Genomic DNA, 144,179 nt, shown 5'->3' on the forward strand with positions numbered 1-144,179 from the left:
CACATACACACACACACACATACACACACACACACACACACACACACACACACACACACACACACACACACACACACACACACACACACACACACACACACACACACACACACACACACACACACACACACACACACACACACACCCAGGGGCTGGATTCAGGTACACGTGTTTCCTGGACCAGGGCTGTATCCCTTAGCCCACTCTTCACCTCCAGCTCTCTTTCACTGCTTTCGCTTTCAGAGAGGGCCCCTGCCTTTGCCTGTGGCTAGCCTCAAGCAGTGGTCCTCCCCACAGCGATCCTCCCGCTGCACCTCACACATAGCTGGGCTCAGATGCCTGTGCCCCTGGCCCGGCTCCTTGCATAGTAAATAGCATTGATCGCCACTCAGGAGGCTGAGATCAGAGGATCGTGGTTCAAAGCCAGCCCGGGCAGGAAAGTCCGTGAGACTCTTACCACCAATGAACCAGCAGAAAACCAGAGAAGCAGTGCTGTGGTTCAAAGTGGTAGAGCACTGGCCTTGAATGCTAGCCCTGGGTTCAAGCCCCATGACCTACAGAAAATAAAATTAAATGAATACATAAATACATACATAAATAGCATTGTCAGTCCTCCCGTAGCACATTCAACTTGGAGACTGACTCGTCTTCCATAACTGAAAGTTAATACCCTTAACTGACACTTTTCCTTTTTCTCTCCTCTCCAACCTCACCTCTGGTGACCACTATTCTGACTTTTCTGGATTCCATGTGTAAGTTAGATCATGTACCATTTGTCCTTCTTTGAAATTAGTATGCTGTATCTCAAGTCTTAATAACACTCACACTTATTATACTAAGAACTGACGCCCTGACAATAAATAATGGAGCCCTCCACACTAATCCTTCCATCTCCCAGGACACCTCTTTTCAACTTTTCTCCTGGTGCCTGTCCAAAGTCAACTGGGGAACTGTGGGGTCGTGAAGCAGCCAGCAGCCCAAGGCCCCTGTATAAGGATCATGATCTGAATGTCTTCCTTCTGTCAAATAAAACAAATAGAAAGAAGCCAGGAAAGCCAACTTTATCCTTGTGTGGACAGACATCAGCCACGGAGTCTCTAAGACCCCTTTAATACACATTCAGGTAAGTGTGGAAATCTCCTCATCCCCGGGGTACCTAGTAACTAAATGACAGAGCGTGACAGAGGACACCTGTCACCTAAATAACTGATAGTGATGAGCACCCTCATGGTATGCACATTAGTAGAGGACAGAAACAATGTCTTCAAAGTCAAGCACAAGTCCAGTGCTGGTGGCTCACACCTGTTATCCCAGCTACTCTGGAGTTTGAGTTCTGAGGATCATTGAAGCCAACCCAGGGCAGGAAAATCCATGAGACTCTTACCTCTAATAAACCAAAAAAAGAACAAACAAACAAAAAAAAACCTTGGAAATGAAGCTGTGGCTCAAGTAGGAGAGTGGTAGCTTGAGCTAAAGAAAGTCAGGGACAGCCCTCAGGCCCTGAGATCAAACCCAGGCATACACACAAATACACACAACACACACACAAACAACACAAGATAAAAGTGAACACAAGTGCTCCCCTGCCTGCCTCTACAGTGAGGATTTGCGATTGGATGAAAACATGTTAAATTAGCAAAACATGAGGTTCAGAATGACGTCTCTTCTGTGCCAGTAGACAAAGCGTGCGGCTCTGGCTCCTGCTGACATTTTTGTCAACACACTCAGCTAATTATTCAGGATAACATTTTCATAATTGGCAAGGCCAAGCCCCCTGTGTGGACTTTCTCAGTGAATGTGGAAAATTGCTAAATACAATTTATGTGATTTATTTTTGCCAGTGACCTTATTAGCGTCTCCACTGCCGACCCGCGCTGTGGGCAGACGTGCGTATGAAAACGCATTCTTTTTTTCAAGAAAGAAGTTATATAACTTTACACTTGGTAAATTTGACAACACAAATGTTATTTGTAATAAGCGTCTGGAGGAAGCTGTGTCCCCCCGGAGCTTTGATGGGAGTTGATTAGGTAAGGAGTTTTCATCTGTGTGTTCTTCTTGCTACTGGCTCCGTTCCAATAGACTGCAGAGGTGTCTAAACACTCACAAACAAAAATTACCCATAAAACCTGTGGCCACCATCTCTGGGTTCATGGATACAGATAGCTGCACATCTGGATGGGGTGTTTTGGCTGGGTTTATAATGCCACATTCCTTGTAAACATCATACACCTGTCTTCAGCTTAACAGACAATGTTTGAAGCTAAAGCATTTATTATCTCCTGGAGCTCAGGAGCAGCACATTTGGTTACTGATATTGAACCCAACAGTCACAAAAACACACCAGTACTTTAATCATTTTATCTTCAGATGCAAGAACCCTTTATTAAAGCTAGAAGAAGACGCTGCCTGATTTTGGTAAAATGGAGAAGTTAAAGGGGAGATTGAAAATATCACCCAGTTGGCTAGCTCTGTTATCTTTTATAAAATAAGCAGAGATTTGCAAAACTTTGATATTTTTCACACTGAAAGCTACCTTGGCCATCCGTGTTGTGAAGTGTCTGTCACCAGACTTCCTGTGAGTATAAACCATGGACAGGGCTTTGGGCGACAGACTCTCATTACAAGGAAGTGCATCCTCCCTCTTACATACTCCAGAGGGGCCGATGGCCCATTTAGGAGGCTGCACTGGACAATAAATAAACAATAGGCATCAGTGGCTTACAAGGTGAGACCAGCATGTGGTGAAAGGCAGGTTCCAGTGCTCACAGGAGAAGGGGGGAAGGGCGGCCATGTTTGATTGAAGGCCTGATCTGCAGTACCAGGGGTCAATCACTAGTGGCCACCCTTCCTCTCCTTTCAAAATCATTGACTTCAAATGATCCACTTTATTACTGTAGGCCTCAAGATTTATTTCCTTCCCCTGCATTCTGTTGCTAAGCCTCAAATATAAACGCTCATTCTCAAGGAACAGATATATGTTTACCCCCACACCCTCCATCTTTATGCTTACTAGATACACCAGCCAAACAGTTGTATGCATCAGTTCGCAAATACCATGAGGATATCTGGTGGGTGTCCAATAACTCTGGGCACAAGACCCCAAGAGTTAGGTGTTCCTAATCATAGTGCCTACTTCTAAGAAGAAAACATACTCATCAATCTTCTTTGTCAACACAGATGTCACTCATCATTCAGTATTGGAAGATTAAAAATTGATCCTAGAGGTTCTCATAATTCAGTTATTTCATTCAATATAACTTCTGTGAGGACCTCCTATATGCCAGGCTCCTGGTAGGCTCTGAATAAACAAAGAAAACCAGTCAGCCTCTCTACACAAGGAACGTGTGCTTTGGTAGGGGAAAGACACAAAAATAAACAATGGAAAGTATGCATGTGATTTTTTAGGAGCATAGAATAAAAAGGAAGGACAGAAGCCAAGAAAGGACAATGCCTATGTTGAGTTTTGAAGATGAGAAAGAAAGAGGGGGGGGGAGAGGGAGAGGGAGGGGGGGAGGGGAAGAAGGAAGGAAGGAAGGAAGGAATGAAAGAATGAATGAAGGAAGGAAGGGAGGGAGGGAGGGAGAGAGAGAGAGAGACAGGGAGGGAGGGAGAGGGGGAGGGCAAAAGGAGACACATGCTGAAAATAAAAAAAACAGAAATTCTCTGTGCTATGAACCCATTCCTTACCCCAAAGGTAATCTATGGTTTAGTATATAGGGCCTGAAACTAATGGTAACAGTGTCAATCTATGGAATATTTGAATAATCAAAGCCAACAGACAGGACAATGGCTGAGTACTAATGAGGAACAAAACTTCATCCTTCAACATGTCTGTCCATTCTAGTGTCTCCAAACCACAGTATTACTCTGAAGGTGAAGTCAACTTTGATTAAGGAAATGTTTCTTTATCTTCAAACAGTCTCAGCTGTACATAGTTTGAAAATGATTAATTTTAACTTAATAATTAACCTTATAAAAGATAATTCTGCCAAGACATTTCCTCACAGTACCCAACAATGGTAAGCTTTCCTCTGAAACAACAGAAACAACGCTCTGAAGAGAAGAACTGGTGTGAGAACAGTTATTTCTGATCAATTCCATTGTTAAAATTAGTTCTCTAAAATATTCTGTCTGGTTCTATCTGTAACAGATAACCTGAATGCTTTACAAAAGTGTGTGTGTGTGTGTGTGTGTGTGTGTGTGTGTGTGTGTGTGTGTGCTTGAAATAAATAAAGATAGCATCAATCCTTTCTAGAGCAACCTAAGAAAGTATAAACATAAATACATACAAACACCAAATAGAAAACAAAATCATTCTTGTATGGGGTTCTCTTCTTCCTTCCAATGGTATAACACCTGCATCACCTTTAAGTTATCTGGTCTAATGCTATTCAGTATCCTGAATTTTCAAAAAAGGAAGGAAAACAAAGTAAAAGTGCCTTTATTTGCGTAGTATCACCTCAGCTTAAGGAAACCCCTCTCCAGCTCCTCAGGACTCTCCTGGGCCCGGGCCCTTTGATTCCAGCTGCTGAAGTTCCTGTTTGCTCTCAGATCGTTTGATCTCTCTGGAGCGCAGCAGGCAGTGCGGGGCTGTTGCTTTTCTTGGCTGGGGCTGGGTACCAGCAGCCGAGGCCTCTCACCAGTCTGGCTCTTGCTCTAGGACAATGAGCAACAAGATATTGCTTCGCACAGCAAGACTTACGTAACTGACAAAAGAGAAAGACGAAGCTGGAGGTTCAGCAAATCAGCAAGATTTTCTAAACAAGAATAAAAATCTTTTCCCTGCATCCCAAGATAAAGAGGACTTGGCTGAACTACTCAGGGTGACTCGGTCAAGAAAATGAGTGAGTGTACAGAAGGGCATTTGGGGTCAAGGTTGTTCATATTAGCCAGACTTCACTTGATTCCCTGAAGATGATGCCTTTATTCAGGTGGCAAAGAGAGGTTGAAAATAGAAAATACTGTTTGTCAGGGTAGCTACTTATTCAAAATTGTAGTCATGTTAACATAAAGAATCTAAACTTGGAAAAAATGTCTACCCCAGAGTGTGAAGACACCAAAAATCACACAGCCTACTTTTGCTAGATCCTCATACAACTCATGGAAATTCTTGCTTCTTGCTTAGAGAGGTTTTTTTTTAGCTCCATGAAAAAATGGTTAGAACAGCAAACATGTCTTAACATTAAAGCCCTGGAATAATTTTTCTTTGGATTTGGGAACTTGTGTCTTTAAGGTATCCACTGTGATCTGCCATTGGAACTATAGAAAAAGACTTCCTGAGGGGTTATACAACCATCCAGCCGGGGTTGGACCTGTATTTCTCAGTGAGTCCTGGTAGCTTGTTTGTGCCTAGGAAGAGCAGCTGTGTCACAAACAAAACTTCCAAGACTGTCACATGCACAATTGAATTCTCACTAAGATGCCTCAACCCAGGTAGATAGGATACAATTTTCACACTTCTAGATATGAAAAGAGCATTGATCAACCTATGGTTCCAAGTAATAATTTTGTAGACAAGGAAACAGAAGTGCAAACTCAGGATGGCATGGCGGAGGCTGAGCCCTGGGAAGTCTGCCGGTCGCTGCGTGAGCAGATCCATCCTATGTCCCAGCCTCCTCCGTGGCTCCTGGTTGCTTTAGGAAAGAATTCTCAGTAGACAGAGTCGATGGTGACTACAGGTGTCTGAAGAGCCCTAGCACTGTAAATGCCTTGCCCTCGGATAGAAATCGAACTCGGCCACCTGGACTATTTGTGTTTGAAAAGTGTCGGTGTTGACTGTACAAACCTTGGAGGCAGCACACATCTGTGCTCTGCAGTCTTGCCGGCTTTCATCACACTACACCTGCTCTTTGAGAGAGATGGCGTCCTGCTGAACTCAGCACGGAGACCACAGGGCAGGACACCAATTAGAGGAGGCATTTGAACCAACCTGACAGAACCACTGTGCAGGGAAGTTTGCTGGAGCCCAAGCAGTAGTGGGAGCATGTGCTTTGGCAGTAAATAACTAAATTGAAAGTTAAAACATGTTATCTCTCGTAGATGGAGGGTTGATTTATGCTCAAGAGGATCTGTAGTCTTCAAAATATCTGATCATTGAGTTACCAGTCCCACGTGATCTTGACAAAGCTATTGGGAATTACAGTTTCCTTGTGCTGCCTTTTACCACCGAACTTCTGTCTTTGACCTTCAACTGAACAGTCATGGAAGCAGAGGTCATGACTGAGTTAGGGTCGAATCAGGAAGAAGTTGTCAGCATTCGAATCCATACATCCACAAAAATGAGCATCCATTATAATCATTCCCTTCTTTTTACAGCTAATGCCATAGTTTTGCAGTGCATAAGTTTTCATTTGTATATAATTTTTAACTATTATATTTTCTAGATGTTTACCCCATGAATTAAGCTTAGCGCTAAAATTAAAAAGTGATTGGCCATATGTTGACTATATAATATATATATATATATATATATACATACATGTGCATATTTTTTGTAGTTTAAGTTTTGCTTTTGATCTTTATTTATAGACCTAATTCCTTCTTGGTCTATGTCCATCCGACAGATCTGCTGGAAAAGATCACCAACCAAATCTCTGATGATAATAACCTCAGAAATTTTAAACAGCTCCAAGAGATTTGGCCTCAGACCCAAACATGAACATGATCGCTCAATTTTAATGAGGTCAAATAAGCTGCTGGGCATCTGGCCCATGCCCAAGGTCTTGGCCTGCGTGGGGCCGGCCACCTCCTTCTCACAGAACATGTAACAGGTAGTGACAGGTGATAATGTAATGCGTGAGGCGTCTGCCCTGGGCCATGGCATCTTTCACCCCACCAGCTCCCCAGAGGCAGTGGTGTGTGCTTTCTGGCCGTCACTGAACGGAATTACCAGGATCTGAGCATCTGAAGCCTTTTGCAGGAAAAAAAAATTTTTTTTTAAGAATTCAAAGAAGTCCCTAACATGTGTCACAGTGAGCTGCTCATCAATTTTAAGAAATGAGAAAGAAAATGAGGCTCTGGAAGGGCTGCCACTCGAGGTGGAGCCTGCAGGCTGGAACTATTACTGTGATGTTCCCCTGCGCGTCTACATTGCATGACGCTTAACGAGGCCAGACATCTCACTCTGCTCAAGCGTTCATCATTTCTTTATGGTAAAATCCTTCAAGCTCCTTGCTTCAGACTTTTTGAACTGTTCAGTGCACCCCAGTACCCCGTGCTCCTCTCTGCCTGTGACTGGACACCATGCTTCTGAGACCCTGAAGAATAGGATGGCAAAGCTTTGGATATTGTGAACCTACAGACAGGAGACCACGTTGCTCTATACCAGGGGAGCAGCACCGGTAAGACCGTCCTGAAAGACAGGCAGTGTTCGTTAGCTACCCTGTCCAGTAGGGTGGCAATTAGTCTCAAGTGGCCATGGACTACAGGGAATGTGGCCACTGATGGGAGAAATGAGCTCTTTCATTTTCTGTAGCTTTAAGTGCGGGTTGTCCCATGCAGCTACCTCACTGGACAGAACAGTTGGAGGAAGTGGGTGTGAAATCAGTGGTTGGTAATCAGCCAGATCCAGGAAAAGTGTGCATCAGTATGTGTTATAAAGAAGGAACTATTCTTCTGTGATACATTTATATGCTTGTTCCACCACCATCAGTATTTCAGTTCTTGAACCTTAGCTTCTGAGGATTTCTGCAAACAAGAATATTAAAAGCCAGAGTAGAAAATCTTGCCAATGAAGTTGGCACATTCAGAGTGGCAGGAAATATTGGTGAGGTGGCCTCTGCCTCTGGGTAGAATGATTCTTGGGTGCTAGATGTGTAACCGTGTTTATGGAGAGAGGAGACATCAGACCAGAAATAACAACTGATCGAATAAGAGTCCTTTGGTTAATGGACAGAAAGCCTAAGGAGAAAGGCACACAGGTGACATGGGGGAAATATGGACCAGATGCACATGGCTTCCTTCCACCTTCAACATGAAGCAAAGGGTGAACACAGAGAGACAGACACAGGACACTGTCAAACGTGCCGTCTGATTTAGCATATTGGTGCCACCTTTATGCTATTTCTAGAATTGTCTGCTTTATTTCAGCCTAATATGTTTAACTGAGTATCTTACATAAAAGTCTTGCTGTATCTTTTCCAGGCATTCAATGCCCAAACAGACTAGTGTGCATGCATAATTATTTCCTTAAAAGTTTATGGCCCGAGTTGAGGTAGTAGTGGTGTTTAGTTGTCAATGACATCAGTGTGGTGAGTTGAGGTACCAGCCATGCAGGTGTTAACCTAAGGGCCTGATCCAAAATGTAGACAAATGAGGCACCTACAAATGATTGCATTGATTATGCAAGACCTTTATTGGTAGGAACTCTTCAGGGCAAGCAAAGGTCTGAGAAGCATTTTGCAACTATATGAAATCATATTCATTTCAACTTTCAATAACTAGGTGGGAGAGATGGGGGAGAACTCTGAAAGGGGTGACTGGTCAATATGCATTGCATTCATAAATTGATCAGTTGAATTGAACCCCTTTGTACAACTACTTAAAGACAATGTAAACAGAATAAAAATACAGATAATAAAAATTAAGAACAATGGCGAAGAAGAAGTAAGGACAAGAGAAATTGACATAAGGGGAACAGATATAGAGGAAGCAGTTTGGTATGTAGTCATCAGCAGTAGACAATAAGTTTAGAAGGAGAGTGAACAGAGACTGAAATGCTGCCATAGCTGCATTTGCATTAAGAGCAGTCTTGACAAGCAATAATAATGTGAGCATATATTTCTTTTCAGAGTTACTTATTTTTCTATACTTCTCTCACCCACCATTTGTCCCTGAAATGTTACCTAGGATACACTGACACTATAATACAAAGTAAACATATGGCAAATGTAAACATATCGTGGAATGTAAACATAAGATACAATGTAATCATTCAGGTTATCTTCTTCACTACCCCATTGCTACCTCCACCCAGACCACAAGCAAAACGGAAGACACAAAATGAGCTTCCCAGGATGGTCAGAAAGAGCGGTTCAGGCAGAACAAAGAGAAGGTAGATCTGAGAGACCACAGGTGATGAAAGAATTCACAATCGAAGACAAAGAAAGAGAAAGGAGGGTCAAAACCTCAGGAGCCCCGCTGTTCAACTCCAGTCCTTCCTCTGGCTGAAAATGCACAGAAGTGAAAGCTGAGGCTGTAGCAGGTGACTCTCTCCTGGTGCTTTCTGTAAGAGACTGCCTGACTCCTCCAGTGTGACAAAGACCACACGGAGTTCTGGACTGACAACTCTCCTCAGCAGTCTCCAACCAACAGGATTGCCATGACTAGATCTGACCAGAACTGCTGGAGGCGTATGTATGCATTTGAGGTATATGTATGTCATGTAATACGTATGTATGTGCGTGTGTGCTAGGATGTGTATATGTGTGTATATGATTGGCAAAGACATGGAATGACTCCTAGTGAAGTTAGATCTCCTGCAAAACCTTCCTGCCATCCACAGTCCGTGTGACCTTACGCAAGTGAATCACCATGCCCAGGATCCTGTGCCCCATCTACAATGAAGAACACAGTAACAGTGATCCAGTACTGACTATGAGAGGAGAACATCATCAGGGAGTCTTTACATAGTGGCTGGTTTGTTCCAGATTCAGTGGATCTAACTCTTTATTAGTAGTAGTAGTAGTTCCTGTGTTGGAACTGTATTTTCCATAACAAACAAAATCACTGCGATAACTTAACTGATAGATGTGGTGGTTTTAGTGGTTGCTAAATCTCATTAAATAGGATCTTAATAGCCAACTGGTACTTAATGAGCATATTAAGGGTCTTACTGCCTTCAAATGAAATCCTTATTTCAACCATTTAATTTCTGCTTAGAACTTATACTGCCATCCTTTTAAAAGAAGCATATAAAACTTCTCTTAAAAAGAATAATTATGTCCACTGCCTCCATTTCTTCCCTGTTTTTATCGTCTACCTAAATTCTTAGAAGCGTCCGGGCAAAAGACACTCCATGCTATTTAATCCTTCTGGGTCATATGTCACTGTGAAATTATTTCCTACCTAGCCACAAAACCAACATGCCAGGACACTTCCTCTTCTGCATTTCAACTGCTTGACTGGCAGAATCCTGGCAGCGGATCTAGATTCCCTTTAGCAACACAACTTCTATCTTTATATGCTTCCTTTTATTTCCCTTTTTGTCTTTGCCCCTCGTAAATGACTTCAATCTCACCATTTCTGTTCCCAGCTATTTGCAGTATCCATCTTCTATCAGTGTGCTTGTGAACTTTCTCCCATCCTATACTTCCTGGCTTAGATGGATTAACCAGCCCATCGCGGGTGCTATTCATGTCTTTATCTCCAGGCCGGGGTTACCCAGTCATCAGGAACTGGCTATAATTTGTGTCATGTCAAAAATGGTAAGGGATCATCAGCTTCTAGAAGAACACACATTTGCTAATCACACAGCAAACAGAAAGCTGACCCCTGTCCAGGCCTTTAAAGGAAGTGCAGAAATGCCACCAAAGCCCCTAGAAAAGGCTCGTCAGGTTGTCAGCTGTGAGTACCTGGCGGGAGACTAGATTATCACTGGAGAAGCTTGGAAATATTGTCCAAAACACTGTCCCTGCTGCCTTCTTACCTCCTCTCTCCCTCTGTCCCCACTCTTGGAGGGCCAGAGAACAGATGGCCAGTTGGGAAAGAAGGAGGGTGATAAATTGGGAAAGGAGGAGGTGATGAGATTTCTTTCAGACAGACCTAGACTGTCAGACAGGGGGGAACCTCAGCCCTAAACACAAAATCAAAGTGTTCACTAGCGCCTGCAGCTGACAGTTAAATTACACAATGGAGGTGCTCATCTGAGGCCTGAAGCCTCAGAAACCATGCTGCCTGGGAAGGACCAGGAAGGATACGGAGCCTGCCTAACTTTTCATACAGACACAGGAGAGATTAAGCCTACATTTCATTTAAAGAAGACAGGACTTAAACTGCTTTATGGTTATATCGGACAAATCAGCTCTGTTCAGAGACTCTGTGACACTTCTTGGAAGAGGCCTTGGTCGTATGAGGGGGCCAAGTAGAATGAAGATGCCATGCCTAAAACAAATGCACTGGCCAACGCATTGACTCTGGGGAACCCGAGAAATCAGAAGAGCATCACGTATGACAACTTCCGGCTGTACCTGCTCAGGAAGGATGGAAATGGCACCAACCCTTGGGAAAACCAAGCTGCCAAGAACCAATTGCCCAAAAGGCTTTTATCCAGAGGGCATCCTGGGGCTCCTGGTGAAGAATTATCACTGATCTCCTTTAAAGAATGACATGCATATGAGGTTCTGTAACAGAAGGATGAAGGATGCATCGGCACCATTTTGCACTCGTGAAGCTGCAGGTATACGTGGAGGCACACACAGAAGCAGGACACCAGCCGAAGAACTCCATTGTATAGGTTATTTTACAGAATTGCAACTTGGCTTTCCTTTGGCAAAACCAGGAAGATGGGGGAGGTGATTGTTTCCTAGAACTGTTCAACTGTTGCCTTGAAAAGCTTCTGGCATTTGCTTCTAGTGACTGAATGCAAATCAAAGGGAAGACTCAGTGCCACTCAAGAAAAAGACTGATGCCCAGAAAGCTTGGGAGTACTATTGGAAGTCCAAATATACCAGAACCCCCACCCTCTGAAGAGGCCCAGCGCCGCCTTCTCCCCTCCCCACGTAGAGGGAACTCTATTGTACCACGTCAGTGCCGTCCAAACACATCATCTCCTTTTCTAAAGTTGCCTAGAGAAAGTACTCTTTTAAAAAACATTATTATCGGGGCTGGGAAGGTGGCTCAGTGGTAGAGCGCTTGCCTTGCATGCTCGAGGCCCTGGGTTTGATTCCTCAGCACCACATAAGCAAAAAGAAAAAAGCCGGAAGTGGCGCTGTGGCTCAAGTGGTAGAGCGCTAGCCTTGAGCTGAAGAGCTGAGGGACAGCGCCCAGGCCCAGAGTTCAGGCTCCACGACCGGACCCCAAAAAAAAACAAACATTATTATCTTTAAGTAGCAGGCCTGTAGACATCAAACCCCACATACAGCACAGTGTAGAAATGTCTTAGGGGTCAGGGGTCTGTGTGACAGTTACCCACTTTCTCCATATGCCACAGTTTTGTATCTTAAAAAAATCTCAAACAGAACTGGAGGTGTGGTTCAACTGGTAGAGTGCCAGCACTCTACCTCTTGAAAAGCTGAGGAAAAACATGAGGGCGCAAGTCCAAGACCCAGTACCAGAACAAAAACAAAAGAGAAAAAAGCTGCCAGTCACTGGTGGCTCACACCTGTCATCCTAGCAACTCAGGAGGCTGAGCTCTGAGGATCGTGGTTCAAAGCCAGCCTGGGCAGGAGAGTTCATGAGACTGCTATATCCAATGAACCATCAGAAAACCCGAGGTGGTAGAGCACTACCCTCAAGCACAAGACCTCAGGGACAGTGCTATGCCCCCACAAAGCAGTGAATGTGAAGCTGTATGAAGAAAAAGTAATCTAAAATAATAAAACTAGTAAGGACAGCAAAATAAACTAAAGAAAATAACAGAAAGAAGGTGAAAGGGAAGAAGTGACAGAGAGAGAGAAAGAAAATGTCACAGACAATGATCACATCTCTGAATGCAGTTTACTCTAATATGTAAAGAGAACTACAAAAAAATACATTAAAGAACAAAGAGTCCCTGTGAAATAGAATCACAAAGCCGGTAGCAGAAGCCAAGCCTACTCTTTGAGGCAAATCACACCTTGGGGGTAAGTTCCTGAGCTTCTCTTTATGATGAAGGAAGGCACCCCTGCTAAATCCTTTCATCCTTTACTTCTCCAAGGAAGTTGTTTAAAGTTTACTATCAAATAACTTTTAATGTTCAAGTGAATTCTCCAAATACTTGCGCTTTTCTCTACAGATAAACACAAGCAGTGACATTGTAATTCCTCCATTCCAATTGTACATCAAAATAAAAGTAAAACATTTTCTCCTCCATCTCTGTGTTTAGAACTTTTGCCTTGGCCATTTGGGGCAGGAATAAATTTTTCATCTGCAATTCGATAATTCTTGACTTCTTTAGCAGCAATTTGCATTCGTGGAAGTCCCAGCAGAAAAACAAAATTGCTTCTTAAAATTGTTTTCTTAACTTTATCTTCCAGACAATAAAACAATAGGGACACACTGCAGAATATATTAAAAGGCATTAGTTTTAAGATGCAGAAAAAAATCCCCACATTTCAGACCAATAACAATGGCTAAAACATTAGCATGCCATTATACAATCTTTTCAGACTGATTTTTAGGAGGTTGCTTGTTCGTGTATTTTTTTTCTTGTTTGCTTGTTTTTCTCTTGTTGTTATTTTTTGTTACCATTTTGAAACAAAGTTTCCTATGTAACCTAGGCAGGCCTAAAAATTATGACCCTCCTGCCTCAGCCTCCTGAGTACTGGGATTATAGGTATGTGTCACCCATACCCTGCTAATCTTGTTCTTTAGCACAGGCAAATTCATATCACATATACAGTTGGTCTATTACATTTTTCTTTAATGTTATATCATTAGCACTTTTCATATAAAATATAGCATGATGTTTTATGTTAGTTATAGCTTATTATTTTGGATATAATGGCCAATTTCACAATAATAAAATCTAGATTCTTCGTATTGGTTTTTAATAAATGCTAGTTTGTTACCTGAATCTACTCACTCATACCATGCTTGTTTTTAAGACCTCAGGATTCTTTTGTGTTGGAGCAGATGTTTGGGAGAACAAAATGACATTTGTCTAGCTTTGGTTTGTTTTCATCTACCTGTTAAATTCTGACTCGTTACTGACATTTCCTTGTCTTATTACAAAATGTGGAAATAGTGTCGGGATGGGGTCTCCTTTTTCAGGATGAGGTGGGATTGCTTCCGGAAGCACCTTCATAGGATATGCTTACCATGTATGTTCACACTATGTCAAGTCTTGACAACAGGTAAAGAAGCTTCTCATGAGCATGGCAGGAACGTGCAGTGATGGTTTCAGCAGGAATGTGTCGAACCCTTGGTCCCTGGCTGGTGGTACTGTTTTAGGAGGTGGTGAAAATTGTAGTAGGTAGAGCTCAGCTGCGGGAAGTGTGACCCTGAGCGCATGCCTTTGATGGTGACCCTCGTCCCGGGTCGCCCCCCCCCTCCGGTCTTCCTGTTTCCTGTGAGCTGAGCTGAGCGGCTTCTGCCATGGAGCCCTGCTGCCACAGTGTTCTGCCTCCTCCTGGGCTCAGAATCCGTGTGGCCAGGAAGCACCGGCTGCACCTCCGACACCACAAGCCAACAGAAACCTTCCCTGCCTTGGTGGTTTGTGTCCCGCACTGTGTCACAGCAACAAGAGGTCTGACTGACACTTGGAGACCTAGTTCACCTCTCCGCCCCCCTGTGCCCACAGAATTAAACGAATGGATGCAAACGGTGCATGGAATGCACATCACTGTTCATGATCATTGCCGAAAAATGCTTGGCAAGCTCCGTGCCAGGGTGACTGACCACCCTGGTTTGTAGTAGGCAGAAGGCTGTTCCAGGATTAGAGACTTCAACCACTAAAAGCGGGACGACGCCAAGCCAACTACGACGCTGCGTCCCCGAGAGCCACCGCCCTTGGGAGAGTTTAGCCCATTTCAAATGCCTCAAAACTTAATTCCGACAAAGCCATCAGCTCCTGCGGAAGAAGCGCTGGTGATCCTCACAAGATGACGGGCTGTTGTCGCAGGAGTCCACTAAATGATCTCCATAAACTTGAATTACCCACACCGGGCTTGTCTTGTTCACAATGTAAAAAAAAACCACTTGTGAAAGGGGCGTTTGCCTATGGTAATAGACCACGCCATGCGGCCTGGCCTCAGCTGTCTCCCCCCCCCCCCCCCGCCACTCGCTTCTTGCTCTCTCTACTCCACTAAATCTCCCCTCCCACTTGCCTGCCCGGGCGCTGGCCTCTCATCCAGTCTTGTCACCTATCAGAAAGGTAAACTATAAATTTACAATGATAAATTGCAAGGCGCCCTCTAGTCCCTATACCATCACGTCATAGCAGAAATGTCTTGATCTGCAACTTCACTTTTTCATGGTTTCAGTTACAAGAAGTCAACAAAGGGTCCAAAAACACCAAATGGGAAATGCCAGAAATCAAACCATGCGTGGGTTTAATTGGTGTGCCATTCTGTCCAGCGGGATAAAGTCTGGTGCTGTCTCCATGGTGCCTTTCTGGGAGAGTAGCCCTGGGTGCTCCTGCCAGTGCCCTGCCTGATAAGTGGTCCCTTCGCCTGAGTTATCATCAGATCAGCTGCAGGATTAGGACGGTGGTCACTTTGCGTGGGTTCTCAGATCAGCTGCAGGAGCAGGACGGTGCTCGTGTTTAAGAACCTGCATTCTGCTTGATAATGAATTGTTTGATTGCTCTACCCGTAATAGTTATTGTGGATCATCTCTGACCATTCCTAACTTACAAATCAGATTTTATTGTATTTATGTACATACGGGGGAAATGTGTACACAGTGTTCTGTGCTACCGCAGCTTCTGGAATCCACAGGGAGTGACGGAACAGAGCCTTTGACAATAGGGGAGCTGCGGCAGCTCTCCTCCTCACCGTTCCAATCACCTAACATATATTTATATATTTGTTTAGTATCTCATCTATTTTCCCTCCCAGTAGACTGTGAGCTCAGAGAGTACGACAAGGTGTTTAATAGCTGTTTGCAAAACAAATGCATGAGCCATATGGAATAGCAGTAAACACCTCAGACTCTGGGATCAGAATGCTCACAGTCAGAATTAAGCTCTGCCTCAAAGAAGGGCACGACCTTGAGCAGCCTCACTGGACTTCCACGGCCCTCAGCTCTTACTTGGGTGATGCTAAGGCACAAAGGCCCCTTTTTCTGAAGGTCATCTGAAGGTGAGCCATGTGAAACAGCATCTGTTGGGAAGAGCTCAGTGAGTGTGGTCCCATGCTACAATTAATCCACTCATTAATGAATATGCAATCCAATGCTGCAAGCCAAGGTTTACCTGACTACGAATGTGAATGACTGAGACCACAAAATGGCAGGTGCTGTATATGGCTGTTGAACTCTCCAGGCTTTACTCTAAAGAGTTTTGAAGAACATCCTCTCTCAAAACGCCTTTCTCATGTGCAGAATTTTCCATCCCACAACCTCCACTCTGGTTTCCAGCAGAATGCTACTCATTGCTTTTGGGTTGAGCAGTAATCGGTCCAGGGCATCTCACAGTTTTCGTGGGAGTGGTTTGTCCTGGGTTTTACTGAGTGTCTTGGCCTAGTGAACAGCATTCGAGTTGGGAATTGTTCCTTTCATTTCTATGGCATTTACAAAACAAGTTCCCTGACTAGGATCATTTTCTGGGCCATAAAACACACTAAATTTGGTTTAGCAGGAGGCATGGGGGGAAGTCTTTGTTGTGGATTCCACCAGCAGGGCATTTCTACATGCCATCTAAATTTTTGACTGAAATTTTACAGACTTGAGCAGATGGTTTAGCTTTCTGATGTTGGCCATAATGGCCTCACAAAGCTTTTCATTTCATTTGTAAAAAATTTAATCTTTAAACAATGAATCGTGGAAGTGAGGAGACGGGGCTGTGACTAGTCCTCCTGTGCCCGAGCATTGGGGTAAAAGTTCTTCAAGGCCCCTCAACCTAGTCTCTCCACTTATGTCTTTAAGGTGTTTGCAGGAGAGGGGAGAAGCTCGAAGCTTCAAGATTCTGGAAATGTTGGACTGGGGCATTTACAGAGAGAAGAAATAAGGAGAGGGACCACTTTGAGCTAGGCAAGTCCCACGCCTGAGTCTTCCCACATCAATTGCAAGGCTCCCTTTGATAAGAGGGCAGGCATAACCACGCCCCTTCAAAGACCTTCTTTGTGGTCCACAGGGGAAGAAAGGGCCCTCGACACTGCACCGGTACTGGTACTCGCAAGTTAACAAACTTCAAAATGTTTTCTGAGAAGGAAACTAACACCAGACATTTAAAGGAGGTCACGATACTGTTTGAAGATCTATAAAGGAGTCACGATCTTTGTTCGTGGAAGTAAAATATTAAGAAAAAAAAGTTGTTAGTGGAGTTCTTAACTGAATGTGTGCGATGAAGTTCTTCTGATCATGGAAGCTGCTTCCTCTCCAAAAATAAAATTCTCTGATATGCAAATGATAAGAATATCCTTGGGTATCAAACAATATCTGAAAGTATGCAGCAAAGTGTCCTAGAACTGATTACTTAAGAACATTCTGGTCAAACTTCAAGGTGGAATCTACAGGCAAATATTTATCCTGATTCTTTGAAAAGACTTTTTTTAAGCTGATTTCTATTGTCCAGCTTTATTTCACCAATTCCTACCATCTAACTTTATTTTTAATGATCCCAGTCCCTTCCTAGAGATGAGAGCGTCACAAATACTAAGGGGGCCCCAAGAACTAGGGAGAACAGGAGTATCAGTAGAAGTACTAGAATCCATTAACTACTGCGACCATTGACCCTACAATGAGCTCCTTGGCACACCAATAACCGTGTCACCTCTGCTTTTCCGGTCACTTCCTGTGGGTCTGGATGAACCAAGAGAAACCACAACTCCCTGGTGCGGCTCAGAGAGGGAAAGTGGCTGGAAATCCCCGCTGGAAAACCTTCAAGCAGCTCACAGAGATGCCCAGCTTCTTCCATTCAATTTTTCCACATGATCATGGCCGCCATGTTTTTCTGACTTGCTGCATCCTCTGTTTCCTCCCTTGTTCCATCCCATTATACTCTGCAGATCTCTGTACATTTCCAGAGGCAGATGTTGCTCCCCGCTGTGGGCTAAGCCCACCTGGACTCAGGTGCTCTGGGCTCCATGACGTATACTCCATGCTGAGGACATGCCATCTCATTCACCCCACATTCCTTGGGTCCATTTGTTACCATGCAGCAGCACCAGGGACCACAGATGATGGTTCCACATGGGGATGTCTTTCCTGGTTCTCATTCTATAACAGCCTCCTTTCCCTGTGATTCTGAGACAGGTCTTTGGAGGTGACCAGAGGCCAGGTGCTAAACAAAGCTTACCTCAAATTACTAATAAATGCTCATGTAAAATTACTTACCATCCTTTGTGGTCATGGTGCCATCCCACATCCCAATCTCTGTCAGAGGAAAACTCCCTATCAAAATAATTTATTCAACCCTGGCACAATTCTGTCATGACAAAAAGAAGAAAGAAAAAATAAAGAAGACAGAACTATGGCTCTATTGAAACCTGGAGTGACTTGCTCTTCTGACAAGAAACCAGCCTCAGGCAGAAGCCATTGCCAGCCCATTGTTAACAGCTGCTACCTACAATCCTGGAGGGCACAGGCACTGGTTCTAGTGGAAGCCTATGATGGTTCCCAAGGCAAGGACTGAACACAGAAGCCTCGGAAGCACTGCAGAGGATGGAAGGGTAGACTGAAATGGGAGGAGGAGAATTCTGAATACACCTGAGATTTCACATTCCCTCGCTTAGTAGCCATTGCATTAATTTCCCTTGGATATCTGTGCATCAACACACAAGAAATTCATTATTCATCCACAAGGTATCAGTGTGTCAATACACTTAGGGAAATTCGTTACTTGCTGAATGAAACTTGCTCAATTTCTTAAATCACAACATTACATCTTCAAATACTGAGATTTAAAACACTATCCCTCCTGGTTTTTCCAATCTTTCTTATTTCTATCCCATTTTTGTGAGACACAAAATATTCCATATAGCTATTAGTATTAACAAAATAGGGACCTACCAGGGGTAGGAATGATAGAGGAGTGAATATGATCAATGTATATTATATGCATGTATCGAAATGTCAGAATGAGACATTACATTGTCACAATTAATATGAGCTAATGGGAATGTGGTAAAACAAAGAAAACATGCTTTATTATTGCTTTTCTAGCTCTTGTTCACTAGTATAGCTTAAAAATAATCATCTCCAGTCAACTACAGGTTGACAAGGTTCCTGGAGCTAAAATCTCTGCAGAGAATGCTGCCAGAGTCCTAAGCAGACCTTAACATTTAAACTCCAGAATCTAGGGATGCTTTAAGATTAGCCAAAAGACCACCGATAATTACTAGAAGAGTTTCCACAAATCAGATGACCCAAGTGTAGACGTTGCTGAGAGCTTCCCCAAGAATCCCAGATGAGATTGGAACTAGTCATGCGCAAGTCCAACATCCATCGCAAATGATAGCCAAGCAACATCTACGCGGATTCTCAATAATGAGGCAGAAGACGCTGAGGGCTAAGTTGTCGCGCCCTGATTCTGACACGAATCCGCGGTGTGGCTTTGGAACTATATTTAGTGACTGGCCTAGGTTTTCTTCTGCTGAGAAGTAGGTGGGATAATGTATGGCCCAACCCAACTTTGCTCAGGTGTCAGGGTCATGGCCATTAATAGGAAAATTATTTTATTCTAAAATCTGTGGGAGGCCAGAACATAAAACTGCACCTTACAACATTTTTCTATTTTAAGCATCAGTATGTTTGAGGGAAAATAGCCTCAAATGCTTTTAAACTAATTCTTCTTAGCAATTTTCCAACAGTATCCAAATTTATTCAAATTATGTAGCAAATTGAGACAGCTTAGAGAAGATATACATTTAGTTTTAAATTGGTACCTTTATATTTTACATATCATTGAATTTTCAAATAATACAATTAGCAATACTGCAAAAATATGAGTGAATTGAATTTAAACAGTAAAGCTACAGGGATAGAAGAGTTTAATCACTAAGCTTCCGCAGCATAACTGAATCGAGTTGTTATGATAATTTTATTACCACAGCCCTCTTTTTAATACTTATTATATTTTCTCATGATGTATGATATTACACTTTTGTAGCCCTTTCAGTAATTGTAGCTCTACAAATCTGACTTCTGAGGTTCATTAATGTGAAAAATTAGCTTAAAAGTTAGGTACATGTAGTCATTTCATTTTGGTTTGAAACTTTCAACTATAAAACTTACTTTCTTTATCTCAGATGCCATCTCCAATTAGAGAATGCCCCTTTTGTCAATACTGCATCTTCATGAAGCCATTTACATTAAACATATTTGTAACAAGATGATATGTTTTTTTTTTAAACTAAAGATGAGCTCAGTGCCAATGGCTCACGCCTGTAATCCTAGCTACTCAGGAGGCTGAGGTCTGAGAATCACAGTTTGAAACCAGCCCTGGCAGGAAAATCCATGATCTTATTTCCAATAAACCACCAAAATGCCAGGCATCGATCTATAGCTCAAATGGTAGAGCCCTATCTTTGAGCGAAAAAGCTCAGAAACAGCACCCAGGTCCTGAGTTCAAGCCCCAGGACTGGCATAAAAGCAAACAAACAAGGAAACATCAACAAAAAGGACCAAAAGAGCTATATGCATCCATTGTACCCAAGTTACAGAAATGTGTTCCTGATATTTGACAGCAGGGATTCTAACTTGGTTGCTTTTTACAGAATTGCCTAGAGAATTTGCAGAAGAAAAAAAGAATCTATAGCTTAGGCCCAGCCATAAAATACTCTAACATCCTAGAGGTAGGAGCTTGTAGGTGTTGGTGTGGTTTAAGAGAACCCTCGGGAGTGTGCAGGCTGGCCAGGTCTAGAGGAACACATCTCACTGACCTCCCATAGTCTCTGTGCTGTTGCTACTGGAGTTCCAACCTCAGCTGACACCAAGACAAAGCTCCTTTCCCTTTCCTTCCTTCTTTCTTCCTTCCTTTTGTTTTGGTTTTTGCTTGTGTCATTCCTAGGGATTGAACTCAGGGCCTCTCGCTCACTGAGCAGGCACTCTACCACTTCAGCTACAGCGCAGCCCTTCATGTTGGTTATTTTCAAGGTAGTCTCACATTAGCCTTCTACTGTGTTTCATCAAGTTGCTGGAGATAACAGGTTCATGCCCCGGCACCCAGACATTGTGCTTCCCGCCCAGCCTTGGATAGTGTGCACCATCTTGTTCAGCCATTGGGTGAGATGAAGCCTCACAGCTTTAATTCCTGGCTAGCCTCCAACCATGATCCCCGGATCTCCACCTTTCCAGCAGCTACGATTATAGACTGGAGCTACTGTGCCCAGCTTTTGCTTCTTCTTATTATTATTTTTTTTTTAAGACAGGTTCTTGTTGTATAGCTCAGCTGGCCTTGAACTCCCAATCCTCCTGCATCTGTCTTAAGAGTGCTAGGATCACAGGAACATGTGATCAGGCCCTACTGGTATCCTATCCTGTTTTTCAAAATGCTCATGAGATAGTAGTTGCTTCACTTTCTTTATAACAATTTGAAAGAGTATTGAGAACATGGCTCTAGTGGTGAAATGGAAAAATGTAAGAAAATGTATCTCTTAAACATGATTTGCTTTACTCAGAATTAACTAAAGAGCCAGAACAGAATTTCCCACTTTGGCAGAGAACATTTTGTACCTAGTGTATGTACACACACACACACACACACACACACACACACACACACACACACACACACACACACACACACACACACACACACACACACACACACACACACACACACACACACACACACACACACACACACACACACACCTCTCACTCAAATCCTATAATATCCTTTCCTTCCGAGCAGTGAAATGCTTACCATTTCTGGCATATACCCTCTCTTATTACTTTAAATGAACAAAATAGATTTTTACATTTTTAAGGATTTAAAACCTAGTGATAGAATTATAGTCTTTATACCTTTAGACAATGACCCTGATACTACATAAATGCCAGGAGTGAATGAAAACTAATTACCACTCTTTCAGCCTAAACAGCACAGCTGAATACCACTAATTATGCAATGAAACTAACAATACTACTAGAAACATTGGCAACGAATGAATTCACAGGGCGGATGGAAAAGGAATAAATGCAGCAGACCCACCATTGTAGGGGGAAATGGTGAATGCTGAAATCTTTCCTTATTACACATAGACATTTTCAAATGGCTTAATTAGCATGCAATGATTACCTCTAGTTCAGCACAAAGGCAATTTCCATAGCTGACACACTTCAAATGCTTCTCTCGATCATACTGATGATAGAGAGATTAGTATTAATGGACCACTGCCTAGGTTCAGATGGCTAACAGGTATGGTTGACATTTACTTATGCCAATAACCATACGCCAGTTTAAAGACCATGGTTTTCCAAATGACAGAGGATAAAATGGGCCATGGTTGGACTTGAGAGAAATCACCACAACTCAACTTTGGTAACTTGGCCAAGCTATTCTTAACTCACATCCTTCTATTCTAGTCAAATTGGATGCTACATAAAATCCTAAGGATTCAACTCAGACCAAAGCCAATTTAATCCTCAATGCGTCTGAAAGAAGAGAACATTAGAGGAGAGAACATTGACCATTCGACTCTATGCCCATCATACATAGTTGGGAGACTGTTCCTATAACACCACCAGCCTCCCCTACCTTCTTCCCAATGAACATCCACCCCAGAGTGAGCATGACACCATCTCCATTCCCCCACCCCCACCCCGTGCACAGCCTTTCCATTGTCTGACATGCAGTGATTTTTTCCCTTCTTACAGACTAATTTTAAGGGTAATTTCTTCAATTTAACTCTATATGGGTTTTTCCTTACATACACTCTTTAGAATCTCTCTTAGTATCCCAGGTTCATTGCACTACCATTCACAAAATCTGAGAAATGCAAACAATCTAAGTGTCCACGCGTTGATGAATGTATAAAGAAAATGTAGTCTTTAGAGAAAATGGAGTACCACTCAGACACAGGAAGGAATGAAATTCTGTCATTTGTGATGACATGGGTAGAAATCATTGTTATGTGAAATAAGCCAGATGCAGAAAGACAAACTAACTGATCAGCAGCCGGTGAGTAGAGGAGACAGGCAGGCCAGTGGTAGTAAGTCCTAGTTAAGGAGCAGCGAGAAACTCTGGTGTGTGATAAACAATTATATAAGCAACTACAGTGAACTGTACATTTCACAGATGTAGATGAAACAATTTTGTAAGTTTCATCCTAAAGTCATGTGTGGAGTTTGTGGAGGTTACTTGATGTAAGTACTGCACGATGGATGTTCATGTGAAACAGCTCCTGGAACCCCAAGAGTATAAGCTATGTTTGTGACTTTATGCATCGGCGACATACAGGGGGAAAGGCATAAAGAGCGTTTTCTCCTTGGCAGGACTCAGGCGAACCGTGGAGACCCACAGAAGAGGACTGTGGTTCCTCAGGCTGCCGGGCCATTTTGCTTCCCCCACAGCTGCAAAGAGCCAAGTGTCTCCATCAGATCCTCAACACACAGCAGGTCCTGCTGGTGACCCTCAACAGTTGGTAAAACATGCCTGCAGCACCATCGATATTGTAAAATGCATAATGGAAGCATTATTTCTAGGAAGCGACTTCTTCCTAGATGCTTTTTGGCTACATAACCATGGTTGCCTTCCACATGGCCGCCACTGTGTCTCCATGGCAACACCTCTTCCTGCGTCCTCCTTTGTCTCTTAGGAGGACATGCTCTCCTGTGGCCCTCCGGTCTCTGTAACCATTTCTTCTCTGCTGCCTTTGAAGGCATGCTTTTGAACTCCTGGTTCTACTTTCTCCTCCCCCCATTCTTCCTCTCCCCCTTCCCCTCTCTCAACCTCTCTTCCTCTCTCTCTCTTTCTCTTCTCTCCCCGTTTCCCCCTCCTGCTTCTCCTCTCTCTCTCTGCTCCTTTGTCTCTGTCTCTGTCTCTCTCCCCCTCCTCTCTTTCCCACTTCTCTCTCCGTCCCCTTTCCTCTCTCTCCCTCAGGCTGGGACCGAACACAGGTCCTCACTCACACTAAGTACACACCCCACCACTGAGCCCTCCCTGACCTGTAATAGTGGATCTTCAAGGTTCACTGCTAGGCCCTTCTTTCCCCTCACTCAGTAATCATCCCCAGGCATCCTCCTCCAAACGGACAATCTGATTAACACTTGGAGCTCTCACTTGTTGGTTGAGTGATCTTGAGCAAATGTGTTTGCCCTTGATTCCTCATGTGTAAAATGCCTGTAACAGCACTGTAAACCTCATAAAGTTGTTATGAAGATTAAGTGAGGTAATACACAAATCACTAGGAATAGAGGAGAATGCAGGAGGGAGGGAGTAAATATTGGTTATTGTGGTCCCTCGGTCTACATGAGCTCATTTACTTATATACACTACTTTGCACATCCCTTACCTAGACTTGTATTAGTTCGGTGGATTTTCTCACTTCTCCCCCATTCATCTTGGATATCATTGCACATTAAAATGAAAAGAAAAGCTGGGCTCTGGTGGCTTACACTGTAATCCTAGCTACTCAAGAGGTTGAGATCTGAGAACTGAGGTTCAAAGCCAGCCCAAGCAGGAAATTCTAAGAAACTCTTACCTCCAATTAACCAACAGAAAATCAGAAGTGGTGCTGTGGCTCAAAGTGGTAGAGTACTAGCCTTGAGCGGAAGAGTTCAGGGACAGCACCCAGGCCCTGAGTTCAAGCCCCACGATTGACCAAAAAAGTAAATAAATAAAAATAACACATTGTAACAATGAGATGTACAAGTCACTATGTTGAAAATGAACTTTACAACTTTGGGGGGAGTCAGGAAGAGATGGTAGCAGAAAAACAAAGGAGAGGGTAACAACGCTCCATAGGAAATATACTCATTGCCTTGCTCGTGTAACTGTAACCCGTCTGTACAGTATCTTTACAATAAAATTATATTAAGATGGGAAGGGATGGGAAGGGGAAATAAAGGAGGAGGCAACAATGCTTGATAAGAAATGCACTCATTACCTTGCCCATGTAATTGTAACCTGTCTCTACGGTATTTTCACAATTTAAAAAAACAGTAAAAAGCATATATATATATATATATATATATATATATATATATATATATATATATACATATATATATATATATATATAACAACATGCTAGCTGAATAAGCTATCACTCATATAGTGAAAATGACGTGTCCACTAAAAATGAGAGACCTACATGTACTGAAGGGGCAGATGTTCAATATTATAAGAGACTATTATATCAAAAAATAAATAAAAAGAAAACAAGAAGACAGAAAATAATGGAGAAATTGCAAGTGCAGTTACTCCAACCTTCTTAGACTAGTCTAGATTATTAACAAGTTTAAAAACAAATGTAAACACATTCATGTCAATTTGTCCAAACTCAACACTTTCATATAAAAAAATGGAACCTGGAGACATTCAGCATCTAGTGTGAGATTAGATATCTAATTAGCAAGAAATACAAGCCAGTGACCCTCCAACACGGGGCTCAGGTGTTCCTCTCATCAGTCACTCCACCTAGAGCAAGAATCAGTATGCTCAATCGATCAGTGTCCATAGATTGGGGTCAGGAGAATCAGATACTTTCAAAAGTCTTTGGAAAGGAAGTGAAAGGGTAATTCTAATTAAAAATACATGGGCATTCAATCATCAAAACCCAAACTCTTCCCTAATTTAAGCTATCCGAGACTCATAAATGACTTATGTACACATAAAGATAAATTTATTTCATCAATTTAACTAAATACAATAGGTGTCAATCACATTGCTTAGCAGAAAATGTTAGAGACATTGCAAATTTCCTGTTTTACAAAGTACTCAAGTTTGAAAGATGATTATTTTATGCCCCTTTCCAATTTTTCCATTTTCTTTTAGTGGGATCTAAGAGAAATATTAAATATAAAGATAATTAACTTTGAAGTTAATGGAAGATACCTGATCACAAAATTATTTGCTTTTATAGAATATGTGTTTCATAGAGCAAAAGTAAATTTACAAATGTGAAAATGAAATGTTAGCAAAGGCCAAAAATCTCTGAATAGCCAGGCATGGGTGGCTCACACCTGTAATCCCAGATACTCAGAAGGCTGAGAACTGAGTGAAAAGGTAATTTTCACAGTTCAAAACTAGCCTAATCTGGAAAATCCTTGAGACTCTTAAGCATCAAATAAAGCCAGAAATAGAGCTGTGATTCAAGTGGTAGAGTGCTAGCCTTGAGCACAAAAGCTCAGGGACAGTACTCAGGCCCTGAGTTCAAGCCTCAGGACTGGGGCTTACACACACACACACACACATACACACACACATTCACACACACACACACACACACACACACACACAAGTCTTTATATACTTCAGGGAATTTTGCTTACATCGATTAAATTATGAATCAATCATCAATTGATAATATTCTATCCTTATAAGTTCTACACAAACACCTAGGAAAGCCACCCATAGGAATAATTTTACTAAGGTTACAGGTCTCAGGGTTTAATGTCCAACATCGGTATCACATTTTGAAAAGCCATCTTTCATCTCCAAAACAATCATCATTTCGGACAGTCTACACAGTGGTGAACTTGATTGAGAGGGGGCTGAGTGGACTGAAAAGGAATTGTCTATTCCATCCTATCCTTGAATGGAGTCTACTGCACCAGAAACCACTCAGGAGACGGGGGGGCGGGGGGGAGTTGGGGAGTATGCACATCATTTGCTGAGAAAACAACTAGATGAGCAGACATGAATTACATCACCTAGGTAGACTCGTCTTCTTCTAACATCTTATTATGAAAACTTTCAAACCTGTGGATTGTAAAAGAAATGTAGTTACCTACATGCTTACCACCTTAACTCTAAATTGTTTATATAGTTATGAAATTACTTTATCATGTGTCTATCCACTAATTCATTTACCCAGATCAGCTTTGGATACACTCCAAAGTATGCTGTGATACCATTTCCTACCATCCAAAACTCTTCAATACAATTTTTATTTTTTAAGTTAAAAATTGTGTAAAGTTTCTAGATCATGAATAAGCATGTGTTATTGTGTGTGTTTTTTAAAATTCTAGCAAAATTTGCAATACTGACGCCATTTTATACTGGCACTGACTAATGTAGAAGGATCTGGAAGGATCTAGTAGGCCCATGTCCTTTCCAGCCTGGTGTTGTCACACAGGTAAGGTAAACTAGATTATGGCACCTTTTATATATGGTGCGTCGCACGACATACCCTAACTAGCCTCATGAGATAAAGAATCCAGGTGAAGTGGAAAATGAACAGTCAGTCATAACTACAAGCAGTAATCTTGTGAAGTATCAGAATGATTGTATTGGGTCATTTAAGCATGAACTGCTAAAATTGTCTGTGTTTCCTTTTTGTTCCTTTCTCAACCGCAGTTTTTTAAAGGCTGTTTTTAAAATTATTATTACTATTCCTTCTGCATCTAACATTGTTGAAGTGATGTCAGCAGTTGGGCAGAAATTATCTCTTCATTAAAAATAATAGAAAATGTCGCATGATAGAAGAACTCTTTGTCCAGCACAATCTCTAGGTCCTGGCACAGAACGCAGAGCACAGGAAGCCCTGATATGTGCTCTGATTGAAAACTGATGGTGACAGATCATTCCAACCATTCCTTTTCTGTATCTTTCCTTACCTTGGAAAAAAATGGTAGACAGTTGCCAAAGTCTTCTTTGGCACTGAAGACATTATATGTAAAAGGATCACAAACTCATTGAACTGCAAATCATGAACTACCTTTGGTATCGGTATTATCTGATCACTAACCTGTTTTTCCTTTCTTGTCTTTTCTTTGTGTCATGAAATCTGATCCAATCTCAGACTTTCACTGCTCACTGTTAGCCCAACATCTCCCATGTGCTGGGGTTCTATTCCCAAATGATTGTTCCCCACAGCAACACTGAACCATAAAACTTATCATGTCTTTAAATCCAAGGTGTTCCTCATGGAACTACCACACACCCAAGCAGTGCTGGTTTCTTCATGATTCCTTCTTTCTCTCACCCAAATTGTGACATCTTTCTGTTTTCCTTCCCCTCCTTCCTCCACTTCCCTGTGAGGCCATGCCTACTGCAAGGGCGTCCCAAAGATTCAGATGCCGCGTTTGGAGCAACACTGGCCGTGTGGTGCTGCATCCCAACATGACTTCCACAGACACTTCTCGTCTCTGGTGTCTTATCTTTACCTGTGCTGCTTGATTCATCCACCTAACCCTTACCAAGCCTTACAACCCTCCAAGTCCCCATTGCTGGCCAGGTCAGAGCCTCTCTCCCAGCACTCATTGTCTTACTGATGCTCCGCTCACAAGTGAACACCTCGCATCCGTTACTTTCTGAAAACCTGGTTGAAAAGCATCGGAGCAGTAGCTGCAGGGTGACCTGTTACTCCCGGAACAGCTCACAGCAGCCCTTGTGGAGGAATGCCTGTTCTCTCATTTCAAGTCCAAACTCTGTCTCCCTGTGGAGGCCAAGGCAACCATCCCAAGACCATCCATACCCACCAGTTGAGCAAGCTCACTTTTCTCTTATCCGAGTATTAATTACATTTCTTTTTTGGGGGGTCCGGTTGTGGGGTCTGAACTATGGGCCTGGGTGCTGTCCCTCAGCTCTTCAGCTCAAGGTGAGTGCTCTATCACTTGAGCCACAGCGCCACTTCTGGCTTTTTCTGCTTATGTGGTGCTGAGGAATCGAACCCAGGGCCTCCTGCATACAAGGCAAGCATTCTACCACTAAGCCACGTTGCCAGCCCCCGAGTATTAATTATATTTCTAGTTCTATCACTACATTTATTATTCTCTACATCATCCACCAGTCTTTCTATGCCACTGATTTGATGTCAGGCTGGTCAGAACACATAAGCAGACTATGTCTTAGGGTTAGAATGAGGTTCAAGTCTCGGCCCGACTCTTCACAACAAAGCCGCCATCTGCAAGGTCATTCATAGCAGGCAAATCATCTGCAAAACCAGGGATACAATTAACCACATTTTTTTCAAAAGATTAATGTTGGGTATAAATTATCTATCATGCAGATGGCAGGTATTTTTTCAAGCTTAATAGGTGCCAGGAAATTTCACATGTTAATCCCATTCAGGGCTCTTAGCAATTCTGTGAAAGCAGCTTACAGCTATTCACCAGGTGAAGCAGCTGAAAATGGAGTCCGGTGTGTGGTGACAGAGACCACATACACAGGCTCTTTATCCATGTCTACACGCATTCCTCACAACACCAAGTCGTGTGCATAATACTAGTTCAGTTAACAAAAACAGGGAGCGAATATTATTCAAAAAATAAAGCAAAACATATTACTGAAGTCTCCCAAAACCAGATAAGTGCAAAAGCACTTATACTAATAAATCAACATGAATAAATGTTTATGCTACAAAGACCTTCAGGATACCTATTGCAGAATGATTCTAATTTTGGAAGCGTCTATGAGAAAAGGAGAAGAGATAAGAAAACAGTGGGACACCAGTGGTCACACCTGTAATCCTAGCAATCAAGAGGCTGAGATCTGGGGATTGTTGTTCAAAGCCAGCCTGGACAAGAAAGTCCATGAAACTCTTATCTCCAATAAACTACAAACAACAACAACAACAACAAACATCCTGAAGTAGAGCTGTAGCTCAGTGGCACATACTAACCTTGAGCAAAAACGAGCTCAGGGAAAGACAGTTCAAGCCTAGACCATGAGTTCAAGCCCCAAGACTAGCATCAAAAAAAGAAAGAAGGAAATAATATTCTGCCAGAGACAAAGCCAACTTAATACGTCTTAGGTACAATAATCCAAAACACCTAGAAGACAGTAATGACAAAGAAAGAGACCTGGAGGGAAGAATGAATAACACTTGATGTATGTCTTACACGGCAATACAGAAACAGAAGAATGGAAGGAAAAAAGACTAATGTGATTTTGCTGTGAGCTCTGAGGAGTCATGATATTGAACAGAATTCCACCTCTGCAGAGCTGGTCAGTTCCGGATATCATGGTGTATAATAGTTGTAAAACACTGGGGGCACTTCTGAGAAATAAAGCAATAAAAGGAAGCCCAAGAATGGCTGGATATGGGATGAATGTACACATTGCTTCTGTGCACAAATGGACTGTAAAATCCCATCCCGACCATTTATTTCCATTAACACAGCCACAAAGAGCAGATCAGCCTGGGGAATTGGACACTTCTGCAAACGCCTACAATTGCACATGCAAACTTACCACAGTTCTTACAAATTCAGTACATGGTTTCTTTTTTAGAGTGTAGAAGCTAGAGAGCTGAACCATTTTCCAGTTGCTTCGTAAAACCATATAGATTTTGTTTCGAATGGAAGTTTGATCTGCTACAAGGAATGGTCTGATCAAGCAAAAATGAATACTAATTAATGAAGAGGGAAAGAGTCCTTTGCTGAAGAAGCAGCACTGCGTTCTGGCAGCGGCAGTGCTTGCGCGGGCTAGCTATGTACCTGGATTTGGTCCCTCCTCCAGTAGGAACTCAGCTGTGTTGACCCCAGAAAAACTGCCCAGCCTGATGAGACCTCACTCAAGTAGGGCAAACACATCACTTTTCACACACAGAGGCGATACGGAGTGAATCAACTAATTCACCCAGTGCTCTCCTAAGGTCATCCGATGCATGACTCACTGGTAGTCACTACACATTGCTTTCCATGTAACTTGTAAAGCCCTGATGTAAAGGATGGTGACAATTATAGTTAGGAGTTCATAATCATTCTGAATGCCCCTGGAGTTGTGGGACTGACAAGGCATGACCAGTAAAATGACGCCTGCTATGCTTCGCATGTAAAGGGGCTGCCAAGCTCACGGGTCAGGGGCTAGGTTTCCAGATAGCAGTCTTCATCACCTTTTCATCACTTTGTCAGTAGACAGGATCCTTTGGTGGGTGCTTGACATGGTGGCATTATTGGGAGGGAAGGAGGAGGTGAGCGCTGCGTGGAGAAAGCCAGTCCCTGGGGTACACCCTAGAAGGACAAACCTTGTCCTCAGTCTTTCCTGAACCCCCTCCTGCCTCCTAGACACCAGAAAATGAGCGAATCGCCCCACCATGCCCTGTTTATCACTGTTTATAAGCAATGGAGCCCACAGCCCAACTACTGAAAGCCCAGAAACTGTGAGCGTTAATATTTTCTCCACTCAAATTGTCTCACTTAGTTTGCTAAAGGTAAGTACTTAGATTTTTCTGGTTCTTAAATCCTGTCTGCCTTCAGTAGCTGAGATTCTTCTCAAATAATCAAATAAGAGATTCACAATGTAGTCTGCACAGTCCAGAGAATGCTATGTTTTTCTCAGAGATTACATGAAGGTATGAGCCTGCAGGTGCATCTCAAGCCACGAAGCCACTAACTGATGAGCTCATTTCCTGTGGAAGCATGTAGAAATGGGGTAAAAGACATCTTCACGATATTGTCTAAGGGCAACTTTGGAGTCTAGATGAAATAGAAATTAACAGTGAGAAAGAGGTGAAGTTTCATGTCCCATCTTTAAGATGTATGCTTATAATCGGATTTCTAAAAATGGAGTCTTCTCATGTTTACACCTTCATAAAAACTCCAAACCATACGGTCTGCATCTGACTCAGGGACAGCCATCCATCCTGCCATCGGTTATACATCACTGTGTAAAACTCATGATCTCTATGTCCCAGGAGCCAGGTAGCACTGTCTCTTTCTTTCCTGCATCTCCAGACAATACTGACACATTACATGAATTACATTTCCCCTTGCAGGAACATTTGGCAGGGTTGAGAGCGCCTCCAGATGTTCTCCTATTTTTCATCTGTGTAATGACCTTCCTCATCAGGGAGTTGGAGGGCTTCTACGTTTGTCCCCATCTGGATATTATGGGAAAGGATGTTGAAAGCATTCTTGCCAGGAGGATCTGATTATGGCTGCCAAACGAGGCTTTCAACACAAAATGATTCCTTGTCCCATTCCTGTTCAGTTTGAAACACTCTTTATATGGAGTAATAGAGTTATTAATATCTATCTTTGAGGTCGATAAAAGGAAATTGAATCTAACTAACTGTGATTCTGTTGTCCAGGTAACAGTGCATGTTAAAATTGTTTTAGGAAACAGGCATTAGTAATCCTAGCTACTCAGACTGAGACCTGAGGATCACAGTTCAAAGCCAGCCTGGGCAGGAAAGTCCATGAGATTCTTATCTCCAATTAACCACCAGAAAATCAGAAGTGGCACTATGGCTCAAAGCGGTAGAGCAAAAGAGTTTAGGGACAGCACCCAGGCCCTGTGTTTAAGCCCCATTACTGACCAAAACAAACAAACAAACAGAAACAACATTTTAGGGAAGCATGGCTGTGACTCAGGTTGATAAGTTATTTTAAGATACTTAGGGAAATTGGGATGTGGCTCATGTGGTAGAGCACCATCCTTGAGCAAAAGATGAAGACAGTGAGAGTTTAAGGCCCTTAAGTCAAGCCCCAGCATAAGCACATTCACATGGGTGCACGTGTGCGCACAAACACACACACACACACATACACACACACATACACACACACACACCTACAGTGATACAACCAGACTAGTTCAGAAGGTCTGTTATTTAAATAACTTTTAGTATGACTGATCTCCAAGGAGTTGTAATCTCATTTCTGTTGGGAATATCATATATACCATACAGATATGTGGTTTCACACTAGGTTAAATCCATTTCTAACAGAGGAATGGAAAATATATTGACAAACCTAATTAATATGAAGAACTACAGAAACAACTTACCTATGTAGAAGTTTGCTATTGTATCATCCCATCCAACATGAACATCTAACCAAAGTGGAACTGAGGAGAGAAGACTGCATTTCCGGTAAACTAAAACATGCGCGACCAAAAATCTCTCCTCTACTCAGATCCCATTCATTTTTACTTTTAAACATTCATGAATAATTTATTCTCCATATCAATTTTATTCACAGAAGATCATGTACAACTTCTAAAATTCACCTTAAAATGCCTTATCTTAAAAATGTAACTGTCCACTCAGAAGGGCAACTATCACATATTTTCACACATAAGAATCTAGATCCTAAAAAGTAATAAAATTACATGATTGTAATTACATGCTTGAGAAAAGGAGATAGCAGGAGAAAGGATGAGAAAAGAGGAAAGTGATGGGGTGAATATTATAGAAGAACATTATGTATGTGTGAAAGTAGCGCAATCCACGGAAATCTATTTCAAAGGGTAAAGGAGAGACAGAAGAAAGAGTAAATCAAATGCGGTGAATTCGATCAAAGGGCACTATGTGCATATTGTGAGCTTCACAACAAAGCCCTTTCATGTAATTAACTTATATTAATAAAAAATTAAGAATATATTAATGTCAGAATTTGTTGTTGAATATTTTCATTCCAAGAACAGCAGATCCATACAGTGACCAACGTCCACAGACAGACCTGAGCTGCCCAGCTCCCCATCCAACACCCCCCATGTATGGTCCAGGAAAACAGGACACCACCGCTCTTCCCCCAAATCACACTGAATTCCCACGGCACTAACATTCTTCTGGTGCTGGCACAAATTCTCGCTTCTTTATGTCATTATCTTACATTTAAATCACCCTGACTAAGCCAGTACCCTTATCTTTCAAATTATTGACCAATGCACATTCATTTTTGTGTCATACGATAATATGTCTGTACTAGGAACCTAAGGAGGTAATAATGTAGCAAGTATAGCATATGTGATCTAGTATATGTGTCATAGCGCATGTCACATAGCATATGTGGTATAGTGTATGTGATACAGTGTGTGTCATAGTGTATATGTAGTATATGTGACATACATGTGACCTAGCATATGTGATATGGTGTATGTGATATAGCATGATGATATAGTATATACTAGTTCCATCACCTAACAAGGAAGAAGAGCAGGTGATTTCTTCTTCAGAGATTATTTACACAAATAAATGAACAAACAAGCAACTTGACTTATCATTAATGTTCATAGATGACATTTATACAGTAAAAGATCTCTCTTTACCCTGACTGAAATAGGAAGGATTAAAGAAATAAAAGAGGAAACAACTGTGTTCTAGTTATGTACATTTTCACTCACAAAAAATAAGAATGAGGATTTTTTGTTTTGCTAGAGCCAAATCTTTTTGCCTTCTGTGAGCTATGAAATGAGTCCAGGCCATGGTTCGAATCAGGACTGTGTTAATCACTTACTCCCCAATGTGGTGGAGGTGGTGGAAACGTAAGGAGATTCTGAGTGACCAAGGTCAGGCCTCTTAAGTGAGTAGTGGAGCCCAAGTCCCTCCCTCTTTCTCTCTTTGGCTTCCTGGGAACCAGGTGAGTGGGCTTGACCCACAGCCTCTTCTCAGCATTAAGTGTCACCACAAGCCCCAAACAACATGAACACCAACCACAACCCGAATCCCCAACTATGAGTCAAAATATACGCGTTCTTCCCCATTATCTCAGGAATTTTCTACCTTGACAGAAAACGAACACAACTTCACAGTACTTTTTCCAACAGCATCTGTTGTTTCTCACCACATCTAGCAAGCCACCAAGTAGCAGTCAAGGTGACTCGCTTTTCCCTTGGAAAGGGTTCGACTTCCAGATGTGGATACATCTTCATACTTGCAGAACAACACACACATCGTTATCTCCTGACACATCAACCGGTGTCTGCTGAAAAATTGGTTGTTGCCACTTAGGAGATGCAATTTTATCTTAACACGTTCAACTGACATTGAACTTTTAAGAAAGTTTACATTCTCTGTGAGCATCTCCAATCTTACAAGATTAGAGTTGACAATAAAAACTGACTTTAACATAACTCCCTATTTTAAGACTGCATCAAATTTAAAAATATAGAAATTACTACTTACAGCTGGATTTAACAGGCACCCTACCATTTTCAAAAGCATCTTCTAGGGTGAACCAAGAGATGAGATGTCCACTCAAGGAGATTGTATCTGCACATTGTCCAAGCATAGAATAAACTAAGGGACTTCTTTCAAATGCAGAGCAAGTGAGATAAAACAGTTGTTCTTCTTATTTTGAAGTTCTTGAAGGGCAGATCAAATGAAGCCTATCCACAATAATAAGGATTGATGAGCTTCAGCTGATGATAGTCCTTAGTCCTTTAGAGAACATCCCAGAAGAGGTAAAGAGTACACAGTTCCTGCCTCGGGAAGGGCATTACATTCCAAGGAGCCCAATTTGCGACAAACAGTGGGCTGGGGTTTAAGTCAACCAAGATGGCACAAGGAATGGGCTAACATTTTAAGTTTCTGGGTTTTCAACCTAGCTATGCCACTTACCAATAGCGACTAATCGAAATCTTGGTTAATTTCTATGCAATTTGAAGCCCGTACATACAAAAGACAGTTGGTTGGCATTTCCTTTCTCCCTTGATTTTAAATTCTGTGCAGCTAGAGACCTTGTCCCTCTGGTTCATTTTGCATAATGCCTGACTCTCGGTAAATGAAGAATGAATATGACTAACAGAACACACCCGCTCAGAATTCAATAAAGATTTATTATGAATTTCATGTGGGCCAGGTGTTGTTCTACTTGTCGGATCTGGGCTGTGGGTGGAGAGACAGAAAATTCCCTACCCTACATCAGTTTACATGCTGATGGGGAAGACAATTTTAAATGCAAATAGATAAAACTTATATTTAAGAAATACTCAAGGCTGGAAAGGAGATGTTGGAACAATAGGTGACACGTTTTATTCCCGTTGCTGGGGGAAGTCCTCATGAGAGCACTGAACCCAGGCAGATTTCTTGGAGACTTTCTCAACCTAGGGGGGCAGAAAGCGTCCCCACGCTGCACAGGAAAGCGCACAGAGGCTCTTGCAGTGATTTACCCCAAGCAACGCGAGCAGCGGAGAGGGGAGGGGTGAGATCAGAGAGGCAGGGAAGCAGTGGGCATCTGAGACCCTGTGGGCTAAAGCAAGGACTTGGGCTTTTATTGTGAAAAGGACAGGAAGCTGCCAGAGAGTTCTGAGCAGAAAAATGACATCCTGTGCCTTGTATTTGAATGGGGTCACCCTGGCTAAGGTGTGTATAATAGCTGGCAGGGAGGCCAGGAGGGAAGTGAAATAATCATCTATTTCTTGGTCTCACAATGTGACAAATCGAGCCCGGATCTGGCAGTAACCACTCTTCCTTGCCACAGGATCTGTATGGCCGCCATGAACAGCCTCCAGACCAGGCCCGGCTCAGGGCAGCCTGGGAGACTGGGTGCTGAATGAAAAGGAGCAACAGCAGGCTGCGGGCTCCCAGAAGAGCAGCAGTGGTCCTGGGCATCTGCTGGAATTAAGCCCAGCGTGTGGCCACAGACACCCTGTCCCCACCCCCACCCGTGCCACTGGCTGCTGCTCACTTAGTGGCATGACATCAAAGGGCCGCGAGGAAACCGGGAGTTTAGCTTTTATCAAAATGTTTATACCTAAGTATCATAGTACTTGCATCAAAGGGCAGCCATTCACATCGAGGTCTTCCAGCAAAACACACCGGGGTGCTGCAAGCGCCCTCCATGTCTAGCACGTTTTCCTGAGGAAAAGCTAAACGCCCCGCATAACAAAACCCAGGAACCCTAATTAAATCTCTCCTTAAAACCCCATCATCAGACATTAACTAGGGTTGCTTTGTCCTCGGAGGAAGTAACTACTTAGCTTTATTTCCGCTGAATAAAAAGTACCCGGGGACTTGAAGGTAAGCAAGCAGTTTCCTGCAGTCCTGATGGCAAACAGCCACCGGAGCAGGGCCCGGTCCTGTCCTCCCTCCCTTCCTGCTAACACCTGCTTGCTCAAAACCTCCTGCTGCCAGGGCTGGCCTCATTTCAGCTCTGCTCCCAGGATGCTTTGCTGCAACTCATTCACCAACGCTTTAGCAGGTGGTGGCTTTGTGCCAGGTGCTATTACAACCATTAAGGATACAACACTACGGCAGCCTCTGCCCTCTGAGAGCGTACCCCGAAGGAGCCCTGGCACCCAAGGGAGAGGAGGAGGGGAGCCCAGGAGAGAGCCAGCACCTGCACAGCCTCCCTCCACCCCCAGCAGTGGCCTCCGGTAGGTAGCTGCCAACAATAGCCTTTTTATTTTAGAAGGAAGCACTTGGGAACAAGCCAGCGCTTCTCTCTACCACGTGGAAGAATCCCATTTCACTCCCCTCACACATCTGGGGGCCTTGTTGTCTGTGTGTGTGTGTGACACTGCACAGAAAGTGGACAGGAGGTGAAGGAGACATTGTTGGCACCTCATCACAGTAAACAAAATAGAATCCGGGAATACCAATTTTACCTTGATCTTTTGAAATATTTCTGACATTTTGGTGGGTTTTGTGGTGGTGGTTAGTCATTTTTAGGCTAACTGTGATTGTAACTTTTACCATTTCTGCATCCTCTGGGGTTACATTTTTTCTAGCGAATGTTCATGAGTTATCCAACAGGTAAGAGACTCTAGGTTGCCTACTAACATTCTTTCCCAATTCTAGCTTCCTACCAGAAGCTACGTTTTACTCAGGGATCAACTTTCCCTTTTATGATGGTGGCAAAGTAACATTCTCTCTGCTTAGGGGAGTGTTGGTACTTTAGGAGTATTAATTAGATTAGATAGGACTTGTCTGTCCTTACTAGAGAAGGGGTTGTTTTTCTCTCTGTCCTGCTAGATAAAACCTAGAGATCAGAGTTAACACTCCAGGCAGAGGCAACAGAGCCCACCACTGAGTTCTTCAATAAATCCAGCCTCGGGCTATAGACGATGATAAGTGTGTTTATTGTCTAAGCCAATCTGAGGCAGGTGCTCCGTTCCTTGCAGCCCATAGCATTAGATCCACGCTGGAATTGTCACCGCTCTGGGCAAATGCAGGATTTATTTGTGGTTCAGATTCTGAACAAGAAGAGATTCTTCACATCACAGAATCTTTTTAAACTAACTCCGGTTTTTATGAAATGAAGAGAGTAAGCTGTGCCAGAGAGCAAAATTGTGATCCTGGCAGAGAAGGAAAAAGAAAGCTCTCAGGTTAGATTTTTAGCACCACAGATGGCTACATTTGGGGATTACCTTGCATATTCAAAGGTAGAACTCAAAAAAGTGCATAAGATATAGTATAGAAATAGGGTTCTGAAACAGAACTTCTGGAAACAGCGTAACTGCTGTAGGACGAGAACAATGGAGGTCGTACAGGAGAATCCAGATTGGACCATAAATATCCTATAAAAAGAGGAAAAGGAGATGGATAACAGAAAAGCTGTGTGTCTTCTATATTCTATTATACCATAAAGTATATGATAGAGAGAGAAAAACAATAAATTTTGTTTTTCTTACAGACTATTCAGTCACTCTCAGCAGATCCTGTACCGAAGCCCATAAATAAGCTCTGAGTATTGTCATCTGTAGATATATTGACAGACATGGTAAATCTTTTCTGGTGTAGGAATTACAAAGATGGCTGCATTGCTTTCTCTCACCCCTGGAAGCATGAATATCAGGAAAGTGACTTTGACACTCTTCTGCCCAAGACAGAGCCATGTTTCCACTCCTTTGAGAGAGGCTAGCTCTGTCCTGAGACTTGATATAGCCAACAGCATGCAGCCAGAGTGGCCTCCTGTCACTTAAGAGCTTTTAGAAGGCACCAACCTTCTTCTCTTGCCCGGCTGCCACCCTGGAAACTCACATCAGGAAATTCACATTGTCCACATGCAAATGGGCCCGGAGTAAAGAGACCATCTGAAGCCAGCAAGCCACACACACACACACACACACACACACACACACACACACATGCATACACACACACACGCATACACACACGCATACACACACATGCATATGCACATACACACTCATACACACACACACATACACACACACACACACACACATGCACGCACACACACACCCCTCCCGTGGCTTCCCCTCGGACAACACCCACCTCGACCAGCCTGGGGAGTTCTGCTGATGTGATTCCCAGAGGGGCCGGACACACGCAGCAGCAGGATGAGCAGATGCATTACATTCATGCTAAGGAGTTCTGGAGTCAAGAAGTATCCTTCCTGAATGCTCAGTCCTGAGTCCTGTGCAAAGTCAAGCACAGAACACCACCCTTGACAGATTCTATCTTCAAAAAGTTTCCCTTCACCTGTTTCTTTTTCTGCTTCTATGCGCAACATTTGATGCTACAAATAAACACCTTCAAGAGTCCTGCAGGTGATCTTAAAAAAGGAGCCGGCCTGAAAGAGGCCTCTCCTCCTTCACAGGGGACGGCCGGGCCCCCCTGCCATGCCTCTGCCCCCTCCCCTCTCTCCATGACTTCTGACCCCTGTCACAGACCCCTGCCTGCCACAAGGCACAGAAAACACCTTTCATAATCAGCACTGGAGAGAAAGGAGAATGTGATTCCATTCCGAGAACAACAGCCATGGCTAGTGGTCTTCAGTACACACATTTCAATGCATGTACCTTGCGCTCTGGTCTGAGACCTACTGCACATACATCCACAGCCTGAGCTTGCAAGCCCACAGTGGCATCCCTGCAGTCAACAGACTTCAAAGTGAGAAACAAGGGAGAAACTTCACAAGGGAGAAACAAGTCCGCCTTCCTTTCCCACTCCCACTTCCCCTCCTAGTGCCCATTTCCCTCCGCCATCCTGGTAGGGCTGGCTTCAGATGCCACCAGTCAATGAAGTAATTAAACAGTGAACATGCCAGTCAAGTCTAAAATCCCAATCTCCAAATTAATTCAAATTACCACTCCTCCTTCAGCATAAGCCTCACCCTGGACATTCCGTGTAGTTCTCAAATCTACGTGGGGCCTGCCGTGGGAAGCTGCCCTGTTCTAGTTAGGCATGCCACCCTCACTTCCTCCTGTGTGATAACCATGACTTTCCCCCGGAGCTCAGGGAGGCTCCTGCAGACCACGGATTCTTAAGGGTGATTTGGGAGGTGGAGGACAAGACCTGGATGTTTCAGTGCTGTGCAGACTTTCCACAGGTCATGGTACAGCATGCTTTACCCATGCAACATATGGTTCATGGCAAAGGGAAAGGTCCATTAAGGGAGAAAAAGGTTTTAAAAATAACTCCTGGGGAGAGAAGTCACGAAAAGCAAAAATTGTGGCTTGCTGCTGTAGACCCAAAGTGGGTCTAGAGCTCTGCTCTGCTCCCCTTTCTCTCCCCCATTATGCTACAGGAGGAGCAGAACTGGGAGTGGGGGCTGATAAAGCCCTTTTTGAAGTAATTGTCACCTAAGTGTCCTTAGCTGCCAAATTCCCTTTGCCATGGCTCTGTTTGTAGGTGGGAATCAGCGAAGAGATGGCTGGGATGGTATTCTACACACTCCCTCCCTGGCCCCCTGTGACACAGGTGGTTTAAATGTTGTCCTGGTAGTCAACCACACACTGCAACTTTCTGCTGGGGTCCCTCAGCCTTGGGCGATTCTCTGTGGCGGGGTTATTCACAGATGGCTCTAGTGTGACCACCCGTGTGGGCTCCACTCATCAAAGCCATCCAGCTGTGTCACTATGCCCAGCTGTGCAGGTGGCTCCAGTGACCTGCCATCTTCTCACAGTTCCCAGACCAAGTCACTCACGGCTGGCACCCAGACCTTACCTGTGCGGTCTGTAGATAAGTGGGGTTGATAGTTTAGCCAACTTTTAATAATGCATTGGGGGATCTGTCTTAAGGCTCTCTAAAAAGTCGTAACAATCGTGAAAGAACAGGATAACACTTATTAGCTATGGATCTTTACAATCATGTGGTCGATTGGGCTGTACGGGAGAGACGTGTGTCCTGTGGGTGAAATACTGGGAGATCATTAAGTGCTCTGCAAATGATGAGAACCCCCCTCCCTCGACAAGCAGTAATCAGCACTCGTCAGAAGCACCTGCAGATATCGCGTGAGAATAAGGGCCAGGTCTCTGCTCTCCGGGAGCACGGCCTGACAGGGGACACTTCCAGCAGATAATTAGTGTCCACTTGTAATAGGTGCTGTCAAAACAGGACTCACCGGGACAGGGTGATGCTGCTTTGGAATGATCCACTCCTCCGAGGGGAGGAGACCTTTGAACCGGAAGCAGAATGACAAGAAGGGGGCAGACTTGTGAAGATTCCGGGCCAAACAACTACAAGGAAAGGAAAAGCAAGTCTGAAAGACTTCAGCTGGAATATGCTAGATGCGCTGCAGAACGAGGCAGCTGGGGCTGGCTGAGTGGACAGCAGGGGAATCTGGGAGGGGTGAGACGGCAGGGAGAGGAAGGCGGCGGCGGCGTTCTCCAGGGGATCCCGCAGTGATGAAGCAGGAACAGCGGCCAGGTCTGCAGGCCGGGCCTGCCATGCTCGTACGGCACGCCTGCCGTCCAGTGATGGCAGCCTGGGAACTGTCACGCATGTGTCTTCAACGTGTCACTGAACACCTAGAACTCCCTGTCAGGCTGAGAGAGATGGGGACATCTGTTGATGTGGAAAGCCCTCATCTCCGGAAAAATACCTACAAGAAACCACGGCCTCCTCTGACTTCTTGATTTTAGGTTGATTTGAGAATTTATTGGACAATCCAGTCCCTAGTCTTTCTTCCATCTTGAGAGAAATAAAACTTTGCAGAGAGAACAACGTGCACAGACGCACGACCTATCCTTTCCGAAAGCACAGAATTCTGTTGGCCATGGAGGAAGCTGAGTGCAGCCGGCGCTCAGGGCCGGGAATCCGCGATGGCCTCAGGCAGGGAGCGCTGCGTAGAGACCAAACCCTCTTCTGCTGAAGCCCAGGGCCTGAGACCTCCAGAGTTCTGCACATTTGCACTTCAAATCATTCCGAGCGGAACAAGAAGCCACCTCCTCACCTCAGCAGGCTCTGGCTTTTACTAATAGAGGTTATAAACACACGGAGGCTCCGATGGATGTGAATCGAAAGCAGACTTTTTACTGACTACTGCCAAAATCATCACCGACCTACTTCTGAGTATCAGAAGCTTATTTACCATAATTGACTTTCCCATTGCTTTACCTTGTCTTTGACCCTTTCCCCCAGCCTGATGCTCCTGAATTTAAAACAGAAAGTGATTAAGGTGGCAAGAACAGAGACAGCCAAGCTCTCCCGGGCCCAGCGGGGACCTGGGAGAAGCCTGCTACATAATAAACACACCACTTCTGTACACTCCAGCCCCGCGTCTCTCTGTGTCTTTCAGGCAGCCCTGTCAACGAGAGGTCACTGATTTTAAAGCCAAATATACCTCTGTGCTACTTGAAACTTAGTTATGCTATGGTCAGGGAAAACATATTTACATCTAAAAATGCTGAACCATGAAACTCTAGCCACAGGAAAGGTTACTAGTAGAAAAAAAAAGAGGAGTTTGTGTCAACATAATTTCCATAATGGTTTTATTTTTTTCTCCTCCAAACTCGTCTTGAGAGTCTAATGATGGACCTCTCATCTCCTCCGCTCACATTTCTTGGTGAGACAAATCCCACACCAAACGCATCTGAGGCTCAATGTGAAAATCCTTTAGCTACGAGGAGAAAAGTCACAAAGAAAATCAATGCTGAGAATACAGATGATGAGCTTAGTGAAATTAAAGAACAACAATAGTGGATTTCACATTCATTCTGCGTAGGATGGACAGAATTAGGAATGGAATACCCAGTTTCTAATTTCTTGGTAATCAGGAGCTCATGAACACTATAATTCACTTTTGTTTTCAAAGATCATTTATGCCTCCCTCCCACCTTGTACCTATTATCTTTCCATCATAGGCCCCTGAGGTCTGTTGGATAGCTACTCGTTTGCTAGGGGTTGTGCTCTGTCTTTCCCATGAGCAGTAGAGTAAGTCAACACACAGGAAATTAGTGGAAATTCAGTTGTATCACCGAGTACATTAACTGAGAAATGTAGTAAGTGACATGTACAGAAAAGAAAGTCACGGAGAAGAGAAGAAAAAGAGCAGGTGCATAGGTACTTAGAGCTCTGAGCTACAGGAAAATACCTCTGTCGGCCTTGGGCTTTATTCAAATATGTCAAGATTGTTCTATAATTAATGGTGGTTCTGTGATCATTTACAAATTTGGATCTCTATTAACAGATTCCCGGTAAACTAGAAATGAGGCAGTAAATGCATTGACTCGGCTCTATTACTATCAAAACATGTGAAACCTGCTGTTTCCAACTCCTTATATCATGAGAATATGAACCACTGAGGCAGCTACCTCCACCGAGTACCCCTGCACTTGGCGAGAAGCAATCGTGCATCAGCATTTCAGAGGGGCTCTAGCATACTACCTCTCTATCCAATGAGACCCTTCGCCCATGCTCTTTTATCCTTCTAGTCCTTTAAACATTTTCTGAGCATTAAATAGCACTAGGCTTCAAACAACATGTTAAGAGACATTTGGACTTGAGGGAAGTTTTTAATCATAAGGATCTCCCATGAAATAGGTACTTTAATTTTGATTGAGAGACGCTGTGAAAGGGTCTCCTCCATTTGTTACGACTTCTGGACTAATTCATCTCTTAATAACTATGACTTTAGATCACCAAAGAAGATCTCAAGGACAAAAGCCACTTGCTCAGAAACAAATTGCACTATATAGCAACTCAGAATAAGGAAACTCAGTGCCTAGAACAAAAGAACGTAACGTTCAGACTCAGGGAAGAATATGTGCATTTATAGCCCCTTTTAAGGGCCATTCTTTCCGTATCTCTTGGGTGCCTAACTTGAGATAGAGACAGTTAATGCTGTTCTATTCATTCCTTGCTTTTCCGCCCACAAATGCATCGCTATACACTGTCAGCATGGTACCACATCTTGATTCACAATAACTGCAGAGAAAAACAAGGGATATAGAAAGAATCAAGCATGACCAGTCCACTCCATTTCAAAGCTGGTTATCAGACTCACTGTATATTTTGAATCCTCTCTATTAGACAATCTTATGTTTACCTAATTATTTTCAAATAAAATGCATTTTTAATTTTACTGAAGGGATTGATAATGACATTTGAATATGCAGTATTAATGAAGGGGGATCTAGGGGAGTAGTAACCTACTGAACCTATGGCCTTGATTTGCTGTCTTAACTGTCTCATTACCCACCCACCCTACACACACACACACACACACACACACACACACACACACACACACACACACACAAGTAATAATTGTCTAAGAAACACTATAGTCCACAGGTAGAACTGAGTAGCATGTAGGGCCAGAGAACTTAAAGCCACTAGGGCAGGGCAGACACAGACACTGCCCCGAAGCCACAAAGCTAGAAATTGGGATGTCATTGGCACAAAAGTAGAAGCTTCATTGGCATGAAACTCAGTGTTCCTGCACAACAATTCAGACATAGACTATAGACCAGACTCCAACAGGGAAGACTCAGAATAAGGAACCTGAGGCTTTCTCACCAGCTCCAAAAATAAGCAGTGGATTCAGCCAGTACCTTGGTGGAAAAAGTCAATGTATTGTTCTATTGATCTGGGTTAAGTCAATCAAAACAATCAATAGTCCACACACTGAGAGCAGTCGATGATTAGGGGAATTTATGTTGAAAACAAAACTTTTATTCTATAATGGATACTTGCAATGTGCAAAGTACTTCTGGCCAGATCTATTCTAAAACATGCATTATCTCTCCACTTAAACTAGGAAAGTCATATGCAATGAAAGCTACCAGGAAACAGATTCTGTTCTCATCTAAATAAACTTGGTGGCTTTAGCTCCTCTTTCTAACACACACACACACACACACACACACACACACACACACACACACACACACACACACACACACACACACTCATTAATCATCAACAGTGTCAGCTTGAGGAAAATCAATCATTCAAATCCATTTTAAAATCCACTTCAACAGAATTTTATTTAGATCCTTCCATCAGGGACCCTTACTCTCCTTTTGAGGGTTTGCATTTACTTCCAGAAGCTGATGAAAATTGACAGAGCTTCTTCCCAGAAAAGTCAGATAGGTTGACCTATATATTTCTACACACTCAGATGCACAAAATGTAGCACAGAAATTTCAGAGACTTCATGGATTTTCTGAACCATTAACCTCAGGCCAAGAAGCCCTGCTTATACGTGCAGGGTGAGGAAAGCAGGGTAAGATATGCAAAGACATTCAACAAAATGATATGACTGGGGCGCACACTCTCTTGATAACCCTGGAACGCATAATGAAATGGAAAGTAAGGAAGCCAACCAGGCAGGAGTCAGGCCACGGAGGGCGATGTGTGTGCCATGCGAAGGACTTGGGAGGTGATATCTTAGTAGGCCTTCATGTGATCCAAGAACGGTTGCAAAGAATCTTACAGGGTAATACTGAATTACAATCTTTGGAGCAGGGCTCAGGCATGTGCATTTTGGGGGCCACCAAGGTTAAGTTGATGCTTATTAAATATGAAGGGGAGAGGAAAGGCAAGGAGAAAGCAGGAAGGCAACAGTGGGGCAAAGGTTCTACAGGAGACTGGCCCGAACACTGGCAGCCTCTCTCAAAGGAAGCGCTCTGATGGCCGCCCAGGGCAGGTTTAAAGAAGCCCAGAGGAAAAAACTGGAAGCCACGCAGAAGCTTACTGTGGATGTTGTCCTGCCAAGATACCACAACAGGAACATGCGAGGCCAGGACCAACGCGGAAGGTTTAGAGTGAAAAAGAGTATTAGACGGTATAAAGCAGGAAAAATCTGCCATGGCTGGGGCTTCTGGCTCCAGAGACCAGGTCAGTAGCAGGAGAATGGGGAACCTGAAGAGGAGCAGATTTAGGAGCAAAGCAGAGCTCAGAGGCAGAGGTTGAGATGCTGAGGGAGCAGATACCTGAATGGATGGAGGCGATGTGGACACACACAGGCTTTGGGACTGGCAGGCAGGGTTTTTCTCCTGGGACAGATTCCACTGAAGAGAACACCCCATCTCCTCATTCTGGGCAACAGGCTACGGGGGGGTTGGGAAGCCCCCAGAGGAGGAGGGGACAGGCGCTGACCCCACTGCCTTCCTCCTCAGCCACCCACGGCCCCTTCCCGTCTGTCTGAGCACCAAGCAGAGGCCGGTCTGCTCTCCCTCCCCGGACTTTGTGTTTTTGTACGTATCTCATGGTTCATTGAGAAGTGGTTTAACAAGGAGTAGAAGAAGGAAAAGCTCTTTGCCATCTTCAGTGCAGTTGCTTGTTCTTCACGTGAGCTGGTTTTCATTAACTAAGCCACATAGATATTCAATTCAGTGATGCAGCCATTCAATTTGGAAGAATCTGTCCCAAGAAATGCCCATGTTATGGACACAAACATACAGACATACTGATGTTTATTTCATCATCCTTTGGAAAATAATAGAAATGACAGTATCAAAACAATCACCAAAAGGAAAATAAATAAATTATAGAGCATACAAACCATGTGATACCACACCACTGGCAGAAAAGAATGAAGTAAGTCCAAAAGCTCAAGCTAAGAAAACTGTGTTTTGTTAAAAGATGTGCCTGAAACTTACTAGCCAAAGAGTAATTATTAATTCCTTAATATCTCCATCAACACAGGAAGGAAGAGGCAACTGTGCCCAGAAGTTCCATCTTAAGAAGTAAGGGAATAAGAAGAGATTCCTACATTAAATGAGTTCAGAATCCATGTACAGCACATTGAATAAACAAATATAATATTTTAAGAATTTTAGTTAATGTTGAAAGGGCTGACGCTGATCAAGATGCATTGACTCACAAACTGACAAGTTGGATTAAAACCCCTTTGTGCAACTACTTCAAGATAATAAACTAAATCAATAAAATTGAATATCAGGAGGAAAAAATAATTATAGCTATAAAGTCAGAATTGAATCAGGAAGAATAAAAACATAGGGCATTGAGAAAAACAAAAAACAAAAATCATATCTTATGAATTTAGGTATGAGGTTTGAATTAAATCAGGAGAAAGTCTAAATTAGCACTGAGCATGCCCAGACACCAACTTATCACAGAGCAAAAACACAGTAGGACCTCTGCTGATTAAGATGGTATCATATCATAAAGAACCGAAAACCAAGCCAATAAAAGACAGCCCAGAGGCATATTCCCACCTACACGGGTATTTTATTTATGAAGTTTGTAATAGAGATGATATTTCAAATTAATGGGGGACATCGTGGTTCAGTAAGCTTGTTAAAAGCAACTGTTTGTAAATAACAAGTGAATTTAAATCCAGGTTCCCCAAGTAGAGCTAGAACATTGCATAAAGCATTTCAAACTACAGACAGACTAAAGAACTAACACAGTGTGTGCGCGTGTGCGGGGTTGTTCTCCAGGAAAGTACAGTGAGGATCTTTATAATTTTAGGATGCAAAAGGCCTCCTTGAACAAGCCAAAAGCAAAACCAGAAATGTCCTAAAGGAGGCATTCAATTATCAACTCATAAACATTAGAAACAGCTTTACAGCCAAAGTTAGAGATGAGTGACTGGCAGAGAAAAGGCATAGATGGCATACTCTTCAAAGACATGGTATCTATACTATGTAATCATCACTCGCCCAGTGATTAACAAGTGTCAAACAACCCCATAGGAAAAAAATAAGCAGAGCAAATGAGCAAGTGACTCCCAGAAAAGCCAAAAATGGTCAACCAACATATGAAAAGATCCTCCTCCCTAGTCCTGAGAGCTTCAGGGGTCCGGCTGTAGTGAGAACACTTCACAAGTACAGTGTCCTGGGGTTTGGTTGTTGTAAGAATACTTCACTAGAGGTAGACACACCCTCTTAACAATATTTTAAGTATACAGGTCCGTGTTGCTAACTATAGGTGCCACACTGTGTCACAGATCTCTAACAAAGCTCTAACAGATCTCTCGTCTTCATAACTGAAGACACAAAGCTTCACATTGACTAACAATCCACCACATACTGCTTCTCATTTCTGATTGTCCATCATTCAACAAGGCACACGTTACTACAAGTGGTGATGCCAGGTAGCTGGTTCAACACTATTTCTGACTATGTCTCTGAGACTATTTGTGGGAGAGATTAGCTCTGAGTCTTCTGAGTGAGGAGCATTGCTCACTCCTATGCAGCATCGAACAATCTGTTGAGGCCTGAACCATGCAAAAAGGTGAAGGGAGACAGGATCACCGCTCTCTCTCTGCCTAACCAAGTGAGCTGGAACATCATCTCCTCCCACCCTTGGTACTGGTGGTATTCCAATCATCAGATCCAGACTGGAGTCTGCAGCATTGCTCCTCTAATCTGCTCTCTTGTGTGGTATGTGCCCAGTTCCTGAGTCTGCAGGTTGTGGATTGAGGAACTTATCAAGTGTAATCAACTTCATAATAACCCACTTTATAAATGTGTTTTATCCATTCTAGCACACATGCAATTGTATGGATGGCTATCTGTACAGTATAATGTGTATTAATTCGTAGAAAAGAGGATGGAGGGTGTATAATACTAGTAATAATTTAGCTCTAGGGAAGACTTCTAGGAGAGGAGGGTAGACCAGAGGAGTACTTAGCACTGTGCTCTCTGTACTATGTATGGTTGAATCATTTCTAATGAGACTATATTGTAACTTTGAAAGTTATAACAACATATAAAAGAAACTTTCAAGATACTGGACACATTCTTCAAAATCATAGCCTGACTAAAATGCACATTTGCCTTTAGAACTGAAAGTCAATGTCACCTCTCAACATAAAATCTCAAGTATTCGAAGTATATGGAATAGGCCATATCTCAAGAGCAGCTTTTTAAATGGAATTTATTGGACTATTTTTTAAAGTTATCTAAGTTTCAGTTTTAAATATTTGACCTCTAGATTTTATCTAGTGTCTTCTATCCTAATTTCATGTTTTTCATTTAGGAGAATTTCGAGCAGCACTCAGGGAACACAGGCTAGCTCACTTGTCAAGCATGGAATAGTCCCAACCAAAAACCCAAATGCATTCTACAGAGCAGAACATCATTTGTCAATGATATTCCTCTCCACAGTTATGATATTTTATTTTACATTTCAAATCACTGACTCCACAAGGAGAATGGAGAGCTTCCAGTTATAAAGTCTCTATGTCTGAATATGTAGACTCTACTGCACCTAGTGTATAATGTGCCACAAATGAGAAACTTAAAGCATGAAACACAATGTAAAGACCACCTAAGTATACGACAAAACTTGTTTGCCACACATACCTCTTACACTCAGCAGTACAAAAACCCACGTGATTTTTATTGGAATTGTTCTTATTAAGTAGGAGAAATGTTCATCTAAGAAGAGAGGGGTCCAAGCCCTGAGAAACCTAGATCTGCAAATCTAACTTTCTCTACCTGAGTGGAATGAGTGGAAACCTTCCATTCATTCTCTCCCACCAAAAGGATACCAGGGGTCCTAGGGTTACAATGTTCTGATGAGTCATATTCTTGACAATCAAATCTGTCCCATCTAATTCACAGTGGGTGCCTGGACATATTTCCCAGGAATGTTTATCAAGTCTATATCATTTTCAACACTATCCATTCACTAAATTAACACCTTGAGAAGATTTTCATCAAGGGCTAATAGAATTGGAAGTCTCCCATCTCAATTCTGTCCAATTCTTGTTCCAAGTGCCTAGAGAACAGAACTATATTTTGAATAGATGGAGTCTATTTTTTCTTAGGTAATTAGATCATTTATTGTGTCTAATCTACATGCCTTCTAGATTCCTGTGAAACAAGGTAACAGAACACTCGGATTTGGTGGGAGAAGTCTAACCACATGACAGTCAAAATCCCATTCGCCTTGCAGTAACTTTGGCCCACTGATTTTGCCTTTGGTTCTCATTGCAAATTTGACTCTTTGGTGGCTTTGTTACAGTAATAAAGTTCAAGTCCAGCAATGCAGTTATCTATATTGTCTGCATGGTAGGGAAGATCTGTTCACCATTGTTCACTTTGATCTGAGTCTGTAAGAGTCATAATTTTTTTTAATTTACTGGTTATCTTTAAGTACAAGATATTGACAATTTAGGGTGAAATTTTAGTGTTTTTGTTGTTCTAGTTTGGTCTTCAAATGACCTTGGATAGCATCTTAAGCTCATCAAATCTTTTCAGAACAAAACGTACTGTTACTGAATGTCATAAAGAGGCCTTTTGTCTTCAGTGCAATCTGAAACATAATGTTCCAGAAATCAGGACCGCAGAGCAGAGCAAATATTCATACATTCTCAGCTGTTCCAGGCTATTTATTTCTAAAGGTCATGGCTTTAAATATTCTCAGGCAAAAGGAAGATGGCTCTTCAGGTGGTCAAATGGAGAGGGACAAGGTACATAAAAACAAACCATGAACTGCCTACCTAACCCTAATTATTCCAAAGAAAGAAATCAAATCGATGTTTGCGCTGCTGAGCTTTCAATCAAGGACTACGCTACTTCAGATCTGGGAGTCTGAACATTGGAGAGCCGACCACAGCCCGGAAGGTGGCTGGCAAAGGCTCGAGAGGTGAAGACACACCGTTTAACCCACATTCTTGACACAGACAGGAAAATATAGCATGGCGGAGGCTATTCAGCCAGCCCTTGGGAACGCTGGCCCCCATCTTCCCTTCACCCAATCTTTCCAGGCTATTGCTCTGATACAGCATCAAAGCCAGTCAAAGCACATTTGGAAATGAAAGGTCTATCACATTCCACGCTTCTTTTGAGACATCAAAAGGCACATAAAGAAGCGGCAGGACTAGAAAGCGCTGACAGGAGCAGGACAGTGCCTGTTAGAACGGCAGGAAGAGCTGGAGGTGAGCCGATGTGCGGCCCATGAAAAGCTAAGGGAGAGAACCAGAAATTTGCTGCTGACAAGATGAAACAGCCCACAGCTGTGTCATGCTAATAAAAAGTTAATTCCAACTTTCAGACACTCTTCACGGTACTTCACAGCGCGGTGGCACCAGGCCCTCCATCGGGCTGCCTTCCCCGCCCGGGCTGGGGCTGTTGGCAAGCCTTCAGAGCCCGTGCAGACTTTGAGGACACTGTTCCCTTCCTGGAGGATGTCCGTGCAGATGAGAATATTTGTGATCGGGTTGGACGGCCACCCCGGCATCCTTGCAAACTTGAGCTTCAGACATCACCTAGAGTCCTGCAACACAGACTTAGGAGGATCAGGAGCTTTCCCTTCCCCGAGCTCCCGCCATCACTGTCAAAAGCTAGGGATAAGCAGAATTTCCACTGGAATAAAGCTTTTAAAAAATGAAATCTTTAATGCCTTGGTACATCTGCAGTCACCTCTCTGGCCTACTTCTTTCAAACTGAAATAGACAACCTACAAAAGTTTTTAAAAAGTCACATCACTAACTTTTCTACCATGCTATTTCCTGAGAACGTGAATCCAAATTGTTATATAGACACAGAAATTGCCTTGAGGAAGCTTGCACTTGGTGATGTTTAAGAAATACAAGTGGAAAACAAAAATCCAATAATTCTTCACACATGCATCGTCTTCGTGCTCTTGTGCCCTGGACCAGGAAGTCAGAGAGGGCATTTTAATCCATCAAGCAGAATGAGCATGGTATAGCTTACAAAGATCGTGTGATCTGAAAGAGCTACAGTTCTGACATTAAATACCCTAGATGTGATTCTCAGCTTTGTATCCGATCAGTTCATCGTCAGAAAGACACTTAATTCTTTCTCAGGCTAGATTTCCCAATGGGTGAAATGCAGTATAAGCAAAGCTGCTCTGCCCTGCCCGCTCCTGTTCACCCTATACAAGAATTAGAAGGAACAATAAGTAAGTGTTCAATGGCCAATTTACTAGAAAGGATATTACTATTGGACAAAGCAATATGTAGCTGTGCTGCTATTGGACTAAGCAATAGCTAGCCATGCTGATAGTGGATGTAGCAACATTCAGGTATACCTGGTAGTGAATCTATCAAGAGACCCATTGCAGCGATTTTTGTTTCAAGTCTAACAGAGGTGAAATAGAATCTTAGTTGGTTTTTATCTCCATTTCCTTTATGACAAGAGCATTGACATTACTTAATGTAATGCATTTCTAAGACATTTGTGTTTCACCTGCTAACTATTCACTTGCCCATTTGCTAATTATATTATTTGTTCTTTTGCTATTCGTTATGAGCTCTTTAATGTTATTTTATTAATTCTTTATCATTGAATAGCTGGCAAAACCTTTCGTTTCTTTGAGTTGTCTGTTGGTTCTGGTAAAATTATTTCTTTTTACATCTTAGCTTTGGATTGCATTGTACAATTGCTTTTCAGAAAGTTGTACTGATTTTCACCAGGCCTACATTGTATGCACCAATATCCATGCACTAACATCCATTATGTCAATTTCCACATTTTATAACTATCACCAAAATAAAATGGTTAAAGGTCTGAATTTACATTTCTTAAGTTATGAATAAGGTTGGGGATATTAATATGTGTAAAATGAGTTACTTTTTATATCATTTGGCTATTTTATTGGGTGATTCATACTTCTTTTTCAGTCTATAATAGTATTTCACATCTGTCTGATGGTATACACAGTGCATACCCAGTGCAGATTCAGTAAAAGATCAAAATAACCTCCTTGAGATACAACTGGAGCTAGACATTTACATAGACTTTTTAGTTTTGACTTTGATTACTAGGAGGAATTTTAATGTTTTGTTACAAAATTCATTTCTCTTGCTCTCCTGCTGTGACTGTCATTGTGTCTTACTTGAGGGAAATCTTACCCACCACAAGAGTCCTTTAAAAAAATATGCTTTTCCACGATGCCTTATAAAACTTTTAGTTTCTCATTTTGTCTCTAAAGTGTCAGTACCTCCAGAATGTAGTTTAGTGTGAGGAGTGAGAGGTCTAATGTTTTTCCCTAAATGGCTGAGAATGTTGTCTGTGTGCCATCTATTAAATAATCCATCTTTCTTCACTGATTTAAAATGCCACTTTTATTATGCACTAGATTCCCTGAAGTATTTGGGCCCACTTAAGATTCTATTCTGTGGCATTGATCTGTCTGCCTATGCAGATATTTTAGAAGCGAATACATTTACGGAGCTATAATTTAGCATATGTGGGTCTATTTCCAAGCTTCAGTTATTTGTATTCCACAGAATGTTTATTTGTCATTTTGTGCCTCGGGTTTGACTTCCTCAAGGGCAAAGATTATGGAGTCCCCTCCCTCAGTAATTTTCTGAGACACTCGCCCTGCCAAGTCCGACATTTGGGAAACTGAAACCACGCCATGTCTTTAGGCAGAACTGGCGAAGGTTTGAGTGGCTGGAGCAGGCAAAGGCTCCATGCAAATCTTCTTCCCCTAAACACAAATGAACAAGGCATTACACCAATTAATTCCTCTGGTTAAATGCACTTTCTATTAAAACCCGAATATTTTGCGTTCTGCGGGGAGAATCCATCACATTTCCTCTTGGCTCTCAGCTTTGATAGAAAGGCAGTGGAAACCAATATTTAGGGTATCATGCAATCTGTAACAACAGTACGTATCCCATTGCATTTCAGATCATAGAGTAGCCTACAAAATTGGCCTTATTAATCTTAGTTTACAGAGAGAGCAAAGGTCCGAGAAGCAAGTTCATTCATCGGGTTGGTAAGTGCAAAACCTGCATTCATACCTATTTCTATCTGAAGCCAAACAACCTGGTTTTCATGCCCTGCACACACCCCGATGTCACGGCCCAGAGACAAAAGCCCTCAGGCAGGGATGGAACCACCGCCCCTTCTTGTGCCAGCTCTGCACCAGCCAGAGGGCACTCCTCACGGCCCCCACGCCCGGCAGGACAGAGAGCCATGATAAGCGACCAGTGGACCCTGGAAGTGGGAGCAGCTGTGGGTCCTGGACACTGTGTTCACCATGGCAACGGAGGAGACACAGAGACGGCTCACCCCCCACAGCGGGTGGAGGTGTCTCCCTCAAAGTCAACCAGGACCACTTCACTCCCTAAATGGAGCCTACAAAAACAGGTCTGAAAAGGAAAATTTGAGAAATACAGCAAGGACAAGAGAACGGTCTATGCAGTTATCTTGTTTAATCTATTACAATATAACCTTTGTATACCACCTATGATCTCCATATAGATACACATATACCTATGTGGGATCCGCAGCACAGCAGTATATTTTTATAACAAACAGTCTTGGCTAAGATCATCATCAGAAGGCTACTGCTTCCAGCCAGGTGTCCCCACACGGACAGGAAAAACTAGGCTAGAAGGTGAGTGGCACCGTACTCAATCCCTCTTGTTTCCAGCTCCATGCCGGTGATTTGACTCATTTCACGTCATTGAGTTGGGAATCAAGTTCTACAGATTTACAGGTCCTAAGAACCAGGCTCCTGGATTTGCAAGATGCTCAACAGCTCCCAGACGAACATCTGGCTTCTCTGCAGGAGCCTGGTAAGGGCTGCCCTGCTCTGCCACCTCTCCACTCCCTCTCCTCAAGTGCTATGGTGGTATTTACATATTCAACCCCCTCTGTACCCCATGTGGCTCAGGGCAGGAGGCCCCTGCCCAGCCCCTGCCAGGCAGCATGCACACAATGCCCCCCGCCCCGCCCCCCCCCCCCCCCCCCCCCGTCAGCAAACGTGTCTCCTGAGTGTGGTCACAACTTCTTTGCCTAAAACCCAGAAAAGGCTCTTCCTTGTCCCTCTGGAGCAGCACCAGCGGCAGCTGCCACCTTTCCACTGCCTGGCCTCCGGGATGATATGAGATCAAGGACTACTTCAGCACCTGGAAGAGGCACCAAGAGGGGGCAGAGTGGAACGGAACCCCGGGAGGCCGGCAGTGATTCTGAACTGAGCAAGTCAATGGGTGTGAAGCATGCACGGTTACATTGTGCTCCTCATGCTCCTCGCTGGGTCTCCTCAAAGCGGCTTCCCTACTGCAAGGACACAGTGGGAATAAGAAGCAGAGTTCAAATCCTGCCCTTGACATTATTTTCCGTGTGACCCCCAAACAAGTTACTTAAACTCTCCATCTCTCAGTTTCTCCATCTGTAAACTGTAAACAATTGTCATATCCCCAAACTGTATAAACAGTAAGGAGACAAGTCACGCAAAATGCTTTGAACTGAGCTTATTGTAGAGTTGCCACCTTTATCGCATTAATTTTTGTCCATACCTACTTTATGCTTTTGCCTCTCCCAAACAGCAGCCCACCCCAGTTCCATGTTGCCTGTATCTATTTGGACAACCTACAACCTCTTCCATACTTCTTGTGTCTGTATGAACCACAACCCACTTCAACCCTCCGGCAGGGTTGTACCATCGTTTGTCTGGTCTTTTTCACACATAGTCATTGAATTTTTCCCACTGAGAGATCTGCATGAGTGGCCTTGTAGATCCCAAGCCTTTTTCCTTCCTTGGCACTACTTCTTAAGGGCCTGCTCTTATGAACTAGTGAATAAGAAAAGCAACATACATAGCAGCTAGAACTCATAAGCGGTTTGGTTTCACAAGGAACAATTGCTCTGCTACAGGAACGTGGCTTTCCCATTTGGCCCAAGCTATCTACTTCATTTGTCAATCCCTTCTTTTTTCCTATTTATATGCTATAAGCCAGTAGGCTAAATTTCAAAAAGGAGACTGATTAGAGAAAACATCAAGCCTGTAATCCTAGCTACTTGGGAGGCTGGACTTTGAAAAATCATGGTTTGCAGCTGGGAAGGTGGCTCAGTGGTAGAGCGCTTGCCTTGCATGCCTGAGGCCCTGGGCTCGATTCCTCAGCACCACATAAGCAAAAAGAAAAAAGCTGGAAGTGGCACTGTGGCTCAAGTGGTAGAGCGCTAGCCTTGAGCTGAAGAGCTGAGGGACAGCGCCCAGGCCCCATGACCGGATCCCCCCAAAATAAAAAATCATGGTTTAAGGCAAGCCCAGGCAGAAAATTCTTGAGACCCCCCCCCTCCCCATCTCAGTTAGAGGCACGCACATGCCACCCTAAGCTACGTAGGAGGCTAAGAATGGGAGGATCGTGGTCTCAGGTGCATCCAGACAGAAAAGTCCACCAGACTCCAGCTCCACGGAGGACTGCTGTGTGGGGGGCATGCCTGGGTGCCAACAATGCTTAGAAGCCGGACTTCAGGCTGATCATGGTTCAGAGGTGTATCAAGGAGGGCAGCGAGATCTTCCTCTAAAAATAACCCATGAAAGAGGAGCTACTGGTGTGGCTGGATGGCATTGTGCCAGCCTACAGCACTATAGCCTGTAGGCTCTGAGTTCAGAAAACCCAAGAATTTCTGTACTCCCAGAAATTAAGTTGCACGGTCTCCAAAGCCTAAAATGTAGGTGCTCAGTCGATGGGGCAGGCCTCTGGGAATCACGTGACCCTGGCTCCCTTCACAGCCCAGCGTCGGCTTGTCTGCCACTTTTCATGCCGCTTCACCGGGAGCTGTGCCACATTCAACTATCATTTTCTGCTTATAAAAAAGAAGTGAGAGAGCAGGATCGTTAGAGTCCATAAACACTCGAATGCCTGCAAAATGCAAAGCCATGAGCCGTTTTACAGGGTTGCTAGAGACAAGAAGAGGAAAGAGGAGAAAAGAAATTATATCTTAAAACTCCAGTGCGTACCATTACTTACACGATGTCTAGAGAGAGCGATTCCAGCGGAGCACTTGAATGTTAAGGCAAAATAGACAAGGCCGTGGTCTCTCTAGCAAAATCGCAGCCATCCAGACACGGCTAGGGATGGAGAAGGGAAGAGAAAGGGGAAAATAGAGATAAAATGCAACACAGGGAAAAGAGCGTGCTGGTCCAGGGAGGGTACCATTAAGATTCCGGGAGTTTTACATGAAAAATACTGTGATCCATAAAGGGAGCTAAAATGAGGGAAAGAAGAAAAAACCGGGCTAAGCGTCAGAATGTATGATTCCCTGACCCATAATACCTCCTCATCAGAATCCACAATTTCAGGTAGCTATTTCAATGATATACAGTTCTAAAGTAACAAAAACCATGAGGCCGAAGAAGCAACTTTACGACATCCAAATTCCCTGGTTCAAAGCTGAGAGCATGATTTTTTTCCTCTTTTCCCCCAGCTGGACGACAGTCTCCAGGAAAATAAGTGGAAAACCACTGAGCGTTCAATGTGTGGCCACCCTTCCTTCCTCGCAAGACGTGGGAATCCTTCCGCACCCACGCCCATGCAGAGAGGCCTGCAGTGGGCTTCTTCGGTTCTCTGCTTGTCCGGGATGGGGAACGCTGCTGAGAATCCAGAGCGTTCACGAGAGGAGAGCAGCCGGGGGACCTCGCCTTTGCTCTTGCTCAGTGACAGCGTGCGGCTGGAGCTGCACACAGGATCTGCCACAGAAACCAGGGACCCCAGGTCCTCAGACAGGAAGGGAATTCACCTTGAGAACTTGGAGTTTATCAAAAAAAAAATCAAAGCCCACTGACCGGATGCACTCTGCACCACTGGGGAAGATTTTCGTGGAGTCATGACACCTACTAATACTCTGTGTGAGATTCAAAAACAAAACCTGAAGACATTTTTTTAATATTCTCTCTCTGTTTCTATCAAAGTACACTACAGGCAATATGAAGGTAGAGTTCAAGATAGTGTCTATTAAACATGTAACATTTTTTGGGGGGGGGAGGGGTCTGGTGTCGGGCCTGAATTCTGGGTCTGGGCACTGTCCCTCAGCTCTTCAGCTCAAGGCTAGCGCTCTACCACTTTAACCACAGTACCACTTCCGGCTTTTTTTCTTTTTGCTTATGTGGTGCTGAGGAATCGAACCCAGGGCCTCAGGCATGCAAGGCAAGCACTCTACCACTGAGCCACCTTCCCAGCCCCATAAACATGTAACATATTCTTAAGTTCAATTACCATAACTGAGCTAGAAAGCACAAGGTAAACAAAAAATTAGGAAAAGACAGCAAAGACTAATTTTATGGGGAAAAGTCAATCATTGTTTTTTCAAAAAGCTGGGCTGGGAGTGTGACTCAGCGGTAGAGTGCTTGTCTAGCATGCAAAAGGCCTTGGGTTCAATCCTCAATAGCACAAAGATGATGATGATGATGATGATGATGATGATGATGATGATGATGATGATGATGATGATGATGATGATGATGATGACGATGATGATGATGATGATAGGGAAAGAGTGTAGGCAAGGTGTACTTATACCTAAGTCATTATGGAGAACAGCAATTCTTCACTCATGAGTTCCACAGTGCTTCTTGAGCACCTGTTCTGAGCTGGTATCTGTTCTGTATGCTGTGGATACAACTATAAGCAAGTCACCATTCCTATTTCTACAGAACTTGTTTCCTGGCTGGGTACTGGAGGTTCACAAGTCTTATCTACTCAAGAGGCTGAGATCTGAGAATTGTGGTCCAAAGCCAGCCCAGCTAGAAAATTCCATGAGATTCTTTTTCCTATTACCCACCAAAATGCCAGAAGTAGAAGCGTGGCTCAGATGATAGAGTTCAAGCTCCAGTTCTGGCACAAAACAAAAAAAAAAACAAATAAACAAAAAGGTATAAATACATTTATATCTACAAGTGGTTAAAATCAGCCATTTCTCTCAACATTCATTAAACTATAGGAGCGAGGAAATGTAGAAATCTATTTCAATAAAACATGACTCACCTAAGAACAATAACGCCTTCTTCACTTTTTCTTATATTTCAAAGCTGATACATAGGAGCCATCTTAAGACTAAAGAGTTCTATGAGCTTAAAGATTTTCCACTTTTATAAAATTAAAGAATTTTCACCTCTGCCTCATTTTCCATTTTGTTGAACACGTACAAGCTTCCATCTTCAAATATTTTTTTTCTAAATAATGAAATTCAACTCAACTCAATAATCAAATGATGGGTCCAACAATTACTCCAAAAGAAGATATGCGGCTGCCATTTTGACTGTAGAGCTCTCGATTGGATGGCCAGCCTGGGACTTAGTACGATTCTCCCTACTGTAGGAAGACAGAGGAGTGTGAGCTTCTGAGATCAAAGGAGCCATGAACAGTAGAGAGTGAGAAAGACCAACTACACACATCTTCAGCACAGAGTCAAGGGGCAGGCAGGTGGAAGACCAGGCGGATGACTGTTCTTTCCCTCTGGACTCCCACTTAGTGCAATGGACACATCAGAAGGACTTCTGGGGACTGAATGGGCTGATAAGTATTTTCAAGATGGCCCACGGAAGCCTCTCTGCAGGTGGAGCTCCTGGTGCCCAAGGCAAATCCCTTAACCTCTCCAAAGTACACTTCCCATACCCCTAAAATGGGGGAAGACAATGTCATGAAGTAACTTTTATAAAAAGAAGATACAGTTAAATAGGAGCGTGCACCCTACTCACAGGGTGACTGACTTTCCAGACTTTTCTAAGGCCACATATCCTGGAGAGAACAAAATTCACCTAACCATTGATACTTCACCATCTATCACCAGCCTAAGAGGATAGCAAGAATAAGTCAACATGAAAATGCACAAATTCCTGTAAAACACAGCAAAGTAGGTGTGATCGGTCAAAAAAGATATAGAAAATATTCTACAAAATAGATAATTTAATTGCTATTAAGTCAAGTGCCAGTCTCCTTTTTTTCCATTTTATTTTGGTTTGGTTTCAAAACAATATTAGTTTGTCATAGCATTTTTACTTTTTCTAATCAAACATGTTTTAGCAGAGAAATTATTGGTTATAAAGGTTGTGATTTTATCTGTTCATATATTTCAATCCATAATGAAATATCATTTTAAAGTGTTTGAAGTTCAAATTTGCTATCCAAGAAATAACACTTTAATTATTTAATGTTTTCATAGTTATGTTTTCAACTTCTCAGTTCTCAAAGGTGCACTGCGAGACACTTGCTGTTGACTTTTGAGTCATTTGAAAGGATTAAAAACACAGCAATCATTGCTGCAGTCCATGTATGTCACCTTCTCACAACCATCATAAATAATATGTAAAAATCAATAATAACTTTATATCTGATGACTGGCTCAATGCTGTGTCATAGGAAAGAATTGCTTTGTGTAGATTCTAATATCCTTTTATTTTCTCTTGAGAAGATTAGCCAGTAACTTTTGTCATCTTTTGTCCTCAGATAAATTTTGCTCGGAGTTCTTTACAAAATAAATAGGACTGGGGAGATGGAAACACATTGTACCTTCTCAATGATGTTAGACTTAACTAGGTAAGATGAAGTTCCTAATACTCATGTTTAATTTGAAGATAATGAATGGTTGGCACAAGTCGTTTCTGTTACTTTTTACTAAGAAGCCAGATAATTATTATCATTACATCTAATGCTTCTAATGTAAAAAGGACCTGATCAATACCCTACACTGTCATCTCCAGACTGTGGTTGGTCTGTGTCTCTCCGAGATGACACGGAAGGCCCTCCCTCCCAGGTTTCCTTGAAGAGATTGAGTTGGACAAGTTACGCTGCAACAAAAGCACTCCCCAAATCTCAGTTTCTATCTAGCTCAGATCACATGTCCATCACAGGCCAGCAGAGGCCTCCCTGCACACGGCCTCCCAAGGAGCTACTCTGTCATGTTTCCCTGTGAAACCATGCTTAGCTGACTGCTGAAGCAGGGTGAGCAAGAGCTAGTGAACCAGACATTCAAGATTCTTCCAAGACCTCACAGACCTCGCCCCCCTCACAGCCCATAGCCAGAGCAAGCCTTGTGACAGTCTCCAAGTGCGTGTAGACAGGGCAGGGCAGAGCTTGGCACAGGGTGCGGGCAGGCGGGTACCTCAGTCCGCTGCACCCAGCCGACAAAGAAAGGAGTGAGATGAAGAAGCTTCCATAGGAGCCCAACAGATGCCCAAAATGTCAATGTTATTCATCCTATTCCTTTGCCATTCGTACTAAGAGGAAAAGAGGTGGAGGGGTGGGGAGGGAGGGAGGGAAAGAGAGAGGGGATAAGGGTATGCTAACTATGACCTTGTCTAGATTCAGAATTCCCCAAAATACTTGAGAATAAGTTAGTTCCTAATTGACAGCATTTGTTTAAATGGGTTTTTTAAAGAATTTTATTATTTTATTTTATTCATGACTATCTTTAGAGTAAATGTTTTGTTCTCTGGCTGGCGGCTACTTAGCGGTATATATGGATCACCCCATAGCGGCTCTGTGTGTGTGTGTTTGTGTGTGTGTATGTGTGTGTGTGCGTGAAGCACACAGACGCTGGTCTTCCCCATCAAATAGCAAGATACGTAAAGAGCATTTGGGGGGTTAATTTATTGACTTGGCAAGGCTCTTGAGCAGAGGTGGGACCCTTTTTTCTACCAAGGGCTACTTGGATGTTTAGAACATCATTCATAGGCCATCCACGTGGAGCCAATGATTGAGCCAGCTTTATGCAGACTGATAAGGGCAGAGAATGAAAACGTTTCCTACTCCTGCTCTGGACTGATCTGAAGTAGTAACAAGACTGAATGAGACTGCATGTGGAGAGTCCTTTGACTGGATTTACAGTCCATTCAGAGCTGCCGTGTGCGGCCACGTACGTCATACAGGCCACGCAATGTCACCCTCTGAAGTTGTGCGGTGTACCATGTGTGCAACTGCAGGCTGAGGACCCAAGGGCTCATGGGAAATCTGCTTCGCCTGCACTCCTCCTCAGAGACGCTGCCTTGTGACAGGCACTCCCGATTTGGTTTTCATTCCTGAGTATCTTCAGAAATGTTCTTTGGAATCTTATATTCCCTCCTAAAGTGTTAGCAGAGAATACTGTCGGCCTGATATGAAAAGCATTAGAAAGATGGGTCTTGAAAGAGTACACCTCACGTCATTCTGCTGACATGTCTGGGTCCACACGTGTAAGGAATATGTCAGGGCCTGGGGCCCTAAAGAATCATTAGAAGTATGCAACGATGGCCAATCGACTGACTTCAAGCCTTCTTAGCAATACATTGCACCGCACTATCATCACTATGTGCTCTCTGACAGCTAAGGCAGGGGACACAATTGTTTTCAAGAATGCAAGCAAGGAGGGGCTGGGAAGGTGGCTCAGTGGTAGAGCGCTTGCCTTGCATGCCTGAGGCCCTGGGTTCGGTTCCTCAGCACCACATAAGCAAAGAGAAAAAAGCCGGAAGTGGCGCTGTGGCTCAAGTGGTAGAGCACTAGCCTTGAGCTAAAGAGCTGAGGGACAGCGCCCAGGCCCAGAGTTCAGGCCCCACGACCGGACCCAAAAAAAAGAAAAAGAATGCAAGCAAGGAGCATCAATTGGGGTCAGTAACTTGAGCAGCTTCCTCCCTCCTTGTCCAGAAAATGCCAGGCTGGTCCTCTGGTCCTCTAGGCCCCTGTGGAATTCCTGTCGGCTCCTGCAGTGAGGCTTCAGGCCATTTCAATCCCCCACAGCCCACTCCAGGGTCAGAAACCTGCTGCTGATCTTGAGAAGTCCTCTGTAGTAACCCGACCCCCCCCCCCCCCGGCCCCTTTGCAGACCGGCCCCAGGGCTCTGTGCAGGCTGCCGCCATGAGGAATAAGGCGGCGTGTCTGAGGTGAGACCCTGCGGTGCCTCTCCCAGCCACGTGTGCACACGTGAGTGTCAGCACAGACGCTGCTGACCGAAGAGATCTGCAGCTTTAGGAATGCTGCGGCAGGTGCTGAGAATCGCCCTCAATCCCCGCTTTTTTTCTCTGAACCAGGTCCCCCAAAAGAAATGACTTTTGAGCAGCTATTGATTTCTTCTCCCTAAGATCAACTTCTATGTATGAGAAGGCACCTAAACCTGACATGGAAAGGTTTACGTGGCCAAACTAGGACAGAAGGTAGAGGAGGGACGTGGCGCTTTTCCTCCTGGAGAACACCCGGGGTGCGCTGCGCGTGACTCTGCCTCACAGCTTTCTGCAGCAGCCGACGCCGCCAGGCCGCTGAGGGCTGCACTCCCACAGCGTCACGTTTGTCAAGTTTTATTCCATTTTTGAACTGAAATAACGATTGTACATGTTGGTGATGCTTTGATGTCCATATACAATTTGGAAGGATCAAATCAGGGCAGTGAGTCTACGTATCACCGCAAATGTGTGTGGAGCATTTATCATGAGAACATTCGTCTTTCATTTCTTTTTAAGAAAATCTTTAAGAAGTTGTACAAAGGGGTTTCAATTCACCATGTCACGGTATGAGCTCAGCTCATCTTGACCAACGCCATCCTTCCATCCATCTCCCCCCTCCTCTCCCCTCTGTGGAGCCCACCCATCCCCTTCCAGTTCCCGGGTTCCATTTTCATAGATGTCAAATATTATGACTGCATTCGCCCATCCTTTGGGGAAGGCGAGACCACCTCCAATCCTTCCTTAAGTATTTATTAATATACATTAGTAATGTTCCTGTGAATGACCAGGGATCTTGTTACAACACTGTTGTAACACTTCACTGGGTCTGGGATGAAGGGTAGGGTCTGGAACTACTAGAGAATGTCGCTAGGGCACTGTATCTCCTACACACAGGGACCATACTTGGAGAAGCACACGCTTGGCAGGCCTCTTGGTAGAAGTGACTTCTGGTGGTGTCCTACGAGAACAAAGGCCTTTGCTCTTCCAGCAAGAAAAAAAAAAAAAACCACCAGATGCGGGCACCACATCTGCATTGCCCAGGGGAAATAAAGAAGGCATGCCAGAGAAAGACCCCGGGAGGCTCTGGGCTGTCCCATGCTGCGTGCTGGGGGCTCCGGGGTGGGTTTTCACATTCATTACCAGCTTCAGTGAGGTGGAACCAAGGATTGCAAAGGGATAAGTTAAATGGCAATTGCAGGTGTATTATTGTCACCAGCCACTGTCCATCCGCATTTTTCCATTTCTCCAAAGCCATATGAAGCAGTTAATCTATTTAGGTGATTTCTTACGAGAGAAAATGAACAATACCTATTCTCAAGTGGTAAGTGGAGTGAAAGTTAAAAATGGTATTTTCTCTTATCCCTAAGCTCCCAGAATGTCCACAGATCTTACTATTATCATAAAAACAAGTGACAAAAGGGATTTAGTTCCCGTTAGCTATCACCCTGCTATTGGCCATGTAGAACCACTTAAAATAAAACACACTGACTTCTAGCCCTCAGCTCCTTCTAGCCTTTAGCAGTGAGATAAAAGTCCACTATGAGCAGGACTAATGATCTATGATTCCAAGAGCTGGCTGTTTTAACAAAGATCATGGCCAAAGAGTTAGCAAAAGAAGAACTTCAGACCCCAAACTAAAAATAGTAGATCTATGCTTAGATGAGCTTGTTCCATCAGAGAATGCTCCATTGAGCTCACTGAAATTTTTCCAGGTGATTTACCTGTTCTGTCTAAGAAGAATTTCCAACTAAAACAGATATTTTTATACTAACAATTCCCTCTAGTTGACATGGAAACTTTAACCAAAATTTATACTTTTCCATTGGCCTTCCAAAGGCATGCATCAATGTTACAAGCAAGGTTTAAAAGAAATTAGACACAAATGTTTAAATGCAAGCATGATTTGCTCCAGGTTTGCAATGGTAGAAATTTGGTTTGGAGCTTGATTGGAAGGAGAACAGCCAAACTGAACCCAGACTGATTTATAATATGATTCTCAAGGCTGAGACAGTCGCACAGCTGGGCTAAGCTGGCACAAAATGCAAGAGCTCCAAGGACTGATGCTTCCTCTATGCCCATCTCCAAGTACCTTCTGCATAAAATCCCAAATTACACATTCTCTTCCCTCAAGTTATCTACTGAAGAACTAACATGTGGAATTGTTTGTATTCCTTCATGTATTTGCATTGATTCATTTTTAGAGCCCTTTCCAGCCACAGAAACTTTTTGTCTTAGCCTCTTCAGTAAATGGTGCTGGCAAAATTGGCTGTAGAAAACTAAAGCTAGATCCTTATATATCACCCTGCACCAGAATCAACTCCAAATGGATCAAAGACCTCAAAGTCAAAGCAGATACATTACAAGAAGGAATAGGAAAAACTCCAGGGCTCCTTGGCACAGGATGATCGTTCCTTAAAAGAGACCCAGAAACACAACAAATCAAAGAAAGGTAGGAAAAAATGGGATTGCATGAAAATGCAGAGCTCCCGAATGGCAAAGACATAGCTAGCAAGATCAATAGAAAGCCCATGGATTGGGAGAAGATCTTCACTAGCCATACAACAGACAAGGGTCTCATATCTAAAATATACCTGGAACTCAAAAAATTAAATCCCCCTACAACAAATCCTCAAAGAAACAACAGCCCAATAAATAAGTGGGCTAAAGACTTAAAGAGAAACTTCTCTGAAGAGGAAATAACAATGGCCAATAGACACATGAAGAAATGCTCAACCTCTCTAGCCATAAAAGAAATGCAAATCAAAGAAACATAAGTCCCATGATTTCCCTTATTTGCAATAACTAGTATATGTCTCAGACAAGCAGAAAAGATCAGATAAATTGATGTTAGGTGAAATGAACCCCAAGATAAGTATTCAAATGGTGTTGCTTTCATGCAATTGTTTCTAACATATTTATAAGATTATTTCTTTGTTGCTTTGTATGTCCTTCCCTCACGGTATAACCCCTGCTTTCACCTTATTTAATGTTGGTATAATTTGTGGAGGGGAAGGGAAAAAACAAATCATTTAAATAGGGATACAGGTGGACCCATTGTGAACGATGAGGTGTACAAGATGTTATGTCAAAAAACAAACTTTACCATTTTGGTGGGGGGCGGGTAGAGAGGATGGGGGGGGGAGATGGGAAGGGATGGGAAGGGGAAACAAAGGAGGAGGCAACAATGCTTGATAAGAAATGTACTCATTACCTTGCCCTTGTAATTGTAACCCCTCTGTATGTACTCATTACCTTGCCCTTGTAATTGTAACCCCTCTGTACGGTATTTTCACAATAAAAAAATGCTTTTACAAAAAAAAAAACAAAAAACAGATGCTGGAGGGGACATGGCCAGAAGGGAACCCCACTGCATTGTTGGTGGGAGTGTAAACTTGTTCAACCACTTTGGAAAGTAGTATGGAGGTTCCTTAAAAGACTCCACATAGAGCTCCTCTATGACCCAGCAATCCCACTTTTGGGCATTTACCCAAATGGTCACAAACAAGACCATACTAAAGCTACCAGCACAACTATGTTTATTGCAGCATTATTTACCATAGCTAAGATATGGAATCAAACCAGATGCCCCTCAGTGTGTGTGTGTGTGTGCGTGTGTGTGTGTGTGTGTGTGTGCGTGCGTATGAATTCTATGCCTCCATCAGAAAGAATGACATCACTCCATTTGTTAGGAAATGGAAAGAATCATATTAAGTGAAGTAAGCCAAGCCCAAAGAAACATAGGTCCCATGGTTTTCCTTATCTGCAATAACTAGTATATGTCTAGGACAAGCAGAAAAGGTCAAAAAGCTATGTACATATGACCATATAAGATAATGCTAAGCAAAATGAACCCCAAGGTAACCACAAGTGGTTTTATCTTTCTTGCTGTTGTTTTTAATGTATTTATAATGTACCATGTGATTTTTTTGTTTCTTTTGTATGCTCTTCTTCCATGGTATAACCCCTGTTGTCACTGTATTTAATTCCAGTGCCCTGTCTCTTGTATATACATTTTTCTAATTTGTGGAAAGGAAGGGAAATAACAAAATGCTGAAATAAGGATAGAGGTTTACCCATTGTAACAATGAGATGTATATGTTGAAAAAGAACTTCACAGCTTTGGGGGGGGAGGGAGGAGTTGGGAAGGGATGGTAGGGGAAAACAAAGGAGGAGGTAACAGTGATAAGAAATGTACTCATTACCTTACTTGTGTAACTGTAAGCCCTCTGTACAGTATCTTTACAATAAAAATATATATACAAAAAAAGAAAAAAATTCTGTCTTCAACAAAGGGCTAAAGAAAGAAGAAAGAAGAATGTTTAGAGCCAGCACAGAGCTGGTGATGAGCAAGCCACTCAGGAGTGATTATAAAGTGTTCACACAGCCAATACCTGAATATAGAATTGAGCCGCTGCCAAAAGCAAACTTAATGTTCTTTACATTTTTGCATCGAGATGAAAGCAATCAAAGAGCCATGAGTGGCAGGCTAGGGCTGTGTTGCCTGCCTCCACCTCACCCCACACAGAACAAGAATGGCTCTTTTTAACTAGGAATACAAAAACACTGACAACTTCAGACAAATCTGGTAAAACAACTGGATATTGTTTACTTTATCTACAGTTCAGTACTCACAATAGATAGGAAACAAGCCTCATTCTTGTATATGTTGGATGCTTCATGGTTTTTTATTTTAGAGAAGGAAGGAAGGAAGGCGGAGAGAGGGAGGAAGGAAAGGAGGAAGGGAGGGAGGGAAGGAAAAGAGAGGAAACACTTTGGAAATATACCAGAAATATCTTTCTGGTTTTCTGCATCTCATCTTTCTATTTAACTACACTGTTCCTGTTCAGATGTCTTTGCTGTGACTGGACGCCCTGTGAATGGTTTTTCAAACTAGATACATGTTGACATGTGGGATAGGACACTACCGACAGAAAAGGTGAGATTTCCACCCTTCCTTATGAGCAGGATTTCCTCGTGAACTGCTTGATTCAGAAGATGGCCCTACCTGGCTTGTTCACTCTTGAAATGTAATGGGTGCTCAGGCAACTAACGGAGCCGCCATCTTTGGGGTACAAACTGGTGCTGTGAATGTGTCACCCTGGCCTTGGCCTCCCGGCCGCTCTTCATCCCGCCACACACTGAGCTGCTCTCCAGAAGGGACAAAGACGTAGCTCAGCACAGCGTAAAGGGAAAGAGGAGAAAATGTCTGTTTTTCTACCTGCAGCCTACTTAAGGCTTCAGCATCTTCTACGCTCGTGTTAGTATCACGTGCTCACATCTCGCCTTGAGCCTTTCTGGGTACCAGGATAAAGAGACAAAAGAGGAAACAGGAGGAAGCCTCTAGCGTCATGGAACGCCACTGCAGGGGAGATAGACAAGAAAGAAGCCAAGCCCTGTGGAGATGCTCTAGTGCAGTCCTGCCCAGTGGGAGGGAAAACAAGAGGGCTAAGGCGAAGGTCAAGAGCACTCACAGTCCGTCTATCTGAGAAGGTGATGCTGGAGTCACGGGAACTCCTCCTTCCCGATAGACAGAGGTACAGCTGTCCAAACAGAGAGAACAGAACGTCCAGAGGCCCTGAGGTTTGTGCTGGTAGCAAGAACCAGTGTTCCAGACAGAGCCCAGTGCAAGAAGAGCAAAAGGTAACAGAGCATGGAGGTAACATGCCACGTCACATGGAGCCTGGAAGGCCACAACCGGGAGCCGCAGTCCAACCCAGAGCCACAGTCTCATTCTGATTGAGCAGAAAAATGACTGACCTGCTCTCCTGTGCATCCTAGCCAGCTGACTCTGGGGCTGTGATTTAAGGTGAGGCAACATTAGGTGCAGAGAAACCAGCTGTGAGTCTACGTGGGGTCTGGAACTCGGAAAGTAGAAGTACAATGTGATACTGAGCAAATTCGGGATGTATTTTGAGGTTGGAAACAATGAGATTTGTCTATATTCACAGGAGGATTTCAGGACACAGAGGCACCAAGGCTAACCCCTGGCTTTTGACCTGAATCACTTGGTGAAGTATAAACGGGGAGGAAGAAATGATTGGAGGAAAGCAAATTCAGAATTCTACTGCATATATGAAAACTTCAAAGTGTTCTTTATACATCTAGTGGAGATGGAAAGGAGGGGATCTGACTTCATCTGCAGCCTAGAGGGGAAAAGGGCTATAATTTTAAATTCTAGAACCATCTAGAAAGAAAGGAAATTCTACCACTTTGTAGTAGCTACAATCCAAAATATCTGACTCCGATAACTAGGTTTAATGTCATCCTGAGCTACTGTGTGTGATGAGCAAGATCAGTCCCAAATTCCAAGTCTTCCCTTTGTTCCTACTCTACCAGAAGTCTGGTCTCTGAGTTTATCCACAGACACTAGGCTTAGTTAAGCATGTAGAGCAAAGAAACATCACACAGTAAATACTTTCCGTGAGCTACGAGCAATGACTCCAACACCTCGACTAATGTGAGCAATCTACTGTATGAGGCAGAAACCAAAAGCTGAAAATAAGGCCCATTTTAAAAATGGTTTTTGAAAAGGACATGCTTTGTTTTGGTTTTGGTTTGTTAATGTTGTTCTTATTGTTGCTATTTTTAATAGAGTATCTACCAAATATTTTATTAATTAACCAGGGACATCTTTATTTTCAGCTCTAAGATATTACCACAGAAAAAGGACAGAGCAAAGAAATATGCCAGAGAAAAACAATTATTCCCAATAACTTTCATAAAAGCTATGCTCTTTCAGAAATAAGATATTGAAATTACATTGTTTTGATCATTTATAAGTAAACTTAGCATTTTTCACATATTACGAAACTAGAAGAAAACACTTTTCCTTAAGTTATCATTTATTTTTTTAAAAAAAAATCTCCCTGAATTCTCAGACAATTTAAGAAATGTAACTTTCAGGGGATTAAAAGCTTATATAACATTTTAATCAAATTTCTCTTTTGAAAAAAAGCAGCTGTCCTTCCTGTACGCCACACGAATGGCATTGAATCAACAGAAGCTTTTGGGAACGCCCTCAGCGGAAGTCTCTCTGTTTTCTTTTCCTCTCTCTGGATTTAGTACCCTCATGATGCATGTGTGGATACACACACGTCATGGCGCGGCAAGGGTTAACGTGCTTCCCCTGCTTCTCTGAACATGAGTTGTGTACCCTGCCCTCTTGGGGGTCCACGTGCAGACATTTATCCCCATTAGAAGACCCCCCATTCAATAACTCAGGGATGCCGTGAACATTTATGTAAAATCATAACCTTACGCATCCTGGTGATTCATGCGTATACATTGAATCTATTAACTGCACATTGACATGTTTTTGCTAAAAGGAGGATTTCAAGACCAAAGACTAAGAGAATAATATATTAATTATACCACTCTGTCTATACAGTTGCAAAGATTGTAATTTTAATTTCAAGACAGAAAGGATAACAAGAACTGAGCTTCCCACTTGGCCAAATGAGAATTCTCTTTGTTCATCCTGAGCTGAGAGCCTCTCCAATCCAGGTATCTATTTACAAGAACTTCTTGATGACTATCTGACAGCACAGCAGGATCTTTCTAATCTCATTTTAGGACCAAAGGTCGACACATTAAAAGAAAATTTGTAATAGTGACACCAAAATAAGCACTTGTGTGTGGCTCATCTTCCAGTTGTAGGGCCTTGAACGCACATCAGCCACGTCTCCGCATCCTCCCCTGGAACCAAGGAGGGCGCCTGCCTTTCAGGGGTGCGTGCACATGCGCGCACACCACTGGCACTCCACAAACGGGGTATTTTCAACTCCGTGCTTCCCTTAGCACTCTCCTGGCTATGGCAGAGGGAAGGAAAAAGTGAGAGCAGTCCCTGTGAGAAGGAAGCCAGGGCTGCCGTTACCCACGCCTGCCACCACCCCGGCCCACGCCCAGCAGGTCAAACGTGCTGCCGTCTGCAAGCGCGCCACAGACATGCAAGATGCCGGGACACCGCCTTGCGCTGAGCAACCGGACAGCAGTCTCCTGTCTTCACCAGACCTGTACCACACACTCCAGACTCAGATCGATGTCTATGTCCAAAGAGCACACAGGGAAAACAAAACTTTTACCGACTACCACAAAGTGACAGGGGCAGGGCCAGAAAGCAGCGTGTTTAGTTTTCCCTCCAACCTCAGCTCTGGCTACGCTTGAAACAAATTATGTCCACCTCGACCCACGCACACCCAAAGCCGAGTCTGATTCTTTGCAGTGACAGGCTACAAACTCATCCCTTACATTGTTGGGCTTTAAACGTTCAATGCTTTGGGCTAACAGAAACATGGTAGATTTCGGGGAGAGCACAAATGATGGAACTCAGTCCAGCAAAATAAACACCAGGAACTGGGTACTCAAAAATGAGGGGTCCACAGTGGTGGGGGGTAGAGAACAAAGCAGGGGGAGGGCAGCTATGAAAAATCAATGCGTAGTCTACAAAGCTGAGAAAATGGAGGGAAGGGGTGGGAATATGGAAAGGGGTGACACGGGTCAAGATGCACTGTGTTCATAAACTACTTTGTGGAGTGGCAACTCCTTTGTATAACTACTTAAAGATAAAACTAATTTTTTAAGTGAAATGCTTTGATATTAAAAAATAAAGTTTTATGTCTTTTTCCATGCAATTTAAGAATCCAAATGCACTGCCTGTGCTAACATCTCATAAATATACTTACTATAGCTGCTTCTCTAATGAAAGCAACATGGTCACTAACATGTGGTGTTAGGTTACATCATCCTAATTACAGTCATACAGGAAATAATTATTATCTATCGGCTTTCATGATTTACACAAGCAAATTACTTTTCCTTTGTTTAAAAAGTCCTCCAGAACAGAGAGCGGTGTGCTGGAACCACCAGTTCACTCCCTAACCCGCCTGCCACCTGCCACCTGCCACCTGCCACCTGCCATGTGCACCTGCAAAACTGCCCCACAGTCTGGGGTATATCCCACCTACCCTTGCTACCAAAAACCATCCATTGTGCCAACACACTGAGGAGGTAGGGTTCTGGTCTCTTACAGTGATCATCTTATCCTCATACATTCAAGTTTTCAGCCTCTATTAGCCCATAATCAATACTTAATAAATATTAGCTGAGTATGGTCTCATTTATACTTGTCGCATTTCCAGTGAATGAAATAATAACAGTAGTGATTCAACCACAAGCTATCTTTGATTTTTTTTATTGTAAGATACTGTACAAAGGGGTTACAGTTACACCAGTAAGGTAACGAGTACGTTTCCTATCGATCATTGTTATCTCCGCCTTTGTTTTTCCCCTACCATCCCTTCCTTCCCCACCGCCCCAACTCCTCCCTCCCCACCCCAACAAAGCTGTAAAGTTCATTTTCAACAGAGTGTCTTGTACATCTCATTGTTACATGTTGTTATTTTCCTTCCCCTTTCTAAATTAGAAGAATGTATATATATAACGCAGGGTACCAGAATCACATACAAAATGGGTTATACCATGAGGGAAGAGCACACAATAGAAACAAAAAAATCACATAGTGTACTGTAAATACATTAAAAACAACAGCAACAAAGATAAAACCTCTTGTGTCCCTATGTTGGGGTTCATTTCGCTTAGCATCGTCTTTTATGGTCATATATACATAGTTTTTGAGCTTTTCTGCTTGTCCTAGACATATACTAGTTATTGCAAATAAGGGAAACTATGGGACCTATGTTTCTTTGGGCCTGGCTTACTTCACTTAATATGATTTTTTCCAAGTCTTTCCATTTCCTAACAAATGGGGCAATGTCATTCTTTCTGATGGAGGCATAGAATTCCATTGTGTGTGTGTGTGTGTGTGTGTGTGTGTGTGTGTGTGTTGTGTGTGTGTGTGTGTGTGTGTGTATCACATTTTCTTGATCCATTGATCTAGTGAGGGGCATCTGGGTTGGTTCCATATCTTAGCTATGGTGAACAAGGCTGTAATAAACATGGGTGTGCTGGTAGCCTTAGTATAGTCTTGTTTGTGATCATTTCAGTAAATGCCCAAAGGTGAACCACAGGCTCTTAAATGTAACAAAATAAGAGTATACATTTCACAAGGTCACTGTGAACACTGAAAAGGATAAATATGTACTTAGTCCCCTCTCAATAACTAGAAGCTGCTAGTCTTGTTATCTTCAGGGTGGGTTGGACACGGGAGATGAAGGTTTGCTGCTGTACACATGTCCTTCAAATGCCCAGGGCAGAGCCTTGTCTTCCAACTCAACTCTTCAGCCAGAAGGATGGGCAGTCTCTCTCTGCCCTGGGAGGCATCTGCAGAAATGCTCTGGTCACTTTGGCAGCCTGGAAGCCTGCTCTGTGTGATCCTCTCAGTAACATTTGTTGCCCTCAACACCTACCTACATATTGTCAGGGTTCCTCATTCCTCTGACTGACAGAGATAAGAATGTGTTAGCTCATCAGGCCTCTGGTGCGCCTAAGTTATTCTTTCTCTGTTTCCCCAGAGAGCCTCGGAGTACAGGAGATTGGTGGCTCAGCCGGAGGATTTCCAGTAGCTGGTTCTCTCACTGCTTAGGATCCTGGCATACTCCATTTTCCTAATGCCACAAGTTGCCATCAGCCGGTGTTGGCAGTTGACATCTTTTAATATCTGTTGCTCTCTTTCTGCCTAATACTTGTGGCTCCACCTTGACACGCACCCGTTCCTGCTATTGTCATTACTAAGTCAATAGCCCTTGGACTAGGGGTGGGAAACAGGGCTGTAAATTGCTTAGCATTATCCTATTTCCTGCAAACAAAAATCCAGGCAGCTTCCAGCCCATTTCTACCCCATTATGTATCCAGCCAGGACATGTACCGCAAGACGCTGCCTCTCCCTGGGTTGGGGTAGGCGGTGTGCTTCCGTTGCTGGAGTAAACGGCGCAGCTTCTGACCCAGCAGCCCCCACAGGGGACACACCTGGGCTGGAGTGATTGGCACATTTGTGGCTGACAGTGGACATTCACTATCTCTTCAGCACTTAAAACAGAGTGAGAGGGAAGAGGTGGATTCTCTTCCTTCCCGGGACCAGGTTACCACCCCAGAGAATGGGATAAAGAGAGGCAGCATGAATAGCATGGATGCATTTTAATGCTCTATTGGTTCCATAGAGCGATGGCCTATTAATTGTATGACATGCATCTGTATCTCTGTCCTTCAAGTTGCATTTCAAACCACCTAGGGAACTATGCAGAAAGCACCAGGGGATGTATGAAGAATGGGTGCAGTTAAGCAACGAGGATCAAGGATAAAGGCTTGAGGTGAGAGAAGGAAAAGACAGGCCAGCATCCATCGATCCTATGTCAATACTATACAGGGTTCTTCCTCGAAAAGGATGTGCTCCTGGGAGAGGGAGGCCTGATTCTGTGACTTTTCCACAAGTCACTCTGTGGCCCAAAAGAGGACGTCCGCCACAAAGAGATCAGGCGTGCTGCAGTGCTGTGGCAGGGTGCCTAGGAGATTTCTGCATTGTTGTTGTTGTGTTTTGTTTTTTGGTGCTGGTATGGGAGTTTGAACTCAGGACCTCACTCTCTCACCTGGCTTTTTTGATTCAAAGCCGGCTGGAACTTTCCCACTTTATCCATAGTTCCACTTCTGGACTTTTGCTGGTTAATTGGAAAGAGCAGTCTCATGGGCTTTCCCACCTAGGCTGACTTTGAACCTTGATCCTCAAATCTTAGTCTCCTGAGGAGCCAGATTTAAAGGCATAAACCCAGTGCCCAGCTGCTTTCTGGGTTGTTTTTTTTTTTTTTCAGATAATCTTGCTAAATAGTCCAGGCTGGCCTTGAACCTGGGATCCTCTTGCTTTTGTCTTTGTATTGCTAGATAGGATTACAGGCATGCTCCACCATACCCAGGTGCCTTTCTGATTGAAAAAGAAAAACGTCATTTTTTTTATATAATGTGTTATGATTTGTTTTCCATTCCCTTTAAAATTGCATTTTAATGAAATGTGGAAATTCCTGGGAACTTGTGGTGTTTTCAACCTTGCCTGATGTCTTTGGCTTGCTGGGGAGACCCAGACCTGGCTCATAGTTAAGACTACATCTCCAGGGAGCTGTGGGCCCCTGGGACCCTTGTGACCCCTAGCCCTCCATAGGACAGTCTGCTTCAGCAGACGTCACACAGCTAGGGGACAGGAGGCTTGCTCAAATACATTGTTTGGGTCATCCAGCCATAGGGGGAAAAAACAAATAATTATCATGACAGTTTTAAAAAATATTTAGTTCTGTGTTTGATGGAAGGAAGGAATGTCAGCAGACCCTTTCTCTTTGTATTTGAAAAGTTAGGAGCATTTGGTTTTCACAAAGACGCCGGAAGCATCCAGTGAGACCTGCTCTTGTCTATCGCATGCTGTCAGGAATCTGTCAGGACGCAGCCCTGCTCTGGCATAGGACCTTGAGCCAGGGAGAGGATGAGAATCAGGTTGTCTCCATGGTGAAAGACGGACCAAGAAGCATTGCATGAGACCAGAAGATGGCCACTGCCCTGCCCTGCCCGCTGCCCTGCCCTGTCCGCTGCCCTGCACTGTCCTCAGCCCTGCACTGTCCCCTCCTCCTGCACTGTCCCCTCCTCCTGCACTGTCCTCTGCCCTGCACTGTCCTCTCCTCCTGCACTGTCCTCTACCCTGCACTGTCCTCTGCCCTGCACTGTCCTCTCCTCCTGCACTGTCCTCTACCCTGCACTGTCCTCTGCCCTGCACTGTCCTCTCCTCCTGCACTGTCCTCTCCTCCTGCACTGTCCTCTCCTCCTGCACTGTCCCCTCCTCCTGCACTGTCCTCCTGCACTGTCCTCTCCCCCTGCACTGTCCTCCTGCACTGTCCTCTCCCCCTGCACTGTCCTCCTGCACTGTCCTCTCCTCCTGCACTGTCCTCTGTCCTGCACTGTCCTCTCCTCCTGCACTGTCCTCTCCCCCTGCACTGTCCTCTCCCCCTGCACTGTCCTCTCCTCCTGCACTGTCCTCTCCTCCTGCACTGTCCTCTGCCCTGCACTGTCCCCTCCTCCTGCACTGTCCTCTCCTCCTGCACTGTCCTCTCCTCCTGCACTGTCCTCTCCTCCTGTACTGTCCTCTCCTCCTGCACTGTCCTCTGCCCTGCACTGTCCTCTCCCCCTGCACTGTCCTCTCCTCCTGCACTGTCCTCTGCCCTGTACTGTCCTCTCCTCCTGCACTGTCCTCTGCCCTGCACTGTCCTCTCCTCCTGCACTGTCCTCTGCCCTGCACTGTCCTCTCCTCCTGCACTGTCCTCTCCCCCTGCACTGTCCTCTCCTCCTGCACTATCCTCTCCTCCTGCACTGTCCTCTCCCCCTGCACTGTCCTCTCCTCCTGCACTGTCCTCTCCTCCTGCACTGTCCTCTCCCCCTGCACTGTCCTCTCCTCCTGCACTGTCCCCTCCTCCTGCACTGTCCTGTCCTCCTGCACTGTCCTCTCCCCCTGCACTGTCCTCCTGCACTGTCCTCTCCCCCTGCAGTGTCCTCTCCTCCTGCACTGTCCTCTCCTCCTGCACTGTCCTCTCCCCCTGCACTGTCCTCTCCTCCTGCACTGTCCCCTCCTCCTGCACTGTCCCCTCCTCCTGCACTGTCCCCTGCCCTGCACTGTCCTCTCCTCCTGCACTGTCCTCTCCTCCTGCACTGTCCTCTCCTCCTGCACTGTCCTCCTGCACTGTGCTCTCCCCCTGCACTGTCCTCTCCCCTGCACTGTCCTCTGCCCTGCACTGGCCTCTCCTCCTGCACTGTCCCCTCCTCCTGCACTGTCCCCTCCTCCTGCACTGTCCTCTCCCCCTGCACTGTCCTCTCCCCCTGCACTGTCCTCTCCCCCTGCACTGTCCTCCTGCACTGTCCCCTCCTCCTGCACTGTCCTCTCCCCCTGCACTGTCCCCTCCTCCTGCACTGTCCTCTCCCCTGCACTGTCCCCTCCTCCTGCACTGTCCTCCTGCACTGTCCTCTCCTCCTGCACTGTCCTCTCCTCCTGAACTGTCCTCTCCTCCTGCACTGTCCCCTCCTCCTGCACTGTCCCCTCCTCCTGCACTGTCCCCTCCTCCTGCACTGTCCTCTCCCCCTGCACTGTCCTCCTGCACTGTCCTCTCCTCCTGCACTGTCCCCTCCTCCTGCACTGTCCTCTCCTCCTGCACTGTCCTCTGCCCTGCACTGTCCTCTCCCCCTGCACTGTCCTCTCCTCCTGCACTGTCCTCTGCCCTGTACTGTCCTCTCCCCCTGCACTGCCCTCTGCCCTGCACTGTCCTCTCCTCCTGCACTGTCCTCTGCCCTGCACTGTCCTCTCCCCCTGCACTGTCCTCTCCTCCTGCACTGTCCTCTCCTCCCGCACTGTCCTCTCCTCCCGCACTGTCCCCTCCTCCTGCACTGTCCCCTCCTCCTGCACTGTCCTCCTGCACTGTCCTCTGCCCTGCACTGTCCTCTCCCCCTGCACTGTCCTCTCCCCCTGCACTGTCCTCTCCTCCTGCACTGTCCTCTCCCCCTGCACTGTCCTCTCCTCCTGCACTATCCTCTCCTCCTGCACTGTCCTCTCCCCCTGCACTGTCCTCTCCTCCTGCACTGTCCTCTCCTCCTGCACTGTCCCCTCCTCCTGCACTGTCCCCTCCTCCTGCACTGTCCTCTGCCCTGCACTGTCCTCTCCTCCTGCACTGTCCTCTCCTCCTGCACTGTCCTCTCCCCCTGCACTGTCCCCTCCTCCCGCACTGTCCCCTCCTCCTGCACTGTCCCCTCCTCCTGCACTGTCCTCCTGCACTGTCCTCTCCTCCTGCACTGTCCTCTCCTCCTGCACTGTCCTCTCCTCCTGCACTGTCCTCTCCCCCTGCACTGTCCTCTCCTCCTGCACTGTCCTCTCCTCCTGCACTGTCCTCTCCTCCTGCACTGTCCTCTCCCCCTGCACTGTCCTCTCCCCCTGCACTGTCCTCTGCTCTGCACTGTCCTCTCCCCCTGCACTGTCCTCTCCTCCTGCACTGTCCCCTCCTCCTGCACTGTCCTCTCCCCCTGCACTGTCCTCTCCCCTGCACTGTCCTCTGCCCTGCACTGTCCTCTCCCCTGCACTGTCCCCTCCTCCTGCACTGTCCTCTCCCCTGCACTGTCCTCTCCTCCTGCACTGTCCTCTGCCCTGCACTGTCCTCTCCCCCTGCACTGTCCTCTGCCCTGCACTGTCCTCTGCCCTGCACTGCCCTCTGCTCTGCTCCTGCACACTTAGCTCTTTTGAATGAGTCTCTGGAACTCAAATCAGTGTTCTGGCTTTGAATGGAAGCCCGGTAGAAGACGAGGTCCCTTCCAAGAGGCTTGGCTGACGGGGTGCCTACCACCAGTCAGTTGCATTAAAGGACACCTTGGCTTGGGAGTACAGATGGATGGGAAAGGAATAAGCAATGCTTTGCTTTAATCATCTTGGTCTACACACGAGCAGGTTTGTACTGTATTATACTATAAGCACTGGAAAGATAATAATCCCATTTCTTTACATGAAAGATGGGCAGTGAGCTATTCCTGCTGGTGATATTCTCGTGATAAATCCAGGACAAGTGTTGAGAGAACAGGGAGGAAAGACCATGCTGGTCTGAGCTCCATCAAAAGCATTTTTGAACAGTGGCAGGACAGTGGAGCCTGGGTGCAGAGCTTGATATAGATTGCCACAGGTCACATTTGCGGCCTCACACATAAGATCCCAGAGTGTCCCTTTTGGCCTGTGCTACAAAGATTTCAGCTAAGCCAACTGTGTTCTCAGTTAGCCAGTCGTCTCTCTTATTTTAAAATGTAATTTCTAGCCATCTACATCAGCCATCTACGGATAAGGAAGCCGTTTGTTCAAAAATTCATTAAATACACTGAAATCCCTTTGTACAGCTATTTAAAGACAATACATTTAACAAATTAAACAGAAAAGCAACAGACTGTCGAAGAGCACCGCCTTCAGCAGTGTAGCGTGCTCTCCCTCATGTGACTGTGTGTTGTATTTCCTGGTTATGGAGAAATGATGCACTTAAAATATACACTGTGAGACAGGCATCAGTGGCTCATACTTGTAATCCTAGCCACTCAGGAGGCTGAGATCTGAGGATTACAGTTCAAAGCCAGCCCAAGCAGGAAAGCCTATGAGGCATCTATCTTCAATTAACCACCAAAAAGCTGAAATGGAGCTGTGGCTCAAGGGGTAGAGCATAGCTTTGAGCAAAAAAAGTTTAGGGACAGCACCTAGGCTCTGAGTTCAAGGCCTAGGAATGGCATTTATATGTGTATATATATATATATATATATATATATATACACACACACACACAAATACATAAACATATACACATATGCATTTATATGTGTATATACATGTGTATATACATATGTACATATACATGCATGTTCACACACGCACATACACACTGTGCCTTCATCTACTATAGGAGTAATTATCATTGTGGTCTTCAAGAAATAACTATGAACTGGAGAACCACAGCTCAGTCACATGAATGGCACTATTGATTACACCCACGCATTCCACAAGTACTAAGAGAAACAGATTCAAAGGCTGCTGTGGTCTGAACGTGTGTCTCCCACCCTCTCCACCACACCCACATGAGAAGTTTATGAATGGGACACCAACTTCTTTTTTTTATTTTATTTTATTTTATTTTATTTGAGAACATACTGTACAGAGGGGCTACAATTACATGGGCAGGATAATGCATACATTTCTTACCAAGCATTGCAGCCTCCTCCTTTGTTTACCCTTCACCTCCCTTCCCAGCCTCCCCCCTCCCCCCACCCAATTATACCCCCCTCCCCCCCCCACACCGACATTGTAAAGTTGGTTTTGACATGACATTTTGTACTTCTCATTGTTGCAACAGGTCCACCTGAATCCTTAAACGACTTGTTTGTCCCCATCTCCTCCACATGTTTTACTGACATCAAATATAGTGAAAGCGGGGGTTACACTGTGGGGGAGGGACATACAAAGCAACAAAGAAATAATCTTATAAATGCGTTAGAAACACATGCATGAAAGAAACGAGAACATTAAAATACATATTTAAGGGTTCATTTTCCTAACATCACATTATCTGACCTTTTCCGCTTGACTCATACCTATACTAGATATTGCAAATAAGGGAAACCATGGGACCTATGCTTCTTTGGGCCTGGCTTACTTCACTTAATATAATTTTTTCCAAACCTTTCCATTTCCTAACAAATGGGGAAATGTCATTCTTTCTGATGGAGGCATAGAATTCCATTGTGTATATATACCACATTTTCTTGATCCATTCATCTACTGAGGGGCATTTGGGTTGGTTCCATATCTTAGCTATGGTAAATAATGCTGCGATAAACATAGTTGTGCTGGTAGCTTTAGTGTGGTCTTGTTTGTATACATTTGGGTAAATGCCCAAAAGTGGGATTGCTGGATCATAGGGGAGATCTATGTGAAGACTTTTGAGGAACCTCCATACTGCTTTCCAAAGTGGTTGAACAAGTTTACATTCCCACCAACAATGAAGTAAGGTTCCTTTCTGTCCACATCCCCTCCAGCATCTGTTGTTGTTAGAGTTCTTGATTTTTGCTGTTCTAACTGGAGTGAGGTGATATCTCAATGTTGTTTTGATTTGCATTTCTTTTATGGCTAGAGATGTTGAACATTTCTTCATGTGTCTATTGGCCATCCTTCTTTCTTCTTCAGAGAAGCTTCTCTTTAAGTCTTTTGCCCACTTATTTATTGGGCAGTTGTTTCTTTGAGGATTTGTTGTTGGGTGGTTTAATTTTTTGAGTTCCAAGTATATTTTAGATATAAGACCCTTGTCCGTTGTATGGCTAGTAAAGATCTTCTCCCAATCGGTGGGCTTTCTATTGATCTTGCTAGCTATGTCATTTGCCCTGCAGAAGCTCTGCAACCTTATGCAATCCCATTTGTCCAACCTTTCTTTGATTTGTTGTGCTTCCGGGTCTCTATTCAGAAAATTTCGGCCTGAGCCAAGGAGACCTAGGGTTTCTCCTATTCCATCCTGTAATGTTTTCAGAGTGTCTGCTTTGAGTTCAAGGTCTTTGATCCATTTGGAGTTGATTCTGGTGCAGGGTGATATATAAGGATCTAGCTTTAGTTTTCTACATGTAGTTAACCAATTTTGCCAGCACCATTTACTGAAGAGGCGGACACCAACTTCTTGAATCCAGTCATGAATGGTATTGGGAGGGGATCTGGATTAGATGAGGTCATGAAAGAGACAGAACCCCTTAATTTGTTGGTAGCTTTTAAAGTTCAGGTACACAGTTTAAAGTTGTTTCCCGACCCTACAAAACCTATTGCTCTCCTATATTTTTAACAACTCATTCAAACCTTGCATCACACCATGAGACAATGCAACCATGGAACAAACTAGAACCGTAACAATAGCTTCTTGCTCATCGGGAAGCTGGAGGAATCCAACCACAGTGTGTTTTTTAGACAGGTGTTTGCTCTACTGTGGTTTGTTTCAGTGATGTGTGTTTGCCCTGGGTATCTGAGGAATATGTTAGCTTCTGTGTCGTTACCTTCCCCCATGTTCCCCTGACGTCTCCTCCTGAGGGAACTGTTTTTAAAAGGTACAGAAGTGCAACTGTACAGATAGGATCTGTATTTTACAGCAGGCCCAGATGTCTTTGGGGAGTTGAGTTCATATTCGGTTGCCAAAGCATCAAGCCTCATTAGACATGAGTGCCGCTGCTGGCCAAGTTGAAATTGTTCAACAGGGATATGCTTTCTTCAAATTTCAGCCCTTACTCAAATATATAAAATAACAATAACAAGCCAGACACTGGTGCTTCACATCGATAGTCCTAGCTACTTAGGAGGGTAGAAGATTGGCATGGAGGCCAATCTGGAAAGAAAAGTTTTCTAGACACCATCTCCAAAATAGCAAGAAGCCAAGCTAGCGTATGGATTAAGTGGTAGAGCACCAGCCTGGTAAGCATGAGGTGCTGAATTCAAGCCCTAGTACCAACAAATAAAAAGATATGAAATACTGTTTTTTTAATCCATCTTCTTCAATAACAGCTGCTACTCAGGGGAGTAAACCAAGAATTGCAGGAAGTACAGGTATTCATCTCTGATTACAAATGTGAAAAAGGGACACAGGGGAAAAAGACCAAATATGCAGAGTGCATTAAATGATGTGCAGCAAACAGTCCGTCAACACTGCTAGCAGCTAGCTGGAAGCCTGGTGAGGTGGGAACGTGCCTCTTAGTTGACCTCAAGGCTCTAGGTGAGGAGAAACTGGTCCTGATTTCTGTTACAGTTTTCTGTCAAAGTCAAGGTTGCTGATTACACACTTCGAGCCATTTTGAAAAAATGAAAAATGTTTTTTTGGCACACACAAGTGAGACTCCTCAGCTAGGACTGCTGATGTGAGTGCAGGCTGTTTATTTACAATTAGGCCTCATGTTCCCAAAGGGAACGCCATTTTAAAAAGTCTTGAGAGAACTTAGCTCTGCATAAACTCTCCTCTCCCTACACACAAGAGTGTCAACGTGGGACAGGTGAATCAAATAATAAATCTGCTGAGTAGCAGAAGGAATCATTAAGACTCTGTGGCAACTCAAGTTCCTGCTACCTTTGAGAAGCTAAACAGGTTCTGTGGCTCCCTTTCAGTAAGCCACTGTAGCCAGGAAGCCAGCAAAGCCTGCAAAGGAATGGAACTTTTCTGGCTCAGGCCCAGTATAGTGACTCACACTGAGAATCCCAGAAACTTGAAAAGATCAGGAGTATCCCAGCTTGAGGTTGGCCTAGACAAAATGTAAGCAAGACACATGTTTGACACATGCCTATATCAGAAGGCATAAATGGAAGGATCACAGTTCTGGCAAAAAAAAAAAAAAACCCACAGCAAATAAACAAACTTTGAACACAAGTACAAAGGAACAAAGGGCTGGGGCCATAATTCCATTGGTACAGCATTTGCCTACTGAGCACAAGGTCCTGAGTGCAAGCCACACTGTTGTCACACATGCACTCATGTGCAAGTCACACTGCTATCACACACGCATGCACACACACACACACACACACACACACACACACACACACACACACACACACACATTCCCAGAGGGAAATGTGCATCCCTACACTGTTATCTGTAGGTTCCATAGGTCTGCCCTCTTCAGACAGGTCAGCTCTGGGCCAGACTTCTACGGTTTGAGATTGCACCTTTCTACGCACCACCGTATTCATCTCCTTGTTATGTGACCATGTAAAATCTTGGGGCACAAAGCATGCATGCACAGTCATTTAGATGATAGAGTCTTGTCTAAGACCATCTCTGTGGAGTGGGAATTCCTGGAGCCTGGACTCAGCAGGAGCTGGGGAGAGCCTCCCCCAAGCTCCACCCATTCCTGGGGTTTGAACTTACCATCACTAAGAATCTGCCCTTCCTAGATGGGGTAGAAGCCTGCTAGAGATAGTACCCCAATGGCAGATGTCACATGTCACAGCTTCCTGTCCAGAGCCAGCCTGAGAGCCAGTAACATTCTACGAGAAATGACTCTTGATGCTATTCTATGTAACAGGCATTCACTAAGAAACAAAATGTCTGCGCACCAGTGCTCATTCCTATAATCCTAGCTATTCAGGAGAATGAGATCTGAGGATCCTGGTTCAAAACAAGTCCAGGCAGGAAAGTCTGTGTGACTCTGAATGGCCAATTAACAAGCAAAATGCCAAAAGTGGAGGTGTAACTCAAATGGTAGAGTGAGCAATCTAAGGGACAGTGCCCTGGGCCTGAGTTCAGGGGACCTTTGCAAAAGGAAAGGAAAGGAGAGGAGGGGAGATGAAGAAGGAAGGAAGGAAGGAAGGAAGGGAGGGAGGGAGGAAGGAGAGGGGAGGGAATAAGGAGAGGGAGGGAAAAGGAAGAAAAGAAATTGAAAATAGCACTACCCTATATTTCATTACAGAAATATACAAGCATTTCAACACTCTAAGGATCTTTATTGGGGTAGAGTCCATGTGATTATCTCCTCTTGGCGTTTCCTGACCACTTATGAAATGGATGGTGTGCTCCAGATCTAACCACCAACACAGCACAGACTTTGGTTGGGCTGGTGACTCCATGGTAGCTGCTGACATCAACAAGCATGTATGCTAAACCTTCGGAGGCTTGTTGAGACCTAATTCTGTGGTATGCAAACAGTGGGAATGGAACAAATGTGCTGAAAGCCTGCACAGATTCACTCAGCGCTGGCTCCGGTTTCTGTGACTCAGTTCCACCTCAGAGGAAAAGAATTTTCAGCCTTCACTCTCCATGCTGAAAGCTGGGTGGATTTTTCTCATGGATGCAGAGAACACCTCGGCTCTTTGTCTCTGGGTTGGACATGGCTCATTACAAACATGACCTTCCAATAGCCAAGAAACACAAGAGTGTCCCCAAAGCTGCTTTCCCCCTTTCCAACTCAAACAACGTGACTGCGTGCCTCCTTCCCCGCTGCGGGCCTTCTAGGGTGCTGAGCAGCCTACAGCAGGCATCCTGAGCATGCGGGAAGGAACGCCAGCCACTGCCCTCAGCCTGCCAGCCCTCCTCGCTCTGAGCACATTTCCCAGCTAAAAACCAAGGGTGCGCTCTCAAATCCTTAAGTTGGATGAGCTCCGCACACTCCAGCTGACTCAGGACAAATACTTCACTGGAAAATTGCTCTCTAAGTGGATTCCCCATCACAGAGTAATAGGGAGGGAAGATCTGCAGAAATGCGCGTAGTTCAGAAAGGGAGGGAGAGTGGCCTGCAACTGCATTTACCGTCGTGTTTGGTGCTGGAGAGGAAGCTCCTCCTGATCGTCTCAGTGGCCTTGAAGTCTCACCCTCACCCTCACTTTGCCTTCTGTAGCCCTGCACCCCACCCCGGTATCTGGGCACCAGGGCTTACGGGCACCCTGGAGGTTCCACCCTGAGTTCTCCCTTCCACCCAGTGGGCATTCGTGCAGTCTGAGACCCCTTGCTCAGATAGCATCTCTATCAACCCAACCTGATCAGCAGGTCATTTTCTACCCTGAACAGGACACCTTATACACGTCTCAGCCCCAGAAGTTAGGCTGCTTTAGAACAGGGCCTTGTAGAACAAGACCTCTCTTGCAGCTAGCGAAGGCAGGATTTGACTGAGAAAATGAAAAGATTAAAAGCAATGAATAGTCTGTGTTCCAAATTAGAGACAGTGGAAGAAGCATTAAGGGTCACTAGTAAGATTCCATGGTTTGAACTGTCTATTGGTACCATCAGGGTACACATACATATTGCCAAGCAGACCATCACAACACAGACGTGTGTAAGTGTTGGGATCAGGCCATTCACCTTTGTGGAGTTTGTCACATTGTCCATTACCTGACCCATGGATCACTAACTCCTCTGCACATCACCTTTATGATAACAATTAAAAATTGATTCACTCATTAAGAAAGAAAGAAAACCCGTACAACTTTCTCCTACTTGTCAGAAGTTAACTGATTCTGTGGGTGCAAATGAGATGCCATATGACTTTGAACAATTGAAAGATATCACACCTTTACACAGACCAGTTCCATCCTGTCTTTTCTGGAAAAATTGCTTCAACACTAACAGGAGAACATCCTAATACAAGCTTTCAAATGTTACATTTTTATCATGTTTTACCTAACAAGATAGTAAAAAGTAAAAGAAGAAATAAAATTAGGACATAGAAAAATACTGTGAGGAGGTAAAGTTTATTTTAAAAAGGAATCATTCTTGGCTGGGACCAGTGGTTCACAACTATAATCCCAGAAAACATAGGTAGGAAGATTATGGTCTAAGGCTGGCTACATACAAAAATGAAAGACCTGCCCTCCACCAAATATTTAAGAGCAAAATGAGATGGGGTGAAAGTACCTGTCTACCAAGCAAGGAGGCCTGAGTTCAAACCCTAGTACCATCAAAATGTCAATAAGGTAAAAGTAAGTTTCACTTCTGACATTTTCTATGAGCAAAACATGTATTGTTTTATCTAACTATGAGTCTTGAGTACTATGGATTGTCTTCCTATAATCATGGAAAAAATGGCAAAAATGGCAAAATGAATATTGTCAGTTTAAGAAACATATGCAGTTTGGTACCGATATTCCTCCATTCACCCAGTGAGACCAAAGGAGGATATTCTTAGGAGAGGATCACAAGGGCTTAATAGCTATGTGCATCTGACCATCTACAATGATGCTTATAGAAATGAACTCCAAGAAATGGAAACAAGAGGATTTTTTTAATTCTACTTTTTGCAGTTCTTTTTTTTCTGTTTTCTTCCCTTTTGTTGCTGTTTTTGATTTCTGTACTTTTTGTCTCGTGTGTAAGTTTATCTGGTTTGGGGAGGGGAAGGGGAAGCCCAAAAATGGGGAGGAGGGGAGACAAAGGGTGAACTAATTCAGCAGTGATACTCATGAAACACTAGGTTAGAAATGAACTGCACAGCTTGGGGGGAGGGAGGCTGGAGGGGAAAAAAACTGGGAGACAAAGAGGAAGGGAGGGAGGTGACACTTTTCAAACACAAATGTACTCATTACCTGACTGACATTACTGCAACCCATCTGTGCATCACCTTTACAATAAAAATAAGAATAATAATAAATACATGAGTCTCCATCCTGACCATGGGCACCTCTTCCCTGGCGGTGCGCCCTGTCCCAGACCCAGAGCCCGGCTCTGCTGGTCACTCATTCCCCTGGGTGACTTTCCCTCCATGCCTCCATTTCCTTGCCAGGAGCAGGGAGTGGACAAAAGCTAGCTCTCCCTCCATTTGGAAACAGAGCGCTCCCGCCTTTCCAGAAATGCCTTTGTCTTCGTGATGACGCATGAAATCAGAACGCGGCCCACTCCTGAAGACGTGTTCTCTGAGGCCATGAATGAACCATGCACCTCCTCCGGTCATCTGCATCTGCAGCTGCTACCTTGAATTTTGTCTGCCTGTCCATCCCTAGCTATCGTGAAGGCCAGCAGCACAATCCTTACTGGATGCGCTTACTCCACGCTTAGACGTGAAGGGGAAAGCCATTTGGAGCAGGCCAGGGAAATGCTCTGCCCTGGAAAGTCACAGGGGCGCCAGGCCTGGAGCTAGCCCTGGCCTCAGCCAAGCAGAGCTATTTTTCCACAAATGGCCCTGCCACGTGCTCTCTCCTGATTAAGCCAGGCTATACAGAAAGCATGCCCAGGCTGCTGATGGAGAGAGGCTCTTCATCTCGCAGGCCCTCACCACACTCAGAGCAGACTCCCTGGGGTCCTTCCACTTGCTGCTGCTTCAGCAGGAGGGAAGGCGGCCTGGCCAGGAGTGGCCTCCTGCGTCCCCGAGAAGGGCTCCGAGGTCATGTTCCTGCGCCAATTCAGCAAAACAGAATTACACTGCAGAAAGCTGGTTCCTCTCTGCCCCATCCACTCTTATGCAAAGCACTGACCACCTGGATTGCCTCAGTGCCAGGGGTCTCTCCCTCCCTCCCTCCCTCTCTCCTTCCCTCCCTCCCTCCCTCCCTCTCTCTCTGTCTCTCTCTCTCTCAGACACACACACACACACACACACATACACACACACACATAGGGCTGTGTGCCATCTTCTAAAAAGGCTCCTGACTGGGGCTTGGGAGTGGAGAAGCCTGTCCACAGTTCCCGCAGTTTCTCAGTATACACACACACACACACACACATATCCCTGCATGGGTGCCACATGGGTGCTGCATGAGTGCTTTGCACAAGCAGGTATGTGCATGGTGTCTCCAGAAATACGCAGGACATGATCTGTGAGACCACAAATGACTAAGAATCAATACCAAGGTCTCCTGCATTCCTTATAACCACAGCTGCCTCTTGAGTACTTGAGAGTAGCTAATAAAGTATGCTTTAGAAGCAAAAGAATAAATAAGCAAGTAGAAAAAATTATCTGGGAACTGCAGTAACTATGGCTTAACTATTGTCCTTATCAAAGTTAGCCACCTATTTCTACAGCGAATAATCTAAAAGAAAGCACCGATAAGGCTCATGGGGTGGGGAAATCAGCTGCATGTGAGTTGTATGCCATGGCTGTGTTGGATGTAAGTGTTGGGGACCCATTAATCCCTGAGTTAGTCCCAATTGGTGTCCCAATCTCCACCAAAGAGCTGATCTGCACCTAATATAATGAGTTACCCATTCTAATAAGTTGCATTGTTTAAGATCACATTTTCCCCCATTTTATAACAAAATCTACCCTTTCACCACGACAGGCAATTGTATGTGCATGTGTGCTGGGACGGGAGCTTGAACTCAAGGTCTCACTTCTATCTGATTTTTACACTCAGGCCTACTGCTAGTTTGGGGGTTTTTTCCTAGTTAATTGGAGATAAGAGTCTCACTGATTTTTCTGCCCCAGCTGGCTGTGTATAGAGATTCTCAGATCTCAGCCTCCTGAGTCTCAAGGATTGCAGGTGTGCATGCACCTAGCTACTAAGAGCCTTCTGTTGAAATGGAGTTCGCAGGGGAGATACAGAGAGTTCTTGTAATTTCCTCCTAAAGAAACATGACACTGGCCCAAATGAGAGTATGGCAAACCTTCCTGGGGCCATGTGTTCTCTCTGATCATCACACACATACCACCATCCTACATCAGCAAGAAACGTGGATACATTGCTTAAATGGAATGAAATTATGTCTAGCAACAGTGGCTATTGAAAGCTGTGAATAATCTTACCTACTGATTCTTTTTCTTTTGATATTCTGTGCTTTATGCTTTCACTAGTAAACAGCCTTTTTAACCCCCTCCCTTCCTGCCGTCCCTGGCCTTTGAGTGACATCTGTTCAGCCACAGTTACCTGCTTTCTGTTCCACTGCATGGGAGCAAAGAGGGGACCGTGGTTGGGGCAGAGGAGTAACCACCATGGTGGGATTGGGTGAAGGGTTGGGTGTCAGCTCAAGTAAGAAGAGGGGGTCAGAGATGAGCGGAAGAGGAGGGGGTCAGAGATGGGCAGAGTTCCGGACCTCTCCCAGGGCCTCTCATCCTTCCTGGGAGGACAAGCCCGCTGTGGGCCACCAGAACCGGCCTCATAAGAAAGACACAGTGTCTGCCCATAGCCAGGCCAGGGAGTCACCACGGAAGAGGCTGATGTGGAGCATCTAGTGAGTGGGGCAAAGGGTTCCTCCAGAGGGAGGACAGGGGGAGCAGCTGTGAGATGTCAGAGCCCCGCCAGGTGAAGAGGCCTCGCTGTGGGCAGGAAACGGGCAAGGTGATGACCTTCAGAACCCACAGATGAGAATGAGTGCCTAGGAGTAGGTTACAATCATGGAAAGGAAGGAAATTAGCATGACCCTTGTGTGAGACAGAACTGGATGCATCATCATGAAATCATGCTTTTCAAAAGAGAGAGAGAGAGAGAGAGAGAGAGAAAGAAAGAGACAGAGAGAGAGAGAGAGACAGAGAGAGAATACATATATAACCTCCAGGTACCAGTAACCCAACCCTATTCTCCTAGCTACTCAGGAGGCTGAGATCTGAGGACCACAGTTCCAAGCCAGCCCAGGCAAGAAAGTCCTTGAGACTCTTACCTCCAGTTATTCAGCAAAAAGTCAAAGGTGGAGCTGTGGCTAGAGTGCTAGCCTTGAGCAAAATAAATGTTCAGGGACAGCACCCAGGCGCTGAGCAAGCCCCAGGACCAGCACAACACAAACCAAAGCAAACAACCACAACAACTATATATACATATATATGTGTATATATATATATATATATATATATATATATATATATATGAGTAACTATGGGTTTCAATTATGTGGATAAGTATTAATAACTAGTTTATTTATATACAAATATATTTACAAGACTCACACACAAATATCTAACACACTCTCTCTCTCTTTCTCTCTCTCTCTCCCGGAGTAACACACTATTAGCTATGAGCAAATCTACTGCCCAGATCCTGGTTCCCGAATATCATCCTCTACCCAAAAGGAACCAGGGCTGTTTGGAAAACTGAATCCATAACTGGACAATATAACCCGTAACAAGAGAAAACATCAAACAAACTTAGACTTAAGGACATTCTACAAAGTGAGGGATCTGAAATCTTCAGAAACGTTGAGGTCACGCGAGTCACAGGAGGCCTGAGAAACTTCCAGATGGAGGGAATCTAAAGAGATAAGACAACTAAATATAATACACAGCTCTGCGCTGGATGGTTATCTATAAAGGATATTATTGAGCCAACTGGCAAACTTTGAATAGGGACTGAGGAAGAGAGAGCAGTGATGTATTGATGTTAATTTCCTCTTCTGGTGCCTGTCCAGTGGTTAGGTTGGAGAAAGTGCAGGAAATATACACTGGAGCATCTGAGAGGGATGCAGTAATAGGTCAGCAGATTGGCAAACTTACTTTCAAATGACTGGAGCTGCTGGGGTACCACTGGGTGGGGGAAGAGGGGAAGAACGGGATGGTGGGGGATTGATATGATCAAACTGCATTATGTAGTATGAAAATACACAGATGAGGGAGGTTAAGGACAGGTATAGAGAGGGCAAATTTGATGAAAGTACACTATATGCACAGATGTAGACTACAGTAATGAGCCCCTCTATATAATGAATTCATGCTAATGGAAGTTTTTCTCTTGAATTTGTAAATTTGTTTTTGTTGGTCATGGGGCTTGAACTCTGGGCCTGGGTACAGTCCCTCAGCTCTTCAGCTTAAGGTGAGTGCTCTACCACTAGAGCCACAGCGCTACTTCCTTGAATTTGTAATTTTTCTGTAACTATGTTATTATTTCAAACATTTTAAAAACATTTCCAAAAATCAACTAGATATAAAGCACAATATTTTGGATGTTTATATTCATGTATTCTAGGTAATAAGTCTGCATGGATATAAAACTTCCTGAATTTCATCTCCATGCTAGAACTGGAAAGGTGAAGGGTTTTATCTGGAAGAGGTGAGCACTGAGGTATTTTGAGGTGAGGTATCAGGATGTAGGCAACTTACTCTCAAGTAGCTTAAAAATATTATAATAATGCACATACAGATATATTTAGAGAGAGAGAGGGGAAAAGAGAAAGGAGAGAGTGCCAATGTTAATCAATGGGTATAAATGTAGAACATTATAATTCATTTTGTCTTTTCGGAACTTTCTAAGGCTGGAGACTTTTCTGGGAAACAGAAACCTTAAGATGGAACAAAACAAAATGAAAACCACCCGAATTGTACTTCCCGACCATAGGGATACATCTGAATCCCCAGCGTGCCCTCCAAATCAGCCATTCCTGACCTCACCCCCAAATTACAAACCAAAAATCTGAGGATGTTTGCGACATTTTCAGGACTTGGGGCAGAATAATCCATGTGTGCCAGTGCAGAAACGGAGGCCAGAGGCAAGGCCACCTGCAGAGGTGGACAGGTAGAGAGTGGCTCTGAGCACAGAATGGAGGCCTCCCCATCCCTCCACCTCAGCTTTGATGACAACTCACAAAGGACTGACTCTCTGCGGGGCTGATGTTTGTTTTGTTTTCCCGGTCTTGATCTTCAAAGCTCTTTCACAGGCCATTGTGTTGGACCCCTGTGCTCCCTAGGAGTTCTGCCATGACCTTTCTCAGCACTCTGGGTGAACTTGGAGGCCTGGTCTTGGCACACACAGACTTTGGCTTGTAATCACCCTTTTCACGTCAAAGAGTTAGTCGCTTAATGTTTGCTTCCACTGAGAGGTTTCGCTAAAGGAAATCAAAGCAGTTGGATGAAAGAAGTGTTGACAGAGATAACTTCGGATGACTGGCTGGCTTGAGTGTAGCAAACCCATTCTCCATTTAGAATGCGGAAGTGGCTCTGGGAAACCGGGAAGTAATATGGTTTAGGCTGGAAGCATGGAGAGAAATCTCACTGCATTTCATGCCACGTACCCCTCCTTAGAAGAAGCAGGGAGAGGGTAAACAGCATCACTGTCTTCTGATCCCTTTTGCTGAGCTGGTTCCTGTCTTGGTGAGGAGTCTTATAATCACATTTGTGCCAGACTTTCTTTCTGTTCAGGCCTGCTGTGCTTTGTCAGCAAAAAAGAAAATTTTAATTCATAAAATTGCTAACATATAGGGTTTTTCCCCCTCAGTCAATTTCTATGGTTTCATTTAATTTCACTTTTATCTATGTATAGACCAAATATTTCATTCCCAGACAGAACAAAAACCTACTCATCCTGGAAACCTACTAGCTCTCCATCATATGTAAGAAGTAAAGGGGAACCCAAGAATGCGGTTGACATAGAGGAGTTAAGGGAATCAAACCTCTCCTCCTATTAATCTATGCATAAGTATGGAATGCAGATGACCCCAAGATTTCTGGAACACTTCAAGTATCTTACTGAATAATATCGTTACGTATACTACAATTGTGAGTCCATTTCAGTATTGATGGATTCAGCCACACTGCTGTCCTGGGTATAACCAGATACCCTGCTAATGGGGATACTGGTATCCGGGGAACAGCACGGTGCCATGCTGTGGTCTGTGGGAACCTACATTTCTGAGAAAATACCACAAATCCAACCAAAGGTCCACCTAATTACTCAGCTCAGAATCCTAGATGTTCTCTTCTGCTGCTTCTCCATTTTCTCTTGGATCTAGTCTCTTTCTATTCTATCAATCTCACTCAGCTATTTTTTCTTTGGGTTGTTGTTGTTGCTTTTTCTTTATTTTCTGTTTTTGTTTTTTGCTTTTGTTTTGATTCGGGGGTTTGTGTTGGTTTGGTTTGGGTTGGATTGGTTTGGGTTGGGTTGGCTTGGGTTGGATTGGTTTGGGTTGGGTTGGGTTGGGTTGGATTGGTTTGGGTTGGGTTGGGTTGGGTTGGATTGGTTTGGGTTGGGTTGGCTTGGGTTGGTTTTGAGACAGGACTGTACAGAGTGTCTCAGGTGGCCTAGAATTTGTTATATGTCCCAGGCTGGGCTCAAACTTACACTCCTCCTCCCTTAGCTTGACCTTTTAGAAGCTTCTTTTTCACTTTTTTTCTGATTTTTCTTTGTCTATGATGCTAGGGAAGAAACCCAGAACCTGCACATGCTAGACAAGTTCTCTACACTGAGTTACACTCTCAGCCCTTTCATCTCTCTATTATTAGAATGAATCTGTTTCCGATTCACTTGTTGTGTTGCTACTGAGCTAATCTCTTAAATTATTAAAATATTAAATTATTAAAAATTAAAATATTATGTTACACACGTACATCTGTGGCTCCCTGTGACTGTCAAAATAAAGAATACCTCTTGTGTGGCTTTTCTAGCTCTGTCCTGGTCACACTGTATTCCATCAATGCAGAAGGACCTGTTTGCTCTATGTGCTGCTATGTCTTCTGGTCAAACAGAGGACCAAAAGGACACAAGGAGGCCTTCTTCTCACCATGAATGCATGGAAATGCCAACAATGTTTAAACACCCTCAATGAGATGGATGGATGGATGGATAGACAGACAGACAGATATCCTCAAAGAAAAAGCAATAAACGTGATTATAGAAACAAGACATGGTAAAGCCAGTATCAGAGGCAGAGAATGATGGGCAATCCCCGTAAGTTTTGTAGAGGGTAGGGGCTAAGTTTCTAATCGGTGTTCATAAGTAAAATGTGTAGCCTGTGGCCTAAGCCAAAGGAATCGGATATGAAACACTGAGCAAATCCAACAGCCCTTAGGATCTAGCTCATCTTGACAATGTGACTAGAAAAATATTGACCATTCTCCCAGAGAAAGCTGTGAGGAAGAGAGCCAGACGTTCCGCCAGGTGTGCTGGGAAAGGGAGGCATCGCAACAGAAATTCACAGCTCAGGCCTGTGCCAGGGTGGCCTTGGGTCTCAATTTACATTGCCTGTGCCGTAAGGAAACTCCACAATAAAAACAAAAACTGATCGAGGCTATTAACTCCACGAAGACCAGGCAGAAACAAATGGAAATCTATTCAGTGAGGACATGTCCACAGTTCAGCGCTCACAGACATTTGCAGCAAAACAAGCCCACAAAAGATGATTTTATAGTAAATAATTACACGCACCAGGAAAAAGCAATTCACCACGAGTCAAGAAAATACAATAAATGAGAGGGTAGCTCACCCACAACAAGAGGTACCCAAACAATCTGATACAAGAAAAGGACACAGATATCTGCTGAGTTTCCTGGGACTGGTCTTAGAAACCAAAATTATCCAAATCTGTTGAACTTGAAAATGATCTCTTTTAGGGATCGTTTGCTACCTTGACGTGGTCTCCAACTGCACAGGTTTTGTTTTGTTTTGTTTTTAATTCTCTGCTCTGTTACCAATTTTCTTTACTTACTCAGAAATAATTCCTTGCTTCCATTGAGATATATTTTTCCACATGCCGTAAGGAAGCAGGTTAGCTTAGTGCTTTCCAGATTAGGTTCTGCAATTTAAATTCCAGAGTTTATTGGGATTATGTCACTTATTGGCTGTCTGACCTCAACCTTATCCTCTTTCAAAAGTTTCTCATTTTTTTAAATGAGGATAATCATTTATACCTAGCAGGATTGATGAAAAGAACTGATGAGTTGATATGATAATGCTCTCACCTGGTGCCTGGCACAGAAATGTATTAAAACGTGTGATTCTTTATTATTCATGCTAATTACCTCACACACAGTATCATACATCCTTACAACGATCTTATAAAAAGGGATTGTGATCTGCACATTACATAATGGGAAACAGTTCACAGAGGTTAGGTAATTTGCCTAAGGTAACACAGCCACTAAATGGTGAAGCTAGAGCATGAGTCCAAATCCCTTTGACTCCAAAGCCTCCAAAGTCAATCACTGTGTGATTCTTCTACATCGTGCCACTAAGCCACAGATCATCCTCCAGCAAGGGCGCTGCCAGTCATCTGCTCACCGCAGGATTCCCCATGGGGGGCAGCCATGTCTGTGTGTCAGCCTAAACCCGCTGACTTAGGGTCACTGTGCTTCTGAGATAGGTCTAAGGTCTGTGCAAGACGTGAGGTTCACCATAGGTGCAAGTCACGATGGTGCTGGCGATCCCGGGAGACCATTCGACAGTCGTCACCATGCGTGGGGCAGGGAGAGAGCAGGACAGGGAGGTGGATGGCATGATCTCATCACGGGGCCTAATGATGGAGTAACTGCTGACTTCAGCAGCGCAGGGGCTAGAGGAAGGCGTCTGACAGAAGATAAAATTCCCCTGTACATCACCTTTATAGTAACAGGTTTTTAACTGATTTTTTCAAAAGATAAAATTTAAGCAATGACTTTTCAAGTCTTTTGTGAGGAGCAGAAGGAAAGCGGTGCCCATGGAAATGTCCTGAGGGGAAATGACCTGGACACCATGGGGGGAGTAAAGCAGGACCAGAGAAACTGAGGAAGAGAAGGAGGAGGGGGAGGAGGAGGGAGAGGAGGAGGGGGGAAGAGGAGGGGGGAGGAGGGGGAGGAGGAGGATGAGGAGCAGGAGGAGGAGGAGGAGGAAGAGGAGGAGGAGCAGGAGGAGGAGGAGCAGGAGGAGGAGGAGCAGGAGGAGGAGGAGGAGCAGGAGGAGGAGGAAGAGGAGGAGGAAGATGTGGTGAGGGTGGGGAAGGATCCGGTGGTGAAGAAGGCCCGTGGTATGAAGTTCAGAGTGCAAACCAAGTATAATGGGAACCGCTGGAACTGGGGGTGTTGAAGAATGGCATGATGGTGATCAAGAACATATCTAGGCATTCACTGCAAGATGGGCCTGATGGCGGGCATTCTGCTCACGAAGAGACCAAGTAGGAAGCAATAGGATCATGTTGGTGGAGATAGGAAGGGATCAGAGAAATGAATAGAGACATATTTATTTATTTATCTATCTATTTATTTATTTGTCAGTCATCCGGCTTGAATTCTGGGCCTGGGTGCTGTCCCTGAGCTCCTAAGCTCAAGGCCAGCACTCTACTATCTTGAGCCACAGCGCCATTTCCAGTTTTCTGGTGATTAATTGGAGATGAGAGCCCCATGGACTTTCCTGCCCAGGCTGGCTTTGAACCACGATCTCAGATCTCAGCCTCTTGAGTAGCTAGGATTACAGGCGTGAGCCACCAGCACCCGGCAGAGATGGGATTGTTTTTTTTTAATGAAAAATGCTGCAGAGGGGTTGCAGAGATTCTGAGACCAGTGGCCAGCCTGCTCGAGATCAGTTGTTTCAGATAAAAGCTGATGCTTAGTCAGTGGATTGGCTTCCTGTGAGCATTGTGTGTATTCCAGACCAGGGAGCTATGGTGGATGCAGGCATAAGGGTGGGGTGGGGATTAGATCCAGGGCTCCTGGGAGACAAGTCTGGGTAGAAAACCCCAACTGTGTTCTGCTCTTCAGTCTTCTCTCCCCCAGGACAGAGTGAGCTCGTTCATGATGTGGATTTTTATCTTGTCTCGTTTGCACTTCCACGCCAATTACCGTCAATTGCATAGTATATGCTCAATAAATATATTTTCAATTAAAACTAAATCATTTAAGACGAAGTCAATGTCTTATAGAATTGAAAATCTGTCTCTTTTTGTTTCTTTATTTTCTATCTCCATGCTCCTCTCCCTTCCATAAAACTAGTATTTTTTTTAACTTGCTGTCAGACTTTACCATTCAGAGACGACCAAAACAAAAGGAACGGAATGGTACAAGAGAAAATCAGCAGTTCTGTTCAATAATAGCCAATTGTTTCCCTGACAGCCTCCAGACAAATAGTCTAAATCACAAATGCATTTGTGACCCTCGTTTTGGAAGGGCTGCTCTAATCTCAGGGACTGGAATTGAACTTCAAAAATGGGTATCAAGGTCTTTGGGAGCCCCTCAATTTGCTATTCCAACACCCCAGTGGCTGGACTGCTACCATCCTTTTTCATTCGCTTAATAAAAATAACAAGAAAAACCATAATAGCCAAATTTTTCTCTCAAATGCCAATGTAGAGAGCAATCATTCCAAACTCCAAGGCACTAAAAAGGCTACTTTGAACAATGCTTTATTTTTACCTCATTTATTTCTCAATTTTTATCTTCAGATTAGATATATATCTGTAAGAGCAGTGACAATAGCTGGAGCTGAGGAGGAGTTTGAAGTTGTGCAGCAGATTAAGCAAAGAATTACGTATAATCACCATGGAAGCCCGGTGTCCATCATTCTGCTCCCAGACCTTTGTGTGAGAAAGTCAAAAGGTAGCCTAGATTCAAAATGAAAAAAGCCACAGCAGGGCAGGCGATGGGCTCCTGGAGTCCCTTGTAGGAAACGGCCAATCATGAAGTGGCCTCATTGGAGAGAATAAAATTGGGGTAAAAATGAGCTAAAATGCTATGATGATTTAAAGGCCTTACAGACTGATTTTATACTATGATTGCTCTCAGATTTTCCCTAGATAAAAAACATCAAAAAATGTGTAAGACTTTTAGCCCTCCATATACATGCAAGCACTAATGCACATGTTAATAGAATGAATCCAGAATGTTTACATCGACTCACGTTACACTTCAAAGGAGATAGCAAATTTAACTTATCTCCCATATAGCTTATGAAGAAGATACACACACACAGCAATCCGATGAACACTAGTCTTTTAGAATAATAATAATCACCAGTTTTTGACCCTAAATATTCAAATAACTCTGAGATGTAGCTCATTGATGAGGGACTCTGCTCAATCTCCAATAACACACACATGCACACATTCATTCACACATGCTCACACACACCCATATACACATTTATTTACACATGCTCACACATACACACACACCCATACACACACATTCATTTATACATGCTCCCACACACACATCCATACACACACATTCATTCACACATGCTCACACACACGCACACCCATACATACACATTCATTCACACATGCTCACACACATATTCATTTACACATGCTCACACATACACACACCCATACACACACATTCATTCACACATGCTCACACACCCACACACGCTCACACACACCCACACACACACACACACACACACACACACACACACACACAAGCCATACATGGTGATGTACAACTGTAATCCCAGCTCAGAAGCAGCCCCAGAATGAGACAGAAGGACAGAGACTCTGACGAATATTCTGATATTCTGGGTTTCACAGCAAGACCTTGTCTCAAAAAACAAACAAACAAACCAAAAACCAATGAAACAGAACACAGATGCAGTTCATGAACCCTCTGCATTTTGCCAGTTCTGAGGGATTTCTTGTAATTCTACCTATTTCTTTACCCTGGGAGAAAAAGACACAACATACTGGAAAACCAGTTACATGGACTCATAAAGATGACCCAAAATAGGATCTACTTCGTTTCCAAAGTAAGGCATTTGCTAACTTAAATATTTACACTCTAATTAATAAATGATTTGTAGTATATTTTAGAATACATGAAATGTAATTAATTTCAACTAGAATCACAATCAAAATCCAAACAAAACAGAGGGAGGAGATAGAGGGAAGAAAGCAATGTACCTTTAATTTTTATATGAATCTTATTTCATCACTTAAGCATCAGAGATAATGTTTAAATGGAAAGGAAAATTCCTCTGCATTGTTTTAAATTCTCCACAACTTTGACAAATATAACTTGTATGAATGTATGTAACTTATCCTGTCTGAATGTATATAACTTAATCCCTATGTTTTGTTGATCGTTCAGAATATGTCAGCTATCAACATTAGTCTAAAAAAGAATTTCAGGATGTTACACTATTCCTTAAAAATCAAATTTGCAACATTGCAGCCTATTAATTCTATTAATTGCATGATTATACAAAAATTAATAATCATGCATATATAATATAAATGAAGTATAATTAAAAGTTGTGGTAGAATAATTATATAAATAATGGCAACATTCCTTCAACATTAAGTAGGTACCCCATGTCACCTGAAGTGATTTGCATTGTATTATCTCAGTTAAGTCTTTTTAAAGCCTTTGCATGGTATATTTATCATGACACACACTTTATTAAATAACAGTTATTATTGAGGTTTGTTATTGCTATTAAAACCAAACTGTCACCTGTGGGATAAGAACATGTTCACTATTATACTGACGTTCAGGAGGCCAAGTCGCTTGCCCAGAGTCACACAAGTGACCAGGCCTTAAGAACCTCTAAGTCAGCCTAACTCCAAAATGCATGTTCCCTATCCTCTATCCCGAAACTTTCACACAAATAAACCGCTTCTTCTAAGGAGCCATGGGTGGCTCCATCGGGTGCGAAGTCGGCTAGCTCAAAGGTTCACCTCCACCACCAGAGCACCCCAATTTCCACCATGCGGGCCGTGGCCAAGTCCCCCCCAGAGCTGTGCTGTGTCCCCGAGCCTCCGATTTCCAGTTGTTAGCTAGAAATCACACAGCGTCTCCCTCAAAGGGTGATGATGATGGAGAAGATTAAAAGATGCAGGGTGTTCCAAAACTTGAATGATTATCATGATCGTTATGATCACGATTGCTTGGTAGAGCTAGTAGGATAATGGAGCTACAATGGTCTTTAGAGGTTACTAAAAAAAAAAAGAAAGAAAGAAAAGAAAAAGCAGGTCACCTCCCACAGTGAGGAAACTACACCGTTGCAGAGAAAGTAGCCTTGCTGAGCAGTCCCCGCCAGCGTTCGGTGACAAATGTCCTCTTGCAGCACAATTACCAGGAGCATAAATAGGATCTGTTCTCTGGTCACCATGCGTGCTTGCACCAACTGGAAGGGAGAATTGGTTCCAAGTTTTCAGCAGGAGGCTCAAGGACATGTGCCCTCTGCCGCGGAGACTGGTCCTTGTTCAAGAAAACTGCACTCAGAGCACGCGGGGGCCAGGCTGGGCGCCCACCTGCCCAGCTTCTGCAACTCTTGCGGGGAGCAGTGACCAAGCCCAGCTCACCCTGGCCGAGGCTCCTGCCCTGGGAGCCCGGGATATCCACGGGGAACAGCAACACCGATTTCCCCCTGAAGTCCTCCCAGGGTGCAAAGCCTCTAGGACAAATTCAAACTTCCGTTACTTATCTTCTTACAAGAGTTCAGTTGTGAGATTGCCGGAAGACTGGGGTGGAGAGGCTGTATTTACAATTACACCAGTTGTGGAAAATTCCTGCTGCTCAGGCAGCCAGGAGTGGGATGGAAAACCAGAGCAGGGAAATTTCTGTCCAGAGGCCATTTTAATTCCTCCAGCCTGTACAGTCTCAAATTAGAGACTCTTAAAACAGAGGCTTCTATTTTGGCAAGGAGTCATATGCATATATATACACGTATCTATTCATCCATTTTATGTCCAGTTTCTCATTCCTGAAGTAACTATACATGTTTTAATTCTGGCTTGTAAAAAATGTATTTTTAAAGGCACATTCTTTATCCTTGTATCCTATATAATATAATTACATTCTGCAGAGCTCTTTTGAACAGTGAGGGAGCTTGTCCTAATCACACTGTGCAGTTCACCGCCCTCAGCACCCAGCTTTGTTTCAATCCCCTCCCTTTTAAGTTGCTAATCCACTCACATTCCTGTCTCCTCTCCCCACTTAGCCAGCGACTGCAATGTGTTTGATGTCTACCTTTCTGTTTGTATATGCCTTTGCAAGGCGAAGATGGTTCTCTTGTTTGGGGCATGTATTTGTCTTATAAAATAATACATATATATGTCAGGCTGGTTGTTCCCTGTTTGCCTAAGCAATGTGTTTTTGAAGGTTAGCTACTTTAAGAACATCAAATCCTTTGATTGCTGTCTGAGTGTTTATGTGGTCCTCTCTTCTTTTCAAGGACTCTCCATGCCACTGCAATAAATACAGTCAAATGTGTACTTATGGGCCAGATGACTAAGGTATCCAATCCAGAATGCTGCAGAGACAGGAAGGTAGAACTATGGCAGGACCAGCCAAGGAGTATCAGTCATGTGTCACTTACTGAGAGAGCAGTGTGATGTTATTTGGGGTGTTCACAGAGGAGCACTGTCTGCATGTTCTTATCTACCTACTACCAGAGTTCTCAGCACAGTCAGGATGAGTCTACCCTCTTCTCAACGTGCCCTCCCCTGCCCCCACCCCACAACATTTCAAATTGCTTTCATTGTAATGTTTGCCTACAGATATGTTCTTACAATTTATTTAATTCATAACAGCTTCTCTTAAAGCAATGTCAAGCAAAATTAACTCAAATATTTAAACAATATTAAAGTCATAAGAAATGAAGTATGAGATACAGCCAGAAGCCAGATACATTCTGAGGAGTATATATTCATTTCTCTGTACAATTAAGGGGCTATTTGACAGAACCTTATGCATGAATATTTCCAAATCTTTTCTTCATTAAAGGATACTTGAAGACATAAATATTTGGGATTGCTAAGATTTGTGTATTTAAGAATATCTGTGTAGGATTCAAAGTCTAGCTCTGAAATCATCTCTTTATGTCCCACCCACCCTAAACCAGAAGGACAAACTGTACAACCTATGAAAAACCACTGTTTTAGCTGTAAGTACACCAGGCTGAGGTCAGTCTGTGTAAGGAGCTCCTCCACATCGCTGAATCTCAGTCCTTCACATTCCCAAACTTCTTTTTAATTCTATTTGTACTCGCAGCTGTTCTTGAAAAGTAGAGGCCAAGTACAGGAAGAAGACCTTTAGGATACTTTCCCCGTACCATAGAATCTTCCATAAACACTGTTTTCACTGTTTTCTATATGAAAGCTAGGAAATTGAGGGCTTCTTTCAGAGATCTGGGTTTGCTCCAGATCACTGACATGAAGCTAATAGTTTGGTAAAAATGAATATTGCAATAAAAATATCACATGAATCCTGTGGTTTCCCAAGATATGGAAAAGTTGCACTTGCGCTACACTGTATCACACTGAATGCACGACAGCACCGAACCTAAAAATGTATGTGCCTTAACTTAAAAATAATATTCCTAAAAATACCAGTGATCATCTGACCGTTTGGCCGGAGGAAGGTTTTGCTTCCATGTGGATAGTTGGTGACTAGCCAGAGAGCTAGTTGCTGAGCTCTGGGTGACTATGGCAATTTTGTAAGATAAAGATGAGAACGTTTGCCACCAGTTCTGTTTGTTTCTTCCATGAAAAGTTATTCAGTAGCATGTAGTATTTTCACTATCATCAACATTATTATCAAATTTATCAAAAATATTATCAAAATTCATGTGGCACGCTGCCACAGATGCGGCAACTGAGATTATGCAACATGCTAAGTCCTTCGTTGTCATTTCAACAACGTTGATAGAATCTTCACCACAAGTGGATGCCATGTCAGGAAACCACGTTAGGGACTTATCCAAAAGAGCAGTGCCTTCCCTGGGCAGCTTTTATTGTGAAAATCTAATAGTTCAATCACATCTCCAGGTGCCACTGGCCATCACTCCTCTCCGGAACCCTTGGCTGGACGTCCCCTCTCTGTCATCTGGGAGGGTTGAAGTCAACTTCTTCTGAACTCCTGGTGATGTTCATATTTCAACCTCTCCCCATGGCTCATGAGTGTTCCCGATGACCTCTAGATGACGGATCCTTTCTGGAGGTTCACAATGGACCCCAGATCCTTCTGTGGAATCAATATGACAGCCTCCTCTTACACCCACCATTGCCCTATGGAATGTATTTTGTTAATAAGATCCTTGATCCTGGGGCTCTAGAATGCATGTTATGTGAGCAGGCATAAAACAATACTAATCTCACCATATACCTGCATCATAGCTTTGTGGGGACCCGGTGCTTTGTCAGGGAGCAGTCATAATTTGAAAGGAATCTTTTTTCATTCAGAGCAAGAAGTTTCAACTGTAGTAGACTTCAGATATTCAGTGAACCATGTAGAAAATGCACATAATGTTATGTAGGCTTTCTTGTCCACTTATATAATAATAGCATGTTAAAGTCAGTAAAATTCTTAAAAGTACTAGGATTTGGGGAATTGCAAATGAGCATTTGATTCAACTTAAAGACACAATCTGCATTAGACTCTAACAAGAGACTCTTTTGAAGGTTTGAAGCAAGGATGGAGAGAGATAAAATAAATTTTTGTGGTCTAAGTCATCTATTCTGCAGTATTTTCTTATGACCTCCCAGGTTGATGAATATGGAGAGATGGAGAAAAGATTCAATCCAACATGCAAGCTGTATTCTATCCACTTCATACTCCCTGGCTTACTTCAAGGCTATTAAATTCAGCCCATTTGGATGATGTGTATGGAAATTTCCCATTATAATTGTGTGTTTATCAGGTTTTCTTTGTATTTCTAACGGATTGTGTTTTATTTATTTAAATGTTCTGATGCTTAGTGCATACAGGTTTACAATTTAATCATAAATTCTGCCTTCTGTAATTGCATAATATCCCTATTTATCCTGTTAATGCTTCTATCTTTTCTATGTTTTTTTTCACTTTGGTTGTATTAATTATACTCTAATGTTAATATCGTCACACTTAGTTTCTGTTTGCATTTTGCTTTATCCAACTGATAATTTTTAAACTTTATTTCTGCTGCTCTGATTTAAATGGTTCTCAGGAGCAATATATTATTGGATTGGGGGTTGTTGTTATTGTTTTGTTTGTTGTTGTTTGGTTTCTTTGTTTTACTTTTGACCTAATACAACTATCATTAAAGGAAAAATCTTTAAAGGAAGAATTCAGCCTTTTATACATTTAATTAACTGTTTCATTTTTCCAATAATGTCTAGTATATACATAAATTAAGGCATTTTTTTACTTTGTTCTTTTCTCTGAATGCTTGTTAAATGAGGTTGGTATTTATTTGTGTTGTTGATCTTTATTTGGACATTCTCTTGTGACTCTGTTCTACCAGTGGTAATCCTCTCTCCTGAAATATGCTACTAGTTGTCTATATTGTAATTACTTCACAGCCTGAGCTGGTTAGGTTAGAGTTTTTGAATACTTTCACTTCTGTATTTCTTCAACTGCATGAAATCTGCAGATTTATTTTCCTTCAATTTTTTTCTCATCATACCCCACAAATACCTAATCTTTACTTAGAACACTTCGTTATTGGAAAGTTATTATTGGAGGGTTTTGTCAGTGGCCAGGCATTCTATGAGAATGAATTGGTTCTCAGTAAAACATGTAATAAATATGTGTGTGTGTGTGTGCATGCACGCACACACATGTGCAATTTCAGAAAGTTAGATGTTAAATACTTGGTGTTCACCACTGCCTTTACCGAGATGGAGGAAAATAGAGGTAAGGGCCAGTCTTATTACTGAAGGCAATAAACCACCATCAGGACTGCATGCTCTCTCTCTAGCCTGTGACTGTATATGCCTAGCTTCATTGTTAATTTCCTTTTGTTACTCTTCACTCACTTTAGAGCCAACAATAATCAAAAAGCAGCAACAAAAAGAGCCAAAGGGGCAACAGCTCTGTTGCCACGGTGGCCGCCCAATGCCCCACAATGCCTATTCCTGCAGAGAGCCCCAGCCCTCAGGACAGTACAGAGCTTCCCAGAAAAGACGTCGACAGTTCTGATAGACAGAGCAACTCCTGGCCTGCTCCAGCAGGGTCTGCCTCCACTGCCCTTGTCTTTCAACTTCTCAAAACCATTGGCCGAGTTTTCAGTGCAGAATGACTGAGCTGTGTGCGTTCATCCACGTGCAGTATAGTATTTTGTGAGACCGCAGGAAATGGGAGCACTGGAATAGATGCATAGCCTGATACACCCCCGACACACATGAACTGCTCAGTAATACCTGAGAAATCTGATCTAGAACTTCAAGTTCTTTCTCGCTCTAAATTTCTATTCAAATTTGCAAAAGGCTGAGGGTTAGTGTTCTAAGGTTGGATTATGTGTTTGTTTTTTTTTAAACCCTTGGGCACATATTATTCTCTCAATGCAACTCTCAATTTATAAAGGAAAGCATCAATCAGCAAGAGAAAGATGTTTTGTGACAATAATTGACCAACTAATCAATGGAGAGCAATGCATTTAAGTTTCTTAATGTAATATACACCAGTTCAAGTACAATGGACACAGCCCAGTAATTACCCCACTGCCCTACCACAAATGTGTCAAAGGGCCCCTTCCTTGCTGCGGAGGCCATTTAATTAAGGCTCGAAGTCTGCCTCCAGGCTCGTTCCTTTCCTCCCGAGAGGACTGCACTTCGTGGAGAGACAAACATGAGCCCTCAAAGGGGCAGCTCACCTTGCTTGCCCTATTTATTCAACACAGTGATCATATAGCTGTATGCTAGCTCATTGGGGTTTTAGTGGGCACTTACCAAAGTAACGTGGACCAAATGATGTATGTGCATACTGGCCTTTTCTACCCTCTCTAATCAATGTCTCTTCCTGTCCTTTATCCATTTCACAACTGAGTATATATGGAATGCTTCTCTGTATTTTCTAGATATAAGATCATCATTGGGTGTGTAAACTGTAAATATCTGTACCCTGTACTCTTATTCCTCATCCCCAAAATAGCGATTCAAAGAATAGCTAAAGTCCTCACAAATTCAAATGAGTCTGAATGAATAGGCTGAAAGCTAGAGGGTAGTTTAAGAGACTGTGAATAATAGTCATTTCACAATTCTTTCTGAAACAATGAGAAATTATCATTTCCTTTTAGCTAGAAGACACATGACAGTTATTGGAACCCACTGGGGGGAAGGTACACTTTAGCGCACCTACAGCAGACTGGTGGTGAAAACACTGAAATGTTTCTCAGGCATATGCCAATATCATTATTTTTAATCCAACAAGAAAATAGGTGTCAATAAATAAGTCATTAGTAAGGTAAAGTGTCTTATATCTTGTGCATGGAAATTGAAAGAAAAGCTTATTTAAGATTTAAAAAAATACCATGGAATGTTTTTCTCAGATTCAAAGGTAATGGTAATGTGTGAAGTATTTACTTTTCAATCACAGAAAGGTCTAGAAGAAAGAAAAAGAAGAAAGAAAAAGAATCTCTGAAGAAACAGAAAATCAGACTGTATAATACCCTAAATGTCACAAACTATGACAATTACTACCCCTTTTCAAAACTGATAAGAAAAGGCAAATCATTTTAATAAGGATTGTAAATTAGGCATTGCTTATTAGGAAAGTAAACAAAATAACTTTAAAGTAGTTTCTAATAATTAAAATAAAATCAGGCTTAATGGATTATCTTATGCATATATGCAAATAAAGAAGTAACACAATTTGCATAATGATGATGAAGGAGTAGAATGCTATTGATGAGATTTGCTTCATAGGATCAAATTCCAGAAGAACCCTGGGTAATAAAGATAATGGTTTTAACAGCTGTCTTCACCTTGCAGCAATGGGAATACTAATATTGTTTTAAAATTGCTCTAAGATCATCTGCTAACTTGTCTAGCCTAGAAAATTCTGAAAATCCTAAGTTCTGAAAAATTCTATTTCTCCTGAGCCTCTCCTGGGGTTATTTTCCCCTGCTGGAGATGAAACAAATGCAAGCACCTTCCACAGCTGTGTCCCTGAACTGGCAAGAATCTGTTTTCTAAAATAGTCATGAAATAAACCCCATGTGTTGGATCAGTTGAGCCACAAAACCAGAGCAAATGTTCTACTTCCAAAGCTTAAAATGAAAAGGCCGCTGTATGAAATCATGGTATGCCTATTCATACTTGTTTCCAGATGTGGAAACCATCAAAATCAAAGACACATCCATGTCCACATCTGGCAATTACAGTTAACAATGACAAAAAAAAATCCATCCATCAACCAAGATTTTATCCTGCTCCCCAGCAGCATGCTCCCAGGAACCGTGGCACTGCCTACTTGATCAATAATGTGCAACTCTATCACTTACCCAGCTGGAAAGCCTTAAGCCTTGACTGTTGTCTCAGGCCAGCTTTAAGTGCAGGAAAGGGTTTATCACTGAGGCCTAGAAACCAGGGGCTTTAAAGTCTTAATGCGTCAAGCAACCACCAAAAATAAACTTCCCTGAAGTCTCTGATCTTATTTTGAATCGATTTGGGGGTAGAGAGAAGAGGGGCACGGCAGGCAGGACATGGGACCTGCACAAAGGCTCGGCAGGTGAGGGCTCTTGAGGGGTTATGTGCTTTCGGGGTGTTGGTTCAAAGCTGGACGTTGGAGAAGAAAAGTGGAAGGGAACGAAGTCTCTGCCGAGCGCAAGGCTTTGTGTCTTATTCTCTTGCGATTCAGGGAAGACCTGCACAAGAAAGCAACATTGCCTGAATAGCCCTTTGTATCCCTGACATTAGAAGCTTCTCTGGGGACACAGGCTGAACAGAACAAAGAGAATCACTGCAAGGACTGGAGCTGGCGTGCACCAAGCTGCTGGGCAGGCTCTTCTGCAGGAAGCCAGACCCCTCTGGTGCCCTGGTCCTGGGGCAGAGGGGAGGCTTAGAAGGCAGAGCTCAGCAGTTACACCGAACTATAGCTTCCTGCCAGAGCCTCTTAAGAGTCTCTTAGCCTCTCTTCTCTGTGACATCTCAGGGTGGAATTTGTGGCTGGAATAAATTAGCTTATGGAAGCTTTACTTCTCTGGAAATCCTCACTCACAAATAAGCATTATAGATTACCAGAGAAATGTTTGTCTCAAGGCTCCTTGGCCCTGTCCAGCCCACACAGGAACGGAAGTGTCCATTTTTCTAATCTAGGAGCCATGGCTGAAGGGTCCCTATCAGCATCCTCTTCTCCTTCATGAGTGGAATCTCTTAAGTCTGGTGCTGGTTTTTCACGCCTGTAATCTCAGCTATTCACATGGCCAAAAACTGAGAATCATGGTTCAAAGCCAGCCTGGGCAGACAAATCCAAGAGGCTCTCATCTCCAATTAACTAGCAAAAAGCGGGAAGTGGAGCTGCAGCTCTCAAGTGATAGAGTTTTAGCCTTGATCAAAAAGCCAAGTAAGACCATGAAGCCCTGAACTCAAGCCCCAGTATTGGCACCAAAAATAAATAAATAAAATAAAATGTTGAATTTCTTCAAGTGAGAGAGGGGAGAACTGGGAGGGACCGAGAGACAGGGAAGGGAACTTGAGCACTGAAGCAAACACCCTATGTGCACCAGGAACTATGCAAGTTATGCACAAACTCCCAGAAACCCCACATCATCATGCCTTGTCCTGCTCCATGCTGTGCTGGGTTCCCACACACGTTAGCGCTGCCAGGTGGGACTGAATGCAGACAAAGCCGGAGGTGGAAGACGGGGATGGGCTTACCTTCACCCCGAGATAGAAACAGAAGCAGAGGAAAGGAGAGCTGGAAGGAGAACGCAATTGCCCATAGCTCTTCATTTCAAACCCCAGTCTGGATTCAGATGGTCTTCCTGAAACTCTCACCCAGGAAAGCCAAAGAGTTCCAAGGATAAATAAAGAGAAAAGCCCCCGAGTGTGAGCAGCCTTCCAGGCATGTCGCAGTGACGGGGCTTGGCATGTGGCCAGGTCACTCACCGAGCATGGGAACACTTGCAGATGGTTGTGCCAATGTCCTGCAACCGACCCTTCCTACCCCATTTATTTTGTGATTCATTTTTTCCTTAATTTTTGTCTTATCATAAGGGATAACAAGTGGACTGTTATTTTTATGTTTTCTATTGTATACTGTACAGAGGGGTTACAGTTACGTGAGCAAGGTAATGAGTACATTTCTTGTCCAGCATTGTTGCCTCCTCCTTTTTTTCCCCTACCATTCCTTCCCTCCCCACCTCCACAACTACAGCCCCCCCACCCCCACCTAAATTGTAAAGTTCATTTTTCAACATAGTGTCTTGTACATCTCATTGTTACAATGGGTCAACCTGTATCCCTATTTAAACATTTTGTTTTTTCCCTTCCCATCCCCAAATTATACCAACATCAAATACAGTGAGAACAGGGGTTATACCATGGGGGAGGGACATACGAAGCAACAAAAAAAAATCACATGGTACCTTAAAAGTAAGTTAGAAGCAATAGCAAGAAAGAAAAAAATCACTCGTGTCCCTTCTTGGGGTTCATTTCGCTTAACGTCATCTTATCTGATCATATGTACATAGCTTTTGACCTTTTCTGTTTGTCCCAGATATATACTAGTTATTGCAAATAAGGGAAAGTATGGGACCTATGTTTCTTTGGGCCTGGCTTACTTCACTTAATATTATTTTTTCCAAGTCTTTCCATTTCCTAACAAATGGGGCAATGTCATTCTTTCTGATGGAGGCATAGAATTCTATTGTGTATATATACCACATTTTCTTGATCCATTCATCTACTGAGGGGCATCTGGGTTGGCTCCATATCATAGCTATGGTAAATAATGCTGTGATAAACATAGTTGTACTGGTAGCTTTAGCATGGCCTTGTTTGTGATAATTTGGGTAAATGCCCAAAAGTGGACTGTTGGGTCATAGGGGAGCTCTATGTGGAGTCTTTTGAGGAACCTCCATATTGCTTTCCAAAGTGGTTGAGCAAGTTTACACTCCCACCAACAATGCAGTAAGGCTCCCTTCTGCCCACTATACTGTAACCCCTCTGTACAGTATTTTCACAATAGTGGGCAGAACAGTTGTTTCTTTGAGGATTTGTTGTTGGGGGATTTAGTTTTCAGGTATATTTTAGATATGAGACCCTTGTCCATTGTATTGCTAGTGAAGATCTTCTCCCAATCCGTGGGCTTTCTATTGCTCTTGCTAGCTATGTCCTTTGCCATGCAGAATCTCTACAGTTTCATGCAGGCCCATTTGTCTAACCTTTCTTTGATTTGTTGTGTTTCCGGGTCTCTATTCAGAAATTTTTGGCCTGTGCCAAGGAGACCTAGGATTTCTCCTATTCCATACTGTAATGTTTTCAGAGTGTCTGCTTTGGCTCCAAGGTCTTTGATCCATTTGGAGTTGATTCTGGTACAGGGTGATATATAAGGATCTAGCTTTAGTTTTCTACAGGTGATTAACCAATTTTGCCAGCACCATTTACTGAAGAGGCTGTCTTTATTCCATTCTATTTTCTTTTAGCTACAAGCCAACTGTTATTAAGGAGACAAAAAGCCTAGACAATAGCTTTGAATGGATTTTGTGTAATAAAAATCAATTTGATAATAGGAAGAGCACAGTTGTACTTTTTGAAGGAAGGAGCCATTGCATGTCTAGTTGAAGAAACCCTGTCAACAAAGGGCATCTTTCAGGGACTTATGTTTAAGATGCTTTCCCACCAAGGGCTGCAGCTACAAAGAGCAGGAGAGATGAGGAAAAGTCCCTCCACCTCTCATTTGATGGCAAAGGTTAACGTGGAGAAGAGGTGACAGCACTTCTGATCTCTTGTCTAGTGGTGTTTACTTAAACTCCAAGTGGAATCACTGTACCACAGACTGTCACCTCAACTGAGAACTTCCTAGAGAATTCTAGTTCCTATAAGTGTTTTAAAAAAAGATACACTTGATGTGCTAATGTGTGTGATTTGTGATTGCAGTATAATTTTATATATAAATTCATATAAAATATAATGATTATCTATCAAGACAAGTTCTCCTAACTCATAAGCTACACCCAGGAGCTATTTAACTCTCTTACAACAAGAATGTTACACTGAAGTAAATTATATCCTCAGTGGTACATTATATTATGTCATCTTTAAATAATTTCCAAGAAAATATAATTTAAATCTAGAGCTTGGCTCACATTTGAGTTCCCCTTGGGCTTGTGAGGAATAATCCGGTAATGAAATATCCTAGCTAGAGACTTTTATTCATCTGCATAAACATAAGGAAAATACATTTTGTGGGGAGGGGTGCTACAGAATTTAAGTATTTTTTTCTGGATCCTGATTTTTGTAAGTAGGGAGATGAGACTTTTCAGTTGAGAAATCTTCACATATTTTAAGAAAAAGAAAGCATCATTTGTTGTTTGACTGATATCTGGAGGAAAAACAGCATGAATAGCTGGATAAGGAATCTAGTCAATCAGTGATCATGACAGAAAGCTCCCGTCCCCCCGCCGCACACACTGCTGAATCGATACAATAGCATCCATCCACTAAAAATACGCAAATTAAGGAATTTGGCAAAAAGGTTTAACATTTCTTTCTGATGCCAAACAAAACATTATTTTAATTATTCCACAAATAATATCAAACGTCTTCCAAAATCTAACGAGAGAGATGTTGGGCTTTCTTCCCCTGTCTCTCCAACAGCCCCTTGTTTCTATTTCTCTTGTTTATTTAGCTATGGTTTCTCTTCAATCCAAGGCAAAAACAAAAAGGTTCAGGCAGTCCCCAGCTTTGCAGTAAATCTATTATTATCTCCACAGGAAGCATCAGTCTTTATTTATGAAGAAAATCAATGCCCACAAAAGCCTCTTAGTCAAAGCTTTAGAGGAGAAAGGTACATTATGACCATGATAAACTAACTTGGAGTTGAATAGTAGAATAAAGAAATTAATAACAAAGAAATTAACATTTGTTGAGGACTCACAATTAGCTAAGTACTTGAAATACCTATCTCATTTAGTTCTCACAACAATACTATAAGGTACCACTTAGCAAGAAGGGAAAACAGGTTTTCAATGGATATGAGTCCCAGGGCCATAAATAATAAAAAGCTATGGAGAGAAATTCCCTTCCACCAAGTCTGTGTCCATGCATCACCTGGAGATTTTTCTGCTCAAATAATTCAGGGTCACTGGAATAAGCTGAGATGTCTTTCTCTTTTCACTACAAGAGAACAAAAATTGAGGCTGAAGAAATCTGAAACGCCCTTCCTTATAATTATCAGTAAGTTTCAGAATTATTTCCCCAACGATTCTCAGATCACAAGTCTCCAGCCATGAGTAAAGGAAGTCCAGATGGTTTCTTCCACCACCAATGGGTGGGTGGCCCTTGCCAAATCTGAGAACACCAACACTTGTTCATTCTCTGGAAGGCAGTATGAAATTGTATGTGTTCTCTAAATGGATTTTCTTGACCACCACAGAACACCTAAAAAGACAAGCAGAACTTGTGACTGAAGAGAGCTTCTCACTGCAAGGATCTGCTCTAGAGGAAGCTGTACATATCCATCACAGCACGGGATGTACTCTTCTAAATACTTGTGACAAGGAAATGCTTGATGCACCAGACAGACAAATTTTGGTTTCTTTTAACATGCCTAGTTAGCAATATTTAAATAAAGTTATTATTGAAAAGAGAAATGATGTCTTAGAAATTAAAAGGTGTGTGTGAATGTATTTATGGAGCCATTTCAGAAGAGATTTGTGATAGTAACAGGCTGTATGAGTAGTGAGTGTGTGTGTGAGTGTGTGTGTGTGTGTGTGTGTGTGTGTGCCTGGGCACAGTCCCTGAGCTTCCTTTACTCAAAGCTAGCACTCTAACACTTGAGCCACAGTGCCACTTCTGGCCTTTTCTGTGTCTGTGGTACTGAGGAATCAAACCCACGGCTTCATGCATGCTAGGTGAGCACTCTACCACTAAGCCACCTTCCCCAGCCCCGTGTGTGTTATTGTTATCAATTATTCTGCTGGACTGTGAACATCAAGCTGACTAGAGATGGAAAGCTTGCTCCCTAAATGACTGTCTATGTGGTTCCATATTATACTTTTCCAAAATAAAGGAACTGGCGCAGACTTTGAACTGCAGCAGTCAGAAGTAACCATGGCCAGACGCAGCCATGGGGAGGGGCCCCGCTGCCCATGGGGTCCCCCCTAAACCTCACCCTCCTGTTCTGACCCCTCAGACTCCTTCCCGACAGCTGGTGCTGCCACCCCGCACCACCCAGCTCCCCACCAGACTCCCGCACGGGGCACAGAAGCTTCCTGCGTGTTTCCATGCGCACCCAGCATTGTATGCGAGGGCTAGACAGGAAGCTCCATCCACACTGCCCACCCACACTGGGGTTCAGGCAGACTCGGGACTCCCCTGATGACTTAATTTAGATCTTTACTCACACGTCCTCTCACAGCTGGGCAAGGATTCACTCCTCTCGTTTATGCTTTATGGGAGGGAGGGAACTAGGGTACAGCCCTGGACTTAGTTATACAAAGCAAGTGTTCAACCACTGAGCTACACCCCCATTGATTCTTTATTCCATACACATGATGACTCTGCTTTTCCAAATGAATTCTGGCTGGGCACAAAATACATTTTGAACACACATATATTCATACATGCATAATCATCCATTAAATAATTCATTTTAATCATTTAAATAAGCAAATACTTGAACCCATCATATATACCTGAGTCATTTTGTATAATTAGCACTATGTCTGACACAAAATACATGGCCCAAATTTTTCAAGTGGACAATGAATCACAAGCCAATTTTCATATTATTTGATTGCTTCAGTGCTTTCTTTTCTTTTCTTTTCTTTTGCAGTACCCAAGACCTCATATTTGTCAAGCAAACGAGTTATACCAACAACCCACAGCCCTAGACAACTTAAAATTTCATCTATCTATGAAGTCAGCTATCAGCCGTTCTAAGAAACTACATGAAACACCAAAGAGCTTTCAAGGTAAATGCTCAAGTGTAGATTTATGTTTCTAAATACAATGTGCTTGCTGGAAGTGATAGTCCAAATGACAGGTTCCAGACCTGTTCTCCGCAGTTCATGTGAACTAGTGTTCTGTCTCCCTACGAGCAGGACATTTGGGTTTGTAGCTGGGAGGAGAGACCACAGCCCTGCTTCCCCGTGACGCACTGAGTTGTGATGCTGCACTGCAGTGCGATCATCCTTGTTGCAAGTGAGAATATTATCCAGACGCCTGGGGGCAGACACAGTCAGCCTGGGGGAGAGAAAACTGTCCTGGAAAAGGAACAAAGCCAGAGGAGGCTGACTCATAGAGGCTGGAGACTAAACCATCCTGCTATCTCCACTGCCCAGCCTAGAACTCGAGGAGAGCATTCAGAGACAGCTCAGCTCAGGCAGCATCCAGAACCACCTGGAAGAAGGGAAAGGAAGATCTGGATGATCAGTTGGCGTGGGGGAGTGAGCCACTTGTAATTAGGGTCACCCAGTTCACACCATCCCAGCTCAAGGAGCCTCAGGGAGGGATGGTCTCAACTTCACTTGCCAACGAATCTAACCCAGCACCTGCCTTGACCTAAAGGAGCACCTCATAACACAGCGAGGGAAGTAACAAGAGAATTCATGTTTCCTCATGACATCTCTAAAACCATGTTCCAACCGGACGGCCTTGCTGAACAGTATAGACAAAGGTAAGGATCTGAGTCTAATCATGAAGCCGTGCATTGAAGGAAGGGGTAGTTGCTGTCCTGTGAACGGAACACCGGAAGCATGCTGGAGTAAGTGGAACACAGGTGAGCAAGGTCCTCCCACAAAGCGGGGTTCACCAGGACAAGGCGAGATCCGGGAGTCCGGCCCCAACCCGCACCAAGACCTGTACTCTTGTCAGTCACGAAGACTCGGATGTTCCTACCACAAAGCCAGCGATTCCTTTCGGACTGAAGGTGGCAGGAAGGAAGGCACAGCTGGAGTGAGCGGCGCTCACCCAGCGAACAGGTGTCCCAGAGTCCAAACCTCAGTCCCACGGAGCAAGCAGAATGTTCAGAGGTTCTATTTCAGAGTATTGGGGGAAAAAGTATCCGTGTTTGCTTATACCTGCTGCAGATTCATCAGCACTAAATAAATGCATTCCTCAGCTCCCAGGGAGCAAAGTGACACCTTTCACTGAGTATCCTCCGCGGAGTCTCCCTCACCCCGGGAGACAGGGAGGTGATTTCTCAGTGAAAAGGCTGAAAACTAGGTATCAGGTGGTCCTCGCCAGCATTTTTGTGTCAAACGCCTGCTCAAGACTTTTCAAAGTTCTGCTGAGCTTTCTTACTTGAATTTATCTGTAGTGGGAACAGCAGCAGCGGAATCCATGGAACATAATGAAGCTCAAGGGTTTGTTTTTAGTAAAAATTCTATGTGTTTAAGGTGTAAACGTAGGAGGTTTTATATACTTCGCTAGTAAATTGAATATTGCAATCAGACATCTCTTCAGGTTCCTTTTACAGTGACAATATTTAAGATCTCTCATCACAAATGTCTAGTGCATATCATCTCACAACATGTAAGGTTCACATATAGAGTATGCATGATAGAATACTATTGCACAATAGATCGCTAGAACTTATTCATTCTACATGCCGGAAACTACAGAGTGGAAACTTGCTGTATCCTGAGACCAGCACACACCGATTCCCGACCGTGCCCCCGGCTCCCACCTTCTACCTCTGCTTCTATGAATTCAATGGGTTTTTTTTTCCTGCAAGTGAGATGGTACAGTTTGTCTCTTTATGGGTCTGTTTTATTTCACTGAGCATTCTAGGCTCACATACGCTATCCCAAATGGCAAGCCAGCCATCCGCATTAACCCTGAGTGACATTCCTAGGTAGATAGACAGATACACACTCGACATGTTCTTTATCCATTCCCCTTGGGTTGTTTATTCACCTGGGTTGTTTCCATATATTAACTGCAATGAACATGGAAGTGCAGGTGTCTCTCGGGGACTCTGGTTTCCTTTCTCTGGATGATACCCAGTAATGGGATTGCTGGATGATAGGGTAATTCCATTTTTTTAGAAACCTCCGAACTATTTTCAATAATGCCTATGCTGACTTGCTCAGGTCTCACCCAGACCGTACGTTCATCTTCTTGATAACAGCCACCCTAACCAACGTGGGGAGGCATTTCTCTATGGCTTGGATTTGCTCTTCCCTGATTCTTAGTAAGGGGAAATCCTTTGCCATCAGTAGGTCTTTGGGAAATGTCTCTTCAAGCCTGCTCCCCATGTTCTAAGTAGAGACTATTTTCTCTCTGCGATTTAGCCCATATCAGATGTGCATTTGCAAACACTTTTTCCCAATCCATGAGTGGCCTTTGCTTCTGTTAGTTGTTCTTTTGCATTGCAGGTCGTTTTGGGTATAGTGCCAGCCCCCTTGCTTACTTCTGTCTTCATTGCCTGTCACTGGTGGCGGGCGACATAATCCTGTACATAGATAACCATCAAGATCCCACTTTAAAAGTACTCCAATTAATAAATGGATTCAGGATACAAAATCAATGTGCAAAACATCAGTGGCATTTCTTTATAGCCATAACAAACTATTCAAAATCAAAGAACTGGAGGCATGGATCCTGTGCTAGAGCACCCGCCATGAAAGAAGACAGCTAAATAGAGCTCAAGGCCTCGAGTCTAGGCCAGGCACACCAAAAGAAAAAGGAAAATAAGTGGGAGTGGGAGGGAAGGCTACCTGTCCAAAGAGAACATCAAGGAAAGACAATTACGATCGTGATCATGACAAACAGAGAGGAAACTTGGAAATACATTTAGCCAAGGAGATGAACATTGATGAGAGAAACTGAGGCAGACACAATTGAAAGATACTCCGTGTTCATGAATTAGAAGGATTATCATCACTAAACTGCCCATGCTACCCCAGGCAATCGACAGATTCATTAGACTCCCTTTCAACATTCTGGTGGCAACTTTCACAAAATAACAAACCCATGAATTATTCTGGAACCACAGAATAACCCAGAGCAACCGTTCCAGACGCCCCTCCTTGTCCCCAGGTGCTGGCTCCAGCGCCGGCAAAGCACCACTGGGAGACGTACAGTGCAGAAGTGCACAGCCGCTCCCTGCCCCGGCCGGCCCCTGTGGGGTGATGAACGTGCAGAGAGCAAACTACATGCCGATTTTTATCAGTGCCCAACCTTGTAAACTCTACCAACTCCGTCTTCCTCCTTCCTCCCACCATACATCAACTCTTATTTACCTTACTGTAGTACCCCACTGCCAATTTTCAAAAACGGAGGGATTTTTACATGAAAATCTGTATTGCCAATGCACCTTAAAACAGTTCCAAATGGGAGCAAACAGCGAGCGCTTGATACCTAGTGGTCTGCTTCTAGCTTCATGCGTTCATTAGCCTCCCGCTTGCTCTGGGCTTTCCCTGACTGTGGAGTAAGGCGACGTGAACTATTTGGTGCACTCACAGCTCTTCCTGCTACTTACTCCCCACCCGTTAACTTCACCCCTGTAGGCCATGAAGATGGCAGGGCCCATCGAGGCCCACTAAAGATGAACGCAACCGAAAGAAGAACCGTGGGGGGTATTCACAGCTTAGAACAATTCCAGAGAGGCCAGGGAGGGCCATGGCCTCTGACAGCCACGGAGGGAGCACCACGGCCACTGACTGCCGTGGAGGACACCCAGCGTGGAGTCTGGGTGTTGCTCACAGGACAGGTCGGGGATGCCTGGGAATAGCAGGCAGGGGGCCTCCTGACAGCAGTGGGGCCCTGAAGTTGGGGCTGGGACTTCACGGCCTTGTCTGCTGGGGTGCAGACCTCCCAACACGAGCCACCTGATCCTGCCGTTGGGGCAGCCAGCCCCGGTGTGGAAGACCCAACAGGTGAAGCAGGGGAGGGCGTCTGGCTCTGCATGGCAGGCCCTACTGGAGAGGGGCCGGGAAGAGAGAGTGCACAAGAGCACAGAGCCTGTCTTCCAAAGCCGGGCCTTCACCCTGGCTTCCTGTCTTTGCTCACACCATGCCACCGTGTCCTCCCTGGACAGTGGAAGCCTTGGGGTCAGCGTGGCTGGTGTCGCGGGGTGTTCATGAATACCGTGGGTATTGCAGAAGCAACCGAGGAAAGGCTGTACCCGAGTCCCCATGGGCTCAGGGCGGCCCTGGGAAGTACCACACCACAGCAGCCCCACCTTGCGCCTCCTCTGTGTCCTGCTGTGTCCTTCTGGAGAGTCTCCAAAGCCAGAAGCACAAATCACATGATATCCACTTGAGGCCTGACGAGCCCGCACAGGTTAGCTAACTCCAGCAACCGTTACGGCCATGAGAAACCCAAGTCACACTCACAAGTGTACTTAACCAACACAGAAGTAGAGCACATTCAGTCCTAGCTCCAATAAACCTCAAAAAAGTTAGATTTTTCAACAATGTGATCACATTTTGTTTAAAGGAAAAAAAAACAGAATATTTTTGTCCATAAAACAGTCTTATCTTTCACATTTTCGTTTGTATTAATTCTTGTTTTTTATATTTCTTTTGCATTTTTAATTTTTAAACAGATTATGCATTCAAAACCCCCCAAATTCAAAAGAAGCTGTTTAGAAAACCCACTTAGTAGTATGTTCTAAGTTGAACTCTATACAAGTGTTGTGACCCTCTCAAAAACACAAACCCAATGGGAAGGCCTATACATGCTATAGAAAAGACATGGAAGAGAATGCACCGTGCTATTCAGAGCTCCCCAAAACCACCACCAAATGATCTCTTGGTAATTCTGAGGGGAGTTTTCCACTGGTCATGGCGAAGAACACTACACTGTATAGCCAAGTTTCCAGAGCACCTCAGGAGTGTGTGTGTGGGGGGGGGAATATGTGTTTGCTATTGGGCCTCTGATGAAGCTTTCACATGAATGCCGGAGGCCTGGTAAGTAGCAAGCCATAAAAAACATTAGGACAGATGGGTGCAGGAGACAAATGAACAGCAGTGAACGGCTCAGAGTCTGGGAACGTAAGCCATCCTTCATACTAGCTATTGGAAAGTTGAACAGTCTGATGTTTGTTTCCCTGCTTGGGATCAGAAAAGGATGCGCTGAAGTATGCAGAGTTCTTTGGACTGTAGAACCTTCTCCTGCCCTTGTTTCTTTTGCCTGTCTTTCACCCCCAAGACAAGTCACAGAAATTAGATTTCTCCTTTCCCAGGGCAGGTCATAGAAGCTGGAATCAGTGCCCCCCACCCCAAGCCAGCCTAAGAACCTAGAAATACCACTCCATCCCCACCCCACCTCCATCTTTGTACCCTCATCTACTCTGCATAGTAGACATCATATCCATAAAGAAATTCTCTGTCCTGCACCGCCCAATTTCCAGAAAGAAGATGCTGCAAAGATGCTGCACAGGCCTGGCTTGTTTCCCCCACCCCCTCTCCCGCCCATTACCCCTGGACCATCACCTCCCAGCGCCCCGCTTGTTACCACTGGAACACTCCTTTTTTCCAACAACTTTTCTACATTCCAGTGGCTGCCCACTCATCATCAAACCTAAGCATGAAAACGTCCTTTCTGAAGCCATGTAAAACTTCCGTGATACTTTGTTCTCTTGTGGACTTATCAGACAGGATGCCTATGGAAGAAACGTTTCCACAAGTAACATCTGCAACAAAGCCGTGCTTATTTGTTATGGATAAATGATGGCTGCTTTCCTGCAGTCCACTGTGGCTGGTGGACCTGCTCCTTCAGTGCCTCTGGGTTGTCTACACTGTTAGGAATTGTAGATAATGGAGAGTAATGCAAAGTATTCTTGTCCATAGGTGCAATTGATTATTGTCCTATGGGTAGTGGCTAACTTCGCCTTCTACTAGCTAAATTATCTCAGTATCCCAAATTGTGTGTGTGTGTGTGTGTGTGTGTGTGTGTGTGTGTGTGTGTGTGTGTATTTTGAACTATTTCTTCCATGCTGGAGATCAAACTTAGGATGTTACACATGCTAGACAAACACCCCACTATTCTTTGAATTCTTTTGGAAGTCATTTCTTCTGGTGTTTCTTTGTTTTATTGTTTTTTTTTAATGTCTTTATTAATTAGGGTTCCAGAAAATCAGAACCAATTGCGGAGAGAAAGGGGTGTGTGTGTGTGTGTGTGTGTGTGTGTGTGTGTGTGTGTGTGTGTGTGTGTGTGTGTGTAGTTCAAAATATAAAATAGGTGATATAATTCATGCTCATTTCAAAGGCCTAAGAACCAGGGAAGCCAGTGATGCAAATCCCAACTTTAATGCTGAGAAGATGAGATAAAATGTCTCAGCCCATGCAGTAAGGCACAAGAGAATCTATCCTCTGCTCTTCCTTCTGTGAAGGCCCTCAAGAGATTACCTGCTTGGAAGGGTGATCCACGTTACTGAGTTCACTGTGCAAATGCTTATCCAGAACCAACCCACAAGTACTCTTAGAAATGATGTTTAACATGGGCTGGTGAAAAAGATTTGAACTTTCACAAGATCTTGCAGTATCCTTATTAATTGATGCGTTCAATAAGATCTTTGGCAAATGGATAGTGTGTGCAGTTTTGATCCCGTCTCTTTTTAAATACTAATTTTAACAGGACTGAGAACCTGTGGCAGTGGCTGCATTGGTATTGGCCCCTCACATCCCGGGTGGCAGACACAGGCTCTCTGCAAGTTTCTGAACATATGTTTATTTCAATGTAAAGCTTTTATTGTTGTTATTGTTTGGTTCTGTTTGTTTTGTGGGTTGTTTCTGTGTTTTGTTTTGTAGAATGGATCTGAGGGCTACCCAAAGACAGGCAATGAAATATCTTCTCCACTAACCACTTCCTAGCTGGGTAATAGTAGCATAGTGTAACCTTTTCTCTTAAGGCTGATTTTTTATTTTATGTATCATCCCAGACTTTTTAAAGGAACACACAAGGAAATCGATTCTCTTCCCCTCACCACTCTTTTGCACAAAAGATAGCATAAAAATGCACAACGTATATACTGTCCATGCCTTTTCTTTTTCTGCGAGTAATGAATGGTAGAGACCTCTCCTTATCAGTGCATGGGTGTCTCTATCCTTTATTCCAGCTCCATTGTATGTCTGTAAATGGATCTGCCGTGCTGTATTTTAGCAACCCTTCCCATGGATGGGCATTGGGGTTGTATCTAATCTTTTGCTTCATAGAACTGAATTGAGCTCCTAGATAATAAAGAGAAAAAGAAAGGCAGGGCCAGGAGAAAGAGATGGAAATCGGGAGCGAGAAAGCGAGGTTCATGGCACAGAGGTGCTGAGCAATGGGAGGCCCTGGGAGAAGAGGAATGAGGCTGCATACCGACACTGTCCTCCGTCAGCCTAACACCTGTCTTTGAAAAGCGACTTCTTTTAATAAAGGCAAATCCACAAAGAGTCCTTTTCTCTTCTTAGGTTGGTCTGGGTTGTCCGTATAAGTCGGACATCTAGATTGTTTGGTTTGGTTTCTTTCCCCCCCTCTCCACCCCTGTCCTGGAGCTAGAACTCAAGACCTGGATGCTGTTGAGAACGTCTGTGCTGAAATCTAACACTCTACCATTTGAGCCACAGCTTCACGTCCAGCTTTTTGCAGTTAATTGGAGATAAGCCTCACAGACATTGCTGCTCTGTTTGGCTTCAAACAGTGATCCTCAGATCTCAGCCTCCCGAGTAGCTAGGATTACAGGTGGGAGCCACCAGCACCCAGCTAGACATAAGGTTTTCCTCTAAAAATGAATCAAATCCTAGGATACCCCTCACCTCCAAAACAGAAAAGAGCTCATACAAACAGCCAGTATTTTAGGTCCTCAGATTAAAACGCTAACCGTCTCTGGCTCTCTACTTCCCCTAAAGCAAGGACAGCCAGTTTCCCACTGGCTCACAAGAGCTGTGACTCCCACAAAAGGCTGTGACTCCCAAAGCCGCTGCCTGACAGAACAACACGCCCAGTGTGTAGTTCTCTCTTCTTTTCCATCCCCCCAGGACTGCAAGGCCCAGCTGCCTCTTTCTACCTCAAATGTATTTTATCAAGAGCACCATGTTCTTCCAGCTTCAGAGAAGCCCAGTGTGAACTGGAAAGACAAAAGGGTTGTTTTCATTTGCACAACTGCTTGGAAAGAAAATGAGATTACTGGCATGGAGGGAAAAATCTAAATTTTTCCCCAGGCAAAAAGAATTGACTTCTTCTGCTCCGGGATGAAGGTAGTAGAGAATTTACTGCTGCACCTAGCTGGAAGACAATACGGAGCCTAATAAAACCAAGCAATTTAAGGGTATGCATGCACACACGTGCACCCAGAAATTCTCTGTGCTATGATTTATGCAAAGGTGCTAATTCATAATTAAAAGATAATTGGGATCATTTTAATTGCCTTTTCTTCCTTTTCGATTGCCTCAGTAGCCAACCTCTGTCACATCAATGGCAGACATTAATATATCAGTTCTAATGATTTTACTGGCTTAAACTAACGGAACTGCTACAGAGGCTGCCGTGGAAATCTGGGTCTCCAAGGAGAAAGCTATCTAACAGCCAGTCCACTCTGATCTCCCCCTTATTGACATGCAGAAAAAGAAACATTCACTTTTAATAATAGGGCTCTCTTTCATGCAAAGATAGTAGAGGATTTCTAAGAATAAATAATTCATGTTCCTCCAAGCTCCCGGAGAATAAATTTGTTCCTTTTCTGTTTTGTTTTCTTCAAGATATGACATCTTAGGAAGACAGGGCTGGGGGAGAGAAAGCACTTTCTGCTTCCATGGATATAAACACTCTGAGTGTCTCATTCCCCTGTGCAACAAAACCTCAAGATCAACAGACAAGAACTGAAAACCTTTTCCCACCAGACAGACAGAGTGCCATCTAAGTGTTCTCTCCAAAAAATAGCTTTTCATAAACACTCTCAACAAAGGCATGTCACTTTTCCTTTTATGTGCATGTACAGCATCCCTTGGAAGGAAGGAAGGAAGGAAGGAAGGAAGGAAGGAAGGAAGGAAGGAAGGAAGGAAGGAAGGAAGGGAGGGAGGGAGGGAGGGAGGGAGGGAGGGAGGGAGGAAGAAATAAAGGGAGGGAGGGAGAGAGGAAATCCAAATTCAGCATAAAATTAATTATACTGAATTGATCACATGATCAACTAGTCCTAAGTGATGCTATTTCAAAACTTTTTTATTGTGTATTTCTTTTATCACTGAAACAAAAATATTGTGGTTTTTCCAATATACTATCCATCAATGCATTTCAAACTTCAGTGCATGTGAAAAGTACCAAAGAAATACAACTAACGCAGAGTTGTGCACATTGCTCACCAAAATTCCTATTCCCCTGTCTGGTGTGAAATCCAGATTAACTGATTTAATTAAACTGTGGCTTGAGAAACATCAGTATAAGTCCAAGGAAATACGAAGTGACTTATTACTACACATAAAAATTCCTCCCTGGTCTTCACTCATGGGCTTCTGTGCCCTGAGTGTTCTTGAGTGAGTGGCTCTCATCTAAATGATACTATGGAGCTATAATTCCTGATAAAACTGAAGTAGAAATAGAGAACTGTCATAAAAATCTAAGCTCCATAGATCCCTTTCTATTTCATTGAAGAGTCTGAGGAGTATTGATGTTAGTTCTCCTTTGAGGGCCTTATAGAACTTGACTATAACTCCATCAAATCCTTGGATTTTTTTTTAGATGGGAGGCCATTTCTATTTTATTGCTTGTTATGGTCCACCATCCCTGATCATTTATCCAAAAGATTACAAACCAGGATTCAGTAAAGCCACCAGTACAACCATGGTCATTCCAGCATTATTCACCAAGATATGGAATTATATTGCCCTCAGTAGACAAATGGATCAAGAAAATGTGCTATGTATATACAGTGAAATTTTACTTATCCATTAGAAATACAATGATATTGTGCCATTTGTAAAGAAATGGAAAGACCTAGAAAAAAAATATATTAAGTGAAGTTAGTCAGGCCCAGAGAGAAAAAAGTAGAATGTTTTCTCTCATGTGTAGAAGCTAGAATTAGCTTATAAACTAATAAGTTAATTTATTAAATGGCCTTTAAATTTATACAAATTATTAACTGCCAGGTGTCGGTGGCTCACTCTTGTAATCCTAGCTACTCAGGAGGCTAAGATCTGGGAATCATGGTTCAAAACCAGCCCAGGCAGGAAAGGAAGACTGTGAGACTCTTAACTCCAATAAACCACCATAAAACTGGAAGTGGGGCTGTGGCTCAAGTTGTAGAGCAGTAGTCTTGAGCTGAAGAGCTGATGGACAGTGCCCAGGCCCAGAGTTGAAGCCCCACAATTGACCAAAAAAATGCATTAACTGAAATATGCTAGATTCAAGGCAGACCTCAAATAGTGTCATTCTTTAGAAAAGTCCAAACCCAACAAAATAATCATCAGGAAACAGGTCCTTGCAAAGTGTGAGGTATGGCCGAGGGGAGAGGGGTAGATGGGTGAAAAGGGGGAGAGGGCAGTCAAGAATCCAATACATATTCTACAAAATTAAGAAAAGTATAAGAATAGGTGGGGATGGAAGGGATGGGTGAGCGTGACATTGGTCAAAATGCCTTGTATTCATAAACTGTTTGTTAAATGGCAACTCCTTTGTACAACTACTTAAAGATAATATAATGTTAAGAAATAACCCGAGCTCCTGGGATACTGATGGCGGGGGGAGAGGGGGCACATTACAACAGGTTATTAGCAAAACTGATGGAAGCTATCTTTTTTCCTAATAAAAAGTCACATCTACAGGAATTTTACACCATTTTGATAGGACCAGAGATCAGAGACTCCCAGACTATCATCCCCATCTGATGTATTCCTGGGTCACAAACTTAAGGACACATTCTCATGTGAACTCAGGAATGCAAGAGCGACCTGTCCCAGGATGCTGCTACAGAGGATACAACTAGAAGTGCTACTATAGTGGTTCCACAGAACAAGAGGCAGGTCTTCCTGGTTTTTTTTTAAACAAAACAAAACAAAAAAACAAAGAGCACTTTGCTGGCAAATCTGCCATTTCCAAACTTCTGAGTATAAAATTAAGTTTAGTTCATCACTCAAAGGTCAAGTTAACCACTTCCCTATCTCAGAAATAGCCAGAGCAGATGATTGTACATTCTAAAATACAAGAATGTTAGAATAAGTATATTAGGAATAGAATAGAGAAGGGGAAAGTTTCTTTTTAGTTTTTAAATATATAATTATATACATAGTTTTTACAGATTTATATATAATTATATATAGTTTTTAAGTATATATGTATATTTTTTTCTGAAAGAGATTGTGGTTTTCTTTGGTTCTGTATAAACCAAGTATTCTCTTATATTCTTGCAGCTCTTTACCATGTGGGTCACCTATGATTTCATATGGAAGAATTCAGCAAGAGGTCACTAATGTGTGAACAGAGCCAGAAATTCCATGGAGTTTCCACACCCCATTTCATCTGACTGACTGTCCAATTAGAGAAACTGTGAGATCATGTCTAAAACAGAGTAGTAACATGAGCATTGCTTCATTCTCCTGAAACAGAGTATCACTGCTCCTTTTCTAGCAAAATTAAATAAACTGAATGTGTTAAGGCTAGATTCATATTATACAGGTTAAAAATCCCTTATCAAACTACATGGGAACAAAGTGTTTTAGACTTAGGATAGGTTTTTTTCAGATTTTGGAATATTTTGCACATATTTAATGAGATATGTTAGAGATAGGATCCAAGTCTAAACATGAAGTTAATTATGTTTTCATATACACCTTTTATTTGTAGCCTGAAGGTACTTTTATAGGATTATTTTTAGAGTACGTGCATTTTACTGATGGACGATTTCATGAGGTCAGGTATGGATCTTTCCAATTATGGCATTGTATGATCAGTCTTCAAAAAGTGTTGGAACTGGCAGCTGAGGGTGTGGTTTTAAGTGCAAACCCTGAGTTCAACCTCCAATGCTAGGAAAAAAAAGTACTGCTTCCAGTTGCCTGTTATTTTCCTCCTTTCTTTCTTTCTTTCTTTCTTTCTTTCTTTCTTTCTTTCTTTCTTTCTTTCTTTCTTTTCCTTCTTTCTTTTCCTTCTTTCTTTCTTTCTTTCTTTCTTTCCTTCCTTCCTTCCTTCGTGTGTGTGGGAGGGGGGTGTGTGCGTGTGTGTATCCTAAGGCCTGGGTACTGTCTCTGAACGTTTTTTTGTTTGTTTGTTTTGGAAGGATTTATTTGCTCAAGTCTAGCATTCTACCACTTGAGCCACAGCTCCACTTCCGGATTTCTGGTAGTTTATTGGAGATAAGAGCTCACAAACTTTCATGCCAGTCTGGCTTTGAACCATGACTCTCAAATCTCAGCCTCCAAGATGGGGTGAGCTACCAGTGCCCTGCCAGTTGCCTATGAAGATGTAAGAAACTATAGTAATCGTCTTCAAGTAACAATTTGCATGGGGTTCTCTGGGCCAACAATACAGTCTATTTCTGTGGCATCAACCAGGCTGACTGGCATGTTGAAGAGTCCCCGGTGGGACCCCTAAAACACCCAGAGAGATGGGGGAATGGGGTCTCTCACCCCAGGACACAAGAAGCCTCCAGGTCTCTCTGGCCCCTGGGTGCTTGTACCCTTTGATGTCACTCCCAGCCTGTTGCTCTGACATGTTCTCGAGTGTGAAAGGGAAATTGGGAGATTTTCCTGCTGGGAATTGGCACATGAAAGCTGGATTTGGGAGATAAAAAGTCTCTCTTTCTGTTTTCTTTCTTTTCTTTTGACTCTTTTGTCTGTTGGGTGAACAGTAAAGAAAGCAGCAACATAATCCTGAGATGGCTTCGCACAGTGCGCCAACCACACCATCGATCCAGAATCATAGTGCAGATAAAGCAGTGTTTGCTTCAGTGACTCTCAGTCTCCCTGCAAATAAGTGCCTGCGTATATGAAGGCAGATGCCCACAAAAGTACACTTCGGTGAAAATGTATTTTCAACCACATTCTGTTCCCCATCCCACACTCTTTCTCTAATAAAGACATAACACTTAACCAAATTAGATTCTTTTGTTATTTTGTTAGAATGTTGAATATTGCTAACTTCGTGCTAAGATTTCTGTCAAGTTTTCTTTTGAGGCTATTTGGTTCAGTGCATGGGTAAAGTGACATCAAGAAAAAGCTAAATGCATAATTATTCAAAAGCATGAGCTCTGTTTCATATAATTATAGTCTCTTTCTTTCTTTTCTAATTGTACTTTGTCTAATTTCTCATTGTTTTTGAAGACTTAAATTATTGCCACCCTCACAAGAATAGATGGTAATATTGTCTGCCTAATTGTCAATACGTGTTCACTAAGAAAAAAAATTACATATTCCTCTACTTTCTTTTAAAACTACAGTTTTAGTTCCAGGTAACAGGTATTAGAGTTTGGGTATGAAATTTCTGCTAAATGCCCCTGTGTTAAATTCTCGGCCCCCACACCAATATTAGGAAGTGCTGAACCTTTAAGAGGTCAGGCCTCACAGGAGAGCTTTAAGAGATGATGGGAATTCAGCCCTTATCTTCTTCTTCAGTTCCAGCCCCTATTTCCACCCATTGCCACCATAATGAATATGCTGCCATGGGCCCAACCTGTACTGCATTAGCCAGCAAAAGGGTGAGCTATCATAAACCTATTCTCCTTTTAAGTTGACTCAGGCAGTTGTGACAGTAATGGAAAGCTACCAACAGTCGAGGTTAGCCATGCGCTGCCAAGACAAGTTGGATTCATGCTTTCTCTAGTTATTCATACAAACCATTTAAAATTTAATTAAGATTGTTCTTTTTCCAAAAGTATACTTTTTTACATCTCAATTATCCTATAAAGCCCATCCTTCCCTGCCAGTCATGTTTTTATTTAAGGTGTCTTCTGGGCAAAGATCAAAAGCACAGTGGAATCATAAATATTAATATTGACTAACTTGAAGAACACCTACTAGGCCGAACAGTCAAGCTGTTATTTATAGTAAGGGTTACAAACTGAAACACAATCTATGTTTGCTTTTCCTAAGCTCAATATTTCATACTTCTTAACTTATATATTAATTCTAAGACTTGGATAGGAGAAAACATGTACATCAAAGTAAGACAAATGAAACTAAATGTTCAATCACTGTTGGTAATGTTGGCATGGTTTCTTATATCGTGTTTACATTTGATAGCCGCCCAGGTAGAAATCTTCAAGGGAAAGGATGCTCAATTCTTAACATTAGAGGCACTTAAAAGGCATGGGTGGGAAAGGTGCAGAATCAAGGCAACAATCAATATTTTCTCAAGGAGAAAGAGTACCAGGGCGAGAGAGAGTGACTGCACTCCATCTGGCAGGATAACATGGACTGCACTGACCACTTTACTCCTGTCCCCGCCAGCCTTCCATTGCCCGCAAAACAGATACTACAAACACCACAAACAGAGGCTCAGCTACTTGAAACGAGGACCATGGCCAAACACTTAGGCAACATGACGTCTAAACAAGCATCTATCTAATACCGAAACCCAGCCTGGTTTCAGCAAGGCACAGACTGAGGAGTCTGGAAGGCTCAATGAGCCTCTATAGAGATTAGACAGATAATGCGAAGCAGTGACGTTTACACAAAGAAGGGCTGACCTGGGACTTGGGTTTGCATGAGAAGGGAAAGTGCAAGGAGCAGAAGGCATGAGAGGCTGGGTGAGGACTTGAGAGCTTGAGGAAAGGCAAGACGGATGGACCGAGAGACCACAGAAACCCTGCATTCAGTAATTACCTTTGCAGACCTGACTCCCACAGCCAAACCTGAGGTCAGCAAGATCCTCCCACCGGCCTCCATCTGCCAAGGGAAGCAGATTCCTTGCCAACCCTCATAATAACAACTGTGTGCCTCGCTGGTTATTTTTGAGATTGGGTCTCACAAACCTTTTGCCCAGGATGGTCTCAAACCAGGATCTTCTCCCTCCCGGCTTCTTGAATAGCTAGGGTTACAAGCCTGAGCCGCCAAGCGCCCACCATAGACCCATAATCTCATCATGATAGCAACTTTTTGTATTCTGAATCTGTCACTCAGAAGCTTCTTAATAATCTCAGTGTACACATCTCATATTATGTAAGCAGATATTTTATGTAGACACATATACACAGGTACACAAAGGCTATGTTTCTCCACAGTTAGGGGGAGACAAAACTTGACACAGACACTAAATTATTTGCCTCCAGATTAATCTACTCATCTTCACTAATCTGGTAAAATTCTTCATTTGAAATTAAAACACTCCCGTATTCTCCATAAGGAGTCCTGACCATCTATATTAAGACGCCTCTATCTAAGTCCAGTCAAGCAATCTTCGAGGTTACTCCTTTCACATCTTTATTACCTTATTTCAGATCTGAAACTATTGTTCAACAGCACTTAAATTCAAGATTGAATACTGACAAGGCCCGCCTCTTCCCACTTGGTAAAAACCAGCACCTTTCTGGCGCCTGACCTCCTAGGCTGTGGGGTGTGCTTTGCTGTCACTCCCCCCAAGAAACTTCCCACAGCCCGAAAGCCTTAAACTCGTTTAACAAAAACATCAGTTATTCTCTTCAGTGCCTTCTGTGCCTGCACCATCCTGTCCTTCCCAGTTTCAAAACCAATTACCTTCACAGAAAAGACAGGAAAAACTCAGATCTACGGGTAAGAGATCTTTCTGCCGTCAGATCCCTGACACCACCAGCCCTAGGCCTGTATGCCTCGCTCCAGGCAGGGCAGACCCTCTTGTTAGTTATGTGTCCCAATCAACTGAACACTTCAGGCTACTGTCTATGACAGATTTCTAATTTAGGCCTGTGCTGCAAACATTATTTAGACATAGTCTATGACTTTCTGAGCTTCCATTTCTCTGATGTCACACAGTCCATGAACATTCGTAACTCTCCGTCCATTTGTTTTGCCTTATCTTTAGGCTCTCTTCCAGTTGGGGGTAATGTGTATTTGTAAGATTTTAGCATGTTTCATTTACATATTTAGCTCAGCCTAAACTACTGAAATTTCAAACACACATCAAGTACCTTCTTCCATCTACCATCTCAGCTGCTACTAAACTAACTCTACAACATCAGTCCATGGGGAAAATTTGCTCTTACACAACACCGCTTAGACAGGTGCATGACCTGGGAATCTAGAGAAAATCCTGTTGTAAACCTGATTTGAGGTCACTATCCTTCCTTACACTGAAGGCTCTGACATTAAGCTGTACTCCATGTGCTACTGCGTCCCCACAGTTATAAGTTGTAGGTGTACATGCCCGAGACCCAGATGCTGTTCACAGCACAGGAAACGTTTTCTTGTTTTCTTAATCCCTCTGTCCCTCCTCCACTCCCCGCGCTGCCCTCCCCGCCGCCCCCCCCCCCCGTCAGAGCCATCCAGTCCCATAGCTGAGGATCAAATCAAACAAACTCAGCTTCAGCCACCACCACTTTTCCAGAAGAATTCTAATGTTCACGTGATACCTTCGTATTCTCAGGGGAGAAAACTCATGGCGCCTTGTCTTAGTTTCATCACATTTGATGACGGGTAACTTGGCCAGTCCATAGCATGCTTAATTTTCACTGAATAAAACATACATATATATATGTATATATATATATATACATATATATATGTATATGTACACACACACACACACACACACACACACACACACACACACACACACACACACACACACACACATTCCCATAAGGTATGCAAGTGAGGCAGCTGCAATCTTCTATCCTCAAGCCCCAGGGTGAAGCAAAGCCAGCAAAACCTAACTTGGGCCCCGGTGCTGGGCCAGCCCTGATCAACACTTCTACAAAGCTCCCGACCATCTCCTCATGACCCTCCCAGTTCCTCTCAGCTGTGGCAGTCTTGTGACCCCTGCAAGACTCTTATCCCCAGGGCCAGCTCCCTGCCGTGAAGCTTCCCCAGCTGCTCCACAGGTGGGGCACCATGTGGGGCTTAGACGGCAGGGCCGGCCCGGCCTACCTCGCAGAGTGCCAAGCCTCCAAAGCCTCCAGAGTTGAATCTCAGGAGGGGTCTTCAGCGGCCGTGCACATACTGCCTCTTTCTCTCAACTGCTTCTCTGAATGACCGCCACATTCATCACACATGGTGGTTGTTCTTTGGTGGTGGAGGAGGTAGAAATGGCGGGTTTTATCCCTAGCTTCTTGGTATTTGCTAGCTTTCCATCACTACCACAAACACAGGAGATAAATGAAGTTGTGGAGAACACCTTGGCTTATTTTTGACTCACGGTTTTGAAGGTTTTGGTCCAGGACTGGCGGGCAGAGCTGCTTTGGAGGCCGGGGTGACGGAAGTACATCTTATCGGGAAGGCAGAGGGAAGCAGCACTCCCTGGTGGCAGAGATTGGAAGGAGAGAATGAGAGAGTACCTGGGCCCACAGTCCCCTTTGGCACCTGTCCCTCATGCCCTAACTTCCTACCGCTAGGCCCCGCCTCCTAAACCTTTCACCGCCGCCTTCTGTTAGGGCCGCTGGCTAGGGATGAAGCCTGTCCCACATGACCTCTGTGGGACAGATCCACACTTGAGATTCACGTTAACTTCTACCCTGCAGTCACCTCCACTCAGCACCCACAAAGGGCTGAACCAAATGCTCCTTAAGGTCCTTTCTAGCAGTAGCATGTATGACGCAATATAGGAACCCGTACCACCATCTGCAGAGATTACACATAAAGGCCTTTCTTTTCTCTCTGTCACGTGGGACATCCTTTAAAGCTAAAAGCACAATCATTTTATTTAGGATCCTTCCCCCAAGAAAAACAAAAACTAAAAACAAAAACAAAAAAAAAGTAGCTGGAAAATAAGTTTCCTTTTGCTGGGAGAACACAGAAATGGAGTACATATTTCGTTTACTTAAATATGCAATTTTTATGGTGGAGAAAATGATGTGAGGCTATTTATTTCACTTAAACATAGATTCTGATGAGCACTCAGTTACCCACAGGACAGCATGAAGAGTGAAATAATGAATCGCAATGAGTGAGATCTCCACTAGGCCTTCTAACTCCAAAGCCTCGTATGTTTCATTGGGCCCAAATCCCACTGGCAAAATGAATCAATAACGCAACACCTGATCTTGTATGGAAGAAAATGTGGAAATATTCCTTGTTCTACACCTGGACAAACTTCGCAGCTGCAGAACACAGCCACATGATGTACACCATATAATAAGTGTGTCTTTTTTTTTCAAGGGAGAAGTAAAAACACAGGGAGAATGTATCTCTCCCTTGTTTCTAACTGTCACCCAGGCAGAGGCTTCTGGGCGGGTGCGGTTCTGAGGCTGATGCCGGCTGACAGTGCAGCGTGCGCTCCCACAGGTGACGGTGCCATCCACAGCAAGCCTCCGCGGCCTCATTACCTGCCGCTCTGCTCGCCCAGCCGCCCCTGCTCCCTTCACAGTGAGGGGGGTTATTAAACATAATTCTACTAATTATGGCTTGGTGGAAAGGGTAGATGGGCCCTGAATCAGTGCCCTAGAGGAAGAGCAACGCGAAGGGAAGCGTGGAGGGTTTTTATGGTGGTGCTTGAAGGTAATTATAGGCATGGAAACCAATTTTGGAGGGAGAGAAAAATCAGCCAAGCCCAGACTGTTTTCCTGCTGCAGCCTAGCTCCCTTTAGATGTGAAACACTGACTGATTTTTCCCTGAGGGGGATAAAGCCTGCAATGTCAGTCTCCTGGACTGAGGCTCTGGCTGGGGGCACAGAGCAGGAAGGAGGACTCGGGAGCCTCAAGTGCCCACCACCCACTCGCTAAGACAGCCAGCAAGCTATGGAAGTTACTTAGTCACAGCTTTCCTGGCAAACAAATAATCAGTGAAAATACCCGACCCTTTCAAATGTATTTCATTTTACAGAGAAAATGTTACCTGTAAACCCATTCAGGATATAATGACACAGGACCCAAAGTACATATCGGAAGTAGCATTCCTGACTCACCCATATGCAGTGTGATATTTAATAGGCAATCGGTTAATATCAAAGAATTTAGCCTTTCTTTTTAAAATGTTATGGCCCAGAATAATTACTTTAATAAGCACACTGAAGTCAAGTCCCTTTAATTCCACAAAAAAAAGGATTACAAGTACATTTTTAGATGGCCTTTTTAATGGAGCAGAAGTGGACAATAAAATCTCTCTGTGCACACCTGTGACGGCCTGGTAATGACAGATTCCAGGTTTTAACTTTGCAGTCTAAGAATTCTCTGACTTATTATCTGGGCACACCATCGTAAGATGTTCCCTCTGAAGATAGTTCTCAAGCAGCTGTTTGCATCTACGGTGACCCAGTAGAAGAACAAAAATCTAGATGTGCATCAGATGGGCACGATAATTCAGTGTCTCCTAAGTCATGATAATCATCACCAAAGCAGAGGATGGTTTTCAGTATGAAATATATGGAAGGGGGACCTACTACCAATGAACCCATGTGTAACAAAGTAGCGTACTTTCCAAGCCGTCCACCGATCCTATCTAACAGTAGGCAGTGTTTCGCTCTTCCTCTCCTCTGACCCCTCCTGATCTCTCACTTCATCAGAGAGAAGCCACTGAGAATCAAGCTAGGATTTTGAGAATGGCATTTCATTCTTGAACATACTTTCACCGTGACTTTGCACCTAGGAAAGTATGAAACCATTTCATAAGTAGATTTAATTGTTTGCAAACGAGTCCCATTTGGAGGACAAGTTCTTAGGTGAGACAGAGCACACAGGGTACACGGCTCTACCAGAAGGGGTCAAAGTGGGAGATGAATGGCGGAAGTCTGCCTGGGCCTTTAGAGCGGGCTTTCCTTCCTCAGCATTACTGACATGGGGTGGGGGTGGGGGAGAGATTTCTTTATGGTGGAAAAGATGCTGCGCCTTAAGGCTATTTACTAGCATTCCTGGAACCTACCCACTATGTGCCAAAAGTACCACTTGCCCCACATCCTGACACCCAAAATGTTTCCAGACATTTCTACCTATTCCCTGGAGGGCAGAGACACACCACGGAGTTGAAAATCAGGAACTCAGAGCTGTGTGATGCCTGAGTAATTGGGTTTTTTTCAGAAAGCACAGGGAACAGTGTTGGGCTTCAAGGAAGCGATAGGATGAAGAAATCCAGGGATGATAGGCATCAATCAAAGGATGATAGCACAGGGAGTCACAGAACGCTTGATGGATGCATTCTAATAAAGAAAGAGATTTCCTTCGAGGGCTTTTCCCTATCCACTGCTCCATTCAAACATATTTAGATCAGTTACACTACTTCTAAACAAGCCTTTCAGATATTAACCCCAAAACAAGGTTGTTTGGGGTCTTTGCCTTTGCTATTCTTTTTCTGTCCACCAGACAGCCAAACAGTTTGGGGAACCTTCAGGAGAAAGCACACAAGCTCAAGCCTGCCAATCTGGCATGCCTCGATAGGCCGAATGGCCTGGCTTTTTTATGAGGTGTTTGGCAGCCCGAGTATTTAATTTCATTCTTTTATTTTATGTTCTAGGTGCATATGCCCAGAGGCCTTTGGACAATTGCCTCCTTTTTTAATAAAGCTAATAAATGCCCATAGGAAATTTACCTATATCTAAACTGACATAACAAAGCTGATACATCAGAGGGGTCAGGCATGAGAGATTCCAGCAATTTATATAAATGGAGGAACACTGGCATGGATTTGGACTGCCTGGAGTTAGTACTCAGGCCTTGGCAGTCTTCCAAGCTGCTCATAATTTTAAATAAATCCTGGTCTTGGTGATGTATACTTATTGATCAAGTTTTCAGAAAGTCATCACCATGTACTCTTTGACTACATATTGATCTGCAATCTCTACAGTTCCTGAGAGAGGTCTGGCATTATATTAGCTATTATCTGCACCACAATTCATCCTTCTATCTGAATCAAGGCTGTGGATAAGTGAGTCATTCGGTTCCACTCACCATGGAAGGAGACCCAGGAAAATAGCAGTCTCAGGCCCTGAGTCCTAGTCTATTACTAATTTCCTTTGTTGTTTGTTGTTGTTGTTTGCATTTCCCAAATTCTTGTTTTCTCCTCTACAATAATATTTTTTCAAAGTAAACTGTGTTATCAATGTCTGAGAAATTCCCACCTTATTTCATTTCAAATTCCCATTGCAACAATATTGTCTCTTTCTATGAAAAATCTTTTGGAGAACTATCATCTGACTAATAATACATGTAGCAGTAGGTTTAACAAGGCCCACCCATACTCTTAACTTCCTTTGTAAACCACAGGCCACATTTCTAAAATGGACGGCCAGAGGAGAACTTTTCCCTGTGTAAATCTGGCTTAAGTAGATACATTTGTTCACAAATTCAATTTTTTTTTTGCTCAAGGCTAACACTTTACCACTTGAGCCACATCCCCACTTCTGGCTTTTTCTGTGTATGTGGTACTAAGGAATCGAACCCAGGGCCTCATGCATGCTAGGCAAGCACTCTACCATGAAGCCGCCTTCCCAGCCCCAACTTCCATAGTTTGAGTGTGTATGCTGTGAGTCCTGTGCTAGATGCTGAGTGCTGGAGTGTTCTTACTCATAGACACAGGTGCGGTATGGTGCAAGGACACTGTACTGAATGCCAAGGCGTAAGGGCCTGTGGGTGACAGGCAAGTGCCGCCTGGCACACTCCAGATGCTGCGCCTGCAGCCCTTGTGGCGTGATGCTCGTGTAACGCCACCTCTTCCCTCAAGGGGTCAGCTTGATGGGCACTGTCAGCATTCAGTGCACACACGGCCACTCAGCCCCAGGGGCACATGTTGCCCTGTAGCACCCCATAATTGGCCAACCTCCAAAGCACAGACCCAGAATAGCATGTGGCTCTGCAATCTGTCCTCACACGTGAGGATTCTCATGTGACCCGGACAGTTGCCATATGCATCCCCTCCAGAATTCCTCCCTAGCCTCTTTCTTAAAATGGCTCAGCTGTTGTGGGGCACTGGTGGTTCATGCTGTAATCCTAGCTAATCAGGAGGCTGAGATCTGAGGATCATACTTTAAAGCTAACCCCAAAAGTCTCATGGATACAAGACTTTTATCTCCAGTTAACCAGCAAAAAGCTCAAAGTACAGTTATGGCTCAAGAGATAGAGCTCCAGCCTTAGTCTTGGCTTTTAGTTCAAGGCCCTTACTTCAAGTCCCAGTACTGACACAAACAAAAACAAAAAACTACTAAATCCCCTAGCCTTATCAGATTCCCCCTAGATCCCTGTATCTCTGGACTCCACAGTATCTATCAGTGTCTAAATAGTGCCGTACAGATGGCAGCTGTCTAATGGATATGTGCTGGATAAATGTGGTAAGTGAAAGCAATACCCTAAGGCCCTCCCTCCAATGGACACAAGGGTATCTTCACTGGTATTGAGAAGGGAGACTCCACCCACAGGATGGATTCTAATGGTGGATGTCTCACGGTACAGGAGCAGGATGAATAGAAGATGCTCTGAGAAATCTCCTTGCACCCATGCCTTCCATTCTATCTGTTCCTGTAGTATCCATACTTATGATTTCTCAAAAGTTAAATTGTCTAGAATGCCACTCATCAAACTTGCAAATTCCATTGAGAAAAGAATTTCAAAGTAAGGAGAATTGCACATTTTTTTTAAAAATACACAAATGGAGTTTCTGACCTGAAATAATTGTGTGTGCCCCTGTTATTCCTTCTCACCATGGTCACTAAGGAGAAACTGTGGTCAGAAAAAGTAGAATTAATTGACTAAAGCAATATTGACATACAGGACAAGTCACATATTGACCGGATAAATAAGTCACCCTGCTGTGTCCATACCAGCCTGCTCCTGTGTGCTTAACCGCTTCATGATCAGCATCTCACTTGAAATTTGGACCATCAAATCCTCAGAAAAGGCTGTCTGGCCAGTGGACAGTTGGACAGGATCCGAAAGACAACTAACATGTGCCCACACACTGCTGTCTGCCTGCCCGTCGCTGACTCCGCTGCTTTCAAAGGAGTAGCCCCCTATACCTCTGAATCCTGTTAACTCCAGATGCATGAATGCTCTGTTCTCAAATCTCCATCTTCAAAACCTCCCATTGCATACTCTCCTTAACTGCTATTCTTTATTATATTTTGCTTAGTGATTATGGTGACAGAATAATTGCTTCCTAAATAGGCCCAGAGACTAATCTTTAGAACCTGTCGGATATGTAACATAGTAAAATGGAGCTAAAGCTGCTAATTAGCTGACCTTTCCAAAAAGAGCTTATCCTGGATTATCTAGGTAGAACCAATGTAACCGTGAGTGCTTTCAGTGCCAAAAAAGGCTGTGGAAGCTTCGGTGTTGAAATGTTGCAGTGTGACTGACACTTGACTGACCATCGCTAGCTTTGAACAAAGACAGAGGCGTTTGCCTGGGATGCAGCCCATGTGTATAAAAGGCAGGGCATCAGACCTGGTCTTGGTGCTTCAGAAAGAAAGTAGCCCTGCCTGCCAACATCTGGATTGCAGTCTGTGTCCATCTTCTTCTGAACAAGATAACATTGTAGAGAAGTTAGGCCTCCGGGACTAGGCAGAAGATGGGCATGTGGGAGCGTTCAGCAAGATGCACAAGGAGGTCACTCCGCAAGACACCTCAGAGGGTGGACGGGGCCGCCGAGATGGGGGAACAAATCAGTGACTTCACAGCACAGGTCCTGCAGTCAGCCAGGAGCATGCCCCAAGGGAGAGGGCAGACCCTCGCGGGGCCCCTGGGGACCCAGAAGAGAGATGGCAGACACCAGGAGCCAGGAGCCCTTCTCGCACAGGGGGTTCATTTCCCTGTTTGTTTCCTTCGTCATCATTTCATTTGCTGTTTCTTTCACTATTCTTTTAAATAACATGTTCTGTCTGTTTTAAATACTTTCCTTACCATTTAACCAGTGGCAAAATGGATCCAAACCCTAGAGGGTACCAGTAAGGTGCTTTGGTTTTTGGATTTTTATTTTTTTTAATTTCCCAGTACTGGGGCTTGAACTCAGGACTTGTGCATTGTCCCTGGGGTTTGATCAGCAAGGCTAGTGCTCTACCACTTGAGCCACAGCTCCATTTCTGGCTTTTTTTCCCCTTTGGTGTTTAATTGAAGGTAAGAATATCACAGACTTTGCTGCCTGGGCTGGCTTCAAATCACAACCCTCAGATCTCAGCCTCCTGAGTAGCTGGGATGACAGGCACGAGCCACAGGTTCCTGGCATCAGTAGCAAGTTTTAAGCCATTACATTTATGGCCATCTGCTGCAGCAGCACAGGGAATTAATGCAGTGATGAAACACACACACACGTGCACACATGCATGCACACACATACACACAAAAAATTATTTACACAGAATTTAGTAAGCATATGTGAGATGGATGGATGAATGGACAGACAGACAGGCAGACAGATGTTTCTCCTACTCCATGCTTATTAAATGATGAACTTAAGGGGAGTAGTTAATATCTGCTGATTAGCTGATAAGGATGCACACGATGAAGAGCATCTGTGACAGCTCTCCACGGCAACCATAGCAGCTTCCTGGGCCCCGAGCCCCCCCAGGACAGCTTTGCCCACAAAGCTACCTCCTCCTTGCGCTCTCTGGTAGCTACATCCAGGTGTCCTCCACATCCTGACACCTTCAGCCCCAGCCAATCCCACTCTCATCTCCAAAAGACAGAGAAGCATTCAATATTCAATAGTACATTAAATAGTATAGTAAATGCTTAATGAACACCTAATGTGTTTTTAATGTTAACTTCTCCAGGTAGTACGTGTCTTCCTATAACCCTTTCCCACACATCTTTCTAAATCAAGTATAAAGCCTCATGATAAAACACTGTAGAATGTTTGAAAGTTACATATTACCACAAGTACTATCTGGTCTTAATTTTGATGTTTGGTAAACACTGATGGCTCATGCCTGTGATCCCAGATACTCAGGAGGCTGAGATCTGAGAATGATGGTTCAAAACCAGTCGGGGTAGACACGTCTGTAAGACTCCTATCTCCAATTAACCATTGGAAACCTGGAACTGAAGGTGTAATTCAAGTGGTAAAGCACCAGGTATGACTGGAAAAGACTGAGCAAGGGCACAGGCCTTGAATTCAAGCCCCAGTACCAACACATGCACAGAAAGATAATACTAGAAAAGAAGAAAGAAAGAGAATACTAGAAAGAAGAAAGTGTCATGATGAGCACAAGTGAGACAACAGATTCTGAACGCTGACGCTCACCCTGCATGTAGCCTGGCTACACGTTCCTTCTTCCAGTGCCCATTTCCCCATGTATGTATATAACATCCTACATGACTCACTTATCTGTGAGCCTGGTCTGCAGAAATTTAGAAACAAAAAAAAAATTTTAGATGAGAGATAAGACTGCTAAAGATACGCATCCCAATAGCAGAAACAGTATGATAGACAAGAAAGGGAGAGAAAGATACGCCAAAGCCAGCTGGGGCTGCTGAGGCTGGCAGCTGTGCCAATCAGCACCCCCTGAGATGCTCCCCTGCACCCCGCTCCGGTGTGCACACAGTGAGTGATGTTTGCAATGATCCTGAAGCTCCTACCGAGGTTCAAACTGTGTCCTGCCTGTCCTACTTAGGAAAGCAACAAGGTATGCCACCACCTTCTCAGAGAATTTTATCAGACACTGCTAACATAATTTAAATGCTGGCGCTCCCTGGCAGACCATTTTCCACTGTGCCACACTCTGGGTGCCCGAGGGTCACAGATCACTGGGGAGCATGGGCAGTCGGTCCTTGCAAAGAGAAAATGAAGATCCATCCCACCACTAAACATAGAAATGTAGCTACTGTATCAGAGGCCAGGTAATAAGGATATCCAGAATACCAGTGCTGGCCATTAGGAAAATCACAGTGCAGAGGAAGAGATTTAAGCAATCATCATAGGCTGGGAACACATTTGCAAATGTCACATCAAAAATATAACTGTATTATGTAAAAACGATTTAAGTTCATCACTAATGCCTGACATTTCAGGATGGTTCTTGCTCTGTTTTTCCTAATCACACTCAGGGTGGCTCTGTTTTTCATAGTCCCATTTATGATTAGAATGTTGAACTTTACAGAGCGAGTTCCAGGGTGAAGCTCTGGAATTTGATTTTCTGTATAATCTTTAGCAACTCAGGCAAGAGAGATCTGTCTTCACTTCTTTCCTTTTATATAAATCTAAGTCATTGGACCAGCCTATCTTTTATGAGAAATAAATAAAGCCATAAATAATATTGGTACACTCTGGAAAGATAGATTGCTATGGGCCCATATAGTGAGAGATCCTCTGTGCTTCAAAATGGATTAGGAATATGTACTTGGTGGACAGGCTTCTACCAGACTCCAAAACCCCCAGGGTGATTTTCATGTGTCCTGCCTAGACTCAAAAAATAGACAAACCTTAACTGACACATATCCAGAGGGCATTTCTGTCATCTCTACCCCTCTCCAGCCCCACACACCAAGGAACAATGAGCAAACTTTAACCATTATTGCCCTTGTTTTTGTCTTCATATCAGAAGCAGTGAGTAAAAAGGAGAGTGCAGTGGGTCATGTCTGTAGTCCTGGCTACTTGGAGGCAGAGATCCAGGGATCACAGTTCTAACACAGCCTAAGCTTGAAAGTCCACTAGATTTCAGCTCAAGCAGTGGCTGGGCATGGAATTGTGTGTCTGTCATCCTAACCATGAAGGGAAGCACAAATAGGAGGATCACAGTCTAGGCAGACCACAGCATAAAGTGAGGCCTGAGTTCAAAAACCACCAGTACAAAGAAACTGGCAGAGTGGGAAGCGGTGCGGTGGCTCACGTGGTAGAATTCTCACCTTGAGCTGAGGCCCTGAGGGACAGCGCCCAGGCCCAGGGGGCTGAAGCCCTGAGGGACAGCGCCCAGGCCCAGGGGGCTGAAGCCCTGAGGGACAGCGCCCAGGCCCAGGGGGCTGAAGCCCTGAGGGACAGCGCCCAGGCCCAGCGTTCAGGCCCCAACCGACCAACAAACAAACAAACAACGGCTCATTGGATCAAAAGGGAACCTTACTGCATTGTTGGTGGGAGTGCAAACTTGTTCAACCACTTTGGAAAGCAGTATGGAAGGTCCTCAGAAGACTAAAAATAGAGCTTCCCTATGACCCAGCAATCCCACTTTTGGGCATTTACCCAAATGATCACAAACAAGACCACACCAAAGCTACCAGCACAACTATGTTTATTGCAGCATTATTTACCATAGCTAAGATATGGAACCAACCCAGATGCCCCTCAGTAGATGAATGGATCAAGAAAATGTGGTATATATACACAATGGAATTCTATGCCTCCATCAGAAAGAATGACATTTCCCCATTTGTTAGGAAATGGAAAAACTTGGAAAAAAATTATATTAAGTGAAGTAAGCCAGGCCCAAAGAAACATAGGTCTCATGGTTTCCCTTATTTGCAATGTCTAGGACAAGCAGAAAAGCTCAAAAGCTATAAACCTATGACCATAAGATGACACTAAGCAAAATGAACCCCAAGATAGGGACACAAATAGTTTTATCTTTCTTGCTGTTGTTTCTAATGTATTTCTAATGTACCATGTGATTTTTTGTATCTTTTGAATGTTCTTCCCCCATAGAATAACTCCTATTGTCACTGTATTTGATTCTGGTGCCCTGCATCTTGTATATACATTTTTCTAATTTGGGGAGGGGAAGGGAAATAACAAAATGCTGAAATAAGGATACAGGATGACCCATTGAAACAACGAGATATACAAGACACTATGTTGAAAATAAACTTTACAACTTTGGCGTGGGGCAGAGAGGCAGGGGAGGCAGGGCAGGGAAGGCAACAGTGCTCAATAAAAAATATACTCATTACCTTACTCATGTAACTGTAACCCCTCTGTAAGTATCTTTACAATAAAAAAAAATATACAAAAAAAAGAAACTAGCAGAGTGGCTCAAGTGGTAGAGTACCAGCTTAGTACGCATGAGACCCTCAATTCAAACCCCAGTATCATCAAGAAGAGAAAAGAAAGGAAGGGAAACAGTGAGCAGTAATAATGGGTAATAGATATGCATGGTTATTCACCTCAGGCATTGTAGGACTAGCTCATTTCCTTCTCTTACCATCTCTGGTCTGCAGACAGTATCACTCCATGTTTCAGAGGAGAAAACTGCTTTGGAGGAATTAAGATGCAAAACGAAAGGATCGGCAACAAAACAGAGGCGCTTCTCTGAAGCACTCCATTATTAGTTAACACTAATGCAGTGGGAGCTGGGCAGAAGCACGTGCTCTCATTTATAAACATAGGCAACTAGCAACGATTTGTGCGTGCATCTCCACCTTTGAGAGACCATTTGTGTGCTTCAAGATGCAGCCATCCATACACTAATCATTTTTAAAAGCAGACAATTTGCTGAAAGAAAAAAAGTGATGAGACAGAAATAATGCATAAGAGGGAAAGCAAAACCATTTTAACTAAAACCCTCACGCTCTTTCTTCAAAACAGACTCCATCTTCTCAAAAGCTGTGCTAGTTGTCCGTTTGTCTGGCACACACCACCTGAGCCACTGTGCCGCATCTGTAATGTCAACCATTAAGCCTGGTACCATGCCCAGGCCCTAGGTCATGAACTTGAAAGACTGTCGCAAAGCACACGAATTGATCATTTCTCTTGTCAAAGAGGTTTTTTTTTAATACTGTTTAGAGTCTTAATTAATAGGAGGAGGTTTGATTTCCAGAGGAAGTGCACAGTAATGAAAGTAGCACCAGCCCTAAGAGTCAGAAATCCAAAATCCCACCTAAAATTCCATCACTCAGAAGCCATTTTACCCTGGAGGAAATGCACCACAACCTGCTTTAGAGTCCGTTCTCTGCTCTTCACAAGGAGAATGGTGAAGAGGTAAACACTGGCTTTAAGGGCAAAGCACTGAAACCCACCTGTAAAACCCTGTGCAATGTAATAAGATAAGCTGAATGTATACAAAGAGAGCCATAGATAATTACAACGAATCATTCCTGGGAAACATATTATGTGGCATATTAATACATTGCATAATCTACCACCTCTCAAAACACAGACACTTGGGAAAAATACTGTGCGAATACTGTTTGATTGATAATATCCACAAGCCACCGCTCTGCAGCGTCATCTATCTTTCCCTACCTTTCACACACTTCGAAAGGGCCTTCATGTTTCCCCCAGTCTTCCCCAATGGTGAAATGCGAGTTTCCCCACTGACTCCACATGGGATTGGGCTGGCAGACATTCAGTGCCTTTATCTTCTTATTCTATTTCCTATGACTCTTCCCCCAAAGTGATCCAGTATCCACCTGTGGTCAGATCAGCAAAAGGACTACTTCAACTTTAGGTTATATACTTCTACAATGTACAGACTTCCATTGCTTTTTATTGGTGTGAATAGAACCCCCTGGGTGTTTTCACCATGTGTGTTTGCTAACAATGCTTTCAGAGTTCTCTGGTTTTTATTTTTTAAACCGAACAAAAAAACAACCCCTAAATCCAAGATGCTACCTCCTGAAATATGATCCTATTGAGCTCTCCTATCTTTCCAATCTGATGAGATCAGTTTGAATGATGATTCTCATCCATCATATTATCTCTCTCTCCCAGTCCTGTCATCCACAAATGTGATAAGCAGACCTCTATGTCTTTATATGAGTCATGGTTTTAAAAAAAAAAGTCTAAGGCAGACTTAAAATAGATTCTTGCTAGAAAGTTTCTAAATACCAGTTTCTAAGGTGAATGAGTCACTCAGACCAAACACTTTTGAGAACAGGTAACAACTAACTACAGCCCTCCTTATGCCTACATAGTCTATTTCTGTCACACATTTACATTTCATTTCCCAATTTCTCACTGGTGATGCTATTTCAATCATCAAGACATCATCTTCAGGGCCAGAGTGGCTCAAAGGTTCAGAATCTGCCTAGCAAGCACAAGGCTCCGAGTTCAAATCCCAGGACCACCCCCTCCCCAAGAAAATCACTCTCTTCTGTAAGATCTCTTTAGGGATTCCCTTATACCCCCTTTGATTTGGAAATAATCACCAGTAAATACATTATCATAGGAGCCTAAGATATCAAAGACGGAAGATTTTATTTTTTATCAACTTCTTTTCTGTCTGCTTCTGTTTTCAAATTACCTATTAAATATTTTTGCTCTCATCTAAGTACCATTCTCCATGAGAGCAAAAACAAAATTGAAATAGAATTTGAGTGTCCTGCTTCTGTTTTGTATCACACCCGCTGTAATGAGCAGAGAATGCATTTGCTTGTTATGTTCTTCTCATCATCGGCTGAACACTGTTCTGTGGGTGTGTCACACACTTCTCACGGCCTGTGGGGTTCTTTCTGGGAGCTGTGCAGGGTGAGGGCAGGGAGGGAGGTGGCCATGTTTCTCTGCTCAACTTATTTGTGCTCCCTTAAACTCTGTGCTCACAGAACTGCGCCTGCACCCCTGTAATTTCCACCATTGCACATTCTGCATTCCATTTCCACAACCCGTCCCTCTTGAACTCTCTTCCCTTCTGAAATCACCTTTCTCTTGTCAAATAATTGCCTAGTTGAAAGGATGCTTGGGCTGTTTGATAGAAAATACAATCAGAGGATGGTAGGCTTCAGAATTACTTTAAAATAGAAGTAACAAAAAAGCGATTCCTAATGTTATAGTAAATTCTTTTTTTTTTAATTTAATTTTATTTTATTTGAGAACATACTGTACAGAGGGGCTACAATTACATGGGCAGGATAATGCATACATTTCTTACCAAGCATTGCAAATCTATCCATTTTTAATTTAGAAGAACAGATGAAGAACAAGCACATTCACCTCAGGAAAATAATAACTGCACAACAATCTCAGGATCCATGAATGAACCATTACATGGACACCATATTGAAAATGGAAGCTATGTGCATTTGCCTTTAATATATATTTTATAATCATTTATAACATAGCAAAGATCAGTTTATGATGTTAAAAGTCCTAAGTTCTATTTTCAACACCCTAAGAAAACAAGATCTCTTTCTTTTTGGGGCATGTTTTGCACTGAGAAAGATACACAATGCTAGGTAAACAAGTCATTAAACTGCACAGATTGAAGTGGGTGGGAAAGTTCTTTTAGATGAGTGGTCAGAGAGCCTCTAGGGAGTTGACATGGATTCGGACCTCATGGATAAGGATGATTGCAGTCTGCAAAGACCAGGGGAAATGCAAGAGCCACTGGCCACAGAAAAACATGTAGGAGAAAAGATTCAGGAATTAGAAATATTAGAAAATACCTCTATGAGGCCTCGAGAAGTGCCAAAGAATATTCTACAAAACAAAAAACATAATAAAGAGGAATTTTTTTAAAAGGGGAATGAGTACATCACATTGAAGCAATTTATAATACCTAGGTTTCCTCTTGCATTAAGGGTTTGACTAAGGAAAACTG

Source organism: Dipodomys merriami, unplaced genomic scaffold (assembly GCF_024711535.1).
Source record: "Dipodomys merriami isolate MVZ:Mamm:240054 unplaced genomic scaffold, mDipMer1.0.p SCAF_15, whole genome shotgun sequence".
NCBI lineage: Eukaryota > Metazoa > Chordata > Mammalia > Rodentia > Heteromyidae > Dipodomys > Dipodomys merriami.